This window comes from Vanellus vanellus (genome assembly GCF_965231255.1).
Source record: "Vanellus vanellus genome assembly, chromosome: 9".
Taxonomy (NCBI): domain Eukaryota; kingdom Metazoa; phylum Chordata; class Aves; order Charadriiformes; family Charadriidae; genus Vanellus; species Vanellus vanellus.
Window position 1 is genome coordinate 3,482,792 of NC_138914.1, and position 144,179 is coordinate 3,626,970.

The 144,179-nt window shown below is 46.8% G+C and overlaps 1 protein-coding gene across 1 annotated transcript; it reads right to left on the reverse strand.

Moving 5' to 3' along the window:
• Positions 1-4,752: 4,752 nt before the first annotated feature.
• On the reverse strand, positions 4,753-97,320 carry LRIG1 (leucine rich repeats and immunoglobulin like domains 1; the record flags this gene model as incomplete). The annotated part of the gene is made up of 19 exons (XM_082487876.1): positions 4,753-5,236; positions 5,434-5,742; positions 6,877-7,023; positions 7,632-7,754; positions 9,048-9,467; positions 10,030-10,311; positions 10,969-11,289; positions 13,113-13,276; positions 15,245-15,316; positions 16,614-16,685; positions 22,112-22,192; positions 26,148-26,291; positions 31,289-31,432; positions 32,279-32,422; positions 34,699-34,842; positions 35,948-36,085; positions 55,122-55,196; positions 60,114-60,185; positions 97,142-97,320. 19 exons carry the CDS (start codon positions 97,318-97,320, stop codon positions 5,064-5,066), a joined length of 3,204 nt encoding a protein of 1,067 aa, XP_082344002.1. The 3' UTR covers positions 4,753-5,063.
• Between the last annotated feature and the right edge of the window lie 46,859 nt (positions 97,321-144,179).

Sequence of the window (144,179 nt, forward strand, 5' to 3'; positions counted from 1 at the left end):
TGGCACTGCACGCGTGCTGGTCTGTGCACATGTCTTCCAGGTCATGGTGGCAGTTAACTAGTCGTACCTTTGACGACATGCTCCCCTGGGGTGCTATAATTTAACATTGAGGTTATTCTCTTCATTAGGAAGACATACAGGTGTAGGAAGTCAACAGGTTGAGGGAGGTGATTCTCCACTCTGGTGAAAGCCCCCTGCAGTGCTGTCTCCAGCTCTGGGGCCCCCCAACATAAGAAGGACATGGACCTGTTGGAGTGGGTCCAGAGGAGGTCATGAAGACAATCAGAGGGCTGGAGCCCCTCTTCTGTGAAGACAGGATGAGACTCAGAGTTGGGGTTGTTCAGCCTGGAGAAGGCTCCAGGGAGACCTTATAGTGGCCTTTCAGTACCTAACGTGGGTACAGGAAAGATGGTGACAAACTTTTTATCGGGGCCTGTTGCAATAGGACAAGAGGTAATGGCTTTAAACTGAACGAGGGTAGATCTAGACTAGATATAAGGAAGAGATTTTTTTTACAATGAAGGTGGTGAAACACTGGCCCAGGTTGCCCAGAGAGGTGATGGATGCCCCATCCTGGGAAACATTCATTCCAGGTCAGGTTGGACGGGGCTCTGAGCAACCTGGTCTAGTTGAAGACGTCCCTGCTCATGGCAGGGGGACTGGACTAGGTGACCTTTAGAGGTCCCTTCCAACCTAAAGCATTCTATGATTCTGTGAGTCTGGAGTGAGGGCTAAGAAGTGCCAGACCTGGTCAGTGTGTGAGGGACCCGGGGGGGGCACGTGCGAAGGCTGAGCCCCCGCCCCGAGACCGGGCTGCTGCTTGGGCACAAACAGGGGATGGGCTTACTAAGGCTGGAGGTTTTATTGCACTGTCATCACATGACATAGTAGTAAGACTTTTTTGAAGCCAAAAAATTAGAAAATAATTGGCAACCAAGTAAAACATACAGAACAAAGGACATAATTCTTAAAAATAATCTTCAATTAAAATGGGGAATTTCAGCCAAGTCCTGTATTGGCTGGTTAATTCTACCAGTTTCCATGGCACGGTGTAGCAGTGCTTCCTGCCACTTTTAAGGTTGTCTCTTGTACGAAGTTTATATATAGCAGAACAAATTTTTGGAACTTGGGGGGTGTGGGGGAGAAATGGGCAGGGAGATTTATTACTCTGTCTTAAAAGCTAACTTATATTTTCTATTAAAGCTTTTTAAATGTGATGAGAGGGTTAGCACTGCAGTTGGTACATTTAATTACTTGAGCTGAAAATAATCATGCCTTGTAAGTCATTGCGTCCAAATGCTAGATTTTTCTAGCTTTTTTACTTAGTATTTGCATAATCGGGTTTTGTCATCACTGCTTTGTTATAAAAAAGTCCCCAAACAACTAGCCAATTTGTTTTAGCTAACCTAATGGGGGGGGGGGAGAGAGCCCCCATATGCTTTCTCCCCCTCCCCATGTGCTGATGGAGTGGCTCCGCACCCATTGGCCATGGGAAGGACAAGGTGACCCAGGAACAGGACCAGGCAGGTGAGAGCCCCGGCGGGTGACCAGGGCTGTTCCGTACACACCAATTTGTCTAATCCTGTTGAAAATGACACTATAAGTTATGGGACTATGGGAGGAAAAGAATGTATTTGGTTTTCCCCTGCTGCCTGTTTGCCTTGCGTTTTAGTGACATTTTATGTCAAGTTTACTGAAACTTGAAAAATTCATTTTATTCCATCACTTGGATAATGTAGACTAAAAATCCTTGAATCTCAGACTAGGCACCAGCCTCTTAAAGGCCCTTTCTTTTCCATTTTAAAATATTTTAACTCCTACATGTGTGTGTTAAGGGACTTACCAGAGTAGTCTCAGAAAACCTGCTTCATACCCAGTTATAATTTGGAGTAGGAAATATTTTATTTTTTAAAATATACAGAAACTGAATTGAGATTTTTTTGTTAAAGCAAGAATTCAAGTTTATCTCCAAAGCTGCCTCTGGAATTTCCATGCAGGGTGGGGTTCGGGTTTGAGGAAGCCAGAGGTGTTCCCAGCTGCAGCTGAGGCTGGCGCTATCCTGGCCCCATTTTTCTCACATACTTCCACACGCATGCACACACCCCATCTGCTCTGTTTCAGTGCCAAGATAAGGGTGCTTGCCAGACACTTAAGCGAGTTGATATATTAGAAATGGATTTCTTACCAGTTCTTTATTGTATCTTTCAATACAGCCCCCAAATTCCACCCCATCCGCAAGTCAGGCTGCCAGAGTTTCATTCTGATCTATAGTATCTAATGTTGAAGTTGTGGGTCGAATTTCAGGAGCGGGTACCTTGGCAGCTAGCCCGCGTTTTCATCAGAGAAAGACAGAAAAAGAGTATAGCAACGGATTAGAATTTTATTTAATTTTCAACTGAAACTCCCAAAAGCTCACTCTCAACAAAACAGCTGTAATATTATAAATGAACCTTTATTAAAGACACTTCAATGCCGTTTGTTAGACACTTCAATATCTTACATGTTTTTCAATGTACAACATTGTACCAAATTTTCTAATAAATAAATAACTTTGTACACAAAAGTAATACTTCCTCTTTCACATTGCCTCTTAGAAGCAGCAAATTCACATATTTAGTGGAAGTCATAACATTAGGCAGTTAACTTTATTCAGAAACATTATTTTCAAATGTTAATGTGGCAAATATGCTTTGTATCTGCAATGGTGATGACATTTCCGCCAGCAACACGAGTCAATTAAATCATTCCCATCTTCCCCGTGTCCCCGGTTCCACTGTTTTCACCTTGCGAGTCAGTTCTGAAGCATACTTTTCCCTTGAGTAAAGGGGAAAACGACGCTCGGTTTATAATTTTCTAACATCCATTTCCTTCGCTTTGAATAAACTTGGCACTCAACATAATTCGCCACCTGTCTCAAAGTGCAAACGTGTCAATAGTCAGGAACTGATACAGACAGGTATCTGGCGGAATTATGCCTTGCTTCATCGCGCTCGGGTTCAGCTGGCAATCAACTACTGGGCAACAGGCTTCCCCTTACGGGAGGCGGTGGCTCCTCAAGGTAAGGCTCTCAGTAAACTCGGCTCCTCAAGGTAAGGCTGGACAGGACACGGTAGCGCTCGGGCAGATCCCTAAGTGATGGATCTGAACAGAAAATTAAATGTTTCTGCCCTTATTTCTGATGCTTGTTTTGAGCCACAGTACTAGCAAAGGTGGATTTCCACCAGACTCGGTTCAGTGGAACTGGCATTTGAGTTGCTCCTAAGGAAAAAAAAAAGTAACGAAACCCCCAAATAAATCTTCCCCCAAAGTAGTCATCACCAGAGTTAGCAACCTTATGTTAGCAGAACTCAAATTACAAATAGCTGGAAGGGAGTCCTCCATCCACAGGTACCAACACCAACAGAAAGCAGCCTTTCTATAAATAAAAAGCGTCATAGTGAAGTTAGAAGTGACAAAGATCTGTTTGGCCAATGTGGGTATTTCTTTTTCCCCCCATTCATGGATGAACTTAAAAGACCACATAAAAATATTTGGGACTTTTCCATTTAACAGAGTACTTTCAGCTGTAAATATACAGTTTCCCTTCTAAATAAATGTATTTCTGAATAACCTCAAATTGCTTCGCAAAGCAGCCTAATTCATTTGAAGCGGATAATTTCATGTAAAGAGTTTGGCTGCAGGTGGGGGTAATGGTATTCAACAAAAAAGTGTAATATTGTGTAGCAGAGAAAAAAAATGTATCAGATGAATTAATGGTCCAGCTGTCAGCTTAAGAGTGTGATTTTAGTTTTGTTGTCATAACAGCTCTATGGTTTCAACACCCACCCCCCCCTCCCCAGCCCAGAACAGATATTTTTTGGGGGGGGATGTGAAAATGCTTTATACTGGCACAGTATACTGGAGCAGGGCTGGGCTGTGTATCGTTACATGCACCTTATACAGGTAAAGCTGCATTCGTTTGGGAGGGGAAATGTCTGCAATTAGGTCTGTAGGTGATCAGTGCTGTCGCAGCGTACACGGGCAGACAACGCCTTCTGCCACGTTGTTTGTGGAATGGTGCAATGTATGAGACCACCCCACAGTTCACTGCACAAATTACTTATTTTGGTAATGACTGCTCACTAATCACCACAGCCTTTTTGGCTGGTTGTTTCGGGGCTCTGCACTGTTGCTGAATTATTTAGTGCCTCTTGTGTGGTCCACTCTAACATCACACAGTCACAGTTCAAATCCTAATTTTTACGCAGTTTGAAAAGTAATGGAATTTAAGTTCTTCCACCAACAGGAAAAAAATCAGGTTGCTATGTAATTTCTCACTGTGTGGTGTTTTTTTTTTCCCTAAAAACTTCATTTGAAACAGTTGAAGATCTCTATTTAAATGTGCTAAGTGCAATTAATTTCAAAGGGGAAGAAGGAAATTTGTGCTAAGTAACCCAATTGATATTTGATTTAAAGGAACTTCCATTGAAAAGAGGACAATCCCTTTGGAACAGTCTGGCTTTTTAAAGTTCTGCTTATGCATTTTAAGGCACCAGAATTATTTTGCTCACAAAGTTTAACAGCAACCTGATACTGAAAACAATATTGCCAAAATTGAAAAATTTCACTCAGTTTTCCATGCACTGAAGATTAAAATAGCCTCTGTAAAAGATATATATATTTGTATATATATATTTTTATATATGAAAACTCTTATGTACAATTGTATCAAATACTTTTCTCTTTACACAATAATCCCTTGCATTTATGTGCTTCATATGCAAGACAACTTTTGAACGCTTCATACTTCTCAGGGAAGTTTTAAACTATATACAAACAGATGACGCTCGAACAGGATTTTGTTCCCCATACAAGCTTGTTTCTCATACCTCAGTTGTTTGCCTTTGACAGGTCATCAGTTCGAGATTTGAGGTAGAAGTAAGTAGCCTATATACTCTGTGCAAAAAAAAAAATTAAAAAAAATAATAGCGTGTTTGTTAATTTGCACATGGCAGTCTGTCCTCTCAGTCCAGCGATCTGTTCGGTGGCTTCAACTCATGAACGGAGTCGCACGGTTTGGGCACTTAGCCGTTGGACAGGAGAGCTTGCTTCACTTCTGCTTTGCTCTGCAAATCCAGTAGTGTTGGGGACATTTCAGGAAGCACGTTCAGTTGCTTTAATGACCCTCCTGCCGGTGAAGCTCTCACCAAATTAAGGTTGTTAAGCTCTGAAGGCTTTGCTACTGCTTGTGAAGAGCCTGCAAAAAACCAAAGAGCCAGCGTGGTTAGTTGACGCTCAGCCTGCCAGCGCTCCTCATAAAACCAACCCTGCCACCATCATTCACGCCCTTGAGCCAGTTAAAAAAGCTGACAGGAGAAAACGGGGCTCTGATAGAACCCAGATGGTGTGGTATTACATCTGGGGAGAAAAAGACAACCCCGAGGAAACACGTACTGTGTTTATCTGCAAGCAGCGGGCTGGTCGTGCTCACAGATCTTATTCTGTCGTGGTTGCTGGGGTAGAGGGTCCCGTCTGTTTCCATCCTCTTGCCGCTGGCAATCCCGTTGCACGGCTGAGGATGGAGAAGGCTGGTGCCCGCACCCCTCTTCCTACTTCGTTCCATGCTGCTCAGTGCGTTAGGGTAGGTACTATCCATAGTCTTAAGGCTCTCAGAGTAATACTCCGACTCCTTGGGGTAAATGTGGACGTTCATGCTGTCCGTGCTGCCGCTGCAGTCCGTGCACACAACCGGCAGTCCATAGCCTTTAAGGGAGGAAGGGAAAACAGCAACAAACGAAGATTAACCAGGTGGAAGTTGTCAGCACCGAAGCACACAACTTGCGGAAGGAAAAGGCTGCTCTGTTTAGATCATCTGTCCCTTGGCAGTGTGGGAATCTCTTGCTAAATAATATGGACATTTCTTGCTTTTATACAGGGCCAGTAAATACCTGCGTCTTCCAGAACTCTGTAGCTATCACTAAAGGTAGTTCCAATTCATAGGTTTAGTTGGTTGGGGTTTTTTTACTCCAAAGAAGTTATGACTTACTTTTTTTTTTTTTTTAAATAAACTGTGCCTTTATTTCTTTTTCCAGACTTTCTAGTCAGGGAAGAAGTAGAAAGTGGAACTTTCCTGTGCCTGCTTTAAAATACCAAGTTACCTTTCTTATTTTTGTGCTGCTACTTTACAGGGATCACTGTCAACTCATATTATTATCTCAAAATAGTTATTACTGTTAGTGATAATAATAGATGAGCAGAATTCAAAGAAGGAAGCAGGAAGGAGTTTCCAAATGTTGAAAGTTAATTTCCTTAGTGCACTTGACGACTTTCCATTATTAAACTTTACGGTTTCTCCTGGAGTGAAAATTTGTTTCACTGGCTGTTTTTCTGTGGATGTTACAATATAGCATGAGAATAGAAAACACATCCTAAAAATAGAAAAGTATGAGTGTAACAGCCAAGAAATTGGCAAAGAGCAGAGGCAGGTGTACTGCCCAAAACAACCTTTAAATTTGGAAAATGAAAAAAAAAGCGCACTGAGCTTTGAAGTTGACACTCCCTTTAAAGCACATGAAAAATTTTAACACCTTCAGTTTGAAAGTCCTCTCACATTTTAGGAACAGCTCAAATCAAAATACCGATCAGCCAGCTGCAAGGAATGGCGACAGTGAGCTTCAGACTGCCTCTTCCTGACAGTTCCTCGAATTCAAACTATCCAAGCTTGTTGGAGGATCAAAGCAAGCAGGAGAAAGTAAATTTACTGTGCTCACACCTGAGAATCATTCTGGGCTTTTTTCTTCTGAAGGTAAGAATTTCTTGTCTTAATACTGTCTGACTCGGAGGGCTTTCTGATCTGTACAAACACAAAATACCTTTCCAGATTAATGGGTTTTGTACCTGTCTTATCTGGAACAAGCATTCCATCAGCCATGTCTTCAGTTTTCCAAGTGTCTTTATTATAGCCGATACACAGCTTTGGCTGTCTACAGCCTACACTGGGAGCTTCAACATCTGGACACCTTCCAGCATCAGTCTGACACATACCTGTAACAAACGAAGCATCTGGCTAAAGATTACAGCCATCTGCTCTCAGTTAAATGACATTTTAAGTCTTATTTCTACTGTAAAAGCTGTGAAAGGGAGAAAAATAGCAATGGAGATGATAGATAATTTTAAGCTAATGTTTAACAGAATAAATGCTGTACAATCTCAGGAGAATCTTGGTTCAGAACGCTTAACTTCTCCTTCCTAACACGCTGTGTTTAAATACTGTAAAATCCCAACATTTACTTTCTAAGCCTGAAGGCAGGGACAGGCAATGCTAATGTATTTTCTAGTAGAGCTTAACGATGGCTAACTCTGGTGCCAAAAAGCTAATCCAAAATTAGCAAAAAGATAGTCCTTAGGGCCTGACTGAGCAGTTTCTGAAGCGGTCTGCTTGTATGAACACTGTTATTACTGGGAAAGGACAGCTTTGTGAAGTGAAAGACAGATACCTTGTTCTGCATAAATGCAGGAGCTAGAGAATTACATTATGAAGATCTTTCAGATAACTCCTAACAAGCACAGAAGTACTTTGTACTGTGATTTCTACCTCCTCATATCAAGTTCAGATACAGCACTACAGAAAAAATAATTAAACTGGTTCTCACCGTTGCTGTCTATGTGCCCGTTGGGCTGTTGGTTATCTACTCTGATGACCGCTTCCTGCCGGTCAGAAAGAGTCCCTTGTGAAGATAAGTAGCTTGGCACGTCAGGAGGCACAATAGTCTCATCTAGAGCAACGTGAGCAGAGAAACGTCAGTTCCTAGTAAGATTATAAAGGCTGCTGTTTTCAAAGGCATGTAAAATCACATTTACAAGAGGGATTTGGGACTAGATCTTTAACTGGTATTTTCTGTAGATGCAACAGAAACTGAACTGCGTAAATGCCCCATTCCCCTCGGAAGCCCCACTCCTGATTTTTCAAAGCTTAAATCTGTGAGATACAGTGCTGATAAAGCCATTTGGCATGGCCAGTACAAGGTAGGTGGAGGTGGAACTGTCTCTTCAGAACAATTAAATCCTTCTTTTCCCCTGAAATTCAGAGTACCTCGTTTGACTGAAGTCCTCTGTCACTCAATGTCATGAGTAAAAGACTCTGGAGAACAGGGTCTGTGATTCACCTACGCAGGCCAGTAAGTCTAAGCCCCTCAGCTATCCTTGGCTCTCTCCATCATCTATCAGGCGATTTCAGTTTCCCTTGTCACACAAAACAAAGTGAAACTCAGTTATGCTAGGCATGAAGCCCTAGATTTTCAGGGCTGGGGAAATCCCACTGACGCATCACACTGGTCGTATGGTATCCAAGACTTCCTACCTAGCCTGTGTCTTTAAAATCCAATGTCATACTATATCTAAAGCTAAGCGTTATACAGGAAGGCTGCAAATCCCAGCAGGGTGGGGAAGGCTTAGGGTGGTTCTTCCATGTATCTGTTCAGAGGCTGCATAACATTGAGGGCAGGAGAGTTTATTCTCACTGCAACACTTATTTCAGCACCAAATTATGCCCTTTGAATATCAGGAGGAAGCAATAAACACTGCTTCTTGCCCTAAAAAGTGAGGGATACCACTCATCAGCAGGGCTACAACAGCTCTTCCAAGCAACATGGAAAAAGCGATTCCAGCTTCAAAGTCTAATTTTTCGAGTTTTGAATACAAAGTATTTGAAAATAGATTCCCAAGAAGTAAGACAGGTTCCCGGCATCATGGACACAATCCAGACTGTCTCAAGAGTTATCATTTATGGTCATGGAAAAATCAAAGTAGCAAAGCAATGGCTGAAACTACTGCCAAGTGGAAAAGACCTTTCTGAAGAGCAAGCCAAGGGGAGAAATGCAGCTCTGAACAAGCTTCAACAGCAAGTGAAAGCTGGTTCCAGCTTTGTGAGCCAAGAGAACCACTGAGATAAGCCAACGGCTTTTCCAGTGTGATTGTGTGGCTACCTGACGTGCCGATTCAGCCTCAGGGGGAAGTCTGACAGCAGAAAAGTTTAGAGAAAGCCTTAGCGGTGTTGTCACCAACCTTACCTGTGTTGGTGACGCTGTATTCTTCACTTTTCTTCCTGGTTTGGTAGATGATGCAGACCCAGACCAGAGACGTCAGCACGATGCTACACACCACGGCAATGGTGATGATCCCCACAGTGGTACGGTCCTTTCTACAGCCAAGAGACTGTAAGATGCTCACATGGCTGTGTGCGCGCTCTGTCCCCAGGGTGTTGGACATTTCACAGGTGTATTTCCCAGCATCCTCCAAGACAACGTTCCTAACAATCAGCAGCTGGTTGCCAGAGGTAAAGTGATGCCTTTCTGTCACGATCAGGGGTTGGTCACCTTTCAGCCAGGTAATGCGAGGAGGTGGGCTCCCTGTGGCTTTGCACTGAAGAGCCACAGTTTCACCTACGGACACTACATGGTCTTCCAGTGGATGAATCAAAGACGGTGTCTCTGCAGGGGAATAAACACAAAAATTAATTCTTGGGGACAGCGTAACAACAGATCTTTTTTTAACAGTATTGAACATAACTGATGTTCCTGCAGATAAATCTACAGCAATGCACTACACAGCCATGTGCCCAGGAGCACGGCAGCTGCAAACCACAACAGATCTAATAGTCACAACCAAGGCCTTCCCGTATCTGGGTGGTGATAGTCTTCCCACCAAAGAAACCCTTGAGGACCAGGGGCAATGGCTGACACACATGAATTATTTCATAGGGCAAAAGAGATGGAGCGCAATTTCCTTTTGAAGTAATTTTCTCAGCCAGCAAATAGTGGTTGGAGGGGCTTCCTTGGCACTAGAGGAAATGCAACTTATGACTCTTTCTCTTAATTAGCAGGGTACTTTTCATTAATTACCTACAGTGTAAAAGAATGACACAAGACTAATGCAGAGCACTGACTCGTCGTCTTTTTTCTGTATCTGCAACTGCTGAAGAGCTTTAACAGCAATCCCTTCCAGTTCCCACTTCCAGACCACTTGGTATCTTGGGGCACTAATGCATCTTACCCAGCACTGTCAGGGTGGCGTTTGCAAGCACAGACCCTGCAGAGTTCTGTGCTGTGCAGCTGTAGACACCCATGTCTTCTATCTTCACATCCGTAATGAAGAAGACATCATCGTCAGGCATGACATGCATGCGGCGTTCTCGGGCTGCAGGGAAGTCCGTGCCCCCATCTTTCTGCCAGGCAATTTGTGGGGTGGGGTGTCCTTCAGCTGCACACTCCAGCCGTGCCGTTGTCCCTGTCCGGCTGGTGATGTCGTGGGGAGTTTTGATAAATGAGGGCAACACTGATAAAGAAAAACAAGAAAAAGGGGTGAGCAGTTCTTTGGGGAAAACACCATCTTCTGGGCAGTTCTAACAGTTTTCCTTCCTAGGGAGGAGATTAACATGATAATTACTCACAGCCAAGAGGATGGCAAGCTGCTTTTGCAGGATATATCTAAACTGCTGGGGACTAACCCTGTGTTTCTGGAGCACATACCTGTCTGCAGTGTCCTAGACACCCCCCCCCCCCCCCGCCACCCCCCCAGATCATTAGAGCTGGGATCAAAGCTAATTTTCTTCTCCGATTAACCTAGAAAGAAACCCTGTTCTCTCTCCCACAGAAAACTTTCAATCACTACAGCCCCTCTTTGTATCCTTATGTGTTTTCATTTTCATTTGCCCCTTTCATTGGGCAAAGACTCTACCGGAACAGCTAAAAAGAGGCAGCTACAGCCATTAAGAACGGGCCGAGTGCTTGGCTGGATGGCAGCCACCACAAGCCTGGCGTGTGCTCCTCACATGGCATTTCTCAGCATCCACTGAGATGCAAACAGCTGGTGTGAAGAGCTCCTCATCATGAGGAATGGACCCTCAGAAGTAACTGACTGCCAAAAGTGGGTCCCAAAGAATTGTTCGAGCTCAGACAGAGGAAAGGAATGAGAAAGCAACTTCCTACTCACCATTAACAGTAAGTCGGGCCTTGTTGGAGTAGGTAGAGCCAAAGTGGTTGGTGATGATACATTGGTAACGCCCTTCGTGGGTGAAGGTGACATGCCGGAGGTGCAGAATGGTAGTGTACTCCATCACCTCGCCATCCTTTGCCCGCACGTGGGCAAAGTTCTCAATCTCAGCATTGTGCAGCATCTCATTGTCTTTCTTCCATGCAAACATCATGGGGGAGCTGCTACTGCTCGCGGCGGAGCAAGTGAAACGGATGTCCTTCCCAAGGACAGCCACTGTTGTCTCAGGCTGGATGATGATCTGTGGCTTGGGGAAATCATCTAAGAGAAAATAGCAGGCATAGGTAATTCTGGACTATGGGGAAAGACTGGAGCAAGCAAAGAGACGCAATGAGAAATGAGCAGTGCATAAGTGAAAGACATTACTGCACATCTGCTTTTACATCCACTGTTGCCTACACCAGGAAAGCAGCTTGCTGCTGCAAAGCACTCCACCATCAAGACTGGCTCTACAGTGTAGATGTGCCATGCACAGCTCCACTGAGAGGCTGGTCTAAGCTATGACTCCTGTTCCTCTGGTTCTTTCTGTAATCAGTGGACTGAGATGGTCACTTAGAGACTTTAAACACCTACAAGATGCCTAAGCTCTCCTCACCAATGTAGCTGAACCTCAGAAAGATACTATGGTCTAAAGAAAATATCCTTCCTTGTACAACCCACGCACCTAGAGCAATACTGAATTTGAAACTTCAACTCCCGGCCTGCATTAGCATGAGGCAGGAGGGGAGAGCAGGAGGACACTTAAAGGGCTGCAAATGCCACCTCTAGGGATAAACTCACGAGCAAGGCGACCGCAGCACACACTGTCAAAGCAGAAGCAGCTGTATTTGCCTGTCACCCGTCTGGGGTGGAAAGCTTTGCACACTCTTTCTCTGCCCTGAAGATTGTTGGTTTTAGCAAGGTTCCAAGCAGATTCATTTATTAGATTTCTACAAATGGTGTAATTTAATATTTGACTAAGGTTTAATTAAACAGCCAGGGCTCTGGAACCAGGAGTACTAGTGCCTGGAGGACTTGGCAGGCACCGGAGAAGCAAAGCTGTCTTCGCTTTGTGATGTTGCTGTGGGGATGGAGCCTTCATGCTCTCTTCTTCCAGCTGAACACAGCAAGCCTCACATACTCGCTCAGACTGAGGCCACCTAGGCAGACTCTGGGATCGAGAGGGACATGGGACAGCAGCTGGAACAAAGCTTTTGTTCCGTATTCAATGCAAGTCATGCATTCAACTTAGTTAAACAGTGTTTTCAAAAGTTCATTCTTCCTTCATCAAACAGCCATGTGCTGCTCCTCACAGGATCCACACTGGTTGGCTCCACACCACAGGGTTTGGCTCACCAAACCAGGCCTTTATTTTGCCCCAAAACTGGATGCATGAGCAGCATCTCTTTGGCCTCCTCTGATCATTTCCATTTCTTCTCCTTACGAGGGAGGCAGTAGATGTTTGTGTGTGCTGCCTATTAAGTAAAGCTGTTTGGAACCACAGCTCAGGTGCAGAGTCAACTGCAGCGTTTGAGCGCCAGAACAGCAGTCAGTACTGAGTAGAAGAAGAAACAACCATAGGAGAAAAAAAGAAGATTATAATGCAACTGTTAGCCATTGTTTGGTTCACGTGTAATGCCTTACTGCCCCCCCCAAAGAGGAGCTGTGAGGGAGAGATTCTCCTCTGCCTTTTTTTTTTAACCCTTTATTATTTCCAAGAGGGAGAAAAGATGAAGAAGCTCAGAGCACTGCAGAGTGAAAAAAATTACAGCTGTAGTCTTGGTAGTATCAAACTGAGAGTATTGGGGAAGTGTCTGTGCAGTCCCATTTGGAATTGGAACAAGCATTAGTCCCTTTTGATTCAATACTCAGGGAGCCCTGTAAGGAATACACTAGATGCAAGCAATGCGCTGTGTGGTTTTGGTGGGAAATAAATTGTAGCCAATGACAAATTTTTAAAATGCAGGCTTGGGCTTCCTTTGATCCGACTGAATAACAAAACAAAACAGAAACCCTCTCATAATAACATGCTGGTAGTCAAAGAAAATGTTTCCCAAGTGAGTCCTACCCTTCATACAACCTCAAAACACACAGGCAAGACTTACCACACACAAAACTTTCTGGCAGGATGGCAAAAATGCTCTTGCTTTTTAGTGACTCAGGATGGGCGCAGGTGGCCACCACAAAGGATTGCAGCTCTTTCTCAACTAACCACTGGGGCAACCATTTCAGCTGGCAATCGCAGAGGAAGCTGTCGCTGTTTATGTGGCTGCAGGGAAACAAAACCAACACGAGCCTGCTGTGAGTCCCGCGTGGAGAGAACGCTGGAAAGCTCACAGCCCTTTCATGTTAGACATATTCCTCCTTCCCCTCCCCAGCATGGGTGGAAGGAAAAAAAGGACTGCAGGGTTGTTCTCAAGGTACTAATGATGTTAAATACATAACACATTTAAACAGTGTTTCATCTCCACATAGAGCAACGCACTCCTGTACAGCAGTGACACTCCCCAGCACCAAAGGCCAACACCAGAGGAGCAAGTGGAGAGGTCCCTGCCTGCATTCTGTAAGGTACACGTTTGCACACCAGCTTCATCAGGGATAAGAGGAGTAGCTGATGTTGTGTTTACTGATTAACAGAAGCAGTGGAAGATAAATGCCCAAAGACATTTGTGTAAATCCAATACATACAGTGACTGGTTTGGAAAGAAAAACACAAAAACACTTCTCAGCATCCTAACTTACTTAGCACCTTCTGTTAAGAAAGGAGCTATGAAAAAGGGGCAAATTTTTTATTATTGTGGGCCAAATTATGGCTCAGCATAGCTCTGAGGCCAGTGAAGAACTGCAAGTTTACACTAACAGGGAATTCAGACTTTGGTCTAGTTTGGTCCAAGATCCTAGGAAAACCCAGTCTGATCCCTCAAATAGAATGTGCAGATGCCTCAGAGACTGGGAAAATGGCCCTGGACAGAGAAGTCCTGTCCTGCAACACTGCAAAGTTGTGCAAGAGCAGGATATCAAAAGCACAGCAGAATCCCAACTCCAGCACTGTGTTGTAAGAAAATGTAAATCTCCTCCCATTTTTCTACCAGATAACCTCGGGAAATCCTGAAGTCTGAAACTAGCCAGGAAAGGGGAAAAGAAAGAAATTAACGGGAGAGGGAGGGAATGAGGCACATAGGGATCTGATTTTTCAAAGTTGTCCACTTTGCTGTCCTAGAAAGATGTGTAGCCCTTAATATACGTGATGGCATAAACACTGCTGGCTAACTGGGACAGGTCAGAGACACCCTTAGTATTTATGACTTCAGTACAATGCATTCTGCATGTGTATGTCCCCTATCTGAAAGCCACTTTCTACATGGTATAAAGGTTCCTTCACAACATCTGGGATCCCACAAGCTCTTCTCTAATAAGATCAATCTTTCGCCTCAATTTTGTTTCAAGAGACAATGCAAAAGATAAGGTGGTTAAACAAACAACAGACATGCAACATTTATCTTATTCATTCCCCAGTCACTGGTATTAAATATCATTGCTAACAGCAACTGTCCAATTCCCATTTCCAACGTCAGGAAGAAGAATCTGAATCTGCCCAAATACCAAATAACTAATTTCTTGTTCCACTGACACTGCACTACTCCAGAGTGTAGCAATGCACGGACAGTGGATTAAATATTTATGGAGAAGAAGAGTAAAGGAAACCAGGCAAGACTGGAAACAGTGTCTGATAACAGTGCAGAGCCCCAAGCCTGGAGCACAAGCAGCAGCTCTGATAACACATCCGTATTTTTACACCAGAAGGCTGGATGACAAGTGGATCCAGTTCAAATGGTGCTTATCGCTGAAATGTCAGTACTGTATGTGGACCCTAAACATAGGTACAGCAAAGGAGCAGATGGGCCACTGGGAATTAAATCGGGGGCAGCATGAGGAGAGATGCCTAACAGAGGACCAGGGCTGGACTTCCTGAGGGGAGATGAATAATTGCACAGATGCGAACATGCTGGAAGAACCTGTTCCAATGATCTAATTTCACTCACTATTAAATGCAAGATGTTCCCGTGACCACTGCTCGTATGTAAAAATACCTTGCACAGGAGGACGGGGGGAGGGGGAAGAAAATAAATGAGTGGTAATGCGGATAACACCCCATTGGAAACAACACGCTACTTCTCATGTCCAGAGCAAGAAGGATCCCTGCCTCCTTAATGGTGTGTACATTCCAATTACTTACAGCTGCCGCAGGCTCTTCATCTTCGCAAAAGCGTCTGCTTGAATTGAGCGGATGGCATTATCCCCAAGGTTCCTACAGGACACAACCAAAGGCAATGTGAACAAAAGGGATGCTATGGCTGTGACAAAGTCTCTCCATGTATAAGCAATGACTCCAGTAGCGTGTGATTTGGTAGCTCCTTGTTAAGGCCAGATGCACTTACAGCTCATAGAACACTTTAATACTGAGTAAGTATTGCTGGACAATAGTCAACAAACAAAAATTATGGGAATAAAAAACTAAGTCATTCCCTACCCCATCTTCTCACTACACTTTCTCAGTCTCAGCTACCTCCATCATCCATAGCTCCGAAATTCCTCAGCCCCCTCGACAACCAAAGATAGTCAGGAATGTTGTATCCCAGGCTAGACCTTCAGCAAACATAAAGAAAGCAAATACTTGCACTAAACGGCATCTGAGAAGTTATTTAAAAGTGACTTTGAGAGGATACTATTGTGTTCGAAAAACATTGCAATGTTTCCAAAAGAAGGTATTCTTAAAAGCTTCCCTCACAACTACTGCTAATTAAAAAAATTCACTTGTCCTCTGAAAAAGCATAGTGTCAGATTTAGGGCTTAAGTTTACTAAGTGAAGTGTCGGACAGACAAGCACTGCTTACAGAGGAAAATCTCAGTAGAACATTAATAAGGGAATCTTTATCTGGGAATGTACCCCAACAGTCAGGCAGTCCTAACCCTTCAGTTATGCTCTCAATGGTCATAACGTTTCATACAATCAACAGCCAATAAAACATCTAGAGCAAAACTGCATATACTTTAACTGGTCTTAATTCAGAAAGGAAGTTATTCATGAATCACTGCTGGAGTCATCAGCCTTGGGACACAAAAAAAAAATTACATAGTGGCAGCCAAAATTTACTTCTTGCAAATCGCTCTAAGGCAGTTGTGTTGAATGGGGACGTTCGGTGCCTGCATCGTAAGCAGTCATTTGCAACATGTGTCGCTGCCAGAGCCTAGATTTAGGAGGAAGTTGAGGCAAGGGAGGAGGACAGAGGGCTACATCTGAAATAGCATATTCTCATTGCTAACAGCCTGCAAAGAAGCAATGTGCAAGTCAAGGCGATATTTATCCAAGAACAAATCAAAGAATTAAGAGCATGCAGATTTGCCATATGCTCTATAACTTTGTTCCTGGCACAAAAAAAGGCCAAAGTTGAGGCAGACTTATAATGAGAAGGAAGCAGGTGGCCCCCACAAATGGACTGGCTTCTCAGTTTACAAAGACGCTATTAAATTGCTAGCAGATCTCTCAAGCAGCTACTTTTGGCAGACCCCCCTTCCCAAACTCTGCGGCATGGTGGGTTACTCACAGGTGCTCCAGGGCCTCCAACCCTGAGAACGCTTTCTTGGCCACCGACTTGATCTTGTTTCCAAACAGAGTTCTGCAGTTTCCAAACATCCAGTGCCAGATAAACAGAAAGAAAATGGGGAGGGGGGGGGGGGGGGCAGAAAAAGACAGAACACAATTAGTGTGGCTTTATCTGATATACGCGCTCAGTGTAAGTCCTGGGAAATCTGAACTGCATGGAGATTAAGAGGGCTGAAGTACACTCGCTTTCCTGCTCCTGAAATTAAATCCTTTTATCTGTATTCGAATTTAATAGTGATGACAGCACTAAAGGGAATGTGCCGTATCACGTAAAAAGGCAGGTTTGCTCCAGTGCTTGGAAACCAGCTTGCTGAGTAACAGAAGGTCCCCTCTATTCTTTGCAGGCTAGCTGTGGACAGGATTAAGTGCAATGACAGTTTAACAAGACTTTGGTCTCTCCCAGCAACACTTTTCATTTCTGATTTCTTCCCAGATAGTAAAAAGGTGGTAATTTATTCACTGCAGCTTGGCCTGAATGGACATCCACACGCAAGGGCTGAGGGCCGTCTCTTGGCTGCACGTTTATACAGCAGCTAACCGAAGTGACTGCTGACTTCCTTCCCTGCTTTATTATAAATACAACAGCAATGTAATATAACGCAATAAATAATAGCTGAGTGGTAATTTCAAGGGGCAAAAGGAAGAAGTGAAAAGGTGATGTACAGAGCTGAGGAGCATGCTTGCTTACATCTGTGACCGGAGAGCATTCCGCCGAATCAGCAGACAGTGCTACGCAGCAGCAAGAGGACTCTCAGCAGGCATCGGCCAGCTGGAGAGACCACAGCCCAGCTGCTATCTGCAAAGTAACAGTTCTCTACAAATATTGACCAGTGGTGACTGGTCAGGGGCAGGGTTCATGCAAAATGGATAGTCTCCTCAACTGTTTTAATAAAACATCAACCAACGTCATTAATTAGGAAATGCTTTCCTTCCCCAGGTTCTCCATGTCTAAGGTTTATCTTCCAGGTGCATCTTTTATCACCACCTGCTTCATGAGGTATCCAATGCAGGTCATCACTAACACCTCAGGCAAAAAACTGGCACATACGGTGCTGCATTTGATTGAGTTTTCCTTCAAGATTGTAACCTATATTTGCACCCTAGAAAGGCCCTAAAATTATGATGGTCCCACTGCTTGCTGCAGGCTGGGGAAAGGAGGCTGGGGTACAAGATGGAGCATGTGTGGCCATTGCAGGAGCAAATGCATTTGCAGGAGCTTGTTAGGGTTTTCCACAAAGCACCCTTTAAACATCAGGATAATTTGGAGTCTCAACAGCGGCACCCAGAAAGCCCAGTTTCTGCGTGGATGAAAGCAGTGGATGCTATACTGGGTAGAAAGGAAAAATGGGGCTCATCATGCTGACTGTTATGGCAGGGAAGACCAAGACTGTATCACAGTCTGTCCTTGCTGCCTGTTGTCTTTGGAGGGAATTTGGGTGCCTGCCACTGGGCACCACTATGACCACGAGTAGGTCCTCACAAAATCAATCTCCCTGACAGTGCTGTTGCCAGAGGAGCCACCACTCTAAATCTCCAGTAGCCAGGAAAGGCCAGTTACTCCTAGCTCCGTACAAAAGATCTGTGGCCCCAGAATCACAAATCTTACCGTTCCAGAGCAAAACACAACCAAAAGCTTCGGTTTCAGGCATAGCCACCTTCCAGCCTCCATAGTGAGACACGCACTCGAAGCCCTTTCTTATGGGCAGAGATAACTTGGTACAAAACCACAGCTTAATTTTCAGAGCTCTGTCCCTTCGTTAATTATTTGACTTGGGGCGAGAATAAAGGCAGCTATTGTAGGCATGCTGGTGGCTGATTAAAGGCTCCAGATATCTGCAACCTGCTTTATCGACAGTATTGTTCTAAATATCTACAGTGAACTTTCCTGACCTTCTTGCCACAGCACCAAATCCAGAGCATCAGAGGTCCTATTTATTGCACAAGAGTGTGTATGGCTTTTTGCTCTGGGTGAAATACCCCAAGCACCAAAGGATGTGTGCAATCATGTGTACCATCATTCGGTAAAAGGGATGTTGTATTAATGAAGGCTTTGAAAAATCCATTAGAATGATTAATACAGTAAATAATTTACTATATGCAAACTCGGGTCATATGGCTGCATCCATACATACTAATTTCTGGAGCTATATTCCTCAATGAGGATGTTACGCTAAGCTCGGGTTTGATAACTGGAGATTTCTATTGAAAGTGGATCTTGGACTTTGAAAATTGGAGATACTGGTTATATGTTTACTTCTCTGTGCAGAGATAAGCAGTACATCTGGGGATGTGAATACACAATGTATACACCACTTGTATAGGCGCATACAGTTTTATGGCTATATACATGAGAAATACATAACACAGTCATAGTAACGCCATGCCCCAGCAAACTCATTAAAATCATTACGCCTTTCAAATCTCAACTAACCACTTCGCCAATTCCGAAATGGTTTGAAACCCAGCGGCCCCCTTCAAAGGGCTGCGGCACGCTGGAATGCAAACGCGGCGGTATGCAGCTCCACAATTAGCCTGCCTGCTGCAGTCCAGAGACGCTCCTCCACTGCCGGCAGAGCTAGGCGCAAGCATGCTCTCCCGGTGATTGCATAAGTGTAATTACACGCTAGGCACGCAATTCATTAGAAAGCAGCATTTTCTCCTCCAGCCAGTTTTGCACCTGCAGGAAGATCTCAGTGACTGAGTGAGCCATCAAAAAACCGGTTACATTTAGCAGCTTGAATAATTAGGAAACTCCTTGTTCCCCCGTGACTCCACTGATGCTTTTTATGCTTCGGTGCTTCTCGACTCCCTCTTTCTTGAAGCAACATTTTAATTTAGGCCTGTGCTCTCCGTCCTGGAGAGCTTCATCTATAATTCAGAGAAGGCTAAAGTGAGTGGTCTCCCCACGTCTCAGTTTAACACCTTCATTTCAGCAAACAACCCTCTCTGTGCTAAATCCTTTCAGAGGCTAATCTGTGCCAGATCAAAGGGGAACAGCTTTTAAGGCAATCTCCACAGAGCTGAGGTGATTATTAATTCATTGGAAGGTCTCCTCTGAAGTGCCTATTTATTTTTTGTATGCTAATGCATTTAAAGCCGGTTGACAGTTTAAACACAGGCCCTAAATCACACAGCGAAATGTTTGCTGTAAAGGCTGATATTTAGTTTTATTTACGAAAAAATCCTGCCAGCAAGAATGAAACTCACTTCAGCCTTAGACGAAATTTCAAGTTTGGGATTTATGTGCTGATGAGCTAAAACAGACCAGAGCAGATCCCTTTAAAACTGATCACTCCCAAGCGTCCCCAAAATGCCTCAAGAAATGCAATAAAATAATCTCATATTCCGAGGTTTTTTCTAGCCTTACACTCTGGCTGACAATGAACGATCCCAGCAATCTGTCTGTCCAACAGCAGGTTTGCTTTATTAGGTAATCTAACCACTCCTGCCTACCCAAGACCAACCTGATCCACATGCTCTTCCAGGCTATGAAACTATCTGCAATTCCCCCCCCAAACCATGGGCACATGTCCTTCCCTGCATTCAACCAGACCCAGAACTGGCCCAACTCCATGTGCAATGGAAGACAGAGGTCAACGATGTGAAAAAAGAGGCAAACCCGGCTTCCTTAGACTTGTGCAAGCCCCTGTTGCATCCTTTGCTAATGGCAGACAAAACCAGACACCTTCTGAAGCAGTTCCTTGTGCCAGATGATAAACATCAGATCAGGACATGGCTACTTCACAGAGGAGCGATAGCTGCTCTATCCAGAGCTCCTAACACACAACCCGCATAACCCTGCAGGCTGCCTCTGCCCCCTTCCTTTCTCCTCTCACTCCTTGCCGTACCTCCCAGCCTCTGCTCATTTCTCCTGGTTGCTGAGTCAATCCTTTTGCTGAACTCTTTCCCTCATCTGGCTTTTTCACCTCTCTCCTGATATTTGCACCCAGCATTTCTAACATACCCCAATCATTTGAGACTCCACTTTTGCTCCCGAGCCAACGGCCATGTTGGAGGGATGCCCCACCAGGACAGCTCGCTCTCTCTGCTCCTATCCTCCCCCTTCTCTCCTGTGTCAAAGCAGCACTACAGACTCACAGTCCTACAGCCTGCAAATCCCTCTGGACAAAGCCTCTGCTCCCACTACCCTTTTAGCCGCTCACATGGTTTCACTGGTTTCTTCAAACCAAAAACTTCAGCAACAGCAGCCAAGGACTCTCCCACCCACCACATGTGATACTGTGATACATCTGCTCCTCTGCCTTTTCTCTAGCAACTTGTGGGAAGGTTTCCCAACTCCACACGCACAGCGATTCCTACTGGCCCCTCTCTCTCTCCCACACTTCCACTTCCCTGCCTCACTCCCCCAGCCCTTAAGTCCTTCTCTGCCTTCTGCCTCACTGTCCTCGCAGCTAAAACTTGGTTCCCCTCTTCTTGGATCCAGTGACTCCCCTCAACAATGATCAAATGCCCTCTATGTTTGTGACTTCAATATTTTTCTTCTCCATCTAAGCATTACATCCCCACGAATCCTGCCACGGCTCTTCCCACTCCCCCAGGAGTCTCTAATGAGATCGTGACAATATACCGCCTGCCAGGATTCATTCTAGCCATCTGCTATCCATCGAGGTACTTTTACTGCACCTCTGGCTGTGCCATCTCAGCATCAGAGACAGCGTGATAGGGGGGTGCTGAGAACTTAAACAAAGGCAAGAGGTAATGATTAGAAAGACTCTTGATTTGTCACAAGCCATCAGAGACTTCTCTGACAGGGCTGATTTATATAGCTGATTTCAAATGGAATACGAACAAGCACACAGCAATGTGAAAATACTTGCGAAGGCGAAGCAAGCTATAAACATTTGCAAGGCGCATGCTTGCCTTAGGTTTCTTTTTATCTCTTTAAGAGCCTGTGCCCCATGGTGCCTTTTATTGTTGCTGCACATGGAAGCAAGCCCAAAAGATCACTCTCAGACAGAGTATCCCACAGAAATGAATCCTGTTTCAATCCTCTGTTGTAACAGGAAATAGGGTGATTTTTCTCTTCTGTTTATTGTTATTTGCTGCATCAATCAGTGCTACACTGAAGACTGAAAAGGGTCTTTTTTGTTGCTGTTTGCTTTTGGGAGCAAAGAACAGTTGTGCTGAATCTTACAGATGAGAACAAGTTTCTCTCTCCTGTGTCTCTCAACTATAGCACGTGGCACCTCCTGTTCTTTGCTTTAAAAGGACTATAATGACCTCATCTCTGCTTAGAAACACAAGTGCTTGATAACCACATTTGCACTCTTGCAGCGAGCCTGCAAAGCTACTACATCTCAGATTTTCTGTTGATTTTTATCTTGTTCCAAAGGGAGGAAGGCTGAGTCAGAGAGACCCACCCCCCCACAGTCACAGTGCACAACTGCTTTGCAGCACTTCAAACCCCGGGATACTCACAGCTTGCTCAGGTTTTCTAGGCCTGTAAAGGCTCCGTTAGTATCTTCTATTGTGCCTGAGATGTCATTGTGGTCCAGTTCCCTAGAGAGAGGACATGAGAGAGCTCATAATCGGTGTCTTAGTCCTAGGCGCATCGTTAAAAAAAAACAGAAGAAAGTTTGAGAATGCCACGTGAAGAGCTTCCCGTTTTCTCCTGACAGTTATCAGAAAAAGCCAATCCGGGCAGCAAAGAGGCACTAATCACTCTTCCTGCACTGACCCATGCTGAGATGGCTCATTCCAAAAAAATGCCCTCACTTTTTCCTAGCTGAAACACTCTGTTTCTCAGACAGCAGCAGTAGCAGGTAGCTACTTTTTTAACAGGTTGATTTCACTCCTTTTCTAGTTCTGTGCATCCAAACAAAAGGAGGAAAAAGAAAATAAAGTCCCAAAACTAAATTGCAAGAAAATAGCTCTCCTTAAATGCTACTATCGTGAATTAAGAGAACTTTCGCTATTCCAAGGTATACATGTCTTTGTCTATAACTATACCTTCAGAAGATGATTTGGTGTATTTTATATGAACCTGCATTTTTTTTCTGGCAATGAACTTCAAAGTCCAACAAAGGAAAGCACTATCATCACTACAGAAGCCCAACTCTCGGTATAACCACTTTTAAAAAAAAAATGAGTAAGAATTCCTTTTTCAGAGTTAGCTGCTTTTGGCTTTCAAACTGACCATCAATTACAGGAGTCAAAGAGGTCTGAAGAAAAACAAGCACACAGAACAAACACAGAGATCCACAAAAGCTGTTTAAACAGTCTGTTTAAAAATCCTTCCCTCCTAGCTTTAATTCCAGCTAGCAATGAATACCCACCAACACAGACAGAAATTTATCATTTCTAATGTTAAGTAAAAAGACAGAAAAAAAATAAATGGGCTTTGTTGGTTTTGTTACATCACTCTGATTTAAAACCTAGCAAAAACCAACAACAAAGCAACCTAAACCATCCAGATAACCCCTCGAACCCGCAGGTACTCCTTTCACACCTTTTGAAGATTATCAGAACGTTTCCAGTTTAAATATATAAAGACCAAAAAAAGAAAAATATTTCCGAAACAAAGCCGCCTGTGTTTTGCAACATTCCAAACAGGGGCATCATAGTGTAGCTTCTGGGCTATGCAGCACGTAATAACCCAACAGAAGAGAACAAAAATTTTAAAAATTGGACAGTTTCAGTATTGGCATGGTTTTCCTCAGCTGAGATGGGGCTGAAACTTTTGCTCTCGGTACCTAAGCTGGCTGCAATCTTCGCTTGCTTCTCTTTGGTGTGTGAACCAAAAATGTGAAAGGAGATGGCCAAAAGCCACAATTCCTGTTTCTCAGCTGGCTTCAGCGTGAGACCTGAATCTGATGTCTCTGGGGAATCCTGGCCTTAGCCAGCATCACTGTGGATGTCAGGGTGATCCGTGGGTAGGTCTATGCCAAAGGGATGCATAAAAACTCAACATCCCTGCAGGGTGGGGGTGCACATAATGCTGCGGTGGCATAAGAGAGAAGTCCAGGAGAGATGCTTTGATGTGCTGACATTTTCAGCACTATCTGAGCGGGGCAGAAGCAAACATATCCTCCTGGAGCTAAGTTTCTACGTTTACCCTGTGGTTGCCAAGCCAATGGCTGTTGTTCTGTTTGTTTTTTAAGGGCAAATCCCTTCTCAGGCATTTTTCCTCTTCAGTTCTACCACGGGCTACCAGTCTTTGGACCAGCAAACCCTTTCCCATGGCAAAGGCAGACAAGTGGGAACAGCTTGTAGGAGCTCTCTGACACACACTTTTATTAATTGACTGCCACACATTGTGTTTTCTTGAAAAAGGAAAAGAAAATGGTATTGCTTGTTCATCCAGAGGCAACTCAAAGGTTTACTGTTAGAAAGGAGGAATAAAAACCTTTTTAACAAATGAGTGAAAATAGAGAGAGAGGGAAAAAAAGAGTGGGGTATTTTGGCCTGGCTCTCTTTGTATTCAAACTCCTCTCCCAGCCCCTGTTGCCAATTTCCTATTCTTTCTGGCTGGCTGAGCTTGAATGCTCGCAGCCTTGTTAATCATTGTGCTCCGAGGTCTCTGGGCCTGACCTCTATTTGAATAGCTCCACATTTCAGCAGTTTCACACCCACCAAAGGCTCCCCAACAATAGGCCATAATTAAAGCATGCTCGGGTCTTTTTCACCAGGTGCAGGACCCAATAGGCCTTTCTCTTTATTAAATTAGAGCTCGCTCACACACTCCCTTCTCCTCCCCCCTTGGCCCTAGACATAAAAGAGGCTTCACATTCACTGTAGAGCAAAGAGAACTACCAGCTCCCCTTTCCCTCCATTTTTCTTTGGAAACCTTTAGTTCCGGTCTTGACAGCTGCCTCAGAGAGGTCCCTTTCTGAATGCCCAGTGGCTGAAAGGCTTTGGCTTAAGTTAAAAAAAAAAAAAAAAAAAAAAGGCAAAAAAGCTAACAAAACCCAAACTCACTTTCCAGTCACTTCCTTCACTGTGAATTTCAAAATAAAGGAAAGAGTAAGATGCAAAAAGTACTGTAAAGAGGGGAGCTCTCTCTGTTCTCATTTCCTTTTAATTACTCAGGCCACAATGGGCTTCTGAAGAGGAATAAAAGTATCAAAGTGTGGTTTTTTTTTTTTCTTTTGAAGGAAGAATTAAATCAGCCTGCTGAACTCAACCAGCCTGGGAGCTTGGACAGTGCTACAACACAGGCTGGGAGAACTTTGTGGTGTGCCAGATGAAGGTGCTGAGCCCACAGCCTCTGGAGAAAGGAGAACAGCCAGCAGCTCTGCAGGTATAAATAAGGGAGACGAGGCAACACAGCTGCAGGAATGGACATTTTAAAGAACCCGATTCCCATCTTCTGATGTTTCTAAGGCAAACCCAGATGTACCTCAGTCTTAACGCAGCTCTTGGGCTTAACAGTGTATAATGGTGCAATTCTATAGCTGGCATCCCAGAGGAGGTCAGACTGATCCATCCAATGGTCTCTATTAGCCCTACAATCTTAGAAATTGCAATCTTCTTGATGGCAAGCTCATTTCCAGTGTGACAATTCCAGGTATTATGCTGTGTCAGTGACTTTAAAATAAAAGTCTCCAGTAAATGGCCATAGCTACCACTGGATGTATCATTTTGCAATTCAATATTAGGGCACATGAAAATTTTCTCTTTATAGCATGTCAATTTTTTTCTTGTTTAGAGGTTACCACGAAAATTAGAGCAACAGAACATTTCATGACCCAAGTGAGCCCAATTCTGTATTTAAGAAACAAACTTCTGGTTATTTTCATGGTGTCCATAAGCAGCTTCCTGCTCCCATGGTTGGACCCAAGACTGGGTGAAGCTTCACATATTGTCACGCTTCTTGTATAATCAGATCCCCAGCCCAACCTCTGGATTTGTTTTGCCATCTTTTTTTTTTTTTTTTCCAACACCATCTTCGCCCAGGATTTTACATTTGTTATTCAATTAAAAAAAAAGAAGTAACAGTACACAAAAATGCTCAATAGCACATTTAAGAGGCTATTCAAATTTCCAGCTTTGCCATTGGAAGGAATCATTCCCTACTCCTCCTGAGTGCAGAATGACCCAACAGAAACTGTCCTTTCCTAAGAATTTGAATTAAAGTCAATATGATGGCAAGAGAAATACTACTATTATCTGAAGGACTGAAACCTCAGGGATTTTTGCTCAATTGAGCTAGATTCAGGATCCTGTCCTATGTTCCTATAATTTTACTCTGGAGCCCTTTACTCTGAAATCACTGTAAAACACTGAGCAATCCAACCGCAATTCTCCTAATTACTCTTAACTAAAAAATTCAAGTTCACTGAAGTTGAATAGTAGGGTAAATGCAACAGCTGCTGAAAACAACCAAGCGACGTGTAGGAGAGTTTGACGCTGAGGGTGAAGGCACCCAAAGCAACTTCAAAGCAGAACAGTTTGGCAGAACACAAACTGTGGAGGTAAGACAGATGTCAGCTGACAAAAGCTGGGGGCAACTTACAGGACACGTAGGTTTCTGAGTCCCTTGAAGGCACCTTCTGCAATATGATTGATGGAATTGTGGCTCAGTCGTAGTACGTGCAGTCCCCCGAGGTCTGCCAAGCTTCCCTCATCCAGCCTGCTTAGGTTGTTGTAAGAGAGTATTCTGAGGAAAAATAACAAACAACAGCCCTTGTCAATCCAACCAGTATTTTCCAAACTCCTCTGTGCCAACCAGTGCCTGCCTCCCACAACCACCTCATAAGAGGTGATATGTACTGGGTGGATACAAAACAGCTTGATCAGAAAATAAAACTGCAGTCTGCAAATTTTCTTACAAGATACCCATGGGGGAGCCCGGATGACCATAAGGGAGCAGGAGGCATTTGGTACCCAGTTATAGGGAAGTCTTCCGTACAGGCAACACAGGAAGGCTCTTCCAGAAGTGAGTGAGAGCAATAACCTAACATGCACGCTGTCAGATACAGTGGGCAGAAACTGCTCTTTCTGCATGGCCTGTACGGCTAGGTTAGGGCCTGGGAGCACCACCCTTCCTCAGTCCCCAGATGTATAGGTAACACTCAGAAATCAGTCCTGGTTGTGTTCAATCATCACTCCCATTTGGAGTCCCTCCACGGCTTACAGGAAAGAGCAGTCCCCTCCTTCCCCACGCCCTGAGAGGTACAGAGTGACGTCAAACAGATGGATTTTGAAGTTCACATGCACTCTTGGCAGGGTCCAGACTTCTGTATTCAGGAGGTGTCTTATCATTTTACACTTGTGCACAGCAAGCCCCAGGCATCTGGGTGTGGGTGTCTTCACAGCCTGCTCCACCCCAGCTGAGAGCCAAAAGCATTTCACCACAAGGCAATTGAATGCTTCCTTTCATGCACAGGAAGGAGGTATCTGTTGTAAACCAGCCGCCTTCCCTCCTGCTCCCCTTTGTCAAGGAGTGTACAGTCTGCTTGTAATCTTCTCCACTTACAAGTGACTAATACTGGAGGGTTTGTTTTTTCCTAGTTTTCCATCCATCTCGTCCCCTTGCCTGTATTATCTCTGGTTTTGGATATTTTTTTTTTTAAGTGCTACTCATGTTGCAGTTTGGAAGGTGGTAGGAAGAAAACTGTTTTTCTCTCCCTGCCAGGGTGCAGATGAGGCTTCTGAGATTTGACACAGAGGGCAAGGCATGGGAAGCTACAAGCCACTGCAGACACCTCACACAACACACAACCACCTTCTACGCAAGCAGTAAAGCTGCGGCATCGCTGATGTTGAAGGCCAGCTTGGCTCATCAAATGAGGTAGCAGCAGGCAGAGTCACTAGTCAGTGATCTTCAGCCTGAAGCATCTACCCACAGCTTCCCACTGCGAGTACCTTCCTCCTGATCTCTGGATGTCACTGCAGCTGGTTAAGCGCTGCAGGGCTACTGGCAGGTGAGTGTGACCAGCAATAGCCTCAGCTTTAAGTTGCCTGCACACTGACATGTGGGGTATAAAAAGTGGCATTCAGTTACATGCTGCTACTCACATTTTCTCAAGCTTATCTCTTTACAAAGGGCAGCTGCATAGGATTTTTGAAAATAACTTAGCGACCTGGGAACACAAGCCACTTCAAAAGATGCGGAGGTTTGGGCTGCTAAACTTTTAAAAAAGTGGAGTTGGGCAGCTTTGAACAAGCACTGAATCCTTCATTGTACAGACAACAAGCAAAAAAAAAAAAAAAAAAAAATCTCACTGAGTTCCAAACCTCCAAATTCCTCTTCTAGTACTGCCTGTTAATGAGTCTGCTTAAAAATGTCTCTAGGACTTGCATGAAAGTCACTGCAAAGCCAAAATCTAAGTCAAAACAGACATGTACTCTGAAGTACTGAGAGTGTCATTTACTTGGCAAATGAGCTGTCTATCTTTTAGCTGTGTGAGTGGGCAGAAGGCAAGCTTTGGAAAAAAATCAGCAAAGATTAATGAGTTTGAAGAAGGTATGGGACAACATACTTTCATTCCTAAAGAAGTTGTAGTGTTAGTTATGAAGAACTGGCATTCGGTCAAAATTATGTCCTCACCTGCGATTAAAGAATTTGGCTTTAAAGAACCCCAAAAGTGTTCAAAAGTTATCCTAAACCTGGCTGAGAAAAAAAAAAAAATTCTTTTGATTCCACACAGAAGAGTTCCTGCCACAACTGGTGAAGGCATGTCCCCCTCTGTTCGTCCTGACATCACCTCAAGATGGACAGACAGCAGCAGTCTTTCGAGGGCTCTCTCAACAGATGCAACCAGATGGAAGGTTTCAGGAACTAACACACCTGGTAGTGGCTTCCTTCAAAATGTAAGGGCTCTGCTTCCTGCCAATGGGACAGACCAATTTGCAAAGTGGTGTGTTCCCCTCCTCAGCAGTTTGGATAATCCGGGTTGAGAGAAGTCAGGATGTCTCTGCTGCCTCCCCTATCTTCTCATTTCTCTACCAGTGAGAAACCACTAGAACAAACAAGTGGAAATGTTTGGCTCCACAGCCCTTTTGGCAGGGTGAGGAAATGGGAGAGCAACACACAGAGGAGCATGCCAAAAGTGATACATAAAGGGGTTAAGCAGAAACCTGTTCTGCAGCTGGGGCTCCTGCTGCCAGCCAGTTCTGGACCAGGTACATCTAACACATTTCATTCCCACTGACCAAACCATAAGTAAAAAGTGAAAGGAAAGACCCAGGAGCCAAGTCACCATTTACCTTCTATGCTCCCACTGTGGGTTTTTCCATTATGATGATGACAACCTAGCACCTGATCGGTGAATACAATCACAGCCCTTTCTCATGCCCATAACAAGGCAAGAGCTCTCCTTCCTTTTTAGCTTTTACATCAGACCAGAGCCCTGGGGTCACATATTATCCCAACAACTGAAGGAAAGATAACTCATCCTTCAGATGACCACCTCCTTCCTTAGCACAGATAAGTACGGGTCTGGGCACCGCCTTTCTTGGGTTAAGGATTTTGAGATTCATTCCCTGTGCAACCAGAGACAGTGTTTTCTGATAAATGAAATCCACTAGATTTAGCAATAGGGGAGTTGACCAAAGATCTTTTAATAAGGAATGAAACATGCACATTCAAAGAAGTGCACAGAGGCAGTCTAGATGTATCTAGTGCTTTCTTTCCTCACCCTTCAATTTCAGAGCAGACCTCTCCTACAAATGCTCTTTGGCTGTGGGAGTTTCAGTTAGGAGTATCTGACGGCTCCCTGAAGCAGCCTTACCCTAAAGGCAACACCTGCAAGAGCTTGTAATATTTTGCAGAGATGTGTGCTAACACCCACATAATCGCCCTTCGAATCTCAGTTAATGTCTTCTCTGGCCTCACACTCCAGCACAATCCTGTTTGTCAGGCCAAGCATGCCCCAGTGGCTCCTACCACCTTATACCACTAGACATTTTCCAAATCTACCCTATTCTACACCAGAGCAAGTGAATCCTGCACTGGGTTTCTGCAGTTACTGAAGAGGATGGCCTCTATGCCAGAACAGCTCACCACAAGCACTACCTGTTGACAAGAGATCCTAATCCATACCTGACAAATAAAGGACTCAGCGTGAAGTGCAACCTCCCATCTAAACCTTGAGGGTTTGCAAAGTCAGCGTCAGGTAGGAAAGACAAGCATAGGTCTTCCCTGAAAGAGTTCTGACATTAGCTCTGCAAGATGCAGATGGGGCTTACCCACCCCAGCTGAATGCACGCCGAAATAAAGCTTCAACACAGCACCGGTTATTGGCTCCCTGAGAGCAGAAAGCTCCCAGAGCTGTGCTGCTAACGCTGTAGTGATATGAATTTAGCTATTCCAGGGGTCCACCTGTGAGCACCCTAGGAAGGCAGACTCCCCTTTCTTGATGCTTCAGATTTAAGCAGACTACAGGCAGAGCACGGTGCTGATTCTCATCTGTTGTCTTGAACATTTCTCCATTGACATTGCCTTAATCTAGTAAAATATCACTTGAGGGACTGCAAGTGAAAGAACTGTAGCTGTCTACAGCACTGTACCAAGCAAAGGACACACAGGCAGTTTCTCACCAATCTGAAAAATGACATAATTAACCAATCACATATGTATTTAACTAAAACCAAAAATAAAGTATTTCCTTGTGTCCCCACAAAATAATCCACATCTGAATGAGTATTGGGTTCAACAGAAGATCACAGCTGGTCGCTGGGCTAATACATTAATTCTACATTCTAAACTTAAAGGAATGACATGTGTCATGTCCACCTATCTCTGAATCCACATTCCAAAAGACTGGGACTCACAGTTGGGTAAGCAGATACCAACCTTTAGTCTGAGTCCAGAGCAAAGCCTCTGAAAGTGAGAAGCTGCCTTACTGTACTGGTTTTGGTGGATAAGAGAATCCCTAACAATGTTTAACAGGAGATTTCTGAGCACCAAGCAGAATGAATTACAGTTCTGCTAACTACATGTGTCAAGTTCTCCAAAGAAAAAAGTTAATCTTTCCACAGTCCCACCGAAGGGAGGACAGCTACTTCTGTAAATACTGCAAGCATCCACGTGTGTCTCTTCAGAAAGGCATTAAGCAGTGCCACAGGCCGAAAAGACATCCTTATGGGGCTGTCCTCAGCAGCAAAGATTTCTTTCCTTTATCAGAGAGACTGTATTCGCAGCTGGAAATCTCAGGAGAGCAAAGTCAATGTATTTACTTTTAAACAACTGAGTCCTACAGGAAGGGTAAAGTGTAACCAGCAGAAACAGGGAGAATTGCCTTTAAAGGGCCAAATCTCTGCTGGTTAAAAATATGACTGTTCTTTGTAAATGCAGAGGATAAAGCAAAACTTCCTTCAAGCTGCACAGTTGTTATACAGCAAGCTGTACACGTCTTGTTACTAGCCAGCTAAAAAGCATTGGCAAGCCACAGATCACAAACTCTCCAGGTCTTTCAGCACTGTATACTTTTAGTGGGTTCTAGTCTGTTTCTGGTTATTTTAATCAGGTGCTCTGAAGGTCACAACATCATAAATAAAAAGGGCATCACTTAAGAAGCTGCAATTCCTGCATTTCTACAGGTTGATAAAGCAGGAGCTGTACGTCATCGGATTGGGAAAAATCCTTCCTTTCCTGCCAACATTACATTAGCATCAAACCCTGCACAACCAACCAAACAGAAACCAACTTACAGCTCATGCAGCTTCTGACAGAAGCTCCAGCCATCGGGGTTGATGCGGGATATGGAGTTGTTACTGAGGTGAAGCTGGTGCAGAGATGAAAGGCCATAGAGAGAGCCACTGTTTACTTCTGTCAGGCTGTTATACTCAAGATGGCTGTGGAGAAAAACGAGAAGGAATTGACAGATAATCAGCACTGGTTAAAAGCTGAAGAATTTCCAACAAGGACTGGGATTTTAGCCATTCTTACACACCTTTCTACATATCCATGTGGATACATGAATGTGTGGGGATTTCTTGGGCAGGTGACGGATAGAAATTCAAGCACAACATAAAGGAAATGACCAGAATGAGCTGAGAGTGCAGAGATATGCTCCACTTACAAGTAAACTGGGCTTAAAGCATCACATTCAAGTTTATATTTGCAGAGTTTCAGTTGTGCAACAGCAGCGTCCAGAAACATGCTGCCCTGATCACTTGTGACCTTGCAAACACACTTGAAAGCCAAGGAAGTTTCAAGCATTTATCTGCAATACCTATTCAATTCATTCTCTTGTGTGGAAAGAACACATCACTGAGATAGGCCAGCTTAGTTTCTAGGTAGAGTAAGAGGTAGAATAATCAGGTCTACAATACAGAATTTCCATGTATCGGTCAAAACAAATTCGCAGAAGTGAGATGAGCTTTGATTTAAAGAGCAATTGAGATCTTACTGAATGTTTAAATCAAACTTTCAAAAGAAATACTGCCACAGCTTGAAAAACAGGACTTTTTTTATTGAACACCTGGTAAAGCAATGAGCTTCAGTAAACTGTGGGTCAACTGAACGGAAGCTGCTGTAGCATGGCAGAGCTCTGTGCATGCTGGAAATAGAAAGAAGCATGAGGACTGGCACAGGTGCCCACAGTCTCTGATGGGAGTCCTCACTAAAATGCGGAGAAGAACGTGACAGCAGGTGAAGTCTAGGCTTTTAAGGGAAAAGAACCCATCTCTCCAACTTACAGAACTTGCATCTTGGCTAGACCCCAGAAAGCCCCATCAGTCAATTTGCTTATGTTGTTGCGCTGGAGTTTCAGGACTTCCAAGCTGTCCAGTCCCTGGAATGTCAGACCTTCAATCAGGCGGATGCGATTCCGGTTCAGCTCCCTAAAATCACCAAAGCCATACAAGTTTATTAAATCCCAGTCCTTTCTCACGAAATCATCTGTGCAGCATACAATGGGGACAGCAATGCCAACAACTCCTCTGTCAACGGTTCCCAGGAGAGAGCTGAAGCTCACCGGAAACTTTCAATCCCAGAGCTAGCCAGGGAAGTCAGCTGGGTGTGATCGCTTAAATAAACTCACTCTGGGACAGATTTTCACTATAGAGAAATAACAGAGACAGTGCAGCAATTCCTCTTCATCCCTCCTCTCTCTGTATTTCTTTTAAGCCCTTTATCCTTTTCATCGATTTTCACATGTCATCTTTTCTCAAGCAGAGACACTATTTGAACCAACACAGTTAAACACCAGCATTATTTCCCTTACAAACCATTGTTTTTACAAGACTTGCAATCGCCCAGTAAAAATGTACTCTGAAACAAGCAGGTGCCATAAGAAATGTGACCCCACAAGGAAATTTTACGGCTAAGTTTGAAAGGAAAGGTTTCCCTGGCAGTTCCCCTGGCATATTTCACATTTTTTCCTATTATAAGAAACTAATAAAGAGTGAAACAAGTTGTTTCCAATAACAAGGCAGTCTTAGTGTTTTGTGTATCTCCAACTTGGTTCATTAAATTTCTTCCTCCCACCCCCTGCCACTCCCCTCCCGGGTAGGGAGGGAATCCTAAATTTTGGGAAGACGTTTTTTCTGAATAGCAATATGAATATCATCACAGCAAACTTTACCAACCCATATCAAACAGTCTTATGGATTGCTAGACCCAGACGTACCAGGTAAAAACCCAGTTCCATAAAGTCAGTGGAAAACTTCATTGACACAATGCACTAAAGCTGAAGATAGAGCTTCTAAAATGGATTTCTTTCTGAACCTTTCTACACCTACAAGACTAACCTAAGGGTAGTTCCCTCCACAGTGTTTATGTTGAAGGAAATGGTGGAGGTTAAAAAAATCAAGAACTTAATTTGGAAAAGATAAGGAAGCCATAGAAACCTTAAGCTTACTTTTTAACTGCCTAAAAAAACAGTGTTGAACTTGCACGCAAGTTGAGTGTAATTAAAGTCAAGTAAGCAATTAAAAAGTTTGAAGGCCTGAAGACTCTGGCCTTACTGCACTTCCTAGGCTATCAGCAAACTACGCTTTGCCAGAAGAACTGTATACAAATTCTACAACAAATCGTGTTTATCTATAGGGTTAAACAACCAGCTGTGAGACTGTCTTTAAGAGTAGCAATTTACTCCAACTTCCAGTGAAAACTGTGTTCACTAAACAGATCGAGTTGACCCTCATTCTTATTAGTTTTGCACATGATGCAGACGCAGTGGATTACAAACTCTCAGTCAATGGACAGTAACTTCCAGCTGAGAGGCAACAGACCTTTAAGATGCGTATGCTATTGTGTCACACTATTCAATCCCAAATTGGCTATAAATCCTCCTGCATATACGCAAGCACAAATGTACACCCATTCCTTAGACACATCTTGGTTTAAGGATTTGTCTCTCAATCAAGAGGTTGTCAGAGGTGTAAGCTCCAACACCTTTTGTAGATTTTATGTTAACAGGCAGAGGTTGACCTTTTACCTATCAAATTTGATGGAAAGACTGCAACAGGCCTCAGGCTGGGCCCATTTCTCCAACAGCAGGAGAAAGGAAAAGCTAAATCATTAGTGCTACTATTTTACACATAAAGCATATTTATAGCTGCAGATGTCTATGCATCCCCATGCAACTCCTGCCATATGGACCGCAGGCAGGACAACAACGATGTGTGTGTTAACTCATCTAGAGTGCTATTTTCTCTGTCCAAGTATCACCACACCGTTTAACAACCTTCCGTCATTACTTTTTTATGGCCACACAAAGATACCTGTGTGGTCTTGAAAAACTACCATGGTAGCTGAACTCTGTCACTTGCAACAGAAACATCTTCCAAACCTCCCTTGTGCTACAGACACCAGCAGCTTTTAAGGGAATGGATTTGTCTTACACTGTCAAGTGCACAAGACGCTGGTGTCTGCTGCAGCATCCCTCCCTTCCCACCTTATCAAAAGAATGGCCCGAAAAGCCAATAGCTACAAGACAAAAAGGACCCTCTCCCAACATGTTTTACTAGGTGCTGGCAGAGAACTACTGTATAGCGTATTCTAAGTTTTATAGATAGCAGGTGAGAAAGGGTGACATTTAGTGTGTTTATCCTCAGGGATGTTTTGTCTCCATAAAGTGTGGCTGAGCTTAATTAAAGTGCACATTTGTACTCACAGTTGCGTTAGCCTGGGTAGCCTGAATGCCTTGACAGGAAGCTGAGTGATCCTGTTTTTACTCAGACGAAGTGTTAGCAGGGACCGTGACAGACTATCAAAAGCACCAGGCTCCAGGGTGCTGATTCTGTTGCTCCCCAGGTAGCTGCAATAAATCACAGCAGAAAAATGAACAGTTCTGTCAGAAATCTCCTTTTATCAGCATTTGCTTGGTCTCCAGACAGGCTGGTGAAATTACAGAGGTGCCTTCAAATCAGTGGGATTTCTGGCTCCACAAAGAGCACAGTGCCTTTCCCAGAGCCACGTGATGAACATGGAGAAGTGCTGCACACTCCCCAAGAGCTTCTTCAGACCCTCCTACTTCAGCAAGGCAATTGTGAGTGGAATCCAGAAACTGGAGAATATTCCAGTTCAGGATGATTCTATTCATTCCCCATTTTCCCTTCAGCATCTGTCCCAGGGCTCTTTCTTACCTGGACCCTAGTCTTAGCCACAGAGGCTGTTTTTACAGGATAACAGCCAAACATCAGTCATAACACCACTCTCTTATATCCTCTTACAACCAGGGGCAGAAACTTTGGTGCAAACTTTAATGCAAGATTATCTGTCTGCGTCTCTTCAAAGGTACTGAAAACACAGATTATTTTATGTTTCCCTGAGTAGGCAAAAATCTCTATTGGGAGGCAGTTACTCTGCTTAACCCCTGTTTTTTTTGTTTGGTTTTTTTGTTTGTTTGTTTGTTTTTTGTTGGTTTTTTTTTTTTTTTTTTTTCAAATAACCAGAGCGATTTCTGTTCTTAACATTCAATAGCCATTTTAATGATGAAATAGTCACTCCCCTTCCCCTCTTCCAGATGCACACGGGCTGATCTGGGGAACAGCATATATACTTCTCAGTGGGGAAGAGACACAGACAATTTTTCTGGCTTCTGGGTTTCCAGCTGTAAAGACACTCAGACCTGAAGGATGCATGATACCTCTTCTCTGTTGCAACATTCTCACGCAACACAATTAATAATCTGCATTCTTTACAGAAACATCAGAAACCAAAAAGACAGAGCTCAAAAAATAACCCGACAGTAGGGACAACGTGCCGCATTCTAATTTAAGTGCATTCTTTGCACTTAAAATCCTGACAAATAACCCCATACCTTGTATGTCCATTCACTCTCCTTTTTTTAAAGAAGGTTTGAGGCCCTTTTCTCTGCTGTGGTAACTCAACAAAAGCTGTTCCCAACAAGAAAAACTCACAGCTCCTTTATATGAAGTCCCTGCGGAAAGCAGCCGTTTCGGATTTCCGTGATGTCATTGAAACTCAGGTCCAACGTTTCCAGGGTAACATAGGGCTTCAGTTGACTTGCTTCAATGCTGCGGATCCTGTTGTGATGCCTGAAACAGTCAGAGGAGAAACGGAGACAATTTAGTTCGCTTAAAAAAAACAGAAAGAATATCTGAGGCCACAGCAGGCCCACAGGCTGGCCCCTGAGTTCACACACTCAGACTTACAGTGCTTCTTCAACAGCTGTTCGAGGAGAAACCCACACCAGAGAGATATTCCCTAATCCCCATGCTGTTCCTATGGTTAGAAAGTCGAGTTCACAGATATTTGCAAGCTTCCAGACACTTTTTCTGGTGTGGTACAAGACTTTTCCCTTCTACGGAACTATTGACTCCATTCATCAGTTTTTCTTCCAGTAATTTGGGCTCAGTCTCCTGCAAACTTGCACTTCCAGAGCAGATTCGTTACATGCAAGGACTGCAGGGCTGGATTTTAATCCCGCAATCAAGGACTTCTGATCAATGGTTTAAGCAAACTGCCGATGTTTTACATAGAGCATGGGATTTTCAGAGCAGGAAACGGACAAGTAAATACAATCTCAGCAAAAGTTACAAAACACTGTTTCCTTAATTCCTAAGGACTCGTCTGAAAATTCTCAGCTTTGGACTACATTACAATGATTTGTAATGCACAGAAATACTGTAAGAGGGCTTGAAAACATTTCTGCATCTTTTGTCTCTTTTGTCCCACTGTGCAATTAGGACAACTGTGGAGTGCAAGTGCTCTCCCCAAGCACTGACTGCAGGACCAGAGCCTATAATGGTCACCTGCGTTCGCTACCTTACCAGAACCAGCCTAAAGGACTCAATCTAATGTTTTTCTTTAGAGAAGGTACTACAAACTACCCTCAGAGTTTCCACAGCCATCAAACAGTTAAATACCTCTAGACTTCATCTGTACTCAACAAGGTCTAACTAAAAATCCCCTGAGTTCTTTCCTCTGACTCCTTTCTGGCCTGAATCAGTAGAGAGAACAGTAACCAATTAAAAAAAATACATTGCGCATTAGTCACAAGAAGTAGAGCACATGCCTGATGTGAATTTAGACCAGTCACTGATATTACTGGCAAGGCTGCGAATGAGGCACTCCAAACCGAGACGCTCACCAGACACTTGAGAACTTGCTGAATAATAAGAGATAGCAGAGAGGGTTCAGACAAGTACTGTGCCTTAATCCGGCCGGCTACCCACTGAGCGACCAGAAGAGGAGACAGCAGCCAGTGAAAGCACTCTTGAATGCAAACCAGGACGTCCCAGCTCTCCTGGCAAAGCATCAGCTCTTTGAAACAAAAAACTGACGGGTGAGATGACCACAGCCTTCCAGGCACTGAAGCTGATGGCTGTCTGGGAGCCAGTCTTCTCCAGCTTCACCTCCATTTCAAGCTCTCCCAGGGGTTCAGACAAGCCCCTTTCAAAACAAACCTCTCCCCTCAAAAGCAAACACCAATAGCACATAGCAAGGGACCTGCTCGCTGCACCGTGATCTGCTCCTTTACCCTCCCTGTTATTAAAACCAGATCGTTTCACCACCACATTTGCTGGTGTCTGTAACAGGAAGAGGGTAAAAACTGCATCCCCAGAACAATTTGCCTTCTGGAGACACCCTTTAAACAGCCAGCACATGATTCTTGCTTACACTGGGGAAACATTCGCAGAAATGCTGCTTTGACTAAAGAGTTTAAACACTACTTAATTAATTCAATGCAGACTCACAAATCATTAAGGACAAATTCTATGCCACTATAGCAATGCACTGCTAATGTGGTGCAAAAAGGCATCAGGAAAATCAAAGGAAAGTCATTAACCTATGTTACCGAACTGGTTATTCCATGGGTTACAGGTACACAGGTCTCTGCAACTACAAACTGTATAAAAGGCAATGATATGGCTACTATCCAAGCAACCAATATTCATTTACAGCTAGGAATAAAGACTGAATTTTCACATCCATGGCCCATAGTGGAACAGAGCTCCAGTGAATTTATGCTAACAGTGTGACTAATATACAGGAAAACTCGCTACACTCAGAATTTTGTGACCTCCATAAATTGAACACATGGGCGAGGGGGATTTCTTTTCCCCAAGGACTAGTTTCTTTTGCAAGGACTTGATTATTAGAATCAGCAAGTTCCAAAAATTTCAATCTTTTTTCCTCCTCAAAATAAGACAGTCCATTAAATGTGTGTGTGACCCTGATTCAGGAAAGTACCTCAACGCAGACATAAGTGAAAGCAAACCCCAGGCATATTTTCTGTAGCTCTCTTGAAGCGGGAGCTGTGAGTTCAACTCTGATCTCATCTAGGCTGTGATGGCTCAGATGAATCTGGCTGTAAATTAACAGGAAATGAAGGCTTGTACAAATGAACGTGAAGAATCTATAAATTACCTGACAATTCCTGCGCAGGGCAGCTAAGTCTTCAAGGGAGTGAGAGCACAGAGTAAGTTTGGACATGAAATGCTCTTCAGAAGCCAATGTTGGGGGTTTTTTTTTGAGTATTAATATTTCTGTGCTTTAGTTGCTCAATGTATATCCAATCTGCCCGCCTGCCAGATCTCCCAACCCGTCCCAGATGACAGATTTTAAGAAGGGAAGAAAAGGACAGGAAAGAACTATTTTGTTTGAGCCATGTTCGCAGTTTCCAGGTGACTTCTGTCCATTTGCGTCTTGCTTTTCATGTGCTACAGCTGGCAGATTAGATGGATGCGCTATTTCACACAGGAAAAAAACAGGCTCCTTTCTCTCCCTCTCTCTGTCTCCTTCAAACATGGGCTGACTCCAAATGTAACTCTCAGCTCCAAACACCATCCCCGGCCAGTCCCAGCTGGGGAATGTCAGACAGTTTGCTGCAAAGCCCTGCACCCTCTCAAAGCACTGCACTTCAAACAAAACCAGCCCGGCTGACTTTTCCTATACACAGCATGTGATATGAATGCAACATCGTCCAAACCTTTTACTAGCTTGATTACATTTTATTTTTCATTTTTCAGTAAGAGCTGAAATGGGATTTAACCCTTCCTGTTATTACTTGGATCCTTTCAGCTCGTCTGCCTTTGTTCCCAGTATCATTGCAGTGTTTTGCAGAAAAAAAAAGACCAGTGACGTTATGACTTCGCCTCTCCCCTTTAGCAGTGACTGGAAAAGGGCTGGATTTTTCCCAACTAGCTCCTTAGTTTACACTTCCTTAGCTTCAAAGGTGACAGATCGGATTTTAGTACCAATTGCTGAAACCAGGCTTTAAAGCACAAATTATCAATGCTTCCACAACCAATTTGCCTCCAGGTGTCTTTTCCTCTCCCCATTCCTTAGATATCACAGCCTGGAAACAGCTTTCCCTGTCTCACTTCAGCCAGTGTTACCTCAAGAGTATATGATGACAGGGCTTCAATGTGAGATTGAGCAATTAGAGCCTGGAGTGAGAGCCAAGTTTCTTAGTTTCTATTCCCAGCCCTGGCACTGACTCATCTGCCTTGGGCAAGTTTCTTAACCCCTCTCTACCTCTGGTTTGCCCATCTGTATGGGAACATACTCCCCCAGTAGGATGATACAGGACTGCCTTCACTGAGGACTAAGAATTTGGAATGAAAGCAGCTCAAGTGAAGAAAAAAAAAAAAAAAAAAAAAAAAATCATAGGAACTAAGGAGCTCATCCAAGTCCATTTGGGTTTGCTCATGAATATGGGAGGATCTGGCTAAAACAGTTGAACTTCCCAGCTCATACCCAACCTCATTCCCGGAGACACCCCATTTGCTGCTAATGCAGAACCGCAGCATCTTAGTGCCAAACTAAGGTAACTCGAAGTCAGTAACGGATTACTTTTAGACTGCGAGCTGCTTACACATGGCACTTGTTCAGAAACTGCTTCACCCTCAGGTCAGCACCAGCTACAGCTGCAAGCGAAGAGCAGAGAGCAAGGGAAGCTGCCCTCCAGCCACCGCCGCTTAACCCACCCGCACCCCCGGGCACCACCCCGAGGTACCGCAGCCTCTCAGCCCTTGCGCTTTGCACCGCTCTTGAACAGACCCCTCAGCGTTACAGGAGATTTTGGATTAACCTCAGGCAGCTCTTTGCTGAACCAAGCCCGTGAGGACCACATCAGGAAGTGAACGCGCTCTCTCTGCGCTCCTCCGGGCTGCTGCGAGACAGAAAAACAAGAAAGTGTTCCAGCGAAGCCAAAGCATGTTTGGGTTTGCTCTAAGTCGGGAGGGAGCCGAAGGCGGGGGGGGCAGGAAAACAACAGGTGGCACAAAGTCAAAAGCTTGCAGCGTTTCCAGGAATCTCAGCTTGTATTTTAGAGGTAAAGTTACACTTTAATCCCGGTGGGTTTCCTCATTCGAAGCCTCTTTCTGAATATTTATTTGGTAAACAGGCTGTGAAACATTTTCCACTGGACCTAATAGGAGAAGAATTCACCTTCCCCTTTGCAGCAAGCCTGTCTTTTGGAGAACACTAATCAGTTTAATTCAGACCGGAGCTTCAAACTACTTGTGTGAAATTGATGCAGAGAGCAGCACAAACACACTCTTTTGTTGTTCGAGCCACGTTCACTTCCCCTCAGCAGCTGCCCATTAGAGAGCTGACAGCGGAAAATCAAAGCAAGCAGACCCTCAGATGGCAATGTGTGAGGGGCTTTGGTTGGACCAATTCAAATACAATCAGCACAAAACCTCCTGGTTTAGACAAAGCTTGAATTAAGGCTGCCTTGGCTGCTGGGAGCCTGCTGCCCAAATGTTTGGTGTGAAGCGAGGCTAAAGGCAGGGAGAAGTCACATGCTTGGCCTTCATGTCGTGTCAGCTTACAGAGCTGGCTGGGCTCGCAAAAAGGAAAGGGGAAAAAAAAAGCAGCCTGCCGTAATACAGCAAACCTATTAAACCAACACCTGTTATAAGCATCAAAAATAAAATCAAGCTTCAAAAGAGCGGCTCCGCACCTCGGGTAGGGTTCTATTAATAAGTGGGCACATTTTTAAAATTAGCATATGAGGGAGATCACGAGACTAGAAACAGAGAGATTAAAAAGTTCAGGGTTTGGTTAATATTTCCATACTGGGAAAGTATTGAAGAAACCAAATACTAGAGCCAGAAAGAGTTATAGGGTTTGCTACTGAAGGACAGGCAAGGTTTGGTGTCAGAGACGGGCTCTGCAAAGAAAGCGAGATCAAAGGCACCGTAACAGGAGAGGGATCGCATACACTGTGACTAACCGATGCCTGGAACTACCTGCCCTCCTCCTCCTCCACCTTCTCAATTCAGAGAAGATGGAGATTTAGTATTGATCCTCCTAGATGCATTAGAGACGATTCGAGGCATAGATTCCTACACTCTCAGCTTAGATGATCTGCCACCTGATTTTAGCCCATCACTCGCTACACACACACACAAAAAAAATCATGGTTTCAGAGTGGAATGCTGTGTCTGAGCAATTTTCCTGACAAGGATGAAGGGGAAACAATAAGGTGGAAGATGTGTTTGTGTTTACAGTAGCAGCAACATAAATGTTTCTGTTTGTTTTGGTCATGTTACTACAATCAAGAAGTGAAGATCTGTCCCAAGTGCTTCTTATTAACCTACAGAAAGAAGGAAAGAGGTCAATGTCATCAAGACCTGGACACGAGCTTTGAATCAAAGTTTGTAAAGTTTATCAAGGCACAACTTGCATGATTTTAACATGTTACTTGTACATCTTTTTTTGCCTCCAAAGACTTATTCTGGAAAGATTCCTCTGCTGTACTAGAACTTGTGAAAGATCTGCTTTAGAGCAGTGAAGCTATCTCTGCAGCAGAAGATGGAAGCGAATGTCCAGGTGACATGCTGGAAATCTGTGGCATGCCATCCCTGTGCACGAGGCTGTCCCTGAAAGCCTGAGCTGCCCCAAATGTATAAGCCCTCGTACTTCCCAACTGCTCTGGGAAGGCGCCACTAGCTGTATGACACTTTGAGCTGTCATGTCAGCCTTGCCAGGATAATCCACGAGCCTCAAGATTTTGTACCATTACAATATGCATTTTCATCCAACACTACATGTGCTGTATTTGCTTACGGGAACAGCCTCGCTGTCCTTTCAGAGTAAGGCTGCATGGGTTATTGTCGGGGCAGGAAGCAAGGATGCATGGAGGCAGCCCCCACTTTTCTCAGATGCTCTGAATCACTCCTTCCCTGAGGAATCCTGGCGGATTCCCAGGCTGCCACAGATACAGCTCTGTTTGTTCAGGTGCTGGTTGCACACACAAGCGCAGAGCGGTGGTAGACCAAGCAGTCATTGCATTTTAGGGTCAGCCACAAAAAAAAAAAACACAACCCACAACCCCAAAACACACACACCCACCAAAAAAAACCTCATCCAAACAAAAAAAAAGCACCAAAACCCCTTGTGTAATTTTTACAGGTATCCTACCTTTTCTTTAAAGGTTTAAATGCTCTGCCTGAGTCTGCATGTGATCATCTTTCCTCTCCCTGGTACTCCTTCAGAAAAAAGCCTTTCTAAGACGCAGCAAACAAAATCTGTGACCATGTTACACTGTTTTCATTTAAAACTGTCATACGTAAGTGTAAAGTGTGAACAAGCTGACAGAGCTAGTCCACCTATATCAAATTATAGCAGAAAGTCTAAAGACATTACTCCCATCTGCAGTGCATCAGCTTCAAAACCAAAATATTTCAGAGGGCTTTCATTCATCAGGTTATGCTCTTGCCTTGTGTTGGTGGGTTAAGATGGATAAGCAAACTACCCATAGCTGTAAGTAGGCTGGGACACAGGAGATTCAAGAAAAAGTGCCTCTCTTCTTTTAAGGGGAGAAAAAGAAATGCAACCTTTCATGTGTGACTGCATTTCTGTCCCAGGTCATGGACATTTGGCATCAGAAAGCAGTCTGGGAGATGGGATTTGCTCATCCATCCCTTTGGACCTGGGAGCAGCAGCCACCTGCAAGTCAAGTCAGCGACACTGCAAGGGCTGGGTTACAAACTCCTTATTCCCACAAGCAAGCTATTACTCATGCAAATAGTTCCACTGCAGTCAAGAGGACTATCCATGTGAGACCAGTGTGACTCAAGAGCTATGTTTTCACTATCTATTACGGGCTACTCTGTGGCCACTCACAGGACAAAACTCATCTCCCTTTCACACTGATGGAGTGCAACCATTGACCCTGGTGCAGGCCAAGCATGGCCTCAGAGCATCCGTGGGCCCTGGGTACCTGAATATGGGCAGATGCTGTCCTCCTGCCACGCACGCTCTTGTAGCTCTTTCATGAGGCAGCCATATGGATAAGAATTAGGCAGACATCAAGCATGCTCTTTAGAAACTGGCTTTTGAGGCAGCTGGACATAACCAAGGGCCTGGATTTGATGATCATTCATTAAGGGCTTTTGTTGGGTTCAGTATGAAACGCACAAAGGAAAGTCTTTCTTCTAATGTAACCAAACCCGCCACATCGAGATACATATTCTCTCAGGATATTTCTGCACTAGCAACGTTTATGTAAACTTTCTGACTTGTTAGATGTCCTTACGCTGTGCGTTCGATCCATTGAGGTAAGTGATGTAATTTTTAAACGCTCTCTCCCTCACTTTGATCTGTATTTATTCTCAATAGACTTTGACTTGCCACCATGTGATTTTCAATATTTTTTGCAATATGCAACTTCCTAACCCTTCGGCATTCAATCCCATTAGCAGAGTAAAATGTGTGGGGCAGGCAGCATCAGAAGCGAGTTATGTTTAAAACAGAGGCTGTCTTATCTCCTTAGCAGATTGCACAACCTGTTATGACATCAAAGCACATTAAGATTCCTGAAGACAAGACAGTCTCTGTTATGGGTACAGTCCCCCAATCAGCAACAGGGTGGTTCCAAGAGGACCAGAGTTTCTGCTCTCTTCTGGTTACACTGGATGTTTCATGAAGATCGTACTCCACAAAGTTTTTTTAAATGATGTATTCACAAAAGGCACATATCCATTAAAAGGGCCGTGTAAAGCATCTTTCACTGTCTGTCACAGACTCTCTGTAAGGAGCTTTCCTGAACTTTTATGAACTCAATACCAGAGCACAACCTTGCCTCCCTGCGTGCAGCTCTACCTCAAAACATCTCAGCAATTATCTTCAGAGTCATTCTGCGCATTCTTCAGTGGAATGATGCACCTGTTAGGGTTAGGGCCATGGATCTTCAGCAGGGGCTGCCCAACTTGTACTGCAGTTTGGCCAGTTCCCTGGCACGAGGGAGGGACAGCACCTCTAAGTCACTGAGCATAATCAATGCTGGTTTTGAAAGAGCCCATTTGTGAACACTCATAGCTGTGCTAGTTTTTCACCCCCTTCTCCAGCTCTCAGTCCAAACCACTGCTTGTCACCATCCATCGTCTCACAGTCCCTGACCTCAGTCTGGAGCAAGCACTAAGAAGGGCTTCAAAGGAGAGGACAGGCCCTGCTGAGTGCTGAACTCTGCTAAGAAGGAGCAGAACTGTCCTATAGGAATAGAAGGAAGAGAGACATAAGGTAAATGGCAGTTTTCATGCAAGAATGCAGGAAACCATGTAGCTCTGCACCAGCTGTCTGAATGGGGTCATGAGGCTCAGCAGAGCATCTTTGAAGGAAGGGCTGCATCAGTATTTGAAATGGGTTATTCAGTTGCTGGCAGATGACAGTCAGGTCAGTGTTGCTATGTTCTACATCTTATGCCTTTGGTCTGCTACTCTCTTGCTCCACCATTGGCTTTTCCTCTTCCACTTTTACCTTGAGGGCTTTCTTCTGCTGATGATACATGCCAGCCAAACTCAACTGTCTGTCACAAATTAAATGCATAAGCCAGTCCTCGAAGCCAAGAAAGAGCGCAGCTTCACCCCGACTTGTTTGCTGCTCTGACGAGTTCCTGCTCTCTCCACAGCCCCACACTTGCACAGCACCCAGCACAAGGAGCCACTCCATGTCAGGGCTGCTAACCCCGGCACCCTTTTCACTGACCTCAAAGATGAGTCAGGTTTGTGACAAGGAGGAACAGACACCAAGAATCAGATCCAGCCCAGAAGCCAATTTAACTAGCCCAGAGCAGAGGCTGCAGCAGCTACCCTGTCCCAGTCCCAAGCAGAGACAGCAGCCTCTTTTCATTTTCATTGCAGGCAAGTTGTGTGCTTCTAATCAACAAGGGCAGCATTTTCATTTGAAAACCAATAGGGCACTGGATCACAAGGCATATAGGCACTTTTATCCTTAAATCCTGATGCTGATTTTAGTTTCTCTTTGTGTAATAAATGATCAAAGTAAAGAAGATCCACCACAGCCTAGTGAGTGCATGTGTTTTGTGGGTGGCTTTGTTTTGCTTTTGTCTCTCTGCAGGAGTGAGGAGGGGAAAATACACAAGCAGAGAAGCAATTTAAGTGCAAACCAAATGTAATGACTCTGCCCATGATGCTGGGACATTAATCTGAACCATAATTACAAGCAGACTTCTTGATAGCATACACTGTTTGTGCCTGAAAGTCATGATGTGACACAGGGGCTTTTCTCACCTTTGACAGGAGCACAATGGAAACAGGTGGATTTAACTACACAACAGCTCTGTGCCCCTGATGCTAAGGCAGGTAAAAAAAGGACAACCCACTTGAATATGTCTGCTCTCCAGACCAAACTCTCTAACTCTCATGGAACTTGTGGCAGAAGTTGCTAAAAGACTTGCCCCTTGAAGAAGGCAGCAGTTGGAGAAACACATTTCTGACTGGCCAGTCAAACTCCTGTTAACACTTTAGAGATGTAGATAGGCTGGCTGGTTAGTCTGTTCCAACATGACACACACTTGTGCTCTGTTGAAAGGGCTTATCTGTCTTGTCAGCAAAGTCACCAGAACAGGGATAGCCTCTGGGCAGACTTCAGTGTGAGCTCTGCTCGCTGGGATTGTTCAGCCTGCAAGAAGGAATAGCTCCTGTGTGGAAAAGCGATGGCCAAGTTAGCAAAGAGAACAGCTCTTCTTAACAAGTCCAGGCACCCTGTTATTAATAAAGCACATCAAGTAGGAAGGATGGCTTGAGGAAACTGCAGAACAAGGTGTCAAAAGATCCAGACAACAGAAAATTTGAGCTCTGAAGTAGAACTGCTATTGTGCTAAGTCAGGCTGGTGTAAAACACTAACTGTTCAAGCTTCCTTAGAACAGATCTTGTAAAAATCAGTGGTAAGCATTTACCACCACTTAGCCAGTAAGTTATTTGAGCTTCTTTAATAAGACCATTTACTTCTTCAGTTCCTCTTATTTTGAAAAAGACGACAGTTGTCTCAAGAACATAATCTGGAGGGGAAAAAAAAAAATGTCTTCAATAAGACCACCAAAAGGTGTTCCTTTTCCAGGACACCTGAAAAATTACAGAAAGTCCAATCCCTTTCCCTGGCTGTTTATGTTAATCGCCCCTCTCTTTGGCAACTGCTTCCACGCAGTGTGTGATCTGCAGTATAAGGATTGGGCAGGAGAAAATATTTTAAGTCTAAAAACAACGAACCATTTGTAGATTCCTTCTTTTGCCATCAACTCTTAATTCTTCCCCTCTCCCCAACTTATTTTTCTCTCCTAAGAGCTGACCACTAAAGCAGTTGTCTTTTTACTCATATGCCCCTGCATTCCTGTTTCATTTTTCAGCTACCTTTGCTATTTTCCCTGATGTGCAATTGAACATTAAATGGTTTGACAGGCAGAACATGTACTCACCCAACCACTTACTCACAATCAATATTCATGTGGAATTCCTGTTAACAAGCAAGAGTTATGCACACTCTTGGAAGGGTGGGTGGCGTCTTAAGTGATCACTTCATCTAAAGGTACGACTGATCACTTTCTTGTTTACCTTAACCAGCAATCAGATCTCCCATCCCACATACACCCAGCAGGGCTGTTTTTGCAGGAATAAGATCATAACTTTTGACATGATCTCTATTGTTCATCTTTGCAAATAATCAGGGAATTTAACGCGGGTTTTAAATAATAGAAAATCCAGCGCAGCGTCAGCTTTTATTCAGTTAAAAATGAGCTTTCTAGAGATGTTTTTGCTAGTCTTTTCCAACCTAGATGTGGCAGGATCGCATTTTAGTGAACACTGTCTACACGAGTGTTTCTTTACCCTGAATTACACACTATTCCTAATGGTGCCAGTGGAAGCAATGATGGAAGTCTTAAGCATCGTATGGAGCAGAAAGTAAATGGCAAAACTGATGTTTTACTCACTGGGCTTTGAACCACATGGGCAGGATTCATTTTTTAACACCTCTGCTGAAACAGTTTTAGCCTTGTTCTATGCAGAGGAACTAAAAGACACTGCCTGTTCTCAAGCCCTCCAGGACGCTTGAAGGTAAACAAAATGGAGAGATTTTTAAAGTGCTTTATGGCTCCATACTTTAAGAAAAAATAAAAAAATCCCAATTCTAACCCCACCCCTGTTCTAACTTCTCGCTAGGGATCTATCTTATGCTCTGAGCAAGCACCACTCGTCTAACAATCAAGATAAACTGACAACTGATAATGAGGACTAACCAGGCAATCTCAGTAAGGAGGAATGCACAGAAACAGTAACGCATATTGATAGTTTCCTGATTTTGTGCAATTTTGTTACAAAACTGAATCAGCCAAGCTTTCAGAGAGAAAAAAATAGGTGGAGAATTCTACCCAGAAATAATTTAACTTGCTTTTATTGAAGCCGCAACTCTGCTTTTACTCACCCCTGAGCAAACTAAACTGCTATTACTAGCAGTTTTTAGGCAGGAAACTCCAATATGCTGAAAAAACTTTCAACTCAGCAAGTTATTTATGTTTGAAATCTGCTCAGCCTGTGAAGACTAACAAAGGAATTGCTTTTGTAGACGTGTGCTTTATTTGCCATATGCCATTAAATGAGACAGTCAATCTACCACAGATATTAATAGTAGCAAGTTTGGGCTATTCTAAGGCTCAAATATGAGGCTATTTTTCATATTGACCTTAACAAAAGATCATGGTCGCAAATGACCCTAACTACTAATCTAGGCTTGATCTGCAGAGGCACAGAAGTTGGAAACCATCTTGTGCATTGTACATGACACGCACCTGCCCTCGGACAACGCATTCAGAAAGATGCTTTACATTCAGGAGTTAGATCTGCCCTGTTGCAATACCTGCTCTTCAGCTTAGAGGAAGCAGGCCTACCCAAAACAAGAATTTACTTGGTCTTGGGGTGTAATGAATGTGGTACGGACAAACAAAAAAGATACTATTCCAGTACTCCAACTTCTCATCTTGTGCCCTGTCCCACAAGACCGCTTGTGTCCTCTCCTTTGTTTTTAGAACAAAAATTAATCTAGCATGGCCCGCTAAGCAGCACACAGATGTCAGAGCAGACCTAGCCCAGCTCAAAACAATTCTCTACGCACAGAAGAAGCTGCCACAGCTGCACAAGAGTTACCCTCACTAGTAAATAGATAATAAAGTAGCCTCAAGGGGTAACTGGTAGTCTACAAGCTGCCTTCAACTTTCACTATCTTCTTCCTCTGGCCAATTTTTACACTGCTCTATACATGCCCAGATTGCTTTCTGATGCTCTTTTGTTGAGTCCAAGGACTATGTGCTTTACTGCTGTTGCTTTTCTAGAAGAAAAGATTACTCATTTCCCTGGAATAGCCTCAGATCCTGTGCCACTTCCATGTGCTCACATTATATCTGAAAGCTCGAAGAGGACATGCAAATGATTAGAAGACTTCCAGCAGCCCAAAAGAGAAGTCAAAACAGCGTCTCTTCTAGTGCTTGGGAGCATATGATTAATGAGAATTTCCTCCACTGGGAAAGGCTCTTGCAGTCTTTGGCCTCAAAAACTAGCAGACTCTAAGCACCAGAGCCTTACTATGAACTATGAGCAAAACAAACAGGAGAGGTGGGTTTCAAAATATCTTATGCCTGTACGTTGCTTGCATACTGAACAACCTGACTGCCAGCATTTTTTCTGTTCACCTTTCCACATCAATATATTCACATTCAAAAATAGAAGCTGCAGCCTGTAGCATGGACCAAATCCTCAGAAAGCAGCTCTTTCTCCAGCCTCTGAGGGGAACTGCCTAAGTAAACACTAGAGAATTGGTCTCTGTAGACGTTACAGCACGTAAGAACTGATGCAAGCAGGGGCTGGGGGTGAATCTGCTCCCACCGATGGATCTACACCTGCAAACACCACTTTGCCTTACTCACCAGAGAAAGTTTTCTTCGTGCAACTAATTATGCAGCATGGCAGGCAGTGTGGTTTTCTGAGCCACCCAAGACACGTCCTGCACACAGGCAGAGCCTGCTGACTTCAACCGGACCCCGCACACGGCTGCTTCTGAGTCATCTAGATTTTGTGCTTATGAGTACAAAACCACTTGCTGTGATCCAGATGGAATTAACAGAGTATTCTCCTTATTTCTAATTGTTAGATCATCCTTTTTTAAACTCCAGCAAAGATGACTTGCAGACTAATTCTCTTGGGGGGTCAAGGCAGTTGTTTTGTTTGTACAGCAGTTAGCACAGCAGGATCCCAGGCCACAAATGGCCTCCAAAGCTACATCTATACCATCGTGTTAGCTCAAACCTCAATTCTTCATTTAAGCCCAAACTTCCCAACTATCAACACCGCCTACACGGAGGTTTATACTCTGGCCTAGTCAGGAACATGAAGTGAGCTCACACCTCACGTAGAGACCAGCTCAGCTCTATAAACAGCACAGATGCAGCAGTTTTGAGCTCTTTCCTCTAACAGGGGTCACCCAGAGAGGCTGCCACAGGCAGGAATAGAAGCTGCAGTTCTGCCAATACTCAGTCGAGTCTTCACCATCTTAACTTGAAAAGCAAAGACAAACTGGAGTCACATCTCAACATCACCACCTCAGCTCCTGGGAAGAGCCTGCAGAAATGAAGGTGTGTTTGCTAGATCATACCCGGATCAGCAGAGTACAGTGACTGCTAGCATTGTTTCAGCTAACATAGCACGCCACATTTGTCTTGGGTGAAAGCAAAACAGCAGCTCCGAGAATCTAATGGACCACATGGGTCTTTAGAAAGAAGCTCTGCAAACCTCATTTGACGATGCGAGTGAAGCAGTGCAAACAGCACTAAAATAACAGTTGCTTTCCCCAGCCTTCACTAAGAAAGCATGAGGCAACAGCTCCAGGAGGAGGATCAATACTATGGTCCCAATTCTGCCATGTTAGGGATCTCCAAGACCAGTCAACTCTAATCCAGTACAAAGTCTAATGACATACAACGAAAACTAAAGCTCAAGTCAGGCAAGAAACAAGAGTCACAGTACCGATGTGACCAATTTAACCAGAATTTTAGTGAAATCCCCAATGCTTCAGAGGAAGAGCTCTCCAAGAAACCATGCAATTCAAATGGAAGCATTATTCCTGATCCAGAAATTACTGGCGACCATCTTTGATGTGTTTTACCCAACATCCAGATGGAATACTATAGAGTACCCTGTTTTTCATGAGGCCCACACTGCCTCAATTGGCATCCGAGCTCACCAGTCCTTTCAAGCAGATCTCGCATGTTCCCTGCTGCTCCCAGTTTCCAATTCTCCATGTATTTAGTTTTCAAATTTTACATGATATATTTTGCCTGTGACATAGTAGATCACTTACCCTTCTCCTATTAGCCCTCTCTGTTTAATTACAGTTTAATGTGAATTGATCTTTACATTAATGAGCCTGTAAAGAAGATTGATTTTCTTCAAGAGACTTTTATGCTCAGTTTGGCAGCGGAGTAGTCCTATTGATTTCGCTTTCATCAGTAAATAGGCTGCAGAGTGTCATTGCATCCTCTGTGAATCAGCTAATCCTATTTCACACCCTTTTGCTCCAAAAATCCCAATTCTGACTTCCTTGTTATCTGTGCTTATTCTGAGCAAGATCATGGGGCCAAAGAATCTCAAACAGCACTGACTGTTGCAAACACAGCTGACTGCCGTGGGTCACTATCCCCTTTGTTCCGAAATGGTTGGGGGCTTAAAAGACTTACAGTGAAAGTTATTTTTAAGTGTTTAATCTGTTAACTTCCTTAATTCCTAGCCAGCTAAGGACGTGGCACAGAGCGTGCTCTGTTTACCACGCCTGCTTCAGAGCTCTGGTTAGCAGGCTCTCCCCTGCGCTCCACAGCTGTGTAACAGCCTGTGCTGGCGTGCCTGCATCAGTGGATGCCGACGGAATCAGGCCGGCTGCCTTGGAGCCAGGGCAGAGAATAAGGATCCACCTCCGTCACCCTGTGCGGACAGCCCCAAAGCCCTCCAGGATGCATTTACCCACATGCAGGTAGACAAAGCAGTGGCAGACAGGTCCCAGAGTAAGGGCTGAGCTTGCGCCTGCACAGGGCTTTGTGGGAAACCTGTAATAACAGACCAATGCAGAGCTGATTGCAGCTCAGGTCCTCCTCTTACCTGGCATGCTAGCGAGGCTAAGAGACTCTCCATGCAAGTTAGCTGGATATAAACAGACTCAGTTCTGCTGCAAATCAATGGTTCCTTCCATCCTCCCCTTCCCCACTAGATCAGGTAACAGAGTCTTCTTGAGACCCGACAGAGTTAACACACTTGAGTTGCAGCAGAACATTGGGAAGGGAAATCCTCAGCCAAGAGAATGTCAGTGAAAACATCCTGCCACCAACTCCCAAATGTCCAAGTCTAGGAACTGTAGCTAAATTACAAATGCTGTGGGAATTTCAGGCAAGATTCTCCTCTCAGCTACTCCGATGTAATTTCGGAATGAATCCAGATTCAGTCTCTCCCCCTCCCGGCCGAATTTCCTGGCTTTTGTTTGCACTAACAGATGTTTGCATTTAATGTCTGTCTTTATTTGGTAACCCGTAGATTATTTTTCCCCTCTGTTCTATTAAAAGCCTTATCAAGTCCCTTATGTTTGCTCTTGTTGAGATGAACGACTTTGGCAGTATTTTCAACGGGCAAGGCAAACAAACTGACTCTTCAAGGAATAATTAAACTGAACTAAACTTCATGGCAGCATATTAGGGCATAGCATGTTTGATACATATGTTATGCCTGCATCCATCTGCGGCCTGAAACATCCAAAGATTTGCAGAAAAGCTTGAGAATTCTCTCTCCAACAGATTCCCACATGCTTACATACGTACATAAGTGGCCCACGGTCCACACGCACATAGGGTCAAGCAAGTTTTGGGTGATGGAGACAGGTATGGGAAACCTCAAAACAGGGAATGCAAAGCTCATTAAAAAAGAACTTTATGGAAAATCTGCCATACTGCCAAGCTCAGATTTCTTTCTCCCAGCACCAAAAGGAGAGAAAGTCTCTTCCCCAGTTTAGGAAGAGTAGAAGATGAAGTAACTCATTCAAAAGGGCTGTTTTGAGTGACAAATATACAACCCTTGCTTTTCTAATGCATTCATAGCCCTTTGGAAATACTTAACCACATGCAATATACAAAACCTACTTCAGAGGTTTGTGAGGTAAACACACTTCACACATTTCTAAACACTGGGGAAAAAAAGGAAATGTATTTATTTTTCTTTAGCAGTAAGAATCCACTGTAACACTATATACTTAAACATAAACCAGTTTCTCAGTACACAGTCTTCATTATGAGTCTTCACCCTGGGTTTGGTTTGGCAGCCTCCCCACTTATTACTTCACAGATTTGAAGGCCAGAAGAAACCAGTATGACCATATAATCTGATTCTTTACATCACACAAGCCCAAAGAACTTTACCCAACAATTTGCGTATCAAGCCCATTAACCTCGAGTTGAACTAAAGGACCACCTTTTAGGAAGTCATCCAATTGATTTAAAGACTCCCAAGGATGGAGAAAGCTTCACTTCCTCAGCAAATCATTTCAATGTGAGTTAGTCAGCAGCATCGATTAAAGCAGGTACTTTAAAACATCTTTCAGATTATTTTTACCTCTGATAAAAATTAAAAGGAAATGCAAGGGGGAAAAAAGTGGCATTCTGTGAAACACGCTAAACAAAGAGAGCCTTCTTGCAGAGGCATGACAGCAGCATTACAAATCCCGCTATCAGAGTTATTTATGTGTAGCAGCTGAGGAAAGCAATACAGATTTCTGGAAAGTGATACTAAGCAGGTCTGTTTAGAATACCATCCTTTTATCATTTGGCTTTGTACCTTCCCCTTCCTTCTGCACCACTCTGAAATTTCAGAGGAGCTGTAAATCTACTGCCTTCCACCAGTCAGTATTCCTCCTTTCCAAACTGCTTATTTCATTTCAGGAATAAAAAAAACTCAAAGCTCTAGCAATTTGGTCTTTTGCCAACGGCTAAATTAATAGCAAAAATAACAACAGGGGCTTGTGAAACTCGGATCATTTATAGACTTCGTGAGAAAGAAACGCCGATTTGGGGGGCCTAAAACTATATCCTGGATGGTAAATTGTATGCAAGCTTTCCACCCATAAATCAGATCTCTGGAGTTTTTTGAATCCCAATGCATAACACACGGGGTTATGTGGCAGTCTGCTAAGCTCAGTTCAAGTGGCAGGCAGATGGCCTCTCATGTCAGGGGATCGTGCCTTGAACAAGAGATGCTGCTTGGAGGGAGTTACTGCCCCGCTCTGCAACCAGCAGCCCCCAGATCACGCATCCAGGCTTCACATGTGGTCATGCAAGCGGGGAGAGGCTGCAGGAGGCAGAAATCAAACAAGCTGGTTTCACACCAACAGCATGTGACACATTTGACAGGTCTGATAACTGCTGAGACACAAGCCACCCCTCTACCCAGGAGGTGAAGTGGTTACTTATGTATTTAACAGAGATACTTGCTAGATCCAGCCCTGATGATAGCAGAGGAGCACTTCAGCTCTTCGTAAGCTCTGCAGGAACACGGTATACCCAAGAACCAGATCAAAGGCAACCATATCTCAAACAAAAGCTAAACTCACTTCACGACAGGAGTGAGATATGGACACCAATTTGAAGCTAAGATCCCTAAACTGAATTAAGACAGTGAGGGAGTTCTGCTTTGCATATTTTAACACTGCCTGATGGAAGAGCAGGAACGGTGCCAGTTCATTTCACTCAGTTCTGTCCTTGATTTAAGTAATAGGAATGTATTTTTAGTCAACAGATCAAGGCTGTCTCCAAGTAAGTCAGAGCCTTTCGAGCATGAGAGGTCAATCACCTGGTGATATGAACACGGTCATTTTCCACTACAAGGAGAAGACAATCCATGGCAAATATGGTCACCTGCCTGTGGGTGTCCACTGCAAGGCCATACACGCTGGGAGCCATCGCTTAAACTGCTCAGCACTTTGCTGGAGTCCGTATTAGCTATAACCACTTCCCCTTCCCAGGAACTTGGGAGGTATCATGCATACCTCAGCAAAATTCCTTCTCAGTGTGCATTACAAGCAGACACATGCAAAAATAATTTTAGAAATCCGCACTCTTAAGGTACTAAGAAGTTAGATATGATAATGTCTTTATTCCCTTCAGCAGCGTCCTCAACCTGAGATCCTCGGTGGCAGATACACAAGGGCTCTCAGGTGTCTAACACTTCTGCAGGCACCTAAACTACCAAAGTTAGGAACTTCAAAGCTTCTGCACATCTAGACTTACAATCACCACTCATTCCCTCAAAAGAAAAAAAAAAAAAGAGAAGTTGAAAGAGACCATAAAAATGGGTCTGGAATGAATTCCCTGAAAGATTAAGACGTGAATAGTCTCTGGCTTGAAGAGAAAAGAAGAAATGACCAGAACAGGGACAGGGAAAAAAAGAACAGTAAAGAAAAGGTAAAATTATATACTCCTTTAATAGCACAAGTATAACATAATGGCTGAAACCCAAAGACAGATGAGAAAAAATAATTTTATTCAATATACAACTAACCTGTTTAGTTTACTGACATAAGTTGCCACTGACCATAAGCACATTAACTGAGACCAACCTCATACAAATCACACAACTCCAGAAGACATTTCTTAATTACAGTGCTAACAAGCCTGATAATGAAATCTGAAGAGTCAGCAGAAGTGGGTGGGACACAAACAAAACTCTGGGTCGGTAGCAGCTAAACCTACCCCACAAAACACAGCCCAAAGTCAAAAGCCTGAAGAGGCAGCAGCGACTTACAGGTGGAGGGAACGGATGCTGGAAGCAGTGGGTCCCAGGGAGGGAATGGCCGTCAGCTCGTTGTTGTTCAGTCGCCTGCAACAAACAGAAATTAGTTGTTGAAGCAAGCAGCTTATGATCAAGCATGCAGGAGCAGCAGATGGCCGCAGCGCTTCCGTATCCATACCCCTGACTCCGTGGGAGCACTGACATGTTGGCAGAGGCCTCCATCTCAAGGAGTTTGTCTGCATCTCTAAGTCCCACCTTAACCTCCCAACCCAACCCTTTAATAAATGAGAGCCACCGTAACTGGTCCCACAGTATCTTCTTTATAAAAACAAGGGTTTTTTTCCCCTTCCCACCTACTCCCTTTAGCAAAGTCAAGTGCCACTGAAGAAGGCTCTGTGGCACAGGCCTCCATTGATGCGCCCGAGTCTCCACAGTCATCAGGGAGCTGAGCCCGAGACTGGAGAACGTTGGCACTCACAGCCACAATGCAGCCACGTCCTTCTGCCTCAGGACACTTAATTTATCTAATTTATCTCCCTCCCCAGGCAGCAGCCCCTACTCGCCCCCTCCATGCCAGGCCAGGGTGTGGGGGCCCAGCAGGGTGCCATGGCAGCCTCAGGCCTCCCCCCAACACCAGGCCAAGCTCTGGAAACCCCACAAGGGCAGCCCCATGAAGCCAGCAACACACAAAAAAATTGGAGCTGGGCACAGTAATGCCACCAAAAGCAGGTAACCTGCTCCAGCCAGCCACCTGGGGAGCACCATGCAGGCCCCCAGGGCTAATGGCAATTGCAGACGGGGCCCCCCTCCTGGAAACACGGTACAAAAATGTCCCCCTCAATGGCCTAATGTTTGAAGTGTTTTTGTGACTGAAAACAGATCCTTGCCATGTGACCGGCTCTTCCTTGGTTTAAAGAGCCCTTGTTTGTATGGTGAATTAGTCAATTAATTACTGTAACAGTCGCTTGTCTGGCTGCTTGAAAATTACCTAATTTCTTAGCCATCTTGCCCGCTCCCCCGCTGCCGCATGCTGAAGCCATTAAAGCCAAGCAGGGCAGCACACGGCGGCTCCCCAGGACCCCCAGCCGCCGGAGGCAGAGCCTTGCTGGGTCTCTCCCTGCTGCTGCCTTTAAACCCTTCCCTTCCAGCAGGGGCTCTGTAAGGGGATCTCCAAAGGATGACGATTCGGGGGCAAGCAGCAGAGCATCCCGCAGCAGGCAGGGGAGAGCGGGGCAGCTGAACTGTGCTAAGCCGTGGGCATGAGTTGGGACAACCCTAAATTACAGTGTGGTTTGTTTTTTTGTTTGCTTTTTTTTCCTTTTAAAACTATTTTTGGCAGGTGGGAGAGAACAGCGATACAGCCATCCCAGAACTTCCTTCTGACTCCTCCGAGAGCAGGCAAGATATTTGATTTCATGAGGAGTTCCAGGCGCTGCTGGGATAAAAGCTTTACTCAGCCTCGGCTCTGCCTCTGACATTATACCCGTACCTTAAAATGTAAGGGAAAAAAGCCAGATGCATTGCAATTCAGCAAGGAGCTCCACTTTGCGACTAAAAGCTCGTTGTTGCTCATATTATAGCAAGGTCTAGAGCTTTCAAAGGTACAAAGCAAGCTGGAAAGAGCATTAAAGTGCTTATAATTGTGCCATATTTTCATTAACATCTAACTGAGCATCTTTTGGCAAGGCACAAGAGAAGGATAACTAGGCCCACCCTTCACTAGCCCAGGTCAGCTCTAGTTAAGCAGCTCCAACACCAACCGGCGTCTAACAACTGGTGGAACCCTCCTCTGACATAAGTGTGATTTTCATATATCAGCCTCCTGTCAGGTCAGAAGTCAGTCAGAAGTGGTTCTCCCACCTCATTTTCTCTCTTGGCTCACAGGCACCAGTTGCTGATGCAGAGCAGACAGCCAAGCTCAGTATTTGCCTGGGATTTCCCTCTCATCTTCCTCCTTACCCAATGTAAAGGAATAATAATAAAAAAAAAAAAAGGCGAAAGAAAAACCCTATAACAGAACAGCCAGGCTCAACAAATTTCAACTTTCAGTCTCCTTTCTCCTCCCCAGCCCTCCCCTTTGGTGACTCAAACCTGCTGCCTCTGGATGCTAAGGCAGAGGAGGAGGGGGGCCACCCGTATAAAATATTTACAGTCCAGTTGCCAGGCTGGTGTCAAGCTGAAATGGAGCCTGCTCAAAAATAGCACAGCTCTCCAGAGCTTTCAGTGAAAGGCACTTTAGAAAATAAAAGGTGAGTTGTTTGGAGAGGAATTTTAGCACAGTTACTACTTCTTTGTTACAAATGAGCTTGGAAAACCTGAGAGCTGTACAACCATCACTTTTATGGATCCCATGATCCATATGACCTGAGGAAACCCCAGAAAGGACCACAGGCCCACCCCACAGCAGCATCCTCCAGCCCAACCTTCAACCAAGGCACAAGGATGGACCCCTACGGGAGCCACCAAAGGGGACGAGAGAAGACATAGGCATTCTGAAGGAGGAAAGCAATGTCACACCCGAGCCCCTTCTACCTGAGCCTCCATCACAACAAAGCTACTTATTTCAGAGCATGTGGGTTTTCATATCACTTTGAGCTACTAAATTTCATCCCACACAGACTTAAACTTAAGGTAAAAATAGCTTCTTAAAAAAAAAACAACACCACAAACAACTGCCTAAACCCAAGGAAAGGGAAAAAAAAAAAAAAGTAGAGTAAATACAGCTATTACTTTATTACCATCTTAGAAAAGCAAAATAGAGCGTCCAAGATAAGCTATTAAGTTTAAATCTTTTGGTTTACAGGGATTTTCTAAATATTAAGGGAAAACAAAGGTTTTCACAATATATCATCATTAATTATTCACATACAGAGACACACAGAGAGCTTTGAGCCTCATCTGTAATGCTCAGGAACCACAGGCACCGTGTTTGAAGCATCATGGGAGGTTTCAGGTCTTATCAATGTATCTATTATTTGGGGCAATCTCTTTCCCTGAGGGTGCCTCGGTTTGCCCAGCACAGCGTGTACAGCAAAACACTGACTTGCTCTCAAGACATGCCACAGCATGATGCTTATTTCATGAATGTTTGTAAAGTGCTTAAAAAAAAAAAAAAAAAAAAACAAACTCAGAAAAGAGATGCTCTGGCAGTACAGATGTGGTTCTCTTTGTGAAATGCAGTTTATTTCAGTGGTCTGTGGTTTAGCTGCTATTCAAAAGCAATCAAAATTGGTAGATATGGCTTTTAATAGAGCTTCTCCCCTCACACTTTCCAGTGCCTGCCTTCCAGGCTCCTCTCCAGACCTCTGCCTCCCTTCCAGTCTCCCATTTCTGACTGATCCCTTTCCCTCCTACTCACTCCTCTGCTCTCCCCCTTTTCCCTAACCCTGCCTTTCTGACACAGCAAGCAGCTCTTATCTGCACCATTACTTTGCGGGCTGCATTACTTACCTCCCCCGAACCCCTGATACCTTTTTTTAGCAGCTGACAGTTCAGTGCAGGGCTCGTCCTGCTCTCGACACGCGCAGCACTTCACACAGAGGAGCTCCCTACCTAAGGAATCAGAAGCCACACACATTCCCCTGCCCAACGCTCCCTAAAGTCGCATGCCTTCAGGCGCTTCCACAAATAAAAGCTATTGCTAAGCCACAATCATGTTAGGATAATTCTAAAGTCTCATGGGATCAGGGCTGCGATTCTCTCCTTTAAGCACAGAGTAATTTAAGGCTTTCCACAGTTTAAAGAAAAGTTGAGAAAACAGATCCTGTAGGCAGCATTTTGCTCACCTGCATCACTTTCTCTCCCCTCCCTGACTGCTCTGTAGGATTGCAAAGCACTGTAGTCATTCCCAATGCATATTCCTCACTTAATCATGATCCCTAGCAAGTCCCTACTATCGGTGTAAGCAGGGGAGCCAGGGGCAATTGGGCAGGGGAGAAATGCTACATTAATCCCCACGGTCCAATCCTGCAGACGTTAGTCAGGCAGAAGTCCCACTTACAGCAGACTGGTTTGCCTATTTAAGAATCGCAGGATCTGGCCCCTCCACGAGTCCCAGTGCCAACACTTAATGAAAACAGACAGAGGACAAGAGAAAATGCACGATATACACAGAGCACAGTATTGTTTCTGAAAGGAAATGTTTTCTCAGTTTCCCATGAGGCATCAGTAGCTCTTCAAACAGAGCCCAAACCTCAAGTATGCCAGCGATTCAACATTCAAATGCAAGCTCATTACCTCAACCCACCGCTTGCAATTTTAGTCACTTTCGTTTTTCAAAAACCAAAAATCGGAGCTCCAGGAATCACTGTGAATAGCTGACAGGCATAGCTCCTCTGCGGGTGTAACTGCTGAGCATTTACACAGATCGGGAGCTGAGAAATCCTGCTATTCCCCAAACAAGGTTTCTTTTACCAGCAAGGGGGGTCTGGCACAGCCACTCAGACCTTCACCAGCTCCTTCTCTTCCCCCACCAAAGCAGAAGACAGGTCTGCTGTTTTAGGCTCTCCTAGCAGCCTTCAAATAGAATGTCTTCTGGTTCCAAAAGGAGCACAAATGTCTGAGAGGAGACACAGTTAAGTGCTTTGTTATCCACTACACTACACCTTTGTTTCCTGGGAGATTTGGGTTAGGTTGGCATCAGGTATCACGATCCAGGCTGTTCTGCCTTGCTTCGGGGTTATTCTTTCAGCAAGGAGCTTTGTGTGTATGTTCAGGTGTGTTAGCTGAATGTTTCCCTCAGAGCATTGCACAAGACTGAGGGAGGAAAACTCCAATGATTTCCAATAACAGCTATGCTGTTTTAATTGGGATGCTGTGTTCTGCTAATTGATTAGTTTTAAATAAAAAAAACAGCACAGGTACAATACGGAGGAAAAAACCTCCTCAGGAAGTCAGATCTGCTCATTCAAGGAAGGTACTGTCTGAGGAAACTGTATACAATTTCCTCCTGGCCCACAAGCCGCCCTGGCAAAATACAATTAAAACCTTTGAAAGAATACTTACACTTCCTGCAGGTTTGACAGCTCTGCAAAGGCAGAAGGATCAATCTCCGTCAACTTGTTGTAGCTCAGGTTTCTGTTAAAATAAAAGACAGTGGGATCAGCATACTGCAGTTACCGTGCTCGGCAAAACACAGTCATCTTCATTATTCTGGATGGCACTGGGAGGGTGGGTTTGTTTTTAACAAGAGTACTCAAACATGGCAGAGAAGTACTTTTCTGCTGAATACATGAGTGTGACCAAAATGTTATCTAGCTCTCCCTAAGCTTTTTCCTCTTTTGCATTAGTGTGGTTTTAATTTGTCTTTATATTACACAATTACATTTATTATTCTTCTATTGGTTATTCACAACCACAAAACTAATCACAGATGAATAGGATATTTCTTGACAAATTAAAGTCTGAACTGAAACAATCAACAAACCTTCCGCTAAATATTTTATAGCTATATTCACACAGGGTATTTTTTATATACCACTATATGTTACGTACAAAATATACACCCACAGGTATGTACACTAACTATGTGTAAACATAAAAAATATTCTCTATTTTCTAACAAGATATTATTAACATATCACTAAATGTTTTTTAATTGGCAATTACAGCTTTCCTCCGGTCATGTAGTAGTACAGGCTTTGGTCCTCAACAACTGACAGCCCAAATCTAGATCATGTTATAGCAGTTCGCTGACAGATGGCAAATAGGTTGTGCTGTATTATCTGAGAACAGGCTGGTGGGAGAGCAGACCTGCCACGCAGGACATCCCTGTTGGAAATACAGCCAGAGCTTGATGTGCTTCTGGAGGGAACGCACTGCAAGGAGTGCTAGGGACAGCAAACAGACAAAATAATGCAAATAAAGTACCGACTCCGAAAACCGCAAGCAAGCGCTTTGCCATGCTCTGCTGTAGCATCACACAGTGCAACAGCAAAGTCTCCCCTCCAAGATATGCACTATCAGCACACCACACACAACAGGTCAGACCTGTAGCTAGGGACTTACCAGGAGAGCACAGATCAATTAAGACCAAGTGACTAATGATGCGGAAATTAACAAATGGCCTAATTAACATGATGTATGCAGTGCTGGCATGTTCCTGGGAGTGTGTAGTCTAAAGAGGGAGGAGGCAAAGTGATGGGCGGTAGCAAGAAAAGCAACCGCAAGAAGTTGTAAGGAAATTCTGAGGGGGACCTAGTTTAATTTTCCCCTGCTCCACACCCTGCGCTCGGATATTATCCTGGGTAAAATTCAACCCTCTCGTCTCCTCTGCAGGGAGGTTACACCCTCTTACTGCACCTCTGAACACGACCCAAAAGATTCACGGTCTGATGTTAGATAAGCCCTCAAACATTCAGCTGCTTATTCAAACCACCAAGCCAGTCTGACTAGAAAACTGGCCAATCTTCCCTGGTTTGTGTATTTTCTTTGTTTTAAAGCTGTGCCCACAGAACCCAAGCAATTCTGGAGCCCAAACAGGTAAACAGGACCTAAGTCACCGAGGCTCCATGACTCAAGAGCTGAGGGACAGGAAAAAAGGGCAGCTGCCAGAAGGGCACAGACAGAGACCTCCTGTTTTAATGGCTCGTGCTAGCCCACCGCGCTTTGTGGCAACGCAAAGAGGAATCTAGGCCCACAGCAATGCTTACTGACACCGAGACTTGAAAGACTACAAAGCTCACCAACTTCGCACGATTAGCAGGAAGCGATAAATAACCTCTTTTGAGCTAAAAAGCAATTATTGATCACTTGCTCTCCTCCAATGCGTTTATGGGAAGTCCTCAAAGCATTCCCCTGCACACGAGAACCATTCGACAGTTCTCGCACACACGCTGCTCCCCATCATTTCAGAGCAGCCAGAGCCAGCTCTGAAGATGGTTCCTTGCATCTTGCCTGAAACGTTCAATTTTTTGCCAATACCTGCTGTGTAACAAGGCTCTACAAATCAACGGTATAAGCTGGCTCTTAACGCAATCTAGACCTGAAACTGCATAGGAGTGTAAAACCTAACCAAGCATCTAGTTTTAAAATATGCTGTCCTGTAAGCCCCTACTGTCTTTTAAAACACTCAAGAGACCTTTAAATCAATACCAGCCTACAGCAGATATCCATTTCACTATGAACTCAAAGGCATTCATCTAAATAAAAGTCAAACTGCAGTTTAAACTCAGAGTGCGTTTGAAAGCCAAGTCCATATTCATAGCACAATTACGAATTATAGTGCAATTTGCCCACAGATTACATTACTGCTATTTTTTTAAACCACACAGCAAAATCAGGTTGGAGCTTGTCCCTGCCTGATGTACAGGCAAAAAGAGAAAATACAACAGGTAACGTCCTACAGGCTCAACACAATAAAGATAAAGCTGACACAGAAATGCTAGTGACAAACTGAGGGGGAAATACAACCGCGGTCATGACCGTGCAGGAATCCATCTGTTTTAATGTATTTCTATGCCTTCTATTGATGCAAATCTTTGCATTTCTTCAGGTAACATATTTATTCTCACAACATTCCTCTGCAATAGCCTAAGAGGCTGTTTTACGAACTAAGCACTGAGAATTGCAGGCACCAAACTGATCATCCCTACACCTGTCAAAGGGAATAGGTCCCTGTTGGACTGTTGGAGCCAATGTTCAAGCACTGACTGATGCTGATGTGAACTTCACAAGTTCAAAAGTAAAAAAAAAAAAAAAAAAAAAAGTCTTCATAAATTAAAGGATTTCATGGCCATGGTTTAACATCACCCAAAGCGACTGTTTGATTATTGTTGCTGGTAACCTCCCTATCAGCTCAGCCTCTCCAGGCCAAGCGGACCAGCAATGCAGGCTGGCTGGAGATGCCAAGCTTGGGGCCACCGCTGTCCCATCACTGAGAATTGCCACATTTCTTCTCGAGGAGCCCCTTGGTCTGATGCCATGAAGTAGCGCAATGGCTCACCGAGCAAGTGTTTCTGCTATCAGTATTTTAAAATGCCTTCTTCAAAGAAAAAGAGCCTTCAAAACCTTCTCCTTTACCAAATCAGCACTCCCCTAAACCATATCTTCAAAGTGGCAGTTTATAAAACATCATCTACAGTGTTTGATGCCAGTCCAAAGAGACCATGTCCTTGGTGTGCAGTCAGCCCATGTCCTGGCAACTGCATCTACACATGGGATTAGCCGAGCCCAAGGGTGGGCATCCCCATGCAGAAGGCAGACTGCCCAGTGTCCTGCCTGCTTCTCTGCACGGGTACATGTTTCTGTTGAATTACTCAAGGGAGGATATTTTGATCCCTCCAAGGCAACTGTGGAAAGAAAACAGAATTCAACAGACAACCAACATAAATTCTGGACCAGAGCCTGAGCTGTAAGTTCAGGGAAGCATCCTACAAAGGTCAGAAGCTTCTACAGATGGCAGAGAAGACAGCAGAGCCAACAACTGAGTGGCCTCTAACATTCAGACTGTTTTTTATCTGTTGAGTAGAATCTGGTCTGAGTTTTTCTTTTAAAAAATGTGTTTTGACTTAATGGCATGAGAAGTACTCTGCACATTATTTATCCAATGCATACTTCTTCAAGTCTTCCTCATATTGGCTAATCCAACAATGTAGGGTTTTTCCCCTGCTACCACTAAGATGCCCATGATTGGGAACTGAGAGCCTGTTAAATCAATATGGGAAGGGCCCTGCTCTGTCTATTCACCCATTCCAGTCTCTAAATAAGAAAGCAGTGTTTGCGTTAAGCATTGTGAAAATGGCACTGTGGATCACTGAACACTGCAGAGACTGAAAGGAAAGCCTTGTTAACTAAGCAGGTATGTAGCCTGCCTTGAAACCACCTCCCGAAAGTAATAATGCTGTCACATACGGAGAGCCCCGCTTGCCAGCGAGGAGAGATCAGTCAGCTCTATGAACCATGAGATGCCAATCCTGCCTCCTTGGGCAAGGCGCAGGGTAGACCGGGAGTTCACGTAGAAGTTTTGGCTCTGCTTTGGAAACTTGGCCAGCGTGGAGAAAAGCCAGCTCTCTTTTGAAGAGAGAGGTGCCTGCCTGGCTCGCCACACAAAGGAATAGAGACCTATGTGGCTCCTGGTTCTCTACTTACCATGATGGTGGTTGAATTCTGTTCAGCAAGGTGAAGGTTTCTGACCCTTATGTCAAAACCATTTATCTGTCAGTGTGGAATATTATGTCAAAGGCATTTCTGCACCTTTTGATGACAGGCATTGGAGAAAAGGAGGATGGCTCGAAGGTCTGTCACTGCCAACTGTGGCTTTCATTAAACACTTTGTCAACCATTGTCATAACACAACTTTTCATTGCTCCTGCACAAAAGGGAGCTGAGGGCCCAGAACAATCAAGCCCTGCAATAGAAATTCCTCTGGCTAATCTGTCGAAAGATAGCTGCCTAGTCCGCAGCTTACTGAATAGGCACCATATCTTCCCACATGTTTGTAGATGGCTTTACAGCGCTGGAACGGAGGCCCCATGCACACTTGATTGGGTATGAAAAGCATGGCTGCAGCTGAATTAGCTTGGGGATCGGGGCCGGGGGGAACAGGCGAGGGAACGCATTGCCCATGCTAAAAGTATACAGCTGTGCAGGGAAGAAAGCACACTCAAATTTCTCTTTTAAACAAGCTTGTGAGCTCCCAGAGAGATGGCAGAGTCCTGGTAGGCAGTGACATGCAAGGCTTAACACTGAAGCACAAAGCAATCAAAGAGACCGCAAGGATTTAGATGGTTGTATGGACTGTAAGGACAGAAAGAAGCAGCTTTAGTGCATTTAGTTCTTCTTGTGCAGAGGACAAGTCCAAAATCTACTCCCATGAGACAAGAGCAGCCAAACAGCTACTGCAGCTGGTGCCAGCTACCCACAGCTGCACTGCACGGCAACACCTTCCCTTAAATGGGATTTTTTCAGTTCCCCCTAAAACGAACGGCCACTAAATGGAGTTGCATAAGCCACCACAGTGATGAGAGTCAGAAGGAGCTTTCACATACTAGACAGAGTCCTTATTACCTTCTGGAGAATTTCTTGCAGATTCCAATGCACTGCCAGAAGCCAAAGCCTGGACTTGGGGAAATCGCTCACCCAACCCACCACAGCCATTCCTGGGTCTGCCTTTGAATCTGCCTGCTAAACAGATAGAAAACCACAGATTCTTCTACCCCTCTTCTACCCCACCTCTATTCCACTGCTCCCAAACTCAGCCTAGCAGGCCTACAGTCAGTAAGGACAAAAGAACAGAAATTCTTTGCCGACGGATGCACCGGAGGGCTCTGCACCCACGCTATGCCTTGTGGTTCAGCCTCAAGCGTGAGTTCCCACACTGCTGGGCGGCACTTGGACTGACCGGGCTGCACAGCCTCTGGGACGCTCACATTTCTGGGGTGCTCACGGCTGCATTAAGCAGCCCTCGTGATTTCTTTTGCAGGGTACCCCGGGGAGCTCTGCCTGCCTGCGCAAGGCACCCAGCATACAAGAGAAGGGACGCTGCTGGGGCACAGAAGAGCCCCAACGCCAGCCATTGACAAGAGCTACCTCCTAAAAGGAGGTAAAAGCAACAAAACACTGGGCACCGGAGAGGTGGATGTCCCGGCTTGCTGCTGTGAGTTAGTGCTTTGGGGAGAAGGGGACTCTACAGGACAGGGGAAGGACAAACAGCACCCACGTGGGTGAAGCTGTGCCCCATCACTGAGAGGTCCTGTTAGCAGCTAAGCCAGTGTGCTCACTCAGGCTTCACTTATGCCCTAGCTCATATTAGCAGCAGCAGCATCATATTAGCCTGGGTTAATAGCCTGCTCATATAAGGGGCTTTATGTGCAGAAGGGAGTCAACTTAAGGGCAACCCTCAAGCCATAATATGAGCTAATTTGACAGTGAAGACAAACTTTGAGAGGTCATCCAGACACCAAGAAAACTGCACCATGAATCACTCCCAGTCATGACCAACACCACTGTCTAAAGGAAATTCCTATAGCATGATCACCAAAGAATCAATACCACACCGATTCCAGCAGATGCACACAGTCATTAATGCAAAGAATACTAATTAAAACCACATCACTGAAAAGCATTGTGCCGGACTACAATTTAATTTAGCATGTGGTTGATATGGTTCAAGGAATTAGAGAATTATCTTATCTTCAAGTAACTTTCAGGGACGCATTTGCAGCCCTGGCCGTTCCTCCTGCTCTGCCACCCTGTGCTCACAACTGCGTCTGCTCACAAGGGACCGCACACACATCTGGCACTTAAAGACGCCTGCGTGTACCAGCCTGGTAAGCGACCACCAGAGCTGGTCTGCTCGCATAAGGCTGCGAACGTAAATACCCATCACTGGTGGCTGAGGAAGGGCAAGAGAAATCCTTTGCAGGAGCGCTGGGTAACACTGCACTGCTGCCAGGGCTTCTACGTCTCCTACAACAAGGAACTCTCGCAGGCTTATTTCTCTCTTTAAAAAGTGCAGTGTCAGGTTATTTTAGGCCCTGTTCGGTTTACGAAAATGTGTTTTGACAAAACCTAGGATCCCATTTCCTCCTATTTTAATAACCATAGCAAAACAAAAGCGGAGTTCTTTTCTACCTTTTTTATATTTTGCTTGGAAGACCATCTCCTCCAAACACCCCAAATGTTTTAAGGCTTTTTGTTTTGTTTTGTTCTGTTTTTTAAGAAAGATTAGCTTCAGCTTAATCTACGTAAACACCACATATGCAAATACACCACAATATACGTGCAAAGCACTTGGGTAACTGGTGATTATGGACCTCTTGCTATGCCTCTGCAGCATCAGGAGAGACGTGCGGATACTCATTTCACCAGGTCTTGATCACGGTCCACTCAACAAGAGTTCTTTCAACATTTCAACTGCTCCATACTCCAAAAAAGTCAAGGCAGATTTCAAGTGAAGTAATTTGAAAGTCATCCAATGGCCAAGGGAGGACTATGAGCCCTTGTCTCTGCAGAGTGACCCACCGGCCCCAGCTGCGCGTGTGGCTGGGGACACATGGAGCCTTCCCCAGCAGCCAGCAGGGACCCAAACCAACAGAAGATGGCAGGACACAGCAAGCATGAACAACAAAGTATTCAACCACGCTTTCCCTGCTTCTGAAAGAAATACTACCAGCAGCAGCCATACAGCCCATAACTGCACTACAAACCCTCCTATTAGGATTGCATGTTCCTCTGCTCCTAAGACAGCCCAGTCAAAGGCAGGATTGTATGCAGGGAACAGGGAACGCTGCAAGGGTTAGAGCAGGCGGCATTTAATTGAAGCAATTTTTCACTTTATTTGCTGCTTCTATTAAGTTGCACTGCCTGAAGGAGACCAATCCTCTCCAAAACACACTGAGCAAACAGCTGCAAGAATTGCCTCAAAGCAAAAACACATTTTGAAGAGGGTACAGACATCTAAATAAAAATAACTGTTTAATTTGACAAAGCAATCCTGGTTTGCCACCCGTGACAGGTAAGGAGCTGGAAGGAAAACCAGGATGTGGAAGTTTTTTTAACCCACAAATAAAACTCCACCCTTCATCTGCCCAGACACCCATGGGGTTTGTTCTGGCTTCATTGTTTTAATGAAAAGTGCTAGCTACTGTCATGAGAAAGACACATCCTAAAACCAAAACCCTGCGAAGTTGTTTGCTCCACAGCGTAAGGGCAAACTCACCTTTTTCTAATTTGATGGCAAATTTCTTTCTCAGCGATTTTGCCTCCGCAAGGCAAAGCCCACTGTGCCTTAGACCACTGAAGCGAGGGCTGGAGGCCTCGCTCATAAACCGAATACTCATGAAACAAATTGCTCCTGCTTCCATCCCCACTGGGTTTCTTCGGTAAATCAATAAAGGGCATGACTTCTTTACTAACATTTTCAATTAAGGTTCCCCACTGTGTATTCAACATACTAAACCAATTTATTGAGGATTAACAACTATATAATTTACTATACATGTCTACCTTAGAACAACTGCTAAGCTTCCATTAATTGATAACAAGAGCAGCATTGATAAATCCACATTAAGTACTATTTACAGTTTCAAAGAACCGCTACTTCTGCAAAGCAAGTATTTTCATCTCAAAGTTGTGCAACTTTTCACAAGTACTCGCAGCGGATAAACCATGTTAGATGTCCGGCTTTTTCAGATGCTTGGAAAGACCCACAGAAACACGTTCAACTGCTGGCAACCTAACCCTCCCACCACATGACTTTGCAAAACCCAGCTGCGGGTTACAGGTCGAGTGCGGATAGAAAAAGAGAGACAATTCGGAAACTCCCGGAACACTTTTCAGAAGTTTCCACGGTTTGAGAAAACATCTGAGGTCAACAACCATTCAATAATATCCAATAACCTATATTTTAAGATACATTTTCTTCTAAAACACAGAATTGTGATGTGTTCTGCTGTCTTTGGGGATGCAAGTAGTTTAAATTGTGTCCACAAGCATTTCAGTTCAGCCTGAAGAAGAGAAGGCTCCGGGGAGACCTTATTGCAGCCTTCCAGTACCTAGCAGGGCCTACAGGAGATCCGGGGAAGGACTTTTTAGTAGGGTATGTAGTAATAGGACAAGGGGGAATGGCTTCAAACCCAGAAGAAGGTAGATTTAGATTAAATATTAGGAAGACATTTTTCACTCTGAGGGTGGCAAGACACTGGAAGAGGTTGCCCAGGGAAGCTGTGGCTGCCCCATCCCTGGAGGTGTTCAAGGCCAGGTTGGACGGGGCTTGGAGCAACCTGGGCTGGTGGGAGGTGTCCCTGCCCATGGCAGGGAATTAGAACTAGATGACCTTTAAGGTCCCTTCCAACCTAAACCATTCTGCGATTTTAGTAAGCTCAGAGCACTTAACTAGCCAAGACGACATTTTTCCCATCACTCCAACACTGTCATTTATTTATCAGAAACATTAATTCAGTAAATACATCACTGGGCACAGCTCTCATGGTGGCACTGATAAGCAGCATCGTGTCTGCATACCCAGCACACCAGGAAGGGAGAGCACCAAACCCCAATGCCAAAGTTTCAGCACACATCCAGCATCATCCCTCCACAGAGCCCATGGCGAGGAGGGCTCAGCCATGCCTGGTCCAGCAGTAGCGCAGGGCACAGCATCCCCTAACGGCACCAGAGTGGAGCCCAGTCAATCATTAATGGTAGGCAGAGCGCAGGCAACCTGCTCCCACAGTGTTTGCTCAGCGCTTCATTCTCTCGTGGTTCTTCTTATTAATAGTTAATCAGGAAGGACCAATCTGCCCCCAAAAAACACACTCGCTTGGACACACCATAAAGGAGTATTTGTGCACTGGTTAAAACTAGACAGGCAAAGTGGGGGGAGGAAGTCTTAGAAAAACAGCATGCAGTTTTTTCCTGCAGCTTGGGCACAGGGGCTCACCAGCTTGCTCTTGCCTCTCCTACACTTGACACTGCTTTTTAACACTGCAGAGAGGGGCTGCATCTCCTCCCACCCTCGCACAGAACAGTGTAAAAGCAAAGAGGCATTTCCTAGGAAGAACCGCTGTTGTCCCATTCTCCATCAGCCCAGGATGGCCGTGCTACGCCACTATTTCACCAGTGGCTGCTCCTCATCAGCCACCCAGTGCATCTGCTGTGCCATCATCTAAGAAAAATCTCAGGAAATATGTTGACTTGAAGCTCTCTCTTATTAGAGATGCTGCAAAGTTTAACAAGATCACTGACCAGAGTCAAAGCAGCCAACTGACAGGATAGAGGGGGTGGTCCACTCCTCTCTTCCCACCCGTTAGCAATAACCACGGTATCACAAAACACCTGGACAACTCTGCAGCTTTCTGCAATGGAAATAAATCCCTTTCTGATCCTAGTAGCAGCCTGAGTGGAAGTACAACACTGGACTCCTTGCTGTGCCCACCATAAAGTTACTCAGTTTAAAATCCACCCAAGCAAGGACGCTCCCTGCACTTTTCAATGCCACAGACTGAAACAAAGAGGCTGACTGAATCCAAAGACCTCGTGCCTGGAAAGGAATCATGTATATAACCTCAGAGCATCAGCTAAAGGACTAATTACAGCAACTGGCAGCCCTATATGTTGCAGGGCCAGCTCTAAACCTCTGGAGGTGTGAAAAAACACATGGGTCTCCATTTTCAGTTTATAATTAGTTTTTCTTTGTAATACAGAACAGCATTTTAAGGGCAAAACATGCACATTTTAAGTGAAGAAAACCTAAGCTGGCCATCCTGGCTGGAGGTGTGTGGTTTAGAGAGGCATCCACTCTCTCTCCTTTTGAGTAATCAATGTCCAATCATAATGCACTTTCATTCCAAGCACTTTTGTATTACCAATAAAGCACTGAGCAATTTAATGGATTTCTAACCCCAAACTGGAAGCTGTACTGCATCCAACTGACTCAATTTGTTCAGTCTTAGAGGAAGCCCTGGAACAAAATGCTAGAAATAAAACCACATGCACTGATAACATTACAGAAATAGATACACTAAGAAGCAAATGTTCTGTCCCCTTTATTCTATATGACCTCCAACCTGTTTTAATTGACCTTCAAGATGGAAAGGCTGCATTTTAAAGAAACCATTTCCACCTAGATCAAGAGAAATAAAAGCCAAGCTATATATAACACATTCACTGCAAAACAAGGCAAATAAATCTACCATGAAACTACCTTTCACTTGACAATGAAAAGCCAGAAGAGACTTTCAAGTTAATTTACTCCACATTTTAGGTCCTAACCAGTGCTATTCTCCTCAATAAACTTCCTTCTCTGCACACAGCCTGGGAATAGCAGACACAGCTTCCTCTACCCTCACCTTATCACAAACTAAAGCATTTGATGGCAGACAGCTGTATTATCACCTTTGGCTAGCAAGAGGCTGAAGCAGCAGATCACAGAGGCAATGCCCTGATGCAGAAGTTTCCAAATGATGGTCCACAGCATACCCCCTGCCAGCAGGAGAAAGCCAGCCGGTCAAATACTGTTTGACACAGTAGACACCGTCCTTACATTGATCATGCATGTAAGAAACTGCTGTATTTACAATAAGTACGACCTAGAACATGACATTCCTCCAAAAGATGCTTTTATTTTCCTCCAGAAGATACGCTTATTTTATAACGTGCTAGAGAAAGCTATATTCCTGCCCCAGTGTTAAAAGCAGGGCCATTTGTCAGAACAAGCATTCATACTTTTTTGGCATAACTGCTATATTGGTATTTACTGGTGGAACAGCAACAGGATACCTGCGAGGATTTCAAAGCAGATGAAGCTGGTGCTCCAGTCTCTGCCCAAAGCAGCCAAGTGGGGGCTATTATCTATTGCTGCTTTCCAGTCATTACATGCCAGTCTTCACATTCCTTATATACATCAGAATGGCACAAATAAGAACATATTCTCACTTAAATCACTTGCACAAGTACATGACTGTTTCACTATGTGAATTTACAGATGCCATACACCCACATAAACACATACACCTACATATGCATGAAGCAATACAGCTATATGATGTATACAGGCAGAAAGGCTTTATCATCAGGAGTTTGGGACAGCTGTGCAGCTTATGACCAAGTTGCTAAGAACACTAGTAAAAAATCTTTATTAACATTCTGCCTCAGCATAACACGTCACATCTTTTACAGAAGCACTATTTAAAAAAAAAAGTTTGAGAGCTTTACAGTTTTTATTGGTGCTATTTTTCAACTCCTTCCACTTATAAAGCCAGACTTCTTTATTAGTGCAGAAAGACTAAGAAAGAGGAAGAGTTAGTCAATACAATTTTAGAGTTCTTCAAATGAGCCTGCTCTTCCTGAAGTCCAATATCTCAGGACTTCCCAGATTTAAAAGAGGGCCCCTGTTTCCAGCGGCTGCAGCTTTTCACTCTTCAGGTCTCAACCTCTCAGGAGTCCCGGGCAAACAGGGCTGTGGGCAAAGCAAAGACGAAGCAGCCAGTTAATGAGCACACACTTGCTCCTGCTCTCCACACTCCTGGTTGGTGCACTTGAGCTAAGCTCAAAAGCTGCATTAGCATCTGTCAGGCACCAAAGCTGAGCACACATGTTGCCTTCAGATCAGGAAGGTGTTTTTATCTACTTCAAAGGGCTATGGTGTACTTTGCTGGATGGATGCCTTGATTTATTATTCAATGAACTCCCTCAGATTTGTGCAATTTCTCAGCTAAAAGCATCACAGCTAATTCAAAGGGAGGACAGATATTAAGGCTGAATCAACGAGCAAACTTTCTCTTCTATAGATTTTTATCTTCTCCATGCAGTAGATGGTTAGAGGGATGGGAAGGGGAACATTTCCCTATTCTTTTGCTACAGGAAGCAATTAAGGACCCAGTCTCTTGCAAAACTGCTGGATTCGGAAGTTATTTGGATAAGCTCATTTCATCTTCTTTTAACTATTATTACTGGAATCATACTGCTCCACTTGGCATTTGAGATCAGACTTTTTTTTTTTTTTTGTTACAACTATCTTAGTTTTTGCCCACCAGAAGGTTTGTATATGACAGCAAAAGCTCCAGTCCCAGCTTCAAGTACAGGGAACCCCTTCATCTGAACGAAGGCTGTATCCAACAACAAATTCTGCAGGAAGATGCTAGAAGTTGACCGGATCCTTCCCTCTTGCTTCAAACCCATCCCACTCAGGCATAACCCAAAGAAGATGCTGTCTTAAAACTGCCTGATGGCCTCTGAAAAATAATTTAAAAAAAAAAAAAGTCCCACACCGAAACTCCATGTGGGTGGTCACCTGGCTACACTAAAAATAGAAGAGTTAACACTAGAATTAGGCCAAGAACAGAAATACCGTTTCGCTCTTCCGAGTGGTCCTTGCAAGCCCGGGCACTGTGCCAAGGGGCTCACCATTCACTCACACTACACCTCTCATGGGGCAAAACGCACATTGGCTTCGCACCAACACCTCGCACTCCAAAAAGCAATTATTTGAAAAAACATGAATGCAGAAGGTGCTCCCGAGGTTTGTTATTGCATGGGGAGGGCTACAGGTGCGCTCACTGCTTGAGGAATTCAAACCACGTCCTTTTGGGAGCAGATAAATTAATTTCTATGAAGAGAGTAAGAAGAAATGTCACTGTTTCATGGTAAACAGAAGAATTCTTAGGGTCTGTGGAAAGCATTGCTCTAAGCACAGATGGAGACGGAAGAGAAAAGCAGCACTTCACATTCAAAAAGATGAAATCCTGAGACAAACCATGATGGAGAACTCAAGGCACCCCACAAGTGGGGTCATGGGCGAGATGATGAAACAGAACATGTCCAAGGAGACCAGAGGGTAATAGCACATCACGTGGTTGAAAAACCACAGAAGAGAAACAGATGTGGTAGTGAGTTGCATGGGTGTGAAGCCACCAAGAAGAGATACTGCTTCTCCTTTGGGCAGGTCACAACCTGGCTGTTAGCTGCACAGTTTTCTCAGTCCTTCCGAAAACTAGGCATCGTCAAAGCTGGACCCTGGGCTAGGCAGGCGACCGACGCACAGCAGCATGGGAGCATGGGCTAATGTAGACTCTGTATTCCAAGCCTGGCATGACTACAGCAACGCCACGTTAAAAAAAAAAAAAAAAAAGACACAACACATTTTCCTCAGTTTGTCACAGCAAGCAAGGTATAAAATAAACTTTCCTTATCTTCCAAACACAAAGGCTCCCCCCACCAAAGACTTTTGCAAACCAACGAAAATTGTGTAAGATTAAGTTGTAGTGCATTTTACAGGGGAAAATAACTCTACTGCAACTGGAAACACATAATCTAGCTTTTCTCTACCAAAACCTACAGGAAATGGCTCTGCAAAAGTTAACTAAGTGATACTGAACTTCCTCCAGAGTGTTGTATAGGAAATAACACTGCAGAAATGACTGCCCGATTTAACCTTTTGTCCAGACTACGCTACAAAGCCATACTACAGAGGTATCTGGCTGATGTTAACAATCCTCTGGTGTATTCTCTAGAACTGCAGCAAAGAAGGCAGGTTATCTCACACATGCTCAGCAAAACACTCTTGCCACGGCGCAAAGTCCAGGCAGCCAACCGCTGATGGAAAACAGGATTTTACAGTTTTCCCTTTCTGTAGCTGGTGGTTTGTTGTTTGGTTTTTGTTTGTTTGTTTGTTTTTGTTGTTGTTGGGTTTTGGGGTGGTTTTTTTTTGTTTGTTGGTTTTTTTTTTTTGTTTTTTTTTTTTTTTTTTTGTTTTTTTTTTTTTTAAGATGTGAAGTAGTAATGGCTGTCCTGCAGTGCAAAGAGGAGAGCAGATGCATGCATCTCCTGCATTTGGACCTGTGCCAGACTGGCAGTGCAGACGTGCCACGGTGTCCCATCTCTCTGCCATCTGTCAGACCATCCATTTGTTTGTCAGAGACCTCATAATGCAGTACCATAGTATTTCTGGGTGAAACCCCTTTAGCATCACGTTTCTCAGCTCCGCCACTCTTGTGAGCTTCTCCCTGTTTACTCACCACCTCCACCATCCCAAGAGGGGCTGCTTCATGCAACAGCGAGCACCAGTGAAGGATCTTTTACCCCCAGGGCATCTCAGGAATGGCATGTCTGCCAAGAAATCTGGTGTCAATATTTGTCTCGAGCTCTGCAATCACAATTACACAAACTGAACCAGGCTGCCTTCCATCCTTTCTCCCCTGCCATCCACATGCTCCAGTGTGAAGGTGTTGCTGCAAAGACCTGAAATAAGTGTGGTTTTCAGCCTTCATTTTAGTCAATTAGAGGAGCTGCAACTTACTCCATCTACTGAATCACCAACATCTCACTGTGTTCGCTTTCCATGAAACATGCTGTATGGGGAAGAAAAAGGTAAGGAAGTGAAACCAAGGCCTTTTCACATTCCCACAAAGCTTGGGTTCCTATGTAATTATTTTAACCAGTACAGAGCTCAAGAGCTATGGGACATGTTTACTGCTTGATCAGGTTAGCCAGCAGGAAACCATTTTATAGTTTTTTTCCAGCAAGTTTGACACAATCACCAAAGTTGCTCCAAGACAAAAAACAAACAAACAAACAAACGACACACACAGGGGCAAGAGCCAAAAAATAATCTGTGTAGAGCAAGGACACAACCCTTGGTTCAGGAGGCTCACAATAAAACACCCCACACAGAATGACACCGATTTCAATATACCAAATTGGCCACTGGGAGGGAAGCCAATACACAGCAATACTGCAGTCGGCCTCAGGAATTAGCTCTAGTAGCTGGTTGGTTTTTGTTTGGTCCCCCCCTCCCCCCCGCAGCCCCAAGGTTACGTCAAGTCACAGGAATACAATTACATAAACTGTACCTTTTCCACGAACACCTTCTCTGGGATGAAGGTTCTCATTTTACTCCACACAAAAAACACTCTCCACAGGTTTATAAGCTTTAATTGCTATGTGAACACATAAAAAGTGTCCAAATAAGTCTATTTAATGGTTACACATTAACTATCATACACCCTCAGGCTGGGGTTATCCACCTATTTGCTAGATCAATAAACTGCTTGTAAGCAAACTTTTTCAAAACGTTGCTGCTGCTGAAAACGTACTGTTCCTGTTTATTAATAAATTTATGAAATTAATTGGAAATTCCTACCTATACCTGAAGCTCCCAGCTTGCTTTTTCCCTAGCAGAACTAAGCAGATTTTCAGCACAAAGAATCAAGAGCGTGTATCTCTCCCATGCTCACAATTGGATGTCAGCCCACAAAGTAATGCAAGAGCAGTGCAGCTCTGGGCTGGGAAGGACTTGGGTGAAGAAAAATGTGTGCGTGTGTGTGCCTGCAGACAGAGCTCCTCTGAACCCAAGGAGAAGAGACCTCTAGAAGACACCATAAGCCTGTACAGCCAGGAGTAGGGAAGCTGCTTGCATGAGGAAGACAAAGCATAGAATCATAGAATGGTTTAGGTTGGAAAGGACCTTGAAGACCATCGAGTTCCAACCCCCCTGCCCTGGGCAGGGACACCTCCCCCCAGCCCAGGTTGCCCAAGGCCACGTCCAGCCTGGCCTTGAACACCTCCAGGGATGGGGCCTCAACAGCCTCTCTGGGCGACCTGTCCCAGTGCCTCACCACCCTCACAGGGAAAAACTTCTTCCTAAGGTTCACTCTGAACCTACCCTCTTCCAGTTTAAAGCCATTCCCCCTCGTCCTATCACTACATGCCCCAGTAAAAAGCCCTTCCCCAGCTCTCCTGTAGGCCCTTTAGGGACTGGAAGGCCGCAAGAAGGTCTCCCCGGAGCCTTCTCTTCTCCAGCCTGAACAGCCCCAACTCTTTCAGCCTCTCCTCACAGGAGAGGTGCTCCAGCCCTCGCATCATCCTCGTGGCTCTCCTCTGGACACGCTCCAGCAGGTCCATGACCTTCTTATGTTGGGGACTCCAGAGCTGGATGCGGTACTCCAGGTGGGGTCTCACGAGAGCAAGTGGAGGGGCAGAATCACCTCCTTTGACCTGCTGGCCACAATTCAATTCTTCTGATGCAGCAGGGATGGCGGTGGCTGCCCGCAAACAATGTGTGCAACAGCAGCAGACAGGACAGCATCAAATAAAACCTTACCCCAAGGCACCCTTGCCTCTTCAGCACCTGAATGAGCCACTTACAAAAAGTTCTGCCAGGCTGCCTGGGACAGCAACCCCTCCGCAATGCTCCACACACCTCCGCACAGGAGGGTGGAAATAATTTCATTCACTGTCCCATACCCAAAGGGGCATCAGCAACCCGGTGCAGCCCAACTGCCTTCTTGTCATGGTGAGAAGATGCTAAATGCCTGCTAAATTTTACCTTGGGCATTTGCAGATGTGCCATGAGCCCACCCGAGACACGTGCAGTGGGCAGCAGGGCTGCTATGCCGATTCTGCACACCCGGCCTCCTCCGGGACAGGGAGAGGGTGAGCGAGACCCAGCCAAGTCTGAGAGTGATTAAGTGTTGATCAATTCCAACTATTTCATAAAGTTTCAGGTATGCCCAACCACCTTCAAAGGTCTCCGTGCTTTGCTGTGAAATCCCTGTGATAATTACAATAAATCTGCAAATGGCTCCTTTGTCACCTTTTTTCCTGCCTTAATAAGGAAAATGCAGAGTTTGAAACTCCAGAGATGCACTTGGACATCCCAGTGTGCTTCTCCAAGCACCCACCGAGTGCTCTCACTGGGGAGAAGGGCACCAGAGCCCCACACGTCATGACCCGCACCCCTCCAGGGATGGATAACACCGCCGCTTTCCCCCTGGCGAGGAAACATCCCCTTCTCCCACGCCGCTGGCTCCCCAGCCCCTTCTCAGCCCCACTTCCACAGGGGGGGCAGACAGACAGCAGGCACTTCGCACCTCCCCACCATAAACCTGCCCAGAGCAATTACCCGGCCGCGCTCCAGCTGGGAACACATTGCTGCCTAATTTATAGCAGCAGAGCCACAAGGGCAGCGGGCGGCTGGCCCCGGGGCTGGGGTACCGGCAGAGAGAAGCCGGAGCCCCACGACGGCAGAGGAAACGCAGACACAGGGGGGGCTCACGCTGCCCGCTCACCCCCTGCCTGCGCCCATTAAAAAAATTAATCCCCGTCATAAAAGCTGGAGCACAGCCTGCATTTCAGGCCAAGTAATAAGGGGAGGCCTTTATAAATAAGGAATCGCTTACTATTCAGGGGGGAGGGGATTATAGAGGTTATTTAAATTAAAAACAAACTGCACAAACAAATAACACCCCCCCTACCCCCCCCCCGCCACTGCAGCCCCACATCAGCTGCCTGTTCTGCACATGTTATCTGCAAGCCATGGGCGAAGCAATCCCCTGCTCCGCGCCATTTCACAATCTGCTCGATCTGAACCTTACACTACGTCAGGAATTAAACAAACATTTCCTCCTTCTCCTTCTTTGGGGTTTCCCCTCCCCTCAACCAGAGCTGGGCTCCAAAGTCCAGCCAGGCAGCAGGCAATGGGGTCGAGGTGTAACTGCCAGCTCGGGGAGCTCGGCACGCTCCCCATGGCCACCAACAGCCCCCCAAAAGCATCCGGGGGGCTGGCAGCAATGACAGGGCACACTGACCCCAGCACACTGGGAGAAGCGAGAAGAAAGCTGGGGGGCAGCTGCCCACTGCAGTCTTCCATGCTAAACAGCCTGGAAAACAGGAGAGGGGCTCTGTGAAACTCTGAGCATCTCTCCACTGCTCCACTAAGAGCAGAGAAATGCACCAAAGCCACCAAATCTCTCCGCTTATCATGTAAAAATGAGGAACGGTGGGGAGAAAACTTGTTTGTAGCCTCGCTCCCGAGGAAGATAAGGCTGCGGACACGTGTCCTCATTCCACATAGTCTAAAACTGGGATGAGACCAGTGGGGTGGGAAGGGAGAGCGAGCTCCTGCCTGGTGGCAGACCCGGAGGGAGACAGGAGAGCCTTGGGATCACCTTGGTCCATTGCCATGGTAAACCGGCAGCCCCACGCACTCCCAAAATACCCCACAGACAGCCAGGGGGAAAAGGGCAATATTCAAGCACAATGCAGAGATAACAGGAAAACTCTGAAAAGTCAGTTAAAGCTTTACTCAGCCCTGGAGATAGAAATCCTCAAGAAACCAGACTTCACACGCCTGTTTCCACACAGATTACTGGCAATTATGAGTAACTGCAGGAGACAAATTCGATGAAAAGTCTTCTCTTCATCTGTCCATATTTCCAAACAGGTTTACCTGCCTTAGAAAACACTGCAAGGGCCACAGAGAAACAGCAAAGTGAGAGCACGAGATAAACCAAGGGGGCAAACACCAGGAGAACAAAGTCAGGTTGGGCGAATTTTTGTGTGGTTGCTGCTATTTAATGGCAATACCTCGTTAAAGTTTGGGATAAAGGAAGCTTTTGTTAATGACCTGCTCTTTCCCTCCCTCCTGTACCTTCCCCTCAGGGTTTGGAGATCACATAAAACACACATCCCCAGGCTCCTCAAGGGATTTTTTTTTTTTTCCCCAGCAAAGCCAAGGCTGACAAGACTTGACATTCCTGAAATGTTTAAATGGGGGGAGAGTGAGAAACAACATTTTTTCAAACCCACTTTACGCATCAGAGACAAGCAAAAATTGGTGCAGAGCCAACCAAAAAAAAAAAAAAAATTTTAAAAATATTTGCAAGATCATCTTAAATACTCCCAATGTTCCCGATGGAAAAGTCCCCAGCTGCACAGCGGACACAAGCCCCCGCGCCGAATACTGCACATTCCTGGAGGGAGCTGCAGAGCAGAAAGGCATAATCAAGGCGATTGACAAACCACCACACACAACTGCCAGTCCGTCCCTAACTGCCCCGTGGGGACATGCCACCACCGGCACTCGCCCACAGCCGGTCTTGGGCTCTGTGGTGAATCCCCTGCAGGAGGCTGGCGGGGACCAGCCTCCCCTTCCAAGCAGGCAGGGAACCCTTAAAAAACAAAAAAAAAAAAAACAAAAACACACACACAAAAAAAAAAAACCACAACACACACACATCCCAGGGACTTTGTAATGAGCTCAGGATTAAGAAACCTGGTTAATGAAGAGGCAAGAGCCAAGATACCCAATTTTTGCCAAATACCAGGAAAAGCATATCACTATCAGTAGCCATTATATTAATTAATTCATACACCAACCCAACTTTGTAGCTCTTCCCAGGCCGGGATTTCACTTGCCTCGATGCTGCGGGACAGAACTGGGCAAGGAGAAGAGTGTGGACGGAGCACTACAGCTTGCAGCAAAACCCACTGAAGGCAATACAAACCAGATGCAGACAGTAACTCCATGCGCTCCGGGATGTCTTACAGCTTCATACGCCAGCCACGGCACGCCAAACATTCAGGAGCAAGCACCCATGCCGCCAAACCTACTTGAGAGTGGGAAACATTTCAAGGGGTGCAGAAGGGGTTAACGGGAACCCACCGAGCTCCACCAGCCAATTATTCTTCCTGGGTTTACTAGCACAGAAATTTGGGCATCAAAGACGATTGCGGTGTTCCACTTGTGCAATAAACTCCTTTCACCGACATCACTTCACACTTTCCGGAGTGCAAAGTTCGCACTGATATTGTTGGCGCTCTCACTCACTGCTTTTTGGCACCGTCCTGCCTGCTTGGCTGTTCATTAATATGCAATCAGTACATTAAAGGCTTCGTTCCACAGTCCCAGCTAGGCTGTAACCGCCTTTTCCAGCAAGTGCTGTCTTGTGGAGGACAGAAGTGTAAATGTGTTTAGGTGCTCCTAAATACTCAAAATTAAAAAGCCCCAAACCCTGTGTTCTTACCAATTGGGTTTTACAGAACAAAGGATTATCACCATCAGTGCAAATAGCGTCCAGAGAAAACTTGGAAATGATACCGAAATTACTCTCATTATGCTCTACTCCTTTGTGTACCGGTTACACTACTAAGTTTTTTTTGCACAGTTTACAGATTCGCTAGTCATAGCTATACAGCAAAGGCTGCCTAAATGTCCTGGAGATGAGAAAGTTTCCACCATTTTCATTTGAATGACTGCTAGCTGGAATGCTGTGAGCAGTCCTCCCCCCCCCCCCCCCAAAAATCCCACCAGGTTGGGGGGTTTTTTCAGCTATTCTCTAATCTTCTAGATTTAAGCAGGACAGGCCTGTCTCACTTGCTGTCACTGCAGTTGCATGGAAAACCATGTCACCATGGATCAAAATCACTTCTGCTCTTTCAGAAGCACTTTCTGAACAGCCCTTCTGCCCGTACCCCTTGCTCCTGCCAGCTCCACCAATGCTCCATCGCTCCTAGGACAGCCTGCAACGCTCATCCCAACCAGAGAACACACTCAGCTCAAGTCCCCCCACAAAAAGAAGCCATCGGCTGTTGGCTAACGAGCTCCTCAATTAAACTCCCTGTATTTACTTCACAGCCTCTCCTTCACCCCCTGGACTTGACCATCTCAGCCTCTGGTCCAGCCCACCTTCTCCTGGCCCACCCAGCATGACCTCCTGCCCTGCTTTCCAAACAGGCACAGCAAACTTACTCCAGCCTCCCTTCGTATGTTATTAAACCCCATCTTATTTTTCTTCCCTGGGACACTAAACATAGGTTGTTCGTTCACTACAAAACTAAGTACATGCATGAAAGACAGAACAAAGTTTAATTGTAAAGGACTATTAAAAGAAAGCATTCTAGTTGTTTCAGGTCATTTAAAGCCACATTAATAAGTTTCTGTCCCAATTTTTCAAGAGTTACTTACGATGGAGATGAGCCCAACTGGAAAACAAGAATCAAGAATCCCTGAACTCTGAAGGAAGGTTTATCTGAGTTTGGGCCTGTATCTGCACTGAACGCAATACAGCCAAATAACATTTTTCCATTACTTTTTATCACTATTGCTTCGTGTTCTCCCCCCTTGAGCACAAGGTCACATCAAGATTTCTCCAGGCAGCCCCTGGTCCCATAAATTGTGGGAGATCTGGATTGACATCAGTGGGATTACACAAGATCAGCCAAACGTGCACATGCTGGAGGGAGAAGGGAACAACACAGCACTTTAAAACTGGAGAGTATTTTTCATTTATAAATAGTTTACATTTTTTGGATCCAGTGGCAGACAACCCGCTCAGTCTGTACTGAAACCAAAGAAATATCATGTGTGAGCGCTAACCACAGTGTAACAGAGATAATAAACAACAGACAGGCAGCCATATGCAATGAGGCTAGTGCTTTTTGTAGGGGAGGCAAATTAAAAGGGCAAGAAATACCAAATTCAGCACCCATCACGCAGCTAAAGGACCTCCTGAATTTCAGATGGACCTGTTTCTCCAAGTTCGGCTACAGGAATAACCTCCGCAAAGAAGCCAGCTCGCTGCACCCTGCTCTGCTGCCCTGTTTTGGGGTGGACTAATGGTTTTAGCATCTCCCAGACTTTAGTAGATCATTGCCCCAGCACTGGGGAGGGTCAAAACAGGCAGCAAGAAGGGACAAAGTGATGTCCAAGTGATCACACAAAGCACGCGCACAACATGGAGCATGGGGCAGCATCCGAGTCCCAGGGCAATACCACGGGTAAATGCGCACAGGAGCAGTTCAAGTTCTGATCCAAGACAGACCTGGTGCACTCTTCTAAATTATATATATAGGAAACAGAACAAGAAACAGGAACCTAAAATACACTGTGCATCTTCGCAACCACATATCACGTTTCCACACCCCATAAGACTATGCCTGTGAACAGCCTGTACTCAGCATCAGACAAGCAAGGGCTGCTACATGCAAAGCACCTGAAGTCTGCTGAGCTCCTTCGGAAGCCTCCAGCCTCATGGACCTCACCAAGCGAGCTAACCGAGCTGGATTACAAGTCTCCTACACCAACCCTCTGCTTTCACACCAAATAAAACTAAAACAAATGCTGACATCTACCTTATCCGTGCTTTTACAAATGTTTTCAATATTACATCAAACAATATCCTATATCCCAAAGGAAAGACAAGTGTTAAAAGGAAGCGGGACAACTGTGCTTGCCAAGCAGAGGAACCTGGACTTGGAGCATCTCTATTGAAATCAGCCTGCCAAGACCAGTTTGATGCATTTTATTACTGCACAGAATTCCACAAATATGTGGGTAAATTTTAAGAGTCTTTGTGGGTTCCTAGGTAGGACAAAACTTTAAAATACACACTTTCCAGTTTTTGCAAATGTTTACCAGATGTAAGAGAATTCACAGACGATTCATCTGCCATGACAAGTGTGTAGACACCAAATCTTGCAGAAGAGGCTGAGCACCCATCTCTGTCATGAGTGAAAGCCCACAGCCAGATACGCTTTGCTGAACAAAGGTTTGTTTTCAATTATATTTCAGATTCTTCTAACAATAACTGCATGGCATCTGGCACCAACACATCTGAGCCTTTGAAGTGGTTCTTGACTTCAATGGGAAGAGGGGGGAAGTGCAAAAAAGGGAATCAATCAGCAGTTTTGGTCTGAATCAAAGCTCTTCTCTAAAAAGAAAATGTTAATACCACAATCCCCAGCACACCAGACCTGTGCTACCAAAACCAAAAAACTCAAAACAAAACCCATATTTGGGTCAAAATAACAGTAGGTCTGCACTGGGGTTGCTGCTTTCACTTTCAGAAACAAGGTTATGCAATACATGGGTCAGTGGTACGAGACACAGGAGCCTCCCAACAACCTGGGTTGACAGGCCTTGGGTGGCCTGACACTCCACATCCCCTTCCTGGTCACTCATGCTCACACCTGTAATAAAACGCTCATGGGAAGAGACATCCAATGCATAAACCCCAACAACCAGTAAAAGTGCAATTAATTAAGTACAGAACTAAGAATAAGAACACATTCCCCATTCAAATGCAACCACTGGCCACGCAGCCCAAGGGAAAGGGCAGCACGTCCATATTTCTGGGCAAAAGCAGCAGCTCCTACCGAGGTCTTCCACAAAAACTCATCGTGAACACGCATCCGCAATAGACCAGGAAAGCAACACATGGATGATGCAGGGTGTTGACTATAGAGTGCTGGTGACCACAAGATCAAATCACCTCTAGACATGCTCAGAAGAACATTTCCAGGAGGCTTAAGCAGGGTTTGAGCACCACTTTGCAATGCCTGCAGGTACAGGAGCTGCTGTACACCCATGCTTCCCTTCTACCCAAGCCTATGTTTAGGTAGCTAAACTCCTTTTCAGATATAGCCTTAGAGGACATAGCTGGTTTGGTGGGCAATCAGTGAAAGAGCAGGGCAAACAAACCTCATTTTTTAAATGCAAATCTTCTTTATGTTGTTTGTTCAAATAAGCACAGCTGTGGTTTAACAGCATCAAGGTGGCAGAGCGCAACAGCTCTCAAGACCAGGGACGGTGGTTTTGATCAGAACGATGTTCATTTTAAAAAGGGATAAGAATCCCTTATTCATTTTCCCCAAGCCGTGCCCAAGTCCTACCAACACTTTTTGTTAGGTCAGGCAGTTTCTGGAAACATCTTCTGGCTCAAAACATTTGCAGAATTTCAAGAATCTGCTCCACAAATCTTGAGGCTGCTTTGTTCAGGAATGCTGACATGTGGGCAAAGGAAAACCAAACCGTTCCCTTGAATGCTGCAGAAAACTTTAAAGTCTGCCCAAGATGAAAAATGCAAGAGTCACAACTCTGAAGGAAGCGTGGGTTTTCTGCTGCATTTCAAATATCGCCCCAAACATGCTCTTCCAGCACAGGAACGTGGCCGTGCCAGGACAGCCCGCATGCCTAGCAAGGCTGGTGGCCTCCATGTGCTCCCCTCAAAGCAGGGCTGGAGTTAGGAATGAATAAGTAAAACAGACTTTCAGATCAAGTTTCCTTGGCCCTTACAGAGGCGATCATGCTGTGAAAGAGCTCTGGGCAGAGTTTCTTCTCCCCAGACAGGATCCACCCCTTCCCCATGCCCCCCGTGCACCAGCACCAAAGGGCAAGCACGCACTTGGTCTTCTGCTCACACAGCTCCCGGGACAATAACCAAGTTGTCCTCTGGAAATATCCATTGCACTCCATGAAATTGAGAAAACTAGACATCTAACTTATCCATAAAGCCTAATATTTATAGGCTTGCATTCAGTCAGATGGATTTTTGCTGCCTGAATTACAGGACCATTTTCAGGCCAAGGAGTCCTGCCCAAGCCAGCAGTCTGCCGGCAGCAGCAGAAACAAGGCCCAGCTCCTGTGTCAATCCTGCATTAATGTGGCATTTATTTCTGTGCTGCTCCCTGATGAGCCCCCACAGATGCCACAGGACGAGGGCTGGAGTGACACCTTCAACTCCCAACTGTCCTGCTGTGGGACAGCAGTGTCACAGGATGGGCCAAACACAGACTAAGGGTGGAAATCAACCACTGTGGCAGGCCGGGCATGGCTCAAACAGCCACATACTGCCCCAAAAGCACCATCGAATATTACACACGCGACCAGAGGGGATACGGTTGGTTCACCTTGGCTGGAAAGCCCTCAGTGGAGGTACCTGCAGGGAATGGGGAAGGAGCCAACAACCGAAGGCCTGGCAGAGGGAGCGGTGCTGGAGGGCTCATTCCCGGCATGTCCTCTGCCTTTGCTCTCCGCGTACCCTGATCCAAACGGGAATCCTGCAACCCTCGGCCCAGCACCATGGGAGCACCAGGAGAGGACTGGCTCTGCTCCTACAGGGCGGGCACAGCCGGGTGGCTCCAAAGCCATCCAAACAAGCCCAGAAGGATTCCACTTTTCAAAAAAAAAAAAAAAAAAAAAAAAAAAAAAAAAAAGGCAGGAAAACCATCAAAAGGCATTTCAGCTGCAACAGACCATAACCTCCCCAAAACGTTTCAAGGCACATTTTCAATCCACTCCCAATCCCACCCCAGTCCCACAGGGGCCGTTGCTGTTATTGTCCATCACACAGCAGCATCAGGAAGCGGACTTCCCGGGGGTTGGACATTTTCCTGCCGCCGGCTGCAAAGAGCCCGGGGAACCCCACAGGAGGGGACGGAGCCACCCGGGGACACGGTGGGCGAAGGGGAGAGTTGAGGGATGACGGATCCCCCAACAGTGAGGCAGGCAGAGGCTTTACGACTGGCCGTCAGGATTACTCAGGAAACCATAGAGGAAGCAATTGGACATTGTTGGACAGGAAAACTTCCCCATTTAGTTTCCAAGTGTGCAGGCCCCTATGTTTGCACTGAATTCCTCCTCTTTTAGCCATGCCTCTCACAAACAAAGCGACATTAATTAGCAAACGGCCCCAAACATGTTCAGCCGCCACCTCCTCCTTCCCAAAAAAAAGGTGGATTTGTGTTGTTTTTACTTTTTTTTTTTTTTTTTTTAAAAGTATGACAAGCCTAAATAGCTTAATCACACACAGCCTGTTCCCCAGCAAGCCTCACGCTGGCATTACAACTTGCACAGGGAGTGCTTGAAAACCTCCCCTTCGAGCTGGCTCAAGGATTCACAGCTGGAGGGTAAAGCAAACCCAGTAAACAGCAGTAACCAGTGCCCGGCCAGCAGCCTGCACACCCCTCCAGCTCACCACAGCACCAGGGCTGCTGAAAGGGACCGTCACCCGAGGATGATGTGGGCAGAGTGGGCACAAAGGGAAGGTGTCGGAAAAAAAATCTCGCATGATCTGAATAAAAGGAAGGCCTGGGAGATGCAGAGAGGGACACAGCGCCTTCCCACCATCCCTGCCAGCTGAGAGGACAGCTCATCAGGCTCTTGTTAAGCAGACCACAAAGTGGTAGCACTTGAGACACAAGTGCTAGAAGCCATGAGAGATACTTGGGCCGTTTGGCATCTCCCAAGGATGCTGCCCAGCTGTGTGGCTCTGCCTTCTCCCCACACTTGCTATAAAGCCCAGACCCCATGAGCAGCCAGAGCCCCAGGCAGAAGCTGTCCCTGCCCCACCGCCGTGCTGCTGAGGAGCAGGGAGATGCAGACACCCGGGACCACTGCTTCCCACCCACGGACGATTGCTCAACACCCATCAGGCCATGAAGCCATCTTCTTCCTGGAAACTCTACTCCAAGAAGGGAGAAGCCAAAAAACTATTCCCAGCTGTGGCTGTGGGGGTCACAAGGGCTTGCTGCTTTGGCTGAGGCACTCTCCCACCACATGGGTGGCACTGCTGTATACACAGAGAAACCATCACGCTGATCCCCACAGAGGCCAGGATCCGGGTGCTGCCTCCACAGCATCCCCTGCTCACAGGAGCGACGCGTGGGGTAACCCAGCACCAAACCCTCCACTACCTGCTGGTATTTGCTAATGCACCATCCCAGCAAGACTCTGAGCCCCTCCTTCACCCACCTCCAAACAGCACTCAGCAGAGCCGTGTCTCACAGGTGGGTCTCTTATCTTTTTTCCTGCAGGGATGGTTTAACAGCACTGTTCTCCCCTCCAGGGATTCTCCGATATTTCATATGGGATAATCTCACACTGCTTCCCTTCCCTCTGTGGGGATACAGTCACCCTCCCCAGCCTGCTATGAGAGAGGGAGGCATTTCAGATTTGAGTTCACTCCTCAATCTGAAGTTGGCCAACAGCATCAAAAGCTGTGGAGAACAGGCACATACACCATCACACAGCCTCTCTCAGTAAACCTGGGTAAGAAGCAGTATCTGCCTCAGAGAGATGATTAAAGCAGGGAGCAGCAGAGCCAACTGCTGTTTGAAGTACACAGTATAAGCCAAACACATCCTGTCAGATCTGTACAACTTTCTATCCAAGGAAATCAACTCAAAGACCTCTCTTCTGGTAAAGTTGGTAAGAATGAAACCGGAGCTCCTGGAAGAGGTTCAGCTCACCAAGAAGTCAAAAGCCAAGCAACTTTTCCTGCTGTAACAGGAAAAGTTCATTTATCCACTCTTATGAACAGAGGAATCCAAACCCCTTACATTCCTTGACCTCAACAGCTTTTGGGTAGTGATCATCTCAGTCACAAAGGTTGGAAAGTGGGAAGGAAGATATACAAGAGGTTTACAAACATGTAAAACAATAAAGATAGCACAACCCTCACAAATGCTTCCAAATCAGAGAGGTCTAAAAATATCTTATTTACTGATTTAATGCAGCATGTGTGCCCTACTTCAGAAATAATCCAAAGGTGTTTGGAAGCCAAGAATTCTGAGTTAGAACACTTGTTTAAGGAGTAAAAAGGAGGAACAGAATTGCTTATAGACTACCATTGATAGGAACAGAAGAAAAATATGCTTAGCAGAGGAAAAGTGCAAAGTATTATGACACCTTTCAAAATAAAACATCATATGCATAAAACAGGAAAAGCCTCCCCATTTTGCCAAAAAAAAAAAAAAAAAAAAAGAAAGAAATACAAGTGTGGATCTGACTCTGCCCCTTGGTTCAGAAGGGGACAAAAGTTTATGGTGAATTACACAGACAAACAGAGCATGGGATGCTCTCCTGGCTCACCAGCAAGGGCAGACCACAAGCAGTAGAGACAAGCACGGGCCAACCACCCCAAGTCAGCAGCACTTGGCATTTCTGCATCAGCCATGCCTACACCATCACCAGACAGGTACAGGAGCGATGAAGCAACTGGGCACGAGAGAAGGGGAAGAGGGTGGGGAGCTTCCAGGTGCCACCCAGATCATCAAGAGATACTTTCTCACCCTTGCTAATGACAGAGAAGTCACTGCTGACATCGGCCACGCACAGATCCCTGACATATTCCCCATCCCCACATCCCCTTGGGGGTGAAAGCCTGTTGAGAAAGGAGAAAATCCTGTGGCTCTATGCACCTTCCAGCTCCAACTCAGAGCAACCACCTTGTGCTGGGGGAGAGCCAAATCGGGGTTACCTGCTCATGGACTGGGCTGCTACAGGAACAGCCCGTGTTGTCCAGACTACTAGAGGGTATTTTTCAGGTCTGGGCTAAAGGCAGGCTTCTGGTGCTTTTTCACAGCTCTTGAACCTGAGTGGACTACAGCTGACCAAGACACGGCAAAAAGCGGGCAAAGGCTGCTCGGGGCTGCTCCCCAGGCAGCGCAGAGCTAGCTCCAGCCTCCCACCACACAGGCAGTGGGGGAAGGAGAGGCACCAGTGTTTGGACAACTGGAACATATTTAGGGGGCGATTCTTCACAGGGTCTCCAGCCAGGCAGGCAGTTTCCTACGACAGCAGTTTTATTACCCGTGATACAACCCACAGACCAGCAGCTCCCCATCCAGGAGGTCTCCCACCACCCCAGCCCTACAGGGGCATCACCCACATCAAGCCCCACCAGTGAGGCACCTACACACCCGGGACACCTCCAGCATTGCATCCTGCAACTAGGAGGCAACACCCCGTAAACCTGCCATCTCCATCTGATTGTCTTCCACCAAGCCCTGAGCACATCCAGCCTGACACCTTCAACCCCGGTACCCATCTGTGCTGGCGATCAAACAGCACCAGCCGAGCACTGCCACACACGCCACGAGCACCAGCCCACTGGCCAGCCGTCACTTTTTCGAAGTATTTTCTAGATGATAGATAACATAGAAAACCTGTGTTTACATTGGCGCACGGCAGGCTAAAACAGACTTTAAGTGCGGTTATAAAACAGCCCAGTCTACAGCAGCTAGGCAAAGTGTGTTTCAAACTCGCAGGGCAGTATTTGGAGAGGCTTGTTAGTAGCTGGTGTTGATGGTAAACTCGCCAGGGCAGAGGGGGATTCACAGCACTGAAAGACAACAGGGTCCCATCCTGAGATGTGCCCATCCCATCCCAACAGGCGCCTATCCCATCCCAAAAGTGCAGGCTTCGAGCAACCAGGGAGAGACGTGTCAATGACGAGGACGGATCCATGTCCCCGTGTATGGGGAAGTGGCACAGCCCCGACTTTGCCTTTTGCATCTCTCATTTCCTTCTCGCACCTGAGGGCTTGCCCTGCCTTTCTCCAGTGAGCAAAAACCTGCCAACTGGAGGAGGTGGTGGTGTAGGAAAAAAGCGTCTTATTTCAAAATTTCACAGCCAAGTTTCCACTGAACTCAATGGATGTGTTTTCCAATCTGAAAGGACTCATCTGAAAAAGAAAAAATTAGATGCCTTCAACAAAAGGGAAACATTTGTGATACACAGCCTGTATAGGAGAGTAGGGTTCACAGGAAATGCATTTAAAGACTGCACCTCTGCAGATTTCCAAAATTAATGGCATTGGCCCAGGGGGCTGAGTCCAAAAAAAGTCACCACAGGAGAATTCACAAACAAGTTACTGCCTCGTTAGGAGCAGCAATATGAGGATTATCTACCCCCCTCCAAAAAAAAAAAAAAAAAGGAAACCACCCACAACATGACAAATACTCTTGCACACAGAACTTTAGCTCCAGAACAAAGCTTTAGCCAGCTAATGCATTTTTTAAATGCAACTGTGCATGACACTGGAGTATACAATTTAAGTCTGTAGCTCTGTGTAAAACTGTTCAGTGGCAAAGGGTCTCCGACACCTTTCCTGCCGAAAGCCACACAAAGCCATTGCAGCGAACTGCCAAACTACCCTGCCAAGTACAAATAAGCAACCACCCTGCGTGGTTAACAGTAATAAAAACCAGGCAGATGGCTACAGTTTGAGACCTGTCCTTCAATTCTGACTCAAACTGAAAACGCAGCCACGCAGAAGTGAACCATGCTCCTGGAACTGGATGCGACACGTTACCAGGTCTTGAGAGGTGCCCCCAAAAATAGCAGGGCATGCTTCTGGACTTCTCCAGAATTACATGGTTGCGGCTTGAGAGACAGCGTGCTGAAAATATAATGAGGGAGAATAACATATTACATATGTTGCGGTGCTGCTCTGGAGCTGGAACAGACTGGGGCTGAAGGACTTGGGCTGCAGCGCAGGACTTAGTTAACTATTAATGGATGACTCAGCTACAATAATAATACGTATTTCATGTTCCGTGCTAGCACAACGGCATCCTGGTCCTTGACTCCAGTCCCTATGCAGGGTAGGAGAAAAAATACTTCTTAGCACATCGTTTAATAGCTGCACTACCAGGAAATCAGAAAGATGGTTTATTCACCCTTTATTTCTTCCTGCAGCCTCACACTCTGCTCCTTCCCTCATGTGCCACCAAAAAACAACTCCCAGGCTTGCACAAAACCACAACCCAGACCGAGGGGCAATGTTTATTCACTCTTATCCACCAAAGCCATGCTCTATGCTAAATCACTCCCCTTACCCTGGATGAGGCGCTAACTCCTGCCCAGCCCTGGTGTCCCTGAGCTGATGAACCTGGAGCCTTCTGCAGATGGCTCTTCCCAGCAGCATTAGCCGAAATTATCTCTGCTACATTCATCCACATGATCCCATCCAGCTCCACATTGCAAAACAAGGGAGTCGCACTTGGCAATTAGGTTAGCAGCACAAAATGATTATGTTAAAAGCTGATGAGCTGAGCTAACTCAATCTGAGGTGTCTCATGGGGCAGCCAACAAGATCAATTAAAAGCCCCACAGCCCTAATTGAGAGTTTCTGGGTGTGGCTGACACACAAGTCAGGGACAATACACAAATTCTCAGAGCTGGCTACCAAGAAATGAGAGCCATCAGCCAGTTTGGAAACCACTCATTTCAAGACAAAACTTAAACTCCTCTTCAAGAGATCAAAGCAACCAGAAACGGGCATGGCTAGGGCTTCCTGGCACTCGGCCATTCTTAGCCCAGAGGTGGTGGAGATGCACATACACTGATGAACCCAGGTACCCGCACACACATCTGCGGCACCCGGGGGAGTGTCTCAACGTGAGGCCACCTCAAAACCTTCCAGCAAGCTCTGCTGAAGCTGCACACTGGGGAGCATCCTCCTAACGCTCTGGGACTTCCCTGCACCAGGTGGGGCTTTAGTCTGGGTGAGCCCCATTTCAAAGTGCTTCTACATCTGCCTAACCCCCCGTCAGAGACAAGACTCCAGCACCAGCTTAACTTTAAGCAGGGAAGTGAAATCTCACCCATGCTCAAGGAAGCATTTAAGTACCTGAAGTGCTTTGTTGAAGTGTCTGTGCTCCCAAACATATCGGTTTACCACCTCTAGCCTCTTGATGCCAGCAAGCGAAGGGGGAAGGCAATCAATCTCACATTTGCTCCTTCACCCCTTAGACTCCAAGCAGTAACTCCTGCAAGGCTCAGCCACCCCCAAACCTTACATCCACAGAACTGCAGAGCAGTTCACACAAGCAAAGAAAACCCATATTAAGCTGTATCTAACACATAATAATGGTTGATTTTCCTAGAGAACAATTGATGGTGTGTTCGTTTTTTCGGCTGCCTACTGAGATGCTGGTTCCCCTGCCCTGGGAATTTTCCCTCCACAGCTCCTCCTCCCCCAGCTCCCAGACCATCCATTCTCCCCTTTTCAAACTGCACCCATTGTAAATGGCACTGAATATTAACACAGCCCATTGAGCACTTGCTCCTTTTGTACGGGACCCCTGCGTTTCAAATTGCAGTCACTGCAGTGAGGAAAAGCCTCAAAGTGATTAAAAGCCACCAAGTTTCTCAAAAGGAGAGAGGAGGCGGCTGAGGGGGTCCCAGAGCCTTTCACTTGAAGCCAGCGGCTTCTGCAAGAGCCAGAAAGGCTTCTTGGTGGGGATATTTTATCCTGTTCAAGGCTTCATTCTGAATCTCGCACACACTTCTAATCCTAGTCCGATTGAGGCAGTTTCTGCCCCAGATGTGGCTCAGTCAGGGATTAAGATGAGAAGATCAGGCAGCAGTTGCAAAGGCCTTGCAGTTAACTGCTGTTCTCCAGTAAGCACCAATAAATACCACAGCATGCTGAGGGTGGTCAGAGAATCCACCGACATGTGTTCACGCAGAAAGGGTGGATTTATTTGCAAGCGCATTCGTTTATTTGTGCGTAAGGAGCAGGCCCAGAAAGACACTGCTTTGCAAGGAGAGCATTTGCTGTTACCCCACCAGGGCCAAGCTCCAGAGCAGCAGCCACAAGCCTGAAGGGTGCAAAGCCACCCCGCAGCCCCGGGGCCGGAGACCTTCCCCAAGCAAGGCCACTGCTGAGGCCGATGCTCCAGGAAGCACCAAACCCAAGTGTGTTATCACAAGCTGAGCAGGATCCCTTCTACAAGCACCACCAGCTCCCAGCACTGTCCCACTTGAGCAGCAAACCTTCCTCAGACCACCTCGCAGGAGGGAGCCGCTGCCTTCACACAATTTCTTTGGCTTTCCACTCCCTTCGCCCAGGAGGAGGAGGGGGGGGGACCGGCCACCAGCACTGATCCGCATCCTCCTCTCCCAAGCCGTCCTTCCAAGCCCGGTGGCCCCCATGGAGCCGGCACATGGTGAGGGCTCTGCAGCTGGACAGGGCCAGGCGCCGCGAGCCCAGGGTGATGATTACTTAATCTTTGTTCCATTATTTCAGCAGGGCTGGAAGTGGGAGATGCAGGGGAGGAACCGCCAGCAGCGCTCCCCCCTCCCGGCACTGTCAGCGAGAGGGTCCCCCCCACTGCCTCCCTCTTCCAGCATCTGCAGAAGAGCCCGAGTTACTCCAGAGCCTGAGAGCGACCGATGTCCATCTGCAGAGAGCAGCGTGCACGCAGGCGGCAGCACCACAACGCTGTCTGTGGAGCCCCACTCCGCTCCACCAAGTAAGCACAGCAGCTTACCCTAAACATGCGAAGGCAGAGCAGCAAAGCCCAACACATCAAAACCCCAGTTTAGCAAGAAGTTTAAGTTAATAGGCAATTTTGAGCACAAACATGCAGTTTCGTTGCCTCCAACAAAGTCTTTGTGTGTATACAGTTGAGCACAGCAAGACACTGCTCCTCACTCCTAGTTCTAATGCGCTTCCAGGCCCTAAAACCATTGACAGGCACCCACAGGGTTTTCAAAAAGCATCCAGACGCTTTGCCCAGCTCTCTCCAGAGCGCAGCAGCACCACGCAAACAGCCAGCATCCATCCACACGGCTGGTGCCTCAGGGCATCCACACAGCCGAACCCCAGAGCCTCCCTGGGAAAGAGGGGGCAGCTCTCGGGCCAGCCCCCCCGGGCGCTCAAGGGCTCTGCCTTGTTCCCAGACATGCCAGGCACACACCGACCCAGAGGCAGGAGGGTCTGTGCATAGATGCCCAGTATCCCAAAAAACTTCCCCTAGTCATTTGGGTCAAAAAAAAAAAAAAAAAAAACCACACAACACATCTGTTTAAAATAAAAACTTTCATTCCTCCAGACCACACCAGTGATGAATTAGCTATGCAACTGTACTTCCACAGCCCCAGAGCCTTCTCACCATTAAAATCTGTACCCAAAATACTATTGCTCCATCACTAAAAAGGAAGCAAAAAACCCCTCTCTCATACATGATGCCTAGAAGAAATGCTTCTTCTACCACTCCTACAAAATTAAGGTGCATGGAGAGACAGAAACAGAGGATGTGCCATGTCACCAACACTGCTGGAGCCCTGCACCGGGCTTTTCTGGGCACAAAGCATTTTGTATTTAAGTTCGGCCCGCAAGTTTATGCCATGTATTACACTCTAATGTAAAGACAAGCCGCAGACTTAAATGCCAAAAAACATGAAGCATCTCCAGCAGCTCCGAAGTGAGATGCTGCAAAGCAGTCCTGCACAGCAACTGCTCAGCAGAGTTTGGTTCCCCGAGTGTCCCCCATGGACCAGGGGGTTTCACAGCTGCAGAGCTGGCAGCGGCTGCAGCTCCTGCGAGGACAGTATGGGTCATGCCGGACCACTGCAACGTGCCCCACGCGTGGCTGCTCAGCTGCCTGTCATTTTTAAGAAAAAAAAAAAAAAAAAAAAAAAAACACAACACACAACCACACCAACTATCTGTGCCACGCTGCATTAACTGTGAGCAACTGCAGCGCACCAGCCCTTCTGCGTATCAGTTGTGCCTTCTGAAAGCTAGGGAGGAAAAATTACAACTCAGAGCTCTACTGCCAACAGAGAAATAACAATAGTTTCAAAAGATCCCAGTGCTTTTCCTCGGTACTGATAGTCCTGTTGACAAAATACGCGGCATGATTAAGTCTGTTCCAGAACCCTCCCCGGCGAGCCGAGCCACATTTCCAACCCTACAAACAAAAGCTTTATCTCCAACACACTGAAAACCGACTCCAAGCACTGCTTCAGCTTTGCGGCACTCATTAGGAATAAAAGATAAACTGCTAAGGAGGGATTTTTCAATAGCACTTTAACAAAGTTACAGCACAGCCACTTTAAACAGGGTTTATCTCGTGTCCTATTAGCGATCTAACATGCCCAAGCGCATCACCCCTGGGGAAGCCGACACCTTCGGTGGGAGACACAGCCTGCCCAGAAGCTATGGGAGATGAGGGATGCAGAGCTCCAGCATCACCCGTCTCACCCCAGTTTACGGCTGGGGAACCCACAACCTCAGACCGCGCTCCGGCATCAGCCCGGGGCTGCTGCACGCCTTCACCTTCCCCTTCTGCTTCTTTAAAAAGGCATGTTAAAAAAAAAGCCAACCAACCAAAACACACCAAACCCAAAAAGTGACAGAGAGTTCCACAGAGATAACTTTTCTTTTATAGAAGACATTAAACAACTGAAAAGTTAGTTAACAATTCGCTGCACCAGAAGTTAGCATTTATGGTCCTACCAAGCATGAAAAGTGTGCTTGAACTTTGTGTCCCTAGACTGAAATAAGCAATTTCAGTGATTTTTAGTAATTAGAAACAATATTACTTTAAAAGCAAAAGCATTTAGAATAGCTTAAGTTTCTGCTTTTTATATTGGTCATAGAGAAGGAAAAAAAAACACCCCAGTTTTACATTGTCAGATACAAAAGCCATCACAAATTTCCACTTTCGCTAATTCTTCAGTTAAACAGAATACCGTTTGTCATTTTGTAAACTCTAAACTAACTGGTTAAAATATCAACAACCCTGTCATGGCCAGGTCCATAGCAGTAGATTTATACATGCTATTACTTCACCAATAAAATTTGAACTGAACTCAAGACACTTAAAAATCTGTTCCATATGAATAAGACACTCCTGGGTATTAGCACTCCTGAAAAAAACCAACACAACAATAAATTTGTTCAGACTGGGCTATTAATGCACTTCCCTGCATGAACAAAGATACGCTGTCCTATTTTAAGAGGCGCATGGGGATGCTGGAATTATGCTGAGAAGACTAAAAACTTGCTCCGAAAGGTGCCCAAGGCTGAAGAAAGGATCCTTCAGAGCACACAGCAACAGGTGAACGGGATGAGTCAGGGTTTTAATGCAGAGGCCACACATTCCTCTCAGTACGACACCCGATAATTTCACATGAAATGAGGCATTTCTGCAGCCAAAAGTGAATAATACCAGGAGAACCTGACAAACCTCTAATAATTCTTCTTAATAAGGAGCTGGACGCTCTCCAGCAAAACTTCAGTGACCGTTCTCTCTCCTGGCACAGCTGAGCAGTATCTATTACAACCGGGGGTTTTATAGATTCAATAATCTATAAATCTGTTCAAACAGCAGAAAGGCCCAGCAACAGGAACACCGAGGCACTTTCCCCCCCCTCTCCCTTCTGGATCCTTATTTCAGAGGTTAGCTAATAGTTGAGGACAGTTATTTTTACAAGTTTATGAGCGCACACACACACAGAGTCCTCCCTTACTGTCGCTGTCACAGGAATGGAGCCGCCAAAGCCCAGCACACTTTCTCCCCTACATCTCCTGTACCTGATGTTAGAGTTCACCTCTTATCAGTCCGGAGCAGCAGCAGCGCTCAGCACTTGCACAACCGGAGCAGACTCGCTGCGCTTTACGGGAAACAGCGATCACGCTGTCCTGGACCTGGGCATGGACCTCAGCACCTAAAAAACACCCCTTTAGGGGGGACCAAAAAAAAAGCCACAGCGCTGTACTAACCACCGGGTGCTGGGCTACAAACTCAGCTGCCGTCCAGGACACACTGCAGGTTCATAACTCCGATAAATGGACAAAAACTAAGGGAAGAGCAGCCAACCACGCAGCTTTTTTTTTGGGGGGGGGGGGAACAACTGTTTTTTTATTGAAGCGCCCCAAGAGCCCACGACCGCGTCCCAGCCCAGGCTCGCTGGCTCTCCCACCATCACCAGTTGGCAACTGGAAACGTGAGCGGAGAGCGCAGTCCCAGCGCTGGCGTCCCATGCGGGCCCCGGGGGGGGTCAGGGTGGGATACCGGGTGGGGGAGTGGGGGGGGTGGTGTCCTAACAAAGATTCGGAGCCCAACGGGCCGTTATCTCCAGCGCATCCCATCGTCAGACACCAAACCCTCTCCCGGCCCTTCTTTCTCCGGGACGCCCGTACGGAGAAGGGGGGGACGCAGCCCAGCGAGGGAGCGGGCGGCCGCGGATGTTGTCTTGTAGCCCCGAGCTCCGCTCGCCCGGGACCACCATCGCACCCGCCGCCTCCATCCCCGCCCCGGCTGGGAGCCACCGGACCGCGGGGGGAAGAGTTTCCCACCGCGCAGCTCAGCGCCTGCGGAGCTTAAAAAAAAAAAAAAAAAAAAAAAAAAAAAAAAAACCTGAGTTTTGGGGGGTTTGGTGTTTTCCCCACCACCACCACCCCCCCACTTCCCCCCCCGCCTCACCCCCAGCCCCTTCCCGCCCCCTCCCCGGTACTCACACGTGCCGTGGCCAGCGGGGCAGGTCCCGGGGCACGGCGGGCAGCGCCAGTCCGCCGCAGCTCAGCAGCTCCCCGCCGCAGGCGCAGCCGGCGGGGCAGTCGGCGGCGGCCGAGCCCAGCAGCCCCAGCAGCAGCAGCGCCGCCGCCGCCCCGCCGCCCGCCCGTGACGGCACCGCCATTTTGTATCCGGCACCGGAGAAGGTCCGAGGCAGGAGGAGGCGGCAGGAGCGGCCCCGGCGCGGAGCGCAGCGGTAACGCCGCGGGCTCCGGCGAACGCTCAGCGCCGCTCCACCGCCCGCAGCATCGCCTCGGCCGGCGGTGGCGGCGCGGCCCCGCGGGGCGGTCACGGCACTGGCATCCACCCGCCGGCAGGCGGGCGGGCACTGCCGGGCGGGTCGGCTCCGAGTCCCCGCCGCGGAAAGCGCCTCCTCCTTCACGCCGCACGGCTCCGGACCCGGCGGCCGCTGGAGCTACCCCTCCTCGGTGCGCTCCCTCGGGGCTGAGAGCCGCCGCCGCCGCTACCGCTCCGCTGCCGCTCGGCCCCACCGCTCCCCGCCCGGCCCGAGCGCCGCTCGCCGCTGACCCACGTTGGCGACACCGCAACATGTAGCCGCGCCGCCCCCCGCGCGCTCGCCCATTGGCTGGCGGGCGGCCTCCGGCGGGCCCGCGCACGCTGCTATTGGCCGGGAGCTCTCCCCCCTCCTCACACACACACCCCCCCCGCCGCGGCGCCGCGGCGCCCCATTGATGCCGGCGGCCCGTCAATCAGGGGCGCCGGGGCCCGCCCCCCTTTCCCACTCCAGGTGTGAACGCGGGCGGCCACCGCCCCCCCCCCCCCCCCCCTCGCGCGCTGCTCCTCTTAAAGGGGCCTCGCCCGCCTCTCCCCAACCACTCCCCCCCCGCTCTGCCGCGGGGAAAGCGGTTTAAAAACTCCCTCGCGTTAATATGGACAATCTGCTGCAAGACCAGGGCCAGGGGGCTCCCCCACGCCCCCGAGGTGCTTTCGCGGGGCCGCACTGCCCAGGGACGCGCGTGTCCTGCCACGAGCCCGCCGCAGGAGCGGGTGACTTATTCACGCGTGTTTCAGACCAAACCTAAGAGGCTGTTCCACTTCCCAAAATTCACCCCTATTTCTGAAAGCCCAGCACGCCGCCGACGTAAGTGAGCACACGGTCCAAACCGGGTCAGAGCGTGACTCATTAGATAGCTGCAGCAAGATCATTACGGGCCAAATTAATCTGAGAACATCAATACACTCCAAAGACTGACTTTAGAGGCTGCTCCTGAGCTTAGTGGAGAGAATCCAACCGGCCTGGGTCAGGTTTGAATGTGACTCACACAGCATTTTGGGGAGGAAGCTCAGCGCGCCCGTGGCGGGTGGGAATGTGGTTTATCCCCTCGGATCGGCCCAGCCTTGCACCAGGAGTGACGTGGGGAGAAGGAAGTGTGCTATTTTAAGGGATAGAAACACATACCACGGCCCGATCCTGCTTCTACTACCTCTGATCGGCTTTGCAACCTTCAGCTGCAGATTCCTCCCCAGTGCAGGGACGGAGCTGTATTCCCTTTTTGTAACAGGACGGGGCGTTGCGCCACAGGATGCTTTAATCACGCTGCTCCTCTTCCAAGAGTTGCATATCTCTTGGTACAAAAGAGCACGCACAAGGACAATTGCATTCAGGTGGGTCCAGAGCAGTACCCAAGCTGTACCAACATGCCGCTTCCTGAAAGGTGGCAAGCCTGAATTGATGGCATCTAGAGAAAAGATCGGGTTGACCGAATCAGAAACCGTGTGTGATGTTCAATTTGGCCCACAGGTTTCCCCCGGGCTGTGAAAGCCCCATGTCAAAGCCCAAAGTGTCTCTTCCACACGCAGGATGCAGAGTTTTGGCAGCCCCCCCTGAGTCTCAGGAGGAGGATGAAGTCATGTCTGCTCTCTGTACCCATGCCTGGGAACCTGCAGCACAGAGAAGCGCCACGTTGAAGCATCATCATCAACTGACAGAAGAGGCACGGAGATGACAGGCCAGCCTTTCAGAGTGACAGAGTTGGGGCTTTTTAAGGCTGAGCTTCAGTATTCCTGCCTGTGGTCCCAAAACCAGGCAAAGACCTTGCGAGGCCTTTCTCCTCTACCACAGCATTGGTGACCACGATGATGAAATGCTACTTCGATGATGTGAGGGAAGATGTGAGAGGAGACACATTTTTAGAAGTTGTCACTCTGGATGAGGATTTTCCTGCCTATTCTCCTTTGTCTTCTAGATTTCTTACAGATTTGGCAATGGAACAATTTAGTTCATCTTATATAATGCACAGGGATCTTCTAGGTTATGTAGCCAGCTACCTGCCACAGACAGCAAACAAGTCGTTCCCTGGACCCAAGAGCAACATGGGGAGGACCGTACTGCAGCCCCTGTGCCTCCTGGCTTCTGGGATCCAGTATGTGCAACGTGCACTGGTAAAAAGAGCCTGCAAATCTTGAGAGAGGAAGATTTAGCTTTGGAAGATGTCCTGTTATGAGATGTAGAAACTGGGTTTATTGATGGGGGCAAGGTCTTGCTCCAGCATGAAGAGTTTATGATTTCAGCATCCCCACCTAAAAGCTCGACCATACGCCACAAGAAGCATCATTAGCTATTACTGGCGGAGCATTTCCCTTTCCTTCCCTATTTTACTCTTGACAGTCCACCTGCGCGGCAACTGTTTGGCCTTTGGGACAGCTTTAAACGTATCAGATTGCAGAGATTGACGATAAACAGCAAAATCAATCTCTGCAAAAGCTTCCTCCTGCTCAGCACTGGGGTGATCAGGACTTTCAGGCATCCCGTCCCGCAGAGTCACACCTTCCCAGGGACCAACCACCCGGTGTGCCAAGCCCGGGTGATGCTCACCAGCGTCGGCAGGGACGGCTGCTGTCCCCCAGCTGCACACAGCCTTGCGCTGGGTCCCAGATGACAAGCGCATCTTTCAGCGTAAGGCACTGCAGATAATGTCTGGGCCAGCCCTAAATCTTTCTGGGAATTTCTGGCATTATTTATAGACAGGGGCTTTCACTAGGTAAAACTTGGGGTTTAGGCTTTTGTTACACCAAGCGGGGGGTGGGGGAGAAAGCCACGTTTTTGTGGCTTGGGGTCCTATTTCAACCTTCAAGAACTGGAGAAAACAGGAGAATGGCTTACGTTTAGTCCCCTAATTTATTTGAAAGCTGTTTGCAAACTAAAAGCAAGAGCTCCTCTCCCAGGGGAGGGAACCTAAGGCAGGAAGGATAGATATATTACAGAAGATATTGCAGTCTTATACAAATATATAGGCAATTAAAAAAGATACATCTTTTTGTTCTTCAATGTGAGAAACCCAAAGTGTAAGGCACTTCTATGGAGCAGATTTCTCTTGCCTGGTGGGGAAGGCATAATGAAAATAAAAAATGTTTGGTTCTTTTTCAGTGGTTTCAAATTTGACACCCAAGCTTTTTAATTCATTTTAACACTTTTAATTATTCTTGCAACCCCTGACCTCAAGCCCTGCTGATTTAATGTCACCCATTCAATGCAGGACTCTCACCTCGCACCGTGCGACTGCTGTCGCAGTGCCCATCCCCAAAGCCCCTCTGCTCTTCCCTTGCCCCGTGACAAGGACCAGAGGTTGGCCAGGGGGTTTCCCACGGAGAGAGAGATCGAAAGCCTTAGATAGCCTTCTCGAAAATGATATCTAAAAGCAGCTCTCCTGGAAAGCAGGCCGAATGGCCTCGCATTTGCACAAGATCGCCATGCACTGAAAATAATTCAGCTAGAGCAGTTGGTAGGAAATGAGACTGTTCTCACAGTCGCACTCTCCCTCCTGCCCGAGTCAATCCCTTTGCTAGAGAGGAGCCTGTGTACAGCATGGAGGATGTTTCTTCCTCGAACCTCATTAAATCTAATTAAATAGCTTACAAAAGTATTTATGAAAACAAATTTTAAAAGGGCAAAGGCATGCCAACGAGGAAGATACTTCTAATTCTGCCGGTGTCTTTTTGTGGATTTGGAGTTGGTTCAGAAGTGCACACTTGGAAGGTAATTGCTGACAGCATGCAGAATCCATCAAGCTATAATTAACACACTACTATTATTCTAATTGCCTCACTCAAGCTTCTGTGTTTTTTAATTGTAGAGCAATTTGCCAATAGAGAATTTAATTGCAATACATATTTTATACATTTTGGGACAAAGTACCATTATTTCCACTTCAGCAAAAATGTTCCTCGGTTTTTAATAGCTTGCTTTATTCTTTTCTAGGATTTTTTTTTTTTTTTTTTGCCCAATAAAGGAATTTGATTGCAACCTCTTGTGAAATTAGTAATGATATAATATACAGGAGTGCCTGGAGGCTTCAGTTTGGATCATGACTCTATTAAGCTAGGAACTGTACATACATGTAGCAAGACACAGCCCTGAGGAGCTTGAAATCTAAACAGAGAAGACAAACTGAGGTGAGAACAGAAGTATTATCCCTCTTTTCCAGCTGGGGAACCGGAGCCCCAGATGACTCACCTTAGGCGACCCGGCGCACCTGGGGCGCAGCCAGGATCTCACACGAGCCCTGAACACAGGGCACCCTTCGTTTTTAACATGAACTTATTTTCTGTCTTCGGCTTCCTGCAAAAGTATATCCCTGTAATTTGATTCGCCAGCTAGACCTTCTAAATAACTTTTAACCATCGAGGTTCTACAGTCACTTTCCATGAATGATTTCAGAGCAAGACCCAGCGCTGAGCAGGAGCCCTGGTGAGGCTGCAGAGCACCCCAGCAGATGTGACACGCTGGATGGACGACGATCGCAATCCTGCCAGGCTTCGTAAGGGATGTGTCTGACTTGTCCTGGGGCAGGCTGAAGACTGGAGGCAGTGAAATAGAAGAAGAGGGACCTTAGCTCACGTTGACTGTCCTTGGTTTTGGCCAATTTTCCTTCACTCCAGCTTGGTGCTTCTACCTGCTGGGCCACAAAGCTCTCTGTAACAAAGTCTGTCTTCTTCTAATGATGGTCATGATGGCTTTCTACCCACACTGATGATGCTGAGGTTTGTAAAACATCCGAAACCTGTGGCTACAATCCCTTATATTGTCACCCTGGTGCATTGATGTGTCAATCAATATTATTATGGTGACAAATGCTTAAAAAGGTTACGGGAGGTGTGTTGTGGGGAGCATACAAGATCACAGTGATTATTCAGCACAGCAGCAGTCAAATTTATACACAGCTAACAGTGGTCTTTGGTATCAGCTGCTCATGGCAAGCTGCATGGTTTGACTCCAGGCATCCAAGTTGCAAGAGATGGTTTCTCTGGTATGACCAGATCAACCAAAGCATCAGCATTCCAGAGGTTTATTAGTTGATCTGGTTACACCAGATCTGCTAGGACAATTTTATGGCATCTTGCCACCCAAAGCCGGTCTCTGTCTCTCTTGGATCCCAACCCTGCTCCTCAGAGCTCGTTTTGTTGGAACAACCTGTGAGATGTATGACGTGATCCAAAAGCGCCTGGCAGCAATGACTACCGATAACATCACTTCTCACTGCTGTAATGGGTGAAGCCGATTCAGCTTAGCAGGAGGCAGCATATGACAGTGAGAACTAAAGGAAGAGATGATCAAGTCAAGCTTCAGTGTAGGTCACTCACAGCGCTGACATGAAAGTTTAGCTTGGCCTCAAACTCCAAAGTTTGCCTTGCAATGACACGTAAGCCTTTTTTTCTCTTAAAAGTAGAGACTAGTGCTTGAACTCTGGTCCTCCAGGAACATAAAGTCTTTGATCAAGACCAGATCATGCTTCGTTAATGTGAAAGTTCACTCAAGTAGCTGCTGTCATTTCATTTTTCACAGGCAATGAGTTAAATCGCTTTCCCAGCCTGGGACTGGCACAGGCAGTTAGCAAAAGATGGTGCAAACAGCTAGATCCAATTAACTAAATCCATGTTCTGTCACAACATTGCCACCTCTGATCCTTTTTTTTTTTTCTTTTCCCCTCCCAGAGGAGTTGTTTTAAAACTTTTGTATAAATATGTTTATTTATCTTCTGAAATCTACTTAAAAGTAGATTGTCAGAAAAGCACAAGAGTAATTTACTCTCAAAGAAGAAGGGGGATAGAAAGCAGACTGTTAGCACGAGAATATTGCCTGCCATTTGGATGGGCAAAATACATGATAAGAGAGCGGGTTTGGGTGTAAACCTGTGGTCCTCAAACCTGGAGTTTACACTCAATTGCTTAAAAGCATGTTTTTGTAGACAAGGCCATGGACTAACTCCAAGAGCAGGGAGAAAGCTGGTAGACCTGAAGTCTGAACGCTGTCTGTCTGCTTGGATCACGCATTTCAGCATGACATTACTCTCCCCTAATCACGCTCAAGTTCCAAAATCTAGAAGTTTCCCCAAGCCCAAGGAGGGATTTGGCCCTGTGCACGAGCTGGCAGGTATCAGGGTTTGCTCTTCAGATCTCAGCTTGGACCCAGATCTGTGCCGAGCCTCCGACAGCACGAGCAGAGCTGGAGACACAGCTATTCCCGACAGTGACTAGCGCTAATAGTGTTTACGCTGTGAAGAGCTCTATTAACTGGCATAATAACTGTAATTATATGGAGTAACTTCTTTTCGTTGCTTTCACCTCTAGGCTGGGATGGAAGCGTGAAGTTCTTGCAGCCCCAGAGGAATGTGTTAGATGAAATCATGCAAGAGGAGCAAAGAAGCTGGAAGCCAGATACAGCTTAAATAGGAGCCACCTGCCCCTGCTTGGAGAATAATAGATAAAGGGTTAGAACTATCAGAGGAGGAGCTTAATTTCTCTTTTCAGATAGGGATGCTTTAAATCAAGACTATTTCTTCACCCTGGACAAGCCTCCTCTAGAAAGGGCAAAAGACTTCAGGTGCATCTGAAAAACAGTAAGTGCTTTATTTTACCGCAGACCCTTGCCTCAATGTAAAGGGGAAAATAAGCCACCAGCTTGCTTAATAAAAGTAACGGGCTGCAAAGCGTTTCTAGAGTAAAGCTTGTATTTCCTTGCTGATGGCTACTGACTTCCAGTGACTTTCACAGCAAACGAAAGTAACTCCCCTCCTCTCTCCCCCCCAAAACAACCCCCACCTCTCTGTGGGCTCAGAAGGTTGGTAAGGAATAACCCAAACGGAGTGAGTGCAGGGTGCCCTCTCAAAAAGCTGTCAAGCCGAGTATTTATTTAGTAGCTCGTTGTCAAGACTTTAAACTACAGATGAAGGGCGCCATCAGCAAGGGTGGTCTCTGTCTGGCAGTATTTTCAAGGCAAGTTTAGCTTAAAGTTGCCCAAGTTACGGCTGTTCTCAAAGGTCCAGATCCCACATAACAATTACAGGAAGACGATTGCAGAATGGCCACAGCAGCCAGACTTTGGAAGGATCTGGCAAGCAAGCGCTGCCTTGCAGGTCAGAGCTAGTTTTTTCCAACTGTTGTACTCGATTTTTATCCATACTGGAAATGGGGCGAGATACCTTGTGACAACTTTTATTGGTACTCAGTTACTGCCTCTGTGATTACCATGGGCTATTACTACCAAACGGCCTCTTGTTGCTTCATCTGGCTGGAAGATATTAGCATTTGTCCGCTGCTTCATTATACTTTGATCCCTTGTTTAGAAAAGAAATCTGTTTCCTTGCTATTGAGTGCCTCGGTCTTCGCTAAGGACTGAATTGCAGGCTGATATTTCTGCTTGGCCCTTGAAGCCAACTATTAACCACACTTCTTGTCCTGCTGGTACCACCCAGGAGTGCATCAATAGTGCAATAGAAATGGCACAGCATCATTATACGAAGAACAAAATATGTGGCAGGGCCCTGCTGTGGCTTAGAGGCTCTGAGAAGAATCTCTCAAAATATCTTAGACATCTGCCATGTGTAAAATCTCATGATTGTTCTTCAAATTCTTCTGTGGATACATCAGCTTCTCTCCCCGTCTCCCCCTGCTAACGCATGTGCTTCTTACCAGCAGCCTGTGACACAAGGGTTGTTTTCCTCCACAGTTATTCTACTTATTCAATACCTGAAGTCATTATTCTCCATTTTGAGACATCCTAAATCACTTCCATAGTGCACAGTTGGGATGACATGAAGGATTATGACTTCATGTGGGAATAAGGAGGAGCAGATGAAGACTTAATAGACACAGATCCTGGTTTATGCCAATGCCGTAACTAATTAGAAACAGGGAGGCAAACAAGTAGATGGGAACTGTCTCAAGCTTCTCTCAGAGTTTGCCATGGCATATGAATGAGTCTCTAGCATCATCATGCCAGCATTGCAGTAGTTGGACAACTTTGCCCACAGATGCAGTGGTGGGTGTTTGAGATTTGTATGAGCTCTGTGTGTCTCCAGTGAGACCCGCTTCTCACACATCTTCTTCATCTCCCCACAAGATGTGAGCGACCATGGGAAGTTGCAGGGATGCATAATGAGTGTTTCTGTTCTGTCCCAGGAGGATTATATTCCTTTTGAGATGAGGTTTCCATCAACTTGGCGGGACAGCACACTGTAATGTAAGAGCTCATGCAGAAGTAATGATGTTGAATCCATTACCAACTTGTGATCTGGAGGCAGCACTGTGTGAAGAGGCATAGGTGCCTCATGCGCCCTGCCACCCAACTTTAAAAAAAAACACCAAAACCCCTCAAAAACCCCTAAACCAGCAAAACCCCCTCCCCAGTATGATGTAATTTGTCTCTTGGATTGAAGGAAACTACATAGAGCTTTTAGCCTCACAACTCTTCTGCTCCAGACAGGAGCTAAATTCAACCAGGATTTCTTTTTGCTCTTTAGCTTCCATATTTTTCTCCAAGATGGCTAAATTACTCCCTTTCCATCCCAGTTGGCCAGAGCCTTATTGTTCTGGTTACCCTGGGCTACAGCATCATCTACTCTGTTTTGGAAGATCCATAACCAGGCACCTTGAAGATAAGGCTGTATCTACCAGGTACCTCTGCCTCCTCACCTAGCTAGGGCAATATGCAACATCATCTGCTCTCAGGGCACCGAGAGTGGGGTCTTGTTGAGGACAACTTAGAGAACAGGCAGTGTCCACCGGAATTGCCAGATGAGAAGGTGGGAGGTGAAAAGGCAAAAAAAATACAACTCTTACCTCCTGCTTGAAGAAGTTTTTGCAGTCACTGAATCCACCTGGCAGTGATGCAGCAAATAGCCACATCCCCTGGGCACGGGCTCACTGCTCGCTGCCATGGGCAAGCACAGGCTTGCTGAGAGGAGGAAGGGGAGCTGAGCTCCTTCCCTTCCACTCCATCAGCACCATCTGATGATACACAAGACCTCGGCTGTGAAACCCCTCCCTCTGAACCAGGGCTGTCTGCAGTAGACAAATGCTGCTCTCCCCAGCATTTACGGGGTGCTCGTTGTGTCTGTGTGCTGTGGCTTTCCCAGAGGGGCCACACCTGTGGGCAGAAAATCAGCTGCAAGTTATCAACTGCCAATCTCAGGTCCCACCACCCTGTACACTGCTCCCGAGCTTTTGTCCTTCAGGGGATCTTTGAGGATGAAATGGCAGGCAACGGAGGCTATTTTTTCACACGAGGACCTTGCTGGCTGTTTTGCCAGAAATACCAGGGCTGCGCTTCAGATGACTTCTTGTTCCTGGTCCTAAGACTCATCCTTGTTTCAGGCAGAAGGGAATCCCTGTGGGGTGTGCTGGATGCTTTCGAGTGCGTGGTGGAGCCTTATGACACTTGGAATATCTGTGGTGATCCCGAGCTACAACGTTGAGGGGTAAGTGAATGAGAATTGATTCTTTGTGAAAGGATATTTTATCAAGTGCTGTTTGTTTTGTTCGCCTCCTGTTGTGACCAGTAATGGCTGGATGACTCTATGTGGGCTACTGCATTGTTTGAACTGGTGTCTCTGTGCAAGGTGTTTCCTTGGGACTTCCGATACCTTCTCTGCTGCCTTGTTTTGGACATGTTCAGGAGGGGTTGCTGGTGCCAATGTCCGGGGTGTTTTCAGACGCTTCCCATTGAGGACTGATGATTTTCTTTGGCTGATGGCTTTAAGACTGGAGTAGTAGTTCTCCTAAATGTCGTCCTTTAGCAGCTGGGCGGAAGGCAAACAGGCAGAAGGCAATATAGACAGGAGGTCTATAAGTACCACCATGCATATAGGGAATACAAAGCTTAGACTGGCTTGTCTCTGAGGTACCCAGATTGCATAGGTTCCGACAGCTTCCTTACGTATGGCAGCCTGCAGGTGATTAGAGTCCTCTAATAGATCATCCATAATTTAATAAAAGTTAGCTCGCTGTATTAATGTAAGGCAACACGTTGGAAAAAGTCATTAATCATAGCAAGTCTTGATGGCTGCTGAGTCCGCACCTGCGAAGCCGGAGCCTTGGGAAATAGTATTTTGAGCAATCTGCATGGCTTTGACAGAATGCCTGTAAGTTTTTCCCATTACATCATTACTGGGGCCAACACAAAGGCTATCTGGGTTGCTCAAGGAAGTGTATTGTGGAAAACAATCCTACTTTGATGACTGATCCAGGCATTTATTTAGGCAAAGCAGAAGCAGTTGCATTGGCTCATTTGATCTGTGCTGTTAATAGGAGACAGCTCAGTGCATGCTTTTGTTATACTTGCTCTTGCTTGCATAAGTTCCTGAGATTTTTTTTTTTTTTAATGAGCAAAACTGTCTATCCCTTCACGTGGCAATCGTGCCAGTGTCACAATCTTAATTATCAGTCAAAGTTTCCAGATGGGTTTTTTCCCAAAATATGGCTCAGAAGAATTTGCCCAGGTTTAAGAAAGTCACTCAATATAGTACTGAACAGCGTAAGAAGCGTTTGTACACAACAAGAGGAGAAAAAAAAAAAAAAGGATGGGGTGCAATGTGTGTAGGCACAGGGTAAAAATAAAACAGCTACTTGATTTCTAGTTGTGTGCATGGCTTTCGTACTGGGAAAATGTCAGTTGCAGTCTGTATCCTTTTGCAGCAAGGATGCAAAAGTTATTGTTTCCCTGAAAGGGAAGGAAATCTGTTACACGAATCAGACTGATCTCTGGGGCTGTAGTTGGAGCACCTTGCAAACCATTTAATTTTTTAACATTCATGCTCTGTTAACATTTCTCGTGTGTTCGTGCCTGTTATTAAAGGCTTGATAAATGGCTTGAGTGAAAGACTTGCAGAAATGGCCAATTCACCTCTTTGGTATCAGACTTTCAAACTTTCTGTGCTCTTTATCTACATATTCATTAAATAAAGATAAACTGACTTTCTGAAAAAATAAGTAGGGCTTTCAACAATGTAATAACCGAAAATAAAAGGTGAAACTTGGTGGGGGAAGCTGACAAGCGGGTTATGTTCTTCTCCGGTCTACGTAATGCGCTAAAACACAGTGTTACCGCAGAATTCTTCTGCATCATAGCAGTTTTTACCCTGTTTTAGGTCTCTTCTAAGGGTTAATATTTGTGCCATCGCTGAGCAGAATTGCAAGAACATACCAATGGGGGGAAATCTTCTCTACCCTCTGCAAAGGTAAAGCCACAGGCAATAAATCTTTCCTCCTAAGCCAGTCCTTCAAAGATGCAGCAAGGCTTGGCCATAAACATTTTTTGCATAAAAAATAGCAAACTGGATGTCCGACTCTACACTCGCGGCTCTGGTGGGAGTTGGGTCCGTTACTCCTCTTCCTGCAACAGGTCAAAGAAGCAGCACTGAAGCCTTTCAGATAAAGTTTCCAAAAAGCAGGAGGGCAGACCCTCAGCACACCTTCCCAGGGCACAGCTCCAGCCATGACAGCCGATGGGCTCTTTTGCACGTCTCTTCTCCTAAAACACCACAAACCGTAGCGGAGAGGACTGTAAAACTGGTGTCCAGACAGCTGGAACTCGCGTCTTGTGGGATAATGGAGCGTGCAGACTTGCACCGCTGTGGATTTGATCCAAACTGACTGTCTTGCTTGTGAGGAGGCTGAACAAGCCCATGGGGGGAGTCTCCTCGACGGCATCCTTCAGCAGAACAGTCTTTCCCATCCGCTGCCCTTAGCTGCTAGATCATTTGTCTGCTTCGTGGTCTCTGGTTTTGGCTAGGAACGGCACATCACCATTTCTGCCTAGTTCTTGGAATTAATTTTCTACAAATGTTATAGGGTGTGTCTATTATTTTATTCTTTTTTTTTTTTTTTTCCAAAAGGGGTTTTTAACTAGTTTTAAAATGACCTCAAAAGCTTGCTTTGGTATGAAGCTAGAGGAAGGCAGAGCTGCGCGCGTGCCTGCGTATCGCCTGCGCTCACCGGACCCTGCAGCTACTGATTCCTTCTTTTTCAGGCAGCTCAGCGTAGGCAGCTGAGAGCGTGACAATAGCATTTGGATATCAGCCCGTTTCCTCCCCCCTTTAAACCTGAGTGTTGTCTTCCAGGTGTTACAGACGTTTTTTGAAGTCAAAAACCCTTGCCAACTCCAATTAAACTTGTGGTTTGCAGACAAATTGGGAGCCGGCCGGAGAGGAAGCTGGCGGGTGAACAGCTTTGTACGTGTCCCGGGCTCCAGGACAGCGAGGTTTCCACAGGTTTTGTGCAAACAGGGAGTAGGGCAGGGAAGAGACGGTCCGTGCTTCACTTCTAGTAAAGAAGGCATAAATGCAGAGCTGCGTTGAGTCTGCAGTGAAGGACTCCACGAGGGCAGGGACCTGCTTTGGCGAGGTAGGGTGAGGTTGTAAAATTGGAGAATTCGGATTTCATCTGTCCAGCTCCTGGTCCAAAAGCACAAGCTGAATGCCACCTCTCTGGGTGTCCTGCCTGCAGGGGCACCAGCGGTTGGCTGTGGTGGGCTGGAATTAGGCTTTGTATGAGCACGGTCTTCTCATCTTCTGAGGTACCTCTATGTTCTCCTTCCTTCCTTCCTTCTCTGTTTTGGCTGCTTCAGTCACCGGTCCTTCCTTCTCCCTGATCGAGTCCTTATTCTCTGCAGGACACGGTCAGAAGAAGGCTCATTTACTCTCACCTCTTTGCAAATGATTTCTGGACATCTGAGGTCTCCGTCCATGCAAAGCATTTCATCAAGCTAAGAGGCAGCTTGAGGCCGTTTGTAATGCATTTCTTTTAGACAGAGTGGGAAATAATTTTCCCAAAGTAGGAATATTTTAGAGACCTTTGAACAATGCAATTCTTAGATTGTGCAGTGACCAAGTTCCGACACTTGGGTTTTGTTTGGGGGTAAGGAGAGAGGTTATTTTGATCCCGTTTCTACTTGCAACTTTGGGAATGGATGCATTTTGAACAGCAACATTAAAAAGGACCTTCAATTTTGGCGCTTGCCTGAAATGGGACACTTCACCTGGATTTAAAAAACAGATCAAAATGGCCTCAAAGCTAAACATTTCCTGCAAAAAAAGAAGTGTGTTTTGACATTTTTTTTTTTTTCTGTGGGACAATATTGTATAGTGAGGAAACTGCTCATCAGTTCCAGCATTTGATACTATTGGAGAGGTCTTTTACAGCTTAAAAAAAATATTGTGGTGTGGTTTTTTTTGCATCCACTCTACCAGCCAAAGTGGAATCTGAGAGCAAAATTGGACACAAAACCAGGAGGAAACAGATCTCATTAGGTTGGAGGTGACTTTTGCAGTGCATCTCACTGTCCTGTTTTAGTGATCTGTCTGCTTTGCAAAGGCATCCACAGATAACGTGTCCCCGGTGTTGCAACGATGTTTCTCCCCAGCATCCTGCTGGTTCAGCTCCTGGGGATTTCCCGCCCTCTTGCTGAAGTTACTTGCTGTTCTCTGCCTGAAGGTGCTACAACCATCTCCCAAAACGTCTGCGTGCCCTTGCCGTGGCCTTGTGCCATACCCTTTGAGATTTTGCTTGCTGCACCCTGTCTACCAGGCATCACTTTCATTTGTTGCCCCTACTACACCCATAAAAGCTCCACGCTGGTGTCTCTGAAAGCCCTAGGATAAGCTGTGCTATGGCAGACGAAGCGCACTTGATGGCTGTTGTGAACGTGAGGATAAAGAGGACAGGGGAATAGTGCCAAATGACCTTTTTAAAATCCTACCCTTGCAGTAGAAAGTATCTTGTACATCCCTGGTAGGAAGCGCCTTTGGTCCCAGGCACCATTGGGGTGTTTTGGAGGGCAGAGCTGGGGAGCTGGAGACCCCCCAGGGAGATCTGTGGCTCTTTGGTGGCTGGAAATGAGCCCATGTCTGCCATCCTTCCTACCAGTGAGATCTGTGATGTGCCATCCCCAATGTTGGTGGCCACATGGTGTCCTGGGTGGCCAGGCAGCATCTGAGTTTCCAAAATCAGCTGCTTTGAGTGGCCCCTAACCTCTTGCCCTGTGAGCAAGAGCTGTGCCCGAGCCATTTGTCCACCATCCCAAGAAGGAGGTGCAGGTCTCCATGGGGTGAGGCTTTTGCCTCCTGGAAGCGTCTCTTTTCTCCTCCAGCCTTCTTCCTGACTGCATTTCTGTTTTTTCTCTTGACTGTTTCTCCATCCACACCTCCCCCTCACCTCCATCTGGTTTCTATCTGGACTAAACAGATGTTTTTCCACTTCTTAAATGTCCTGTGCGCTCACCTCGCCGATGTCTAACAGTGATTGCTCATTCTTCTTTCCCCAGGTGTAAAACTTGAAAAACTGGAGAGGTTGGGGGAGGACCAGCTTCTCATAATACCTTTGTGTGCATTTACTGCTGGATGGAGGGGTGAGGGAAACCTCTCCAATTATTCACCTTGCAGCCTAGAACCCTCTTACTCCCTCCAGGTGCCCTTTCCATTGGCAGTGTATACAGAGGATCAGCCCTGTGATTTATGCCAGGGCAGTGTGTATAATATTCTCACTTTCATGTTATGAATGTTTAACAAATCCATAAGGTATCAAAAGAACTTGCAGAGGAGATTTGCTAAGAAGGGCTCGTGGATAAACCTTTCGGACTTGGCTGGAAAGCAGACATATACAGTTTATTGCTTCCCCCTGCTGCGGAGTGACAATAGGTTAATTGTAGATTTTTCCTTAAAATAAAAGTTCCTCACTTGGCAATTCAATCAAGTGGTATCTGTCATGTGGAGGTCTTGTGAAGGATTTATTCCCATTTTAAGTAATGTTTCGGAGGTGCACGCTCCATATGGAATACATTAGATAGACAGCAGCAAGGTTTGCTGGCGTGTTCGCGGGGCTGGGGAAGGTATGTGTCCTGTGGGCACGGGGGCTCGGCAGCAGGGATCTTCTTCTGCAGTTCAGCGGGGATCTGGGTTCCCCTTGCCCTCTTTCTCTCCTTTTCCTCTTCCATGGCTCTGAAGGTCTCTGAGGGAGGGTTTTACCAGCCTTCCCCATGGAGGGACCGGGAGTGTCACGGCAGAGGGGTCCCTGCCCATGGCCAGGTGCCCGGCAGGAGAAGGACCCCATCTCCTTGTCCACCGGAGCAGCAAGCTGTGGGCTCTCCTGGTGAGCATGGGGCAGAGAGCCTGGGGCAGATCCCAGCTCGGGTCCTTGGGGCAGTCCCCAGGGCTTGCTGGGGTTGCAGAGGTGCTCTAAGCTGCTTTGGGTCTCAGAACTGGTGGCAATCACTGCCGGTAGCTCTTTCTGGCCATGGCCATGCCCAGCCTCTGGGCAGGGGGGACTGAGGACGGAGCCGAGGTGAACAATCGCTTCCTCCCCAGAAAAAAAACCCTCCCTTCTGTGATGGGAACTGAATAACCAGGTAAAATAATGTAATTTGGAAGCTGCTCTCTGCTTGGCTTTTAGATTTATTTATTTATTTATTTATTAGTTGGCTGGACTTTCTCCTGCAAAAACAGCAACCAGAGCCGCAATACGTGAGCGAAATGCTTGCGGGGCAAATGCCTGCTGTGTTTGGACCCGGGTGCTGCAGCCCTCTGCTGCCGGGGAGGTGGGTGCTGCCCCCCGGCCTCTGGGGCAGCCCCTGCTGCTTTGCTTTAGGTTTTGGAAACTGTCCTCCTTAGAGACCATTATCTGCGAGTGCTGGCATTTTCCACACCGCCTGCCAAGGGGGGGCCGCGCGGTGCGGCTTAGCGAGAGAGCACACGTGTGTTTTCTCGCGCTGGAGCAGTGCCTGCTCTCCTGGGGGGGCTGGCTTCTGTCGCGCACCGGCCGCCGGGACCCGGGCACCCACGTTAGTACTCTGCACGTGCCCCCCCTGCAAAAGGCGCTTTGCTTTGCTGCAAAGATGCCGGGAGAAATCTCTGCAGTGCACTTGGGCGCTGGTGAGGAGCAGGAATGGCTTCTGCTGTGAATTTGCCCGCTGTAACATTCGTGGTCAGATGAAGGCACCTGCATGGTTAGAGGGGCTTGGAGACCTGAAACAGTGAACTGCACGGAGTAAAAAGCCAACCAAACAAAAATCAACGACCTGAACGACTTGAGGCCATTTTAATCTCGATCTACCTGTTACTACAGCCGCAGCTCCGCAGCATCCCGCGCCTCGGCACTGCCTCACCATGCTGTGTCTGTCCCCTGCTCCCCGGGACCGTGGGATTTGGGGCACATTCCCCGCAACTGCTGCCCGTCCCAGAAGGAGCAAAAACATCCCCGTGTGCCACAGAGGAAACTCTATAATGTGGGGGCAGAGGGAAGAGAGCCAAAAGTAGCGTTTCGGTTGCTTTTATGAAAGTACATTGTAATGACAGAGAAAACCCAGACCCTTTGGCCAGGGAGGGCCGGGCCTCTGTTAGGGCACCGCACCAGTCTAAGGTCTCTTTGGAGATGGGACCCTTCTCTGGGTGAAGTCGGTGGCCACCGGCAGCAGTGCCGGTGCCATGTGACGCTGTCACTGTCAATGTCAGAAAAGAAGTTTGGCTTTTCGCAAAACACATTTCCCTAAACTTTCTGACCTTGAAGTTTTCGGCCAGAGCTTTGGTATTTCATGTGCCCCAACCCAGTGAAAGACGAAACTTGGCGCGGAGCGGACGGGGTGCAGCAGGCGCGTTACTAATGGGATGTGGAAGTGCCATATGGTCCTGAAAAATCACTGTCAGCGAGACAACATTGAGGAGCCCCCCCTCAGAGGGGAAGGGGGGGGGAGAGGCAATTAATCATCCTCACCTCCTAATAAGTATGTGAGCTCTCAAACCAACCAGAGCTCTTGTTGGAAGAGGAAAACTTCAAAGCGCGCGGTGCCCCGTAGCCCGGCCGATGCACGGGGCGTTGCTGAGCAGAGGCTGCACCCCGCTGCGTTACAGTATGTGCACCTGAAAGCACCAAAACCCAGTGACAAACGTGACAGGGGCGGCTGTAAATGCTCCCTTGGGACGGGGATACTGTGTTTTACGGCGCTTCACCTGGGGCGTGTGGCTCGCGGCATCTCCGTCTCATCCCGACGCCAGTCTCTGTGTCTGTGGGGCTACCGAGGGAAGTGTGCTCCTGGGGGGGGGGGTTCCAGCTGGAGAGCTTTTATTTCTCTTCAAACGGTCTGCAAAGCGAGGAGGACTTAACCCCTGTGAGCACTTAACTGCATTGGCCTCACAGGGCCGAGTCCCCGTCGGATCAGTCGTGCGAGCGCGATGCTTAATAAACATGTCCCTGAAGCCACCGGCTGCCTTCCCACTGCTGGAAAAGCAGCAGCTCCTTGTTCTTTTATCTTTAAGCTCTGGCTGGCTGAAGTTGAAAGTGGTATTGGGGGGAAAAACTGTTTATTCAGGCTTTTCTTACTTTAACAGACTTCCCTTTGTCCTAAGCACTTCTACTTCACACATTTCCCTTTGCGGGGAGTCTGCAGTACCGTCCTCTGGCCACAGACGGGCTCATACAACCCTTTCCGCTGCTTTAATTGTAAACTTGGTGTGACGCTGGAAAAGTCTTGAGCAAATCGTGCTTCAGCGCGTCCCTACTTCCATTGACCATGGATAAAATAATACTTCCAAACCTCATAGCACTCCATAAATACCTCTGCCTGCGTAAAGAGCAGTAGGCGTTTTCCAGAGCCCTGTTTTCCAGGCCATGGAGATTTTGAATATTTATTGGGAAGGTGCAGCTGGATCTGTCGCTGCCCGCAGTGCCGGCGGTTGCCGTTTGCTGGGGAGCAGGGGTGAGGGCAGGGGCTCGCTCAATGCAAGCCTGTGACTGCCAGAGGAGTTTATACATCCGAGTCCGTTATCTCTGGAGCAGAAGGATTTGTCCCTCGCTGGTACTGCTGGCGAGGAGGCAGCCGGCAGGGTGCACAGCGATGCTGGTGCTGTAGGTGGATGGGCAGCTCCTATGCAAATGTAACTGGGTGACGAGCGGTGGCGCTGGTGCAGGTATGCTGGAGGAATAAGCCCTTCGTATGCCTCTGGGAGCCTTTTCTCTGCTTTCTGTTGCGACGGTGTCCCAGACAAGGGCCACGGGAGCAGCTTCCAGTTTGTCCTTCTCCCGTCTGTGCCGATGCGCCCATCCCAGCGTGGGCAGCCCAGAACCATCACTGCTGCCCACACCGCTGCCGCGGCACTTCACGTGGGGTATCCAGAATAAAGACAGTCAAACCAGGCTGTCCTTGGCTCGTGCTTAGCTCCTCTTAAGCGAACAGGCTTTGCAAATTCTGTGCTCGGAACAAGCTTCCACTTGTATTTCCACATGCGGCATCGTCCCAAGCTGTAACGTAAAGCAGATCCTGTAGAGGCTCGTGTGTGGGAAGACCTCTGCCCAGGGAGAGATCAGCCACCAGCATCCTCCTCGTGGTAGTGTTATCTGGATACAAAGTCCCTTTGCAGAATAGCGTGGTGGAGACCTGGTGGCTTGTTGCTTAACCATAAAAACCGATGCCCAGCCTGGGCTATGGGTTTTGCTGGGATTTTTTTCAGATGTCTGAGCCTGAAAGTGTGTGCGTGCATGTTCTTCTCCTTCTTGTCCATTGTCAGCCCAAAAAGACAATTTCCTTTTTCCACAAACTTTGCCACTCTCCTGTGCCCAGGAAGGCAGCACTGCTCTTCCAACAGCATCACAAAATCGATGGCTTTGATTTCCTCTATCCACCCTGGTGTATCTGTGGGGAGAAAAACATCTGCCTGATGAGCAAAATCATGTCATCAGTCACAGGGAGGGCCCGAGAGCAGCCAAGCTGGAAATGACTGATGCTGTACATGGTATTGGAGACCTCCCGCTCGCTGCGGATAGGATCGCGCGGGACTTGGCTGAGCGCACAGGGTTTCAGTTGGGAACAAGCAGCAGCAGTTATATATCCGGTAATCTCTGGCAATTCACTGTATCCTAAAAATGTTGTTTCATTAAAGCTGCTTTCTGAAGCAGCTCTTGTGTCCCAGCGAGGGGAGGTAGGCCACCGAACCAGCTGTGGGGTTTTTTTCCTAGTTCGCTATACTGGAGTTTTAAACTCTGCTGCTCAGTTTGCCAACTGCTGTTCTTTCTGATGCTACCCAGTTGTTTTGCATGGCCTTGAAGTGGTTTCCCAGCTATTTGAACTCCCTAAATGACAATGCTTCATTATTGTCTGACGGAGAAGTGGAATCTTCTGTTTATATGTAAAGGTTCCCCTCCTTCCCCCCTACCTCCCTCAACATATGCAAAGGCACTGCAGAAACTGGAACCGGATAAAAAGAAGAAAACAGGCTTTTAAAGCAAGTTCTGAAGTGTAAAGATGTGAAGGCCACTTAGAAATCATTGCCTTGCGCTTTCTCCCACACTGTGATTCATTTGGTCCAATCCATCATTGATTCAACATGCTCATCCGCCAGAGCCTTCAAAGACAACTGTGCATCTGCTTTAGCCATTCATCAATGAGGAGCACAAAAGAGAAGGGCAAAGGAAAATGTATCGCCAGCTCCCTTTGGTGCTGTTTAATGGGTGTGAAAAAAGGACAGTGGAGAAGCTCGGCTAATGAAAGCCAGGACGGCCGAGGAAGCGCCCCCGGGACATATATTTTTCAGCCCAGGTACGGACCTCGCTAAATTTGATTCTGCAGAGGAACTTCAAACGCAGAGCAGGAGAGCCAAAATAAGGTCAGCATGCAAAAGCGTAATCCAGTGCAGGTGGATGCTCTCGCCCTCTGGCTTTGCGCGGACACCGAGGGGAGAGGGGCTGTGGACCACGCAGCCCCGTTGTGTGTCTCGTTTCCCTGACAAGCAACAAAGTATTTTCAGGGAGATGATGCTCTGCTGCTCCAGAGAGCTCCCGTAGCCCGATCCCTAAAGAGATGGCCTCATGTGCATTTTCTTCAATTAAAAAAAAAATAATCAAGCAGCAAAACGCAAAGATTGGCCTTGCCTTTCTGGGCTGCTCATTCAGCTGCAGTCCCACCTGCAAATTGCTTATCTTGTACCTCTGCTGAACGGCGAGTCCCTGCAGCATGGTCCTCTGCTGCCCTGGAGCCACTGGACCAAGCCCAGCTGTGTTGCGTCAGATGTCAAGCTGAGCGCACGCAGTCCCAGTGCACGGACCTGCTGCGAGCGCCCGGGGTACCTGAGCTCGCTGGCTCTGTGGGAGCACAGGTATCTGCTCTGGGCTCCACTCCGCAGGGGACATGTATGGCTGAGCAACCCCCCAAGCAGCAGCACCACCTCTGACCAACCCAACGTGGTGGCAAACCCAAGTTCGTGATGAGCTCCAGGGAAAGTGTCTCGTCTTAAAACAACCTGGACGGTATTTTGTTGAGGTTGCTGGGCTTGTTCCTCATGTCATCTGTGACCCTGCTGAGCTATCTAGTGATGAAGTGAGGGTTGTTTCACCTCATGTGTTTCTATTTATTTTCTTGTCTTCTCACATTGTCTTTCTCCTGGCCCTTCTTTGCCCCCCGTGGTCCTCCCTCCTTCTCTCTGTCCCTCCTTCTCACGCACCCCTCCCTGTGTGGAATGGACAAGAAAGAAAGAGATGGGGTTTTTTTGGAACAGGTTTGACACTTCTTTTCTCACCTTAAAAAACTGAGAATGTTGGAAGGGAAACGGTCTTTTTGCAATTCTCTATGTCTGTAGGAAAAGAATAAAAGGAAAAATGAGATGATAATCTGTGGGAATATCGTGCCATCTGGCTGCACAGCCCCATGACTCTCCAAACACACATGTTCAAATGATGCCAGTGGACAACACTGAGTGGGACAATAGGAGAAAAGACATGGTCTCCACCTCGTCTCTTGCCCAAGCAGAGTGACGCCTGTGCAGGTGGGAGGTGGTGAGTGCTCAGGCGGGCCTCGGCGTTTCTGATGCTGAGGCCAGAGTGCCACCAGCTGCACAAGGAGAGTGAATCCGCAGATGACCTGTGTTGTCCTTGTGTAACATCTTGTTTCCCAAAGGGACTTAGGTACTTGAGATGTGACTGTGCTCTCCTTGGCAAGGACAGGAGTTAATATTGACAGGATATTATTTTTTTTTTCTGGGCATCCTTGAAGCTCACCCTAAATTCCTGGGCCAGCTAACCCTCTGTTAGCAGAGAGATTATTTTTCCTTCTTTAGTGTGAGTTTATCTTGGTGGAGGAAGGTTGTTATGAGTTGCACAGAGGAAGAAGGACACTCTGTACAATACCATGGGGAAGACTCTTGAGCAACTTATTGGTTGGTATGGAGCAGCAAGTGATAGAACACGTCTTGCAGTTAATTATCTCACTTTTGGGGGAGGTTGAGGCCTCCTCCTGTGTCCTCACGTGGTATTATTTATCACTGATATTATGTTCTTTTCAATCAAAGATGCTTAGCCTGAAGTTTTGTGAAGACTGCTTCCAAGTAGTTGAGCAACAATTTGTTCTCAGAAAACACCAATTTGCAGCTGGGGCCTGAAATGCTTTGAAGAAGATGAGTTTATACTTGCAGGCATTCTGCTTTGTGCTTATCTTGATTTGGCCTTGCAGATCTTAGTCCAGATTTATAGCTGCGTGCAGTCTTTTCTTCAGCTTCAGGATGGGGAGGGAAAGCACAGCGCTTCCCAACAGCATGTGAATGGGTGAGCTCTTGTCCAAAGTCCTTCCCCTGTGAATTAAATAGAGCTTCTGGACTTGTGTAATGCGCTGCCCGGTGCGTGCTCATTTGTGTCCTTCCCATACTGCAGGATATAGATGGAAGCTGGTATGAATTATTAATCTTTGTGCTTCCGCTGAGAGAGTTGGAGGTTTCGACCTCCATTGGAAAAGGTTGGGAACTCTGGACAAGAAGCCTGTAGAAGTACTGTGAGTTGTTTCATTTTAGTGCATCTATCACAGAAGCCCTGCTATATCTATATTTATGTCGTTCGTCTTTCAGACCAACTGTATAAACTTTCTTTTCTTGGTCTGTGTGCTGCAGGTTGGGATTTGCTTTTCCTGGCTGTCTCTCCTTCGGCCTCCCTTATTAATGCCCGTGCTTTAACTGTTTGCTCTTGAATTCCCTCAATTTCAGTCAATTCTGTAGCTTTAAAACTAAGGTCTGGGAGAACCCTGCTTGTTTGCTTACAGCCCAAATCAAATACAGCAACTCCTCTCCGCGAGTTCATCATTGTTACAGAAATACTAGAAATCATTCTCGTGAGGTGCGAGTTTGCTAATGAAGAAAGCAGGACAATGTATGCTGCTAAATGAGCGTACTCATGTTAAAAGGCTCTTGATGGGAATCTGGGGCAGTGAAGTCACATAGCCCTAGTCTGGGTGCGGTCAAAATTCTGAAGAGACATCGGTTTTAGATAAAACAGTGTTCTAGCATTAGTGTGCTTTTATAGAAAGTTAGTAGCATGGATGTTGACCTTATGTTTGGCAAAAGTAGACTACCCAAAACATGTATGCAAGGCAGATGGGGAATGTGATTTAATTAAAAAAGAAAATATTATGATATTCTGAGAACAAAGTGGTAAAATCTTCTGGCTGTGCAGGAATTTCTTTTGAGAAATGGAAGGCACTGAAAGGCTGGACCGGGAGGGGACGGGGTCTGAAACGTCCTTCCCCAGTGGGGAGGGAGAAGGACGATCCCGGGGTATGGGGCTGGCGGTGGGGTTATCAGTTACTCTCTGCAGCAGCGATGGCTGGAGAGCTTCCAAGCACATTTTTCCATAGGAAGGTGCCAGCTCGCTGGAGCCGAGGCGCTTTGCAGAAGAGGGTTTGATTCCAGCACGATAGCGGCGGTGGCTCCCTGCCCGCCGCAGCCGGCTGCTGCTGGCACCCCCCGACCCCACCTGCGCTGCCCACCTGGGCCTGTGTCTGCCCCAGGGGTCCCCCCGAGCCCCCCGCGTGCCCTGCCAGAAGCCTTGCACCGACTAAACCTCCAGGCACCAGGTGATGCGATGGGGAGGTGGGAGCCCAGCTCGGTTAACAGCAAAGTCCTTCACCCATCAGCGTTCCCGCGCATCTGGGTTTCCCTCTGGTCCCTCGGGGGTGTTTAACATTGACCCGGAGCCTGGGATCGCTGGCTCCCGGCTCCTCTGCTCTCCGCCAGGCAGGCGGTGAGGAGCGAAGCCCTTTTGAAGCGTTGCTGCAGGCGGGCAGGTTTTCCGGACCAGGGAAGCCCCATGGGAGGACAGCTGTGGAGCCCTCACCCGGTGGGAACAACGTGACCCTGAATTCCTGTTGGGGAGGGAAAAGGCAACAGAATCCTCTGCTTGTTCTCCCGATGTCTCGGAACTGTGCTCTGCTCGCTGCCGTACGTCTGCTCCTGCCCGCCTTCGCCTCGTCCAGAGATGAGCCCACAGCTGCTCCCCGGCCCCACGCGAGCCGGGGGGTTCAGCAAACGGGTCTATGTGGGGCAACTGCAGGCCACGCTGGGCAAATAAACAAACAGGGGCTTTCCTGAAGGGAGGGATTGCAGCCGCGGGGTCTTGCTCCACCGGGGATCCTCGCTGCCCACGATTGATGCTTCTCTGGGGCACCAATGGGGAAAGGATGTGGGAAAGTTTCCGGGATGCTGAGTAGGACTGGGACTGCTGGGGCAGAGCGGGGTCCCTGAGACAGAGGGAACTGGAGAGGGGACAGTCTTGGGTGCAGGTACAAGTGTGACCTCCTTGTCTAGGAGAGGGGGTCTCTGGTGGATGATGGAGAGATGCCTCGGCTCAGGGAGGATCTCCCTCTCCATGGGGCTGCTCGTGTAAAGACATCAGCCTCTGGGCAGCAGGGTGGCTTCTGCCACAGGCTCAGCCCTTCAGGGAAAGATCCCCTAACTTTTGGAGGCCTGGTGATCATCACCCACCTCTTGAGTGACCCCAGAAAGCTATGGAGGGGGCAGTACAGCCTACAACCCTGATCTTCCAATCCATCATCTGTTCCTGTCCCCAGGCGAAACCTGCAAGCCCTGGCTCTGGAGGTCTGTGGGGACTGGGGCAAGCAGGTCTGGCTGCAGCCTTGAGGTCTTCATTTGTAAATAAGCACCTAGCTGCTATGGTAATGCTTATTTAATTTAGGCTAAGTATTTCTACAGCTGTTCTGGGGGAATCGTGCTGCTTTATGGTAAACGTTAGTTCTTGACTGCTCACAGCTGCAGAAATGTACGGGTCAGGCATGGTCCTAAGGACAGGTTCTGCTGCGTGGTACGGCACAGCCGTGCAGGCTGTCCCTGCTTTGGGGCTCCATGGAAAGTGCCAGTTGCTCTCTGAGATCACCTGGATGCAGCTTGCAGAAGACTCTGACTGGTACCTCTCTGTGCTACCAAAGCAGGTCATAAGTTGTGGGTTACCTAAGGCGGGAGCTTTTAAAGGAAAACGATGCCTATCCACTTGTGGGATATAGATGTCTTTTAATTTGCCTGCCCTCTGCCCCGTCACACCATGTCAGAATGCATGCTGGGTTTTCCTGCCTCGATTATGAAGGGCTAAATCTCTCCTTGCTTCTTATCCAGGCTTTGAATGGGTGGGTCACAGAATCCCAGACTGGTGGGGGTTGGAAGGGCCCTCTGGAGCTCCCCCAGTCCCACCCCCCGCCAGAGCAGGGGCACCTCCAGCAGTGGCACAGGACACGTCCAGGTGGGTTTGGAATGGCTCCAGAGTGGGAGACTTCCCCCCCTCTCTGGGCAGCCTATGCCAGTGCTCTGCCGCCCTCACAGGGAAGAAGTTCCTCCTCATGTTAAGAGGTCAAGGCATAGAAACCAGGGGGACAGAGACCAAGCACGTGACACAGATGCCCACGAGCCCAGGGGCTGTGCCCTGTTGGTGGAGGCATGGGGGTGGCAGTGAACTGCTGGGGATGGTCCTTGCCTTGGAGCAACCATCAGGGCACAGCTACTTCAAAGCAGACCACGGGAGTCCCTGTGCAGTCCACCTCGTGCTCCATCACTGCTCAGTTCTTCTTCCTTAGAGGTGTTGGAACACACTGACCACAAAGACCCCGCAGATGCCCCTGCCCCGTTCTGTAGCACACCTGAGTTATACTAGTCCCTCCACGGCCGAAACCTCTCCCAGCCATGGGATCGATAGACTCCAAGGCTGAAACGCTGTCAAACCATCCTGCTGTAGCAGGTGGGCCCCGCTGGTGGGGAGGAGCTGCCTCGAGTGCTCCCAGCTCTCAGCCCTGGCTCCTCCGGCGCTGCGACCAGCTGGGAAGCTGCTGCCATTGCCCAAGCGTGACAAAAGTCTTCCTCCAGCCTCTCCTGGGCTCAGGTGGGTTGGAAAGCCCAGCTTACCTCGCACTGGGGCTGAAGACACTCTGCAAAAAGCAGATTTTTTTTTTTTAGGGCATGCTGGTCTGCAGTCAGCTTTCTGTTGAGGATGGTGTTTTGGAGCAGGTTTTGGGGAGCAGCAGGGTGCTCTGCAGCTGGCAGCCTAGCCACGGTCCCAAGCGTGCCGTGGACCCGAGGATGATGCTGGGTCCAACCATGCTGGGGACCCAGCAGCTCCACAAGCTTTGCACCACCTGAGATAACGCTAGGTCCAAGCGTGCCAGGGACCTGAGATGATGCTGGTCCAGGTCCCAAGCTGGGCCACGGTCTCAAGTGTGCCGCAGACCCAGCATCGTCTCAAGTGATGCAAACCTTGCAGAGCTGCTGGGTTCATGGCATGGTCAGATCCAGCATCCTCTCGGCGGGAGGGGGGGGAGGGCAAAGCTTGCGGAGCAAGCATGTTAAAATAAGGCTCCTGCTTTGACAGCAGCCTTTGCACGAGCTATCACGCAATCTGTTTATAGCTCACAATTGTCTTTGGCTTTTAAACACTGCAGTGAGGAGTAAATGCAGCGAGCCCAACCCGGGCTTTGTTATGACATTTTGTTGCAGGCAGGAGGCAAGCTCCGGCTCCAATAACAAACACCCAGTGTTATGACACTTTTACCTTTCCAACTATTTATGTAAGCACAAATATTTTATTTTAAGGTTCGAGACACGCCGGTAACATAAAGCAGTCTCATTCCTTTCAGTGCGGCCTGGTTTACTCTCGGGGAGCTGTTGTTTAATGAAAAGGTTAATTGTGTTTTATAGGGCTGCGTGGCCTGCCTACCAGGTTCTGGCTTGGAAGGAGGTGAGGTGCGGCTCCTGGTGCCCGTGCCAAGTTACAGGCGGTGAATACAGGCAGTTCCGAGGAAGAAAACAAAACGCACGACAAAAAGTAGCTCAGAAATCAAGGGGTTCGGTGGTGCGAATCCGTCTAGGGGCTGGAAAATTAATTTCAGGTTAAATGCTTTCCTACAAGGCTACCCTACGACAACACCCTGTGCAGTGGAAGATGAGAAGGGAGTTTCAAAGAACACGAACTGTTTTCTGCTCAGCAGTAAACACGCTCAGCCTTTCCCTTCCTTAGCTGCCCCACGGTAAAGAAATCCTGCGTGTATTTTCCTCTCCTGAGATTGAATTAATTAACTTGAAATCTCTTCTTAACAGCACATAATGACTGGGGAGAGCAGAAGGAACTGAAAGTTTAATCTTGACTTGTCAGCAAATTCCTCCTCTGGCAGCCGACGGAGAAGCAGCCATGCACTTGCATAATGCCCTGGTGCGGCCGCCGGACTGTTTTGATTAAATGGATTCTGGGGGTTTAGGAAAACTACAATTTTTATAGCTATGGTGTTCTTTGCAAAAGTGATGTAAAACATCATAAAGCTGCCAAACCACCACTGCGGTGCAGGGATTCACGATGGCCTCCTCTGCGGCAGTGACTGTCAGCCCCAGAAAATGCTGTGGAGAAAATATCTGAGGTGGAGTTGGCGGGAGAGGGTGGGGGGAGGTTTGCACATTGCAAACTTTTGTTTTTTCCCCTTTCTGAACATTTAATGTGTTTCGATCGATGCCTCTTAGAAGCCACATCTGAATTTGGCCCCATGTTTGAAGGTAGACACTTGTGAGCCAAGTGTTTCTCTGCAGTGGCGTTGCTCGTGGCATCGGTCATGGCGTCATACCTGATCTTTCCTTCTTCCACTTCAAAAGAGATTTAACACCAGCTCGGTATTAGGGTACTGATGCTTTCTGCCTTCAGACTGCATTTGAGATGGGTCCAGGGGAAATGGACTATCTAAGTAGCTTGGTTTCAGAGCAACTCTTCAAAAGAAGGTGCTTGTAGCCCAAAACCTCATGTAGGGAGTTGTGTCCACCCCGTGTTGCCTCCTGGCTGCCCCGAGCAGTTGTATCCACCCCAGCTGCCCCTGAAAGGTGAATTTGTGCCTGGATGTCTCCATCAGAGACAGACACATGTGTGCCAGACATGTGCTGTGGTGCCCAGGCCGGTCCGTTCCCCCTCTCGCCCAACTAGAGGGAGCAGACCATGCTTCGTTTGCTCGCTCGTGAGTGTGGCGATGACCTAAGCCTGCAGTAGCAACAAGCTGGAACATGTCATCATGATGGTGTCTGGCTGTAGGCTTTTGTCATCTCCCCCTGCTGCAAAACCTCACAGGCTTTGCCCTGGATGGAGATGGCGGGAGCGGTGCACCCTCCACCAGGAGGGACGATCCGTCTCTGAGTGTTTAAGGAACGCTCCCTCTTTTGGCAAATGTTGATATCTGTTCCTGTGGATTATAGAGACGAAATGCAGCTCAGGGTTTCTTAGGGATATTAAAACCTGTATTCCTGAAATCAAACGGATTGCACTAAAATTACAGCCACCCTTTCTTGTGACCGGTGCCAGATGGGTGTGCTTCGTACGACCGATGATTTTAATGGCCGGGACCTGAGCGTTGTAACATTCCAGGCCCTGAAGAAGAGTCAAATGCAGAGCAGAGGGTGAGAAAATTGAGCCCTGTTCACTGCCAAAAGGCAGCAGGGAGGACAGGTGTATGCAGAAACTCTTTCCTCCTTCTTCTTTTTTTTTCCATCTTTTTTTTTCTTTTCCGTCTTTTTTTTTTTTTTTTTCATTCTTAATTTCACCGGAGCAAACCGTGCTGCCAAGAGCATCGGGACAAAACGTTTGGTGGAGTTAGATAAGGCTTCCGCTGCACGACTGAGCTGAAGGAACGTTGCATGGTGAGGGGTAGGCAGATCCATGGTGGGGCAGAGAGTTACGTGCTCTGCAGCTGTCAGCTCAGCCATCGTCCTAAAGATGCTGTTGGACCCAGCATCGCCTCAAGTCCATGGCACTCTTGGAATTGGCGTCGTCTCAGGGGGTGCAAAGCTTGCAGAGCAAGCTTTGCACTCCCTGAGACGACGCTGGATCCAAGCATTCTGGACCTAGCATCATCTTAGATGGGGATGGAACTCCCACGTGGGAAGGTTGTGCTCTGAATAAGGCCTCTGCTTGAAGCCCGTGGAAAAATTTAGCATCAAAATACCGTTAAATGCCTCTAATGTATAAATGTAAGTTCTCTAAACCTGAAGGTTTAATTGATATCTTTTTCTTCAAATACCGGACTAAAGTTGAGTAGTTTAAGCCATTTTACAGCAAAGGCAATTGAATAGTTGCTAATGGCTTTCAGCTGAATCTCTTTAAAGTCAGGTCACAAATCTGAGCTGATTTAAAGATCAAGGGGCATTCCTTTCTCTTGAAAAAGAATTAGATAAGAATGGTAATTACAAAATGGGATTCAAAGGAAAAATTGGCAGAGCAAAAGCAAAAGAACTGACTTGGTGGAGAAAAATGGTGACCAACTGTCCTGTGGAGTGCTTGACGGGAGCAAAATGAGAAAACGGAGACCTTCACGTCCGAAATTTGAATTATGTTAATTTGTGTTAAAGGGTGAAAATGGGAGCATGTTTTTAGCCCGGTGTCACGATGTGGAGGTCAGGCTGGTGCAAGATTTCCTGAGCTGTGGTTGCACCTTGCATCCATTCACAGGCTGGAACAGTCTGGATGTGGGATGGTGGGTACCTTGGCTGTGGGATCCCACGGGGACATTGTGGCACGCCGAGCAGTGCGGACTGGCAGGGGAGCACCACCATGGGCTGCGTGCCTAGGGATGGTGACAGGGTGAAGTTTTAAAATCGCTCCGAAGCTAAGGAGAAATATGTGCCCCCAAATATTTGTGTGGGTGTTCTCAGAGAAGATAAACCTTATGCTCTTCCGACGAACAATTTATTGATACTTCAGACAAGCTGGGACTCCTGCCCCAAGTTGCTGTTGGGGCAAGCCGTTGTTGTATTTGTTTGTTTTTCTGCCGCTGGCTCAGGATTTGTTGGCTTTGGGAGCTGGCGGGTGTCTGTCCTCACGTTGCCGCATGTGTGTCACTGAGGCAGCGTTAAACCGTGGCGCTCAGCGCTGCCACACACACTGCCTGCTGTGCCGGCAATGCCGCCTGTCCTTGCCTCTGCGATGGGGCGCTCATTCTGCTGCTGGGGAAGGCCATAACGCTTTGCAGACGGCAGGTCCACGCACAGCATCTCTAAAACTGCTCTATAGAATGCTTCCGAGACATAGCATGTGTGTCCAGCCCGGGGCCTGGGTGACAATTCAGGATGTTCATACGCATCTCCTTGGCAGTTGTCTCCTGAAGCTAGTGGGGGCTTCAGTCTCAGTGACATCTTATGTCAGTAGTGGCCTCCACATCCAGTGATGAGCTTCCATGAACCTGCCTTTTGCTGTCCTCTGGACTGCTCTTGCTCTGGTAGTTCTGGAGCCGTGGGAGAAGGAAAAGAGAAATTCCTCATCAGCTTTCTTCAAATAATAGGCGGCGGATTCCTTTGTCTCCTCCTTTTTTGTTGTCCTTTGTGCTAGGTGCGACCGATGATTTTAATGGCCGGGACCTGAGCGTTGTAACATTCCAGGCCCTGAAGAAGAGTCAAATGCAGAGCAGAGGGTGAGAAAATTGAGCCCTGTTCACTGCCAAAAGGCAGCAGGGAGGACAGGTGTATGCAGAAACTCTTTCCTCCTTCTTCTTTTTTTTTTCCATCTTTTTTTTTCTTTTCCGTCTTTTTTTTTTTTTTTTCATTCTTAATTTCACCGGAGCAAACCGTGCTGCCAAGAGCATCGGGACAAAACGTTTGGTGGAGTTAGATAAGGCTTCCGCTGCACGACTGAGCTGAAGGAACGTTGCATGGTGAGGGGTAGGCAGATCCATGGTGGGGCAGAGAGTTATGTGCTCTGCAGCTGTCAGCTCAGCCATCGTCCTAAAGATGCTGTTGGACCCAGCATTGCCTCAAGTCCATGGCACTCTTGGAATTGGCGTCGTCTCAGGGAGTGCAAAGCTTGCTCTGCAAGCTTTGCACCCCCTGAGACGACGCTGGATCCAAGCATTCTGGACCTAGCATCATCTTAGATGGGGATGGAACTCCCATGTGGGAAGGTTGTGCTCTGAATAAGGCCTCTGCTTGAAGCCCGTGGAAAAATTTAGCATCAAAATACCGTTAAATGCCTCTAATGTATAAATGTAAGTTCTCTAAACCTGAAGGTTTAATTGATATCTTTTTCTTCAAATACCGGACTAAAGTTGAGTAGTTTAAGCCATTTTACAGCAAAGGCAATTGAATAGTTGCTAATGGCTTTCGGCTGAATGTCTTTAAAGTCAGGTCACAAATCTGAGTTGTGTCCACCCACGTAACACTTTGCAGCGGGCAGGTCCACGCACAGCATCTCTAAAACTGCTCTATAGAATGCTTCCGAGACATAGCATGTGTGTCCAGCCCGGGGCCTGGGTGACAATTCAGGATGTTCATACGCATCTCCTTGGCAGTTGTCTCCTGAAGCTAGTGGGGGCTTCAGTCTCAGTGACATCTTATGGTAGTGGCTTCCACATCCAGTGATGAGCTTCCAAGAACCTGCCTTTTGCTGTCCTCTGGACTGCTCTTGCTCTGGTAGTTCTGGAGCCGTGGGAGAAGGAAAAGAGAAATTCCTCATCAGCTTTCTTCAAATAATAGGCGGCGGATTCCTTTGTCTCCTCCTTTTTCGTTGTCCTTTGTGCTAGGTACGACCGATGATTTTAATGGCCGGGACCTGAGCGTTGTAACATTCCAGGCCCTGAAGAAGAGTCAAATGCAGAGCAGAGGGTGAGAAAATTGAGCCCTGTTCACTGCCAAAAGGCAGCAGGGAGGACAGGTGTATGCAGAAACTCTTTCCTCCTTCTTCATTTTTTTTCCATCTTTTTTTTTCTTTTCCGTCTTTTTTTTTTTTTTTTTCGTTCTTAATTTCGCCGGAGCAAACCGTGCTGCCAAGAGCATCGGGACAAAACGTTTGGTGGAGTTAGATAAGGCTTCCGCTGCACGACTGAGCTGAAGGAACGTTGCATGGTGAGGGGTAGGCAGATCCATGGTGGGGCAGAGAGTTACGTGCTCTGCAGCTGTCAGCTCAGCCATCGTCCTAAAGATGCTGTTGGACCCAGCATCGCCTCAAGTCCATGGCACTCTTGGAATTGGCGTCGTCTCAGGGAGTGCAAAGCTTGCTCTGCAAGCTTTGCACCCCCTGAGACGACGCTGGATCCAAGCATTCTGGACCTAGCATCATCTTAGATGGGGATGGAACTCCCACGTGGGAAGGTTGTGCTCTGAATAAGGCCTCTGCTTGAAGCCCGTGGAAAAATTTAGCATCAAAATACCGTTAAATGCCTCTAATGTATAAATGTAAGTTCTCTAAACCTGAAGGTTTAATTGATATCTTTTTCTTCAAATACCGGACTAAAGTTGAGTAGTTTAAGCCATTTTACAGCAAAGGCAATTGAATAGTTGCTAATGGCGTTCGGCTGAATGTCTTTAAAGTCAGGTCACAAATCTGAGTTGTGTCCACCCACGTAACACTTTGCAGCGGGCAGGTCCACGCACAGCATCTCTAAAACTGCTCTATAGAATGCTTCCGAGACATAGCATGTGTGTCCAGCCCGGGGCCTGGGTGACAATTCAGGATGTCCATACGCATCTCCTTGGCAGTTGTCTCCTGAAGCTAGTGGGGGCTTCAGTCTCAGTGACATCTTATGTCAGTAGTGGCCTCCACATCCAGGGATGAGCTTCCATGAACCTGCCTTTTGCTGTCCTCTGGACTGCTCTTGCTCTGGTAGTTCTGGAGCCGTGGGAGAAGGAAAAGAGAAATTCCTCATCAGCTTTCTTCAAATAATAGGCGGAGGATTCCTTTGTCTCCTCCTTTTTTGTTTCCTTTGTGCTAGGTGCGACCGATGATTTTAATGGCCGGGACCTGAGCGTTGTAACATTCCAGGCCCTGAAGAAGAGTCAAATGCAGAGCAGAGGGTGAGAAAATTGAGCCCTGTTCACTGCCAAAAGGCAGCAGGGAGGACAGGTGTATGCAGAAACTCTTTCCTCCTTCTTCTTTTTTTTTCCATCTTTCTTTTTCCGTCTTTTTTTTTTTTTTTTTTTTTTTTTTCCTTCTTATTTTCACCGGAGCAAACCGTGCTGCCAAGAGCATCGGGACAAAACGTTTGGTGGAGTTAGATAAGGCTTCCGCTGCACGACTGAGCTGAAGGAACGTTGCATGGTGAGGGGTAGGCAGATCCATGGTGGGGCAGAGAGTTACGTGCTCTGCAGCTGTCAGCTCAGCCATCGTCCTAAAGATGCTGTTGGACCCAGCATCACCTCAAGTCCATGGCACTCTTGGAATTGGCGTCGTCTCAGGGAGTGCAAAGCTTGCTCTGCAAGCTTTGCACCCCCTGAGACGACGCTGGATCCAAGCATTCTGGACCTAGCATCATCTTAGATGGGGATGGAACTCCCACGTGGGAAGGTTGTGCTCTGAATAAGGCCTCTGCTTGAAGCCCGTGGAAAAATTTAGCATCAAAATACCGTTAAATGCCTCTAATGTATAAATGTAAGTTCTCTAAACCTGAAGGTTTAATTGATATCTTTTTCTTCAAATACCGGACTAAAGTTGAGTAGTTTAAGCCATTTTACAGCAAAGGCAAATGAATAGTTGCTAATGGCTTTCGGCTGAATGTCTTTAAAGTCAGGTCACAAATCTGAGCTGGGTCCACCCACGTAACACTTTGCAGCGGGCAGGTCCACGCACAGCATCTCTAAAACTGCTCTATAGAATGCTTCCGAGACATAGCATGTGTGTCCAGCCCGGGGCCTGGGTGACAATTCAGGATGTTCATACGCATCTCCTTGGCAGTTGTCTCCTGAAGCTAGTGGGGGCTTCAGTCTCAGTGACATCTTATGTCAGTAGTGGCCTCCACATCCAGGGATGAGGTTCCATGAACCTGCCTTTTGCTGTCCTCTGGACTGCTCTTGCTCTGGTAGTTCTGGAGCCGTGGGAGAAGGAAAAGAGAAATTCCTCATCAGCTTTCTTCAAATAATAGGCGGAGGATTCCTTTGTCTCCTCCTTTTTTGTTTCCTTTGTGCTAGGTACGACCGATGATTTTAATGGCCGGGACCTGAGCGTTGTAACATTCCAGGCCCTGAAGAAGAGTCAAATGCAGAGCAGAGGGTGAGAAAATTGAGCCCTGTTCACTGCCAAAAGGCAGCAGGGAGGACAGGTGTATGCAGAAACTCTTTCCTCCTTCTTCTTTTTTTTTCCATCTTTCTTTTTCCGTCTTTTTTTTTTTTTTTTTTTTTTTTCCTTCTTATTTTCACCGGAGCAAACCGTGCTGCCAACAGCATCGGGACAAAACCTTTGGTGGAGTTAGATAAGGCTTCCGCTGCACGACTGAGCTGAAGGAACGTTGCATGGTGAGGGGTAGGCAGATCCATGGTGGGGCAGAGAGTTACGTGCTCTGCAGCTGTCAGCTCAGCCATCGTCCTAAAGATGCTGTTGGACCCAGCATCACCTCAAGTCCATGGCACTCTTGGAATTGGCGTCGTCTCAGGGAGTGCAAAGCTTGCTCTGCAAGCTTTGCACCCCCTGAGACGACGCTGGATCCAAGCATTCTGGACCTAGCATCATCTTAGATGGGGATGGAACTCCCATGTGGGAAGGTTGTGCTCTGAATAAGGCCTCTGCTTGAAGCCCGTGGAAAAATTTAGCATCAAAATACCGTTAAATGCCTCTAATGTATAAATGTAAGTTCTCTAAACCTGAAGGTTTAATTGATATCTTTTTCTTCAAATACCGGACTAAAGTTGAGTAGTTTAAGCCATTTTACAGCAAAGGCAATTGAATAGTTGCTAATGGCTTTCGGCTGAATGTCTTTAAAGTCAGGTCACAAATCTGAGTTGTGTCCACCCACGTAACACTTTGCAGCGGGCAGGTCCACGCACAGCATCTCTAAAACTGCTCTATAGAATGCTTCCGAGACATAGCATGTGTGTCCAGCCCGGGGCCTGGGTGACAATTCAGGATGTCCATACGCATCTCCTTGGCAGTTGTCTCCTGAAGCTAGTGGGGGCTTCAGTCTCAGTGACATCTTATGTCAGTAGTGGCCTCCACATCCAGGGATGAGGTTCCATGAACCTGCCTTTTGCTGTCCTCTGGACTGCTCTTGCTCTGGTAGTTCTGGAGCCGTGGGAGAAGGAAAAGAGAAATTCCTCATCAGCTTTCTTCAAATAATAGGCGGAGGATTCCTTTGTCTCCTCCTTTTTTGTTTCCTTTGTGCTAGGTACGACCGATGATTTTAATGGCCGGGACCTGAGCGTTGTAACATTCCAGGCCCTGAAGAAGAGTCAAATGCAGAGCAGAGGGTGAGAAAATTGAGCCCTGTTCACTGCCAAAAGGCAGCAGGGAGGACAGGTGTATGCAGAAACTCTTTCCTCCTTCTTCTTTTTTTTTCCATCTTTCTTTTTCCGTCTTTTTTTTTTTTTTTTTTTTTTTTTTCCTTCTTATTTTCACCGGAGCAAACCGTGCTGCCAAGAGCATCGGGACAAAATCTTTGGTGGAGTTAGATAAGGCTTCCGCTGCACGACTGAGCTGAAGGAACGTTGCATGGTGAGGGGTAGGCAGATCCATGGTGGGGCAGAGAGTTACGTGCTCTGCAGCTGTCAGCTCAGCCATCGTCCTAAAGATGCTGTTGGACCCAGCATCACCTCAAGTCCATGGCACTCTTGGAATTGGCGTCGTCTCAGGGAGTGCAAAGCTTGCTCTGCAAGCTTTGCACCCCCTGAGACGACGCTGGATCCAAGCATTCTGGACCTAGCATCATCTTAGATGGGGATGGAACTCCCACGTGGGAAGGTTGTGCTCTGAATAAGGCCTCTGCTTGAAGCCCGTGGAAAAATTTAGCATCAAAATACCGTTAAATGCCTCTGTCCTGGTTCCGGCAAGGATGGGGTTAATTTCCAAGGAGCCGGCAGGGGAGGCACGTATTCCATACCACGTGACCCATGCCCGCTATAAAAGGAGCTAGCCGGGGCGGGGGAGTCAGTCGCCACTCGGGGGCGGGTCGCGGCGGTGCGGGTCCAGTCGGTGCGGGTCCGGTCGGTGCGCTTCGCGGCGGTACTGTAATCGCGTTCTTGTATTCCTTTACCGGTGTTATTGTTTTTCTTTCTTTCTTTTCTTTCTTTTTTCCCTTTGTCTGTTCTGCTAAATTATAATATTTCAACCCACGAGTTTTGCCCTTTTCTGCTGATTTTTCCCACGGCTGTGGGAGTCGTGCGAGCGGCTGCGTGGTTCTCTGTTGCTGGCTGAGGCCAAACCACGACAGTCCTTTTTGGCGCCCAACGTGGGGCTCGAAGGGTTGTAATAACAACAGATCTGACCAGAGCTTGTTAAAACGGATTTCTTATATGTATTTCTCCTATTAGTTAAATAATAGCCGGTTACAATGTTGCTTCGTTTGTTTACATGGCTGTGTTATGTAAATTCTTATATGCTGTATGTACTCCCTGTGATGCTGTTTGTTATCTCAGGGAGAGGGATCAGGACTATAATTTTGCTGTCCTGTGCAATATCAGCTTATGATATGGTAACATCACTATTCAAGTGGCTTTGTTGGGGTTTCTATGTAGTATTGCTGTCCTGTCCATACCTTGGTTCCCGTCTCTCAGAAGTTATCAATAATCACACCCAATCTATGGGAGAAACAGGGGGAGATACTTTCCCCAGCTCTTTTGCCTCCTTTTTCTCCTTTGGGCCAGGTGTAACACCTCTTGAGAATTTTGAATATCCTTGGGATGCTCAAACCAGCGTGTTCCTATTGCTATGTCTCCTGAATGTTTTTCAAGTCTTTCTTAGGGTAAAAAAGCTGTTTAAGACTACCACTCAGAAATCTGTCCCAAGGCCAGATAGTCAGGGGTGGCATGGGATGTGGGAGAACATGGGCAGATATCTAGAGAACTTCTCACCTCCAATGGTTTGGGACTTCACCCTTGAACAACTACAGGACCCTGATAAAGTAATAGAATATTTCAAAGGAAAATGCTGTGGCTATTCCAGAGAGGCACAACTTATGGCACTGTGTTGGGCCCTGGCCAGTATCTACCAAACACTGCTCAGTACTATGCAGGACCCTCAGGGGAAAGCCAGACCAGCAGACAAGGAGCCTACTCCAACTCCAGTGGCAGACAATGAGGCTACTCTAACTCCAGTGGCAGGCACTGTGGCTACTCAAACCCTGGTGACAGGCAATGCAGCCACTCAAACCCCAGTGGCAGGCACTGCAGCTGAACCGGACAACCAACCTGTGCCAGTATCAGTTGCTCCTATACAGAAGAAGAAATACACCAAGAAATCAGTTCGCATAGTAAAGGATGATGATGAACCAGGGCCATCAAAGGAACAGGAGGAAGAGACAGAACCAGAGGTAATAACCCGATCCCTATCCCTGAGTGAGCTGCGAGATATGCGAAAAGATTTCAGTCGACTTCCTGGTGAGCACATTGTCACCTGGCTGCTCCGATGCTGGGATAACGGGGCCAGTAGCTTGGAATTAGAGGGCAGGGAAGCTAAGCAGCTGGGATCCTTGTCTAGGGAGGCAGGCATTGACAAGGCAATTGGGAAAAAGACACAAGCCCTCAGCCTCTGGAGACGACTCCTGGCAGGTGTAAGGGAAAGGTATCCTTTCAGTGAAGATGTTGTATGTCGTCCAAGCAAGTGGACCACCATGGAAAAAGGTATCCAGTACCTAAGGGAATTAGCCGTACGAGAGATGATTTACTTTGACCCAGATAATGCGCAGTTACCTACAGATCCTGATGAAGTCCAGTGCACAAGGCCCATATGGCGGAAGTTTGTACGGAGCGCACCATCATCATATGCCAACTCCTTGGCAGTGATGGAATGGAGAGGTGAAGAGGGACCAACGGTGGATGAGGTGGCTGGACGACTCCGTCAATATGAAGAAAGCCTATCTTCCCCCCTCGTTTCAGCTGTGGAGAAACTGTCCCAGAAGGTCCAGCAACTTGAAGAGAGTATGTCCTACTCCCCACCTGTACAGGCCAGCATCTCAGCTATTAGGAGCAGGCGTTTCCCTACTCAAGAGGAAGAGTACAGGGGGTACACACAACGAGGCACCCTGTGGTTTTACCTGCGTGACCACGGAGAGGACATGAGGAGGTGGGATGGACAACCTACCTCAGCACTACGGACACGGGTACATGAGCTGCAAGGAAGAACAAACACAAAAGGGGATCCCTCCAGAAAAAGTGCAGCTCCTGTTTCCAGCAGACAGTTCCCCAGACAGAATGGAAGGCCTGATCTAACCTCCGATCCTCTTGAAGGGACTTCCAAATCATTTTTGCAACAGGTAAGTAACGTATACTATGATCAGGATTAGAGGGGCCCTGCCTCCAGCCAGGTGGGGGAAAGGGACAACCGGGTTTATTGGACTGTGTGGATTCGATGGCCTGGCACATCTGAGCCACAGGAGTATAAGGCTCTGGTGGACACTGGTGCACAATGCACCTTAATACCATCAAATTACAGAGGAGCAGAACCCATTTGTATTTCTGGAGTAACAGGGGGATCACAAGAGTTGACTGTACTGGAAGCTGAAGTAAGCCTAACTGGAAATGAGTGGCAAAAGCATCCCATTGTGACTGGCCCAGAGGCTCCATGCATCCTTGGCATAGACTATCTCAGGAGAGGATACTTTAAGGACCCAAAAGGATACCGGTGGGCTTTTGGCATAGCTGCCTTGGAGACGGAAGAAATTGAACAGTTATCCACCTTGCCTGGTCTTTCAGAGGACCCCTCTGTGGTAGGGTTGTTGAGGGTCAAAGAACAACAGGTGCCGATTGCTACCACAACGGTGCATCGACGGCAATATCGTACTAACCGAGACTCTGTGATTCCCATCCATAAGTTGATTCGTCAACTAGAGACTCAAGGAGTGATTAGCAAGACTCGCTCACCCTTTAATAGTCCCATATGGCCAGTGCGAAAATCTAATGGAGAGTGGAGGCTAACAGTGGATTATCGTGGCCTGAATGAAGTCACACCACCGCTGAGCGCTGCTGTGCCAGACATGCTAGAGCTTCAATACGAACTGGAGTCGAAGGCAGCCAAGTGGTATGCAACGATTGATATCGCCAATGCATTCTTCTCAATCCCTTTGGCGGCAGAGTGCAGGCCACAGTTTGCTTTCACTTGGAAGGGCATCCAGTACACCTGGAATCGACTGCCCCAGGGGTGGAAACACAGCCCCACCATTTGTCATGGACTAATCCAGACCACACTGGAACAGGGTGAAGCTCCAGAACATTTGCAGTACATTGATGACATCATTGTATGGGGCGACACAGCAGAAGAAGTTTTTGAGAAAGGGAATAAAATAGTTCAAATCCTTCTGAAAGCTGGCTTTGCCATAAAACGGAGTAAGGTTAAGGGACCTGCACAGGAGATCCAATTTTTAGGAATAAAGTGGCAAGATGGACGCCGTCAGATCCCAATGGATGTGATCAACAAAATAGCAGCTATGTCCCCACCGACTAGTAAAAAGGAAACACAAGCTTTCTTAGGTGTTGTGGGTTTTTGGAGGATGCATATTCCAAATTACAGTCTGATTGTGAGCCCTCTATATCAAGTGACGCGGAAAAAGAATGATTTTAAGTGGGGTCCTGAGCAACGACAAGCTTTCGAACAAATTAAGCAGGAAATAGTTCATGCAGTAGCGCTGGGGCCAGTCAGGGCAGGACAAGACGTTAAAAATGTGCTCTACACTGCAGCCGGGGAGAATGGCCCTACCTGGAGCCTCTGGCAAAAAGCACCAGGGGAGACTCGAGGTCGACCCCTGGGGTTCTGGAGTCGGGGATACAGAGGATCCGAAGCCCGCTATACCCCAACAGAAAAGGAGATATTGGCAGCATACGAGGGGGTTCGAGCTGCTTCGGAGGTGGTTGGCACTGAAGCACAGCTCCTCTTAGCACCTCGACTGCCAGTGCTGGGCTGGATGTTCAAAGAAAGGGTCCCTGCCACACATCATGCAACTGATGCTACGTGGAGTAAGTGGATTGCACTGATCACCCAGCGAACTCGAATGGGAAACCCCAGTCGTCCAGGCATACTGGAAGTGATCATGGACTGGCCAGAAGGCAAAGATTTCGGAATATCACCAGAGGAAGAGGTGACGCGTGCAGAAGAGGCCCCACCGTATAATGAACTGCCAGAAAATGAGAAGAAACATGCCCTGTTCACTGATGGGTCCTGCCGAATTGTGGGAAAGCATCGAAAGTGGAAGGCTGCTGTGTGGAGTCCGACACGACGAGTTGCAGAAGCCACCGAAGGACAAGGTGAGTCGAGTCAGTTTGCAGAGGTAAAAGCCATCCAGCTGGCTTTGGACATTGCTGAGCGAGAGAAATGGCCGGTACTTTACCTCTATACTGATTCATGGATGGTGGCAAATGCTCTGTGGGGGTGGTTACAGCAGTGGAAGCAGAACAACTGGCAGCGCAGAGGTAAGCCCATCTGGGCTGCTGAACTGTGGCAAGATATAGCTGCCCGGATTGAGAATCTGGTTGTGAAAGTACGTCATGTAGATGCCCACATCCCCAAGAATCGGGCCACTGAGGAACATCAAAACAACCAGCAGGTAGATCAGGCTGCTAAAATTGAAGTGGCTGAGGTGGATCTGGACTGGCAACGTAAGGGTGAACTATTCATAGCTCGGTGGGCCCACGATGCCTCAGGCCATCAAGGAAGAGATGCAACATATAGATGGGCTCGTGACCGAGGGGTGGACTTGACCATGGACACTATTGCACAGGTTATCCACGAATGTGAAACGTGTGCTGCCATTAAGCAAGCCAAGCGGTTAAAGCCTCTTTGGTACGGAGGACGATGGCTAAAATATAAATATGGGGAGGCCTGGCAGATTGATTATATCACACTCCCACAAACTCGCCAAGGCAAGCGCCACGTGCTCACAATGGTGGAAGCAACCACTGGATGGCTGGAAACATACCCTGTGCCCCATGCCACCGCCCGTAACACTATCCTGGGCCTTGAAAAGCAAATCCTATGGCGACATGGCACCCCAGAAAGAATTGAGTCGGACAACGGGACTCACTTCCGAAACAGCCTCATAGACACCTGGGCCAAAGAGCATGGCATTGAGTGGCTATATCACATTCCTTATCACGCACCAGCCTCGGGTAAGATAGAACGATATAATGGACTGCTAAAGACTACCCTGAGAGCCATGGGGGGTGGGACCTCCAAACATTGGGATACTCATTTAGCAAAAGCCACCTGGTTAGTTAACACTAGGGGATCTGCCAATCGAGCTGGCCCTGCCCAATCAAAACTTCCACGTACAGTAGAAGGGGATAAAGTCCCTGTAGTGCATATGAAGAATATGTTAGGAAAGACAGTCTGGGTTAGCCCTGCCTCAGGCAAAGGCAAACCCATCCGTGGGATTGCTTTTGCACAAGGACCCGGGTGCACTTGGTGGGTGATGCGAGAGGATGGGGAGGTCCGATGTGTACCTTATGGGGATTTGATTTTGGGTGAGAATAGCCAGTGAATAATTTTATGATGTAATAAAAACTGATCTCAGTATCTGGCGCCTAGCAATTTTCCTTGAGATCGACATCTTCAACCTGTGGACCGTGGGCATGGACTGTATTGCATTCCCCAGTCACGAGCTTCAAATACAGCACCCACCAGTTCAGCACTACACATCATCTTATGTGCCCTGAGAGACTGTTCTCACTGCTGGAGCCTACCGTCATGGACTACGTGAGCTTAATGGACATTTTTAAGGGATGGCTCATAGACTATGCAACTGAAAGATCTGGGCATGACATAGATGGTATGGAATAAGGGGTGGATAATGTCCTGGTTCCGGCAAGGATGGGGTTAATTTCCAAGGAGCCGGCAGGGGAGGCACGTATTCCATACCACGTGACCCATGCCCGCTATAAAAGGAGCTAGCCGGGGCGGGGGAGTCAGTCGCCACTCGGGGGCGGGTCGCGGCGGTGCGGGTCCAGTCGGTGCGGGTCCGGTCGGTGCGCTTCGCGGCGGTACTGTAATCGCGTTCTTGTATTCCTTTACCGGTGTTATTGTTTTTCTTTCTTTCTTTTCTTTCTTTTTTCCCTTTGTCTGTTCTGCTAAATTATAATATTTCAACCCACGAGTTTTGCCCTTTTCTGCTGATTTTTCCCACGGCTGTGGGAGTCGTGCGAGCGGCTGCGTGGTTCTCTGTTGCTGGCTGAGGCCAAACCACGACACCTCTAATGTATAAATGTAAGTTCTCTAAACCTGAAGGTTTAATTGATATCTTTTTCTTCAAATACCGGACTAAAGTTGAGTAGTTTAAGCCATTTTACAGCAAAGGCAATTGAATAGTTGCTAATGGCTTTCGGCTGAATGTCTTTAAAGTCAGGTCACAAATCTGAGCTGGGTCCACCCACGTAACACTTTGCAGCGGGCAGGTCCACGCACAGCATCTCTAAAACTGCTCTATAGAATGCTTCCGAGACATAGCATGTGTGTCCAGCCCGGGGCCTGGGTGACAATTCAGGATGTTCATACGCATCTCCTTGGCAGTTGTCTCCTGAAGCTAGTGGGGGCTTCAGTCTCAGTGACATCTTATGTCAGTAGTGGCCTCCACATCCAGGGATGAGGTTCCATGAACCTGCCTTTTGCTGTCCTCTGGACTGCTCTTGCTCTGGTAGTTCTGGAGCCGTGGGAGAAGGAAAAGAGAAATTCCTCATCAGCTTTCTTCAAATAATAGGCGGAGGATTCCTTTGTCTCCTCCTTTTTTGTTTCCTTTGTGCTAGGTACGACCGATGATTTTAATGGCCGGGACCTGAGCGTTGTAACATTCCAGGCCCTGAAGAAGAGTCAAATGCAGAGCAGAGGGTGAGAAAATTGAGCCCTGTTCACTGCCAAAAGGCAGCAGGGAGGACAGGTGTATGCAGAAACTCTTTCCTCCTTCTTCTTTTTTTTTCCATCTTTCTTTTTCCGTCTTTTTTTTTTTTTTTTTTTTTTTTTCCTTCTTATTTTCACCGGAGCAAACCGTGCTGCCAAGAGCATCGGGACAAAATCTTTGGTGGAGTTAGATAAGGCTTCCGCTGCACGACTGAGCTGAAGGAACGTTGCATGGTGAGGGGTAGGCAGATCCATGGTGGGGCAGAGAGTTACGTGCTCTGCAGCTGTCAGCTCAGCCATCGTCCTAAAGATGCTGTTGGACCCAGCATCGCCTCAAGTCCATGGCACTCTCGGAATTGGCGTCGTCTCAGGGAGTGCAAAGCTTGCTCTGCAAGCTTTGCACCCCCTGAGACGACGCTGGATCCAAGCATTCTGGACCTAGCATCATCTTAGATGGGGATGGAACTCCCACGTGGGAAGGTTGTGCTCTGAATAAGGCCTCTGCTTGAAGCCCGTGGAAAAATTTAGCATCAAAATACCGTTAAATGCCTCTAATGTATAAATGTAAGTTCTCTAAACCTGAAGGTTTAATTGATATCTTTTTCTTCAAATACCGGACTAAAGTTGAGTAGTTTAAGCCATTTTACAGCAAAGGCAATTGAATAGTTGCTAATGGCTTTCGGCTGAATGTCTTTAAAGTCAGGTCACAAATCTGAGCTGGGTCCACCCACGTAACACTTTGCAGCGGGCAGGTCCACGCACAGCATCTCTAAAACTGCTCTATAGAATGCTTCCGAGACATAGCATGTGTGTCCAGCCCGGGGCCTGGGTGACAATTCAGGATGTTCATACGCATCTCCTTGGCAGTTGTCTCCTGAAGCTAGTGGGGGCTTCAGTCTCAGTGACATCTTATGTCAGTAGTGGCCTCCACATCCAGGGATGAGGTTCCATGAACCTGCCTTTTGCTGTCCTCTGGACTGCTCTTGCTCTGGTAGTTCTGGAGCCGTGGGAGAAGGAAAAGAGAAATTCCTCATCAGCTTTCTTCAAATAATAGGCGGAGGATTCCTTTGTCTCCTCCTTTTTTGTTTCCTTTGTGCTAGGTACGACCGATGATTTTAATGGCCGGGACCTGAGCGTTGTAACATTCCAGGCCCTGAAGAAGAGTCAAATGCAGAGCAGAGGGTGAGAAAATTGAGCCCTGTTCACTGCCAAAAGGCAGCAGGGAGGACAGGTGTATGCAGAAACTCTTTCCTCCTTCTTCTTTTTTTTTCCATCTTTCTTTTTCCGTCTTTTTTTTTTTTTTTTTTTTTTTTCCTTCTTATTTTCACTGGAGCAAACCATGCTGCCAAGAGCATCGGGACAAAATCTTTGGTGGAGTTAGATAAGGCTTCCGCTGCACGACTGAGCTGAAGGAACGTTGCATGGTGAGGGGTAGGCAGATCCATGGTGGGGCAGAGAGTTACGTGCTCTGCAGCTGTCAGCTCAGCCATCGTCCTAAAGATGCTGTTGGACCCAGCATCACCTCAAGTCCATGGCACTCTTGGAATTGGCGTCGTCTCAGGGAGTGCAAAGCTTGCTCTGCAAGCTTTGCACCCCCTGAGACGACGCTGGATCCAAGCATTCTGGACCTAGCATCATCTTAGATGGGGATGGAACTCCCACGTGGGAAGGTTGTGCTCTGAATAAGGCCTCTGCTTGAAGCCCGTGGAAAAATTTAGCATCAAAATACCGTTAAATGCCTCTAATGTATAAATGTAAGTTCTCTAAACCTGAAGGTTTAATTGATATCTTTTTCTTCAAATACCGGACTAAAGTTGAGTAGTTTAAGCCATTTTACAGCAAAGGCAATTGAATAGTTGCTAATGGCTTTCGGCTGAATGTCTTTAAAGTCAGGTCACAAATCTGAGCTGGGTCCACCCACGTAACACTTTGCAGCGGGCAGGTCCACGCACAGCATCTCTAAAACTGCTCTATAGAATGCTTCCGAGACATAGCATGTGTGTCCAGCCCGGGGCCTGGGTGACAATTCAGGATGTTCATACGCATCTCCTTGGCAGTTGTCTCCTGAAGCTAGTGGGGGCTTCAGTCTCAGTGACATCTTATGTCAGTAGTGGCCTCCACATCCAGGGATGAGGTTCCATGAACCTGCCTTTTGCTGTCCTCTGGACTGCTCTTGCTCTGGTAGTTCTGGAGCCGTGGGAGAAGGAAAAGAGAAATTCCTCATCAGCTTTCTTCAAATAATAGGCGGAGGATTCCTTTGTCTCCTCCTTTTTTGTTTCCTTTGTGCTAGGTACGACCGATGATTTTAATGGCCGGGACCTGAGCGTTGTAACATTCCAGGCCCTGAAGAAGAGTCAAATGCAGAGCAGAGGGTGAGAAAATTGAGCCCTGTTCACTGCCAAAAGGCAGCAGGGAGGACAGGTGTATGCAGAAACTCTTTCCTCCTTCTTCTTTTTTTTTCCATCTTTCTTTTTCCGTCTTTTTTTTTTTTTTTTTTTTTTTTCCTTCTTATTTTCACCGGAGCAAACCGTGCTGCCAAGAGCATCGGGACAAAATCTTTGGTGGAGTTAGATAAGGCTTCCGCTGCACGACTGAGCTGAAGGAACGTTGCATGGTGAGGGGTAGGCAGATCCATGGTGGGGCAGAGAGTTACGTGCTCTGCAGCTGTCAGCTCAGCCATCGTCCTAAAGATGCTGTTGGACCCAGCATCGCCTCAAGTCCATGGCACTCTTGGAATTGGCGTCGTCTCAGGGAGTGCAAAGCTTGCTCTGCAAGCTTTGCACCCCCTGAGACGACGCTGGATCCAAGCATTCTGGACCTAGCATCATCTTAGATGGGGATGGAACTCCCACGTGGGAAGGTTGTGCTCTGAATAAGGCCTCTGCTTGAAGCCCGTGGAAAAATTTAGCATCAAAATACCGTTAAATGCCTCTAATGTATAAATGTAAGTTCTCTAAACCTGAAGGTTTAATTGATATCTTTTTCTTCAAATACCGGACTAAAGTTGAGTAGTTTAAGCCATTTTACAGCAAAGGCAATTGAATAGTTGCTAATGGCTTTCGGCTGAATGTCTTTAAAGTCAGGTCACAAATCTGAGCTGGGTCCACCCACGTAACACTTTGCAGCGGGCAGGTCCACGCACAGCATCTCTAAAACTGCTCTATAGAATGCTTCCGAGACATAGCATGTGTGTCCAGCCCGGGGCCTGGGTGACAATTCAGGATGTTCATACGCATCTCCTTGGCAGTTGTCTCCTGAAGCTAGTGGGGGCTTCAGTCTCAGTGACATCTTATGTCAGTAGTGGCCTCCACATCCAGGGATGAGGTTCCATGAACCTGCCTTTTGCTGTCCTCTGGACTGCTCTTGCTCTGGTAGTTCTGGAGCCGTGGGAGAAGGAAAAGAGAAATTCCTCATCAGCTTTCTTCAAATAATAGGCGGAGGATTCCTTTGTCTCCTCCTTTTTTGTTTCCTTTGTGCTAGGTACGACCGATGATTTTAATGGCCGGGACCTGAGCGTTGTAACATTCCAGGCCCTGAAGAAGAGTCAAATGCAGAGCAGAGGGTGAGAAAATTGAGCCCTGTTCACTGCCAAAAGGCAGCAGGGAGGACAGGTGTATGCAGAAACTCTTTCCTCCTTCTTCTTTTTTTTTCCATCTTTCTTTTTCCGTCTTTTTTTTTTTTTTTTTTTTTTTTTCCTTCTTATTTTCACCGGAGCAAACCGTGCTGCCAAGAGCATCGGGACAAAACGTTTGGTGGAGTTAGATAAGGCTTCCGCTGCACGACTGAGCTGAAGGAACGTTGCATGGTGAGGGGTAGGCAGATCCATGGTGGGGCAGAGAGTTACGTGCTCTGCAGCTGTCAGCTCAGCCATCGTCCTAAAGATGCTGTTGGACCCAGCATCGCCTCAAGTCCATGGCACTCTTGGAATTGGCGTCGTCTCAGGGAGTGCAAAGCTTGCTCTGCAAGCTTTGCACCCCCTGAGACGACGCTGGATCCAAGCATTCTGGACCTAGCATCATCTTAGATGGGGATGGAACTCCCACGTGGGAAGGTTGTGCTCTGAATAAGGCCTCTGCTTGAAGCCCGTGGAAAAATTTAGCATCAAAATACCGTTAAATGCCTCTAATGTATAAATGTAAGTTCTCTAAACCTGAAGGTTTAATTGATATCTTTTTCTTCAAATACCGGACTAAAGTTGAGTAGTTTAAGCCATTTTACAGCAAAGGCAATTGAATAGTTGCTAATGGCTTTCGGCTGAATGTCTTTAAAGTCAGGTCACAAATCTGAGCTGGGTCCACCCACGTAACACTTTGCAGCGGGCAGGTCCACGCACAGCATCTCTAAAACTGCTCTATAGAATGCTTCCGAGACATAGCATGTGTGTCCAGCCCGGGGCCTGGGTGACAATTCAGGATGTTCATACGCATCTCCTTGGCAGTTGTCTCCTGAAGCTAGTGGGGGCTTCAGTCTCAGTGACATCTTATGTCAGTAGTGGCCTCCACATCCAGGGATGAGGTTCCATGAACCTGCCTTTTGCTGTCCTCTGGACTGCTCTTGCTCTGGTAGTTCTGGAGCCGTGGGAGAAGGAAAAGAGAAATTCCTCATCAGCTTTCTTCAAATAATAGGCGGAGGATTCCTTTGTCTCCTCCTTTTTTGTTTCCTTTGTGCTAGGTACGACCGATGATTTTAATGGCC